This window comes from Macaca mulatta, chromosome 14 (genome assembly GCF_049350105.2).
Source record: "Macaca mulatta isolate MMU2019108-1 chromosome 14, T2T-MMU8v2.0, whole genome shotgun sequence".
NCBI classification, from domain to species: Eukaryota; Metazoa; Chordata; class Mammalia; order Primates; family Cercopithecidae; genus Macaca; species Macaca mulatta.
The window spans coordinates 134,099,833-134,241,265 of record NC_133419.1 but is presented as its reverse complement, the minus strand read 5'-3'; the positions used below and the strand labels follow the sequence as shown (position 1 = coordinate 134,241,265).

Here is a 141,433-nt window from a genome sequence, read left to right as displayed (position 1 = left end):
CTCAGTGTCTTGCTTCTATGGGGCTAATGAGGAAGGCAAGTGGGGAGAAGGCACTGGGGGCAGAAGGGACAGTGAATTTCCCAGAAGGAAGCCCAAAAGGAACTGTGAAATGAGATGAGGTGGGTATCCATCTCTATAGGCAAGGGCAGGACGTTGTCCCAGCGGCTCTCCCGCCCTCTGCCTTTAGGACCTCTGAGGTATCCATCTCTATAGGCAAGGGCAGGACATTGTCCCAGCGGCTCTCCCGCCCTCTGCCTCAGGGACCTCTGAGGTATCCATCTCTACGCAAGAGCAGGACGTTGTCCAGCGGCTCTCCCGCCCTCTGCCTTTAGGACCTCTGAGGTATCCATCTCTATACACAAGGGCAGAACGTTGTCCAGCGGCTCTCCCGCCCTCTGCCTTTAGGACCTCTGAGGTATCCATCTCTATAGGCAAGGGCAGGACGTTGTCCAGTGGCTCTCCCGCCCTCTGCCTTTGGGACCTCTGACATCTGGAGGCTGGGAGTGAGGAGAGTGCTTCCTGCTTTTGTTCCTGGAGACAAACCTTCTCCTGACATCCAGCATCTGTTCAGCCCAGGAGGCTCTGCAATATTTAGCAGACCCAAGCTCGGCAAGGAGGCACTTGAGTCGACATTTGGAAGATCACAGCTGCAGCCTGCGTGGGAAGGGGAGGACAAAGAGGGAGAGGTGGGTTGCAGTGCGCAGCGTGCAACCCTCTGCACCTCCGGCCCTCTCACCTCTTCACATGGCATTTGTTTCGTTCACTCAGCAACAATTCTGTGCCCCTTATACATGCCGGGTACTGCTCTAGGCCCTGGAGACAATGAGGAGAAGAAACTTCCTACCTTCATGGAGCTTATTTGCTAGTGGGGACCGCAGGTGATAAACAGATAGATGAAGTGCCAAGTAATGATAAGGAACATGTGTGTGTGTGTGTGTGTGTGTGCGCGCATAATTACATGCAGGGTAACTAGGGAAGGCTTCCTTGGGAAAGTTTTTTTTATATTTTAGCAGAGACCTGGATAAAGGGAGGAAGTACACCATATGGAACCTGGGGGAAGAGAATTCCAAGTGAAATGAGCAGCCAGTGGGGGTGGGAGCTGAGATGGGCCTGTGCTTGACACATTTAAGGGGGGCAGAGAAGCTGGTTAACTTGGGTGTCCTAAGGAAGGAGGAGAACAGGAAAGTTAGGTCCGAGCCAGGTGCAGTGGGTGGCTCACACCTGTAATCCCAGTACTTTGGGAGGCTGAGGTGGGAAGATAGCTTGATCCCAGGAGTTCAACACCAGCCTGGGCAAAGGAAGTTAAGTCCGAGAGATCACCTGCCAGGGCCAGATGACAGAGGGCTCTTTACTGTCTTGGCCGGGTGACGGTGAGCCATTGGAGGGATGGGGGCAGCGTGCGGCATTGTGAGTGTGTGCTTGTGGGAATCACCTAGCTGCCATGTGTGACCCTCCTCCCATGGGGGCAGCTGCTGCAGGGTGAGCACCGCTAGGAGATAATGCCTGGGAACATCCTTCTTAAATTCTCGAATGCTTTACCAGGTGTGTGATTGTGTCCCCCTCTCTGGGGACAGCTGTGTGGTGTGGGGGAAAGATGAGGGCGTGTGAAGACAGGAGAACAGTCCTGTGACCCTGGGCAATTGCTTCATTTTTCAATCCAGTCGCCAAATTTGTAAAATAGAGATTGTAGCGTACCCCACAACAAGCCTGTTGCGGGGATCAGGCAGGATGATGGGGGCGAAATTGCTTTGACGGTGTGAGGTGCACGCCAGGCCACAACTTTTAATAACCATCAAGGGGGCGGGCTTGCTTTGAGCTGTAGCCACCTCCCTTCACCCAGCCTTCGCCTCTGAGAGTGGCCCTTCCATTACAGTCTCTTCATTTGGACCAACCAAGATGATTTTTTTTTCTGCCAGGATCCTGGCTGATAACAACTCTAATGAATATTCATCTATTTCCATGTTCGGGCATATGTTGAGGGCCCCTAACTCTAAATCCCCAGTTGTCTCTTCTTAAAGACCCAGACTGGCATGAAGTGTCGATTGCCTGTGGGTCTCGTGTTTTGGCACATTTGGGAGCAGAGGCAAGGACTCCTCTTTTTCAAAGGATCTTTTTTTTTTTTTTTTTTTTCCCCAGACAGGGTCTCGCTCTGTCACACAGGCTGGAGTGCGATGGTGCAGTCTCAGCTCACTGCAACCTTCGCCTCCTGGGCTCAAGTGATCCTCCCACCTCAGCCTTCCAAGTACCTGAGACTACAGGTGCGTGCCACCATGCCTAGCTAATTTTTGTAGAGATGGCGTCTCACTATGTTGCCCAGGCTGGTCTTGAACTCCTGAGCTCCAGCAATCCTCCCGCCTCGGCCTCCCAAAGTGCTGGGATTAGAGGTGTGAGCCACCGCACCCGGCCAGTTCACATCTCTTAGATTCCACGTAGGAGTGAGATCCTGTGGCATTTTCTCCCTGTGCCTGACTTATTTCACTTAGCATAATGTCCTCCAGGTTCATCCAGGCCATGCAAATACAGGATTTTCTTCATTTTAAGTCTGAATGCTATTCAGTTATGTTATATGCCACATTTCCTTTATCTACGTACCCACCGATGGACTCCTAGGTCGTTTCAAGTTGTGGCTGTGGTGAGCAGTGCTACGATGCACGTGGCGGGTGGGGGAGGATGTCTGTTTGACACACTGATTCATTTCCTTTGGGTAGACACCCAGCAGCAGGATTGCTGGATTGTATGGTAGTTCCATTTTTAATTTTTTGAGAATGTCTGTACAGTGTTCCATAAAGGCTGTACTAATTCACATTCCCACCAGCAGTGCGCAAGGCCGGCCTCTCCTCCACTTCCTTGCCAGCACGTATCTTTCCCTTTGATAACAGCCATTCTGACAGGTGCGACTGGTGTCTCCTTGTGGTTTTGATTTGCATTTCCCTGATGATTAGTAATGGAGCATGTTTTCATGTGGCTATTAGCACTTGACAATTTCAAAACATGGTCACATACATTCTCTCAAACATGTGAATGAATATGGCCCTCACTAGGGGTGTTCAGATGGTTAATTTTATGTGTCAACTTGGCTGGGCCTCAGGGTTCCCAGCTGTTTGGTCGAACAATATTCTGGGTGTTTGTGTGAGGATGTGTTGGATGAGTTTAACGTTTAAGTTGGTGGACTTGGAGTAAAAGAAATTGTCCTTTAGAATATGGGCCGGCTTCATCCAATCAGCTGAAGGCCTAAATGCAGTAAAAGGCTGACCTCCCCTGAGCAAGAAGGAATTCTGACAGCCTTTGGACTTAAACCATGACATGGGCTCTTCCTTGGGTCTCCACCTGCTGGCCCACTCTACAAATTTTGGACTCGTCAGCCTCCATAATTACGTAAGACAGTTCCTTAAATCCTGGTCTCTCTCTCTCTCTCTATATATATATATGCACACACACACACACACACACACTCTCTATATATATATACATTGTGTGTATATACATACAATGTATATATATACACAATCTATATCTATCTATCTATATCTATCTATCTATACATCCATATTTTATTGACTCAGTTTGTCTGCAGAATCCTAACTAATACAGGTGGATACTATCCCTATTTTACAGACAAAGAAATTGAGGCTCAGAAATGTGAGCTATGAATAAGATACTTCTTCATAGCTAGTGAAGAGAACCAAATCCAATGCTTCCAGACTTTCAACCTCGCAGGCTTCCTTCACTGTCTGCTACCTTTGCTACCCCTCTGCTCTATAATCTTCAAGGATGTTTCACTGCTTAAGGCATCACACCCGAGCTCCTGTCCTTGGTGTTTAGGTGACGCACAGTGTGACTGCGTTTTCTCCTCTCCACTCAGGTATTTCTTCTCAGCCCCCCCGTGGCACCCACAAGGGAGAAGTACAGACCTCCTAGTGGTGGCAGAGTCCATTATCCAACCTGGAGAGAAACAGATCATTGCAGAGGCTAATGCTATAATTAAAGGTTAAAGGAATAAATCTACTGTGCAGATATGATGAAAAGAAGGGCATCTCTTAGACTAGGTAGGGCTTTAAATGTAAACTCCAAGGTGCATGTTCCTGCAGCCTGGAGGGACTGGTGCATAAGTTCCTGACAGACGCCACGTGCCTCTGGTGACGGTGGTGCCCATGTTGCCACTCACCAGGGCTGCACTGTCTGGTGTGGTAGCCACTAGCGTAGCTGGCTCTTTACTTTTTTTTTTTTTTTTTTTTTTTGAGACAGAGTCTCGCTCTGTTGTCCAGGTTGGAGTGCAGTGGCGTGATCTTGGCTGCAACCTCCATCTCATGGGTTCAAGCAATTCTCCTGCCTCCCAAGTAGTTGGGATTATAGGCACATGCCACCATGCCTGGCTGATTTTGTATTTTTAGTAGAGACGGGCTTTCACTATGTTGGTCAGGCTAGTCTTGAACTTGTGACCTCAGGTGATTCACCCCTCTCAGCTTCCCAAAGTGCTGGGATTACAGACATGAGCCACCATGTCCTGCCTTTTACATTTAAATTAATGATGATGAAATAGAATTCAAACCTCAGTTCCTCAGGCGCGTTAGCCACATCATAAGTGCTCAAAGCCACCTCTGCTTGGCTAGTGGCTACCATATTGCATGTCTCCATTACTGCAGAAAGTCAAACTGGAAAGCATTGAAGTAGAGAAAGCAGTCCCAAGTGTGAATCCCAAAGCCCTTGGTAACAGCTGGTTAGTGACAGAGAGAGGACTATGACAGAGAAGGCTGAGGCGAGAGGAGGCTGACAGCCACAGACCCTTCCAGAAGGACAAAGAAAGGGTCCTCGTGGTTCATGGTGATTGTCTGCAATGCTTGGGGGCCAGAAAGAGTAGCCCCCGCTTCAGCTGGCAGGGGCGACCCAGGCCATGGCTCCAGCAGCCTGGGCTGCAGGCAGAAGTTCGGCTCTGCCCGCATACCCCTGGAGCCCCATCCCAGGAAGGCACAGTGGCAACACCACACTGAAGCTGCCACTTCAGTCTGAGGTCCAGGCAAACCTCCGCTCCCAGCTTCCAAGTGGTTTCAGCAAATATATTAGATATGCTTGATCAAAATGTGTAAATCAAATGAAAATACATGATATTAGAAAGTTTGACTGCAATCTATACTGCAATTTGTATTATTGTAGTGTACTGCTTCTGCGAAAATAAGTTATAATAAAGCTTGCTTAACTTGAAGAAAAAACAAAACACTTATGGATTTGATACGATTTTATTGAACAGAAGTCTTAAATTCTGAGGACACTTGGAAATCCCAGCAGCCAGCAGGGCCATTTGCAGAGATACACTGTGTTAGGAGAAAACCGTTGTCTGCATTTTCTGCTTTCTTGTATTTCTGCTTCATATTTTAAGAATTCCCTTTGAATAATTTCAACCTCGTATCAACTGATCTAAGAAAAAAATGTTCACACTTTGCAGAGACGGTTTAGTGATCAGATTAGCATCTCGGGGAGAGAGGGTGGCAGTGGTTCTTCTGACTCTGAAGGAGCCAGGGCAAGGCTGAGGCCGAGGGTGATGCCAGCTGGGACTGACACTCGGTGGTCCTTTCCTGCCTGGGGTGCTCCCTTCCAGAGAGCAGCACGAAGGCGTGGCCTCAGGCAAAATTGTGAAACAAAAACTTTGTCTCAAGGACTTCCTTCCCCTCCTTCTTCCTCGATACCCTGTTCTGGCTTTTTCTCCTCAGGTATTTGATCTCCTAGGGTGATAAAACGGTAGTGTGGAAATACTAATGTTTTACTCCTCCCAGGTTGAGTATGAATAATAACATTTACATTTTTAACGCAAGGCTCGGGAGACAGTGCCAGAATCAAAGGCAGGAGCAGATATCTCGAGTCTCAGCAAGTGGGTGTTTACCTGTGGTGCCAGCCGGGCCAGCTCACTGCCATTTCTGAATGCATTTTCTTTTCTTTCTTTTTTCAAATTTCTAATTTTTATTTTAAGTTCAGAGGTACATGGGCAGGATGTTCAGGTTTGTTACACAGGTAAAGGTGTGCCATGGAGGTTTGCAGCAGAGGTCATCGAATCACCCAGGGATGAAGCCCAGCATGCATTGGGATTCTTCCTGATACGCTCCCTCCCCCGACCCCACTGCCCTCCGACAGGCCTCAGTGTGTGCTGGCCCCCTACGAGTCCATGCATCCTCCGAGTGCATTCTCTTCCCACAGCATTGGTTGTCTTGCTCAAGCCCACTGCTCTCTGCAGACAGCCTGTGAAGCCTGTTCCCAGATGTGCCATCCAATGCGAGATTTGCCAAGAAGCCCCAGAGCTTGACCCACCTGAAGTCCCATGGAGTCAGCAAGGAGACATTTGGGATCAAGTTGAAGGTCAGGCAGTTTTTGAAGCCTTCTCCTTAAGACCAAGTCCTGGTCAGGGTGGGTCCGTCCTGAACCTGAGTGGGTTTGTGCACGAGACAAGCTGGGATTCTGGAAGCTAAATCACAGGTGGTCTGGAGAGGGGGGGAGATGTGGGGAATGTTCCCACGTCCAGTGGCTGCTTCCTGTGCTGACAGCCACACTGATGACGTGCTCAGGGTGGCAAGGGTTGGGCAGAGGGGCCCAGCATGGGGCTAGCTGCAGAGCCCTGCTGGGGGGCTGCATACTCTCAGACTTCTAGATTCCGGAGACAGGACATGGTAAGTGGGATGGGATCCCGGGAGGGTTGGGAGATGACAGGGCAAGGGCCGTGGGGCATGTCTCTGATTAAGCAGGCTGGAAGTTGAGAGGGGCCCAGCACCCTTGTGGACTGAGGCAGCAGCCTGGTCATAGGAATAATGTTTTGGTGACTGTGTTGGTGGCCAGCACTTTCCCCTAGGAATGCCAGAAGCCAAGGGGGCTTTTGCCCAACAAATTCCAGAGACACCTCTCACTGTAGTGGGAGGAGCTTGTTCTACCTTGCATCTTTCAGCGCCCAGCACAGCATCTGGCACATTGCAGGTTCCAAATCTAGGTCTAATAAACACTGACTAAACTCCTACTGTGTTCTGGGAATACGGGGGTGAGCAGCCCAGAGCTCCTGTCGTTGTGGGGCACACGCTCTGGTGGGGGTAGAGAGACAACAGGGAAGCGGAGGCAGAGCACACTGCCCTTCCACAGGGGAAGGAGTGCTCTGCAGAAGGAAAGGTAGGTGGAATAAAGAGTGTCTCGGGGTGGGGGGACCCCTTTGGATCGAGTGATCAAGAAACACCTCTCTCAGGTGGTGCCGTCACAGCCGAGACCGGGTGGACAAGAAGGAACCAGCATTTAACCTTTGGCAGTGGGCAGGGGAGATTGCTCCAAGAGAGAAGACTGCCAGTGTGAAACATTTAGGCAGCAACCAGCTTGGTATGTTTAAGAAACAGAAAAGGAAGCCAGGGCTGCTTGTGTGGCTCTGGTGGTGGCCAGAGTAGAGGACAGGGACTTGGAAAGGTTGGCAGAGCCTCAATCCAGAATGTCCAAAAGGACAAGCATGGGTTTTACGTGACCTTTGGTGTCTCGTACCCTCAACCCCAAATGTTGGTAGTGCCTCCTCTCCTAAACCATCTGACAACCCCCAAATCCCCCAACACGTTTCCATTTGACACACAGCCTGATGAAGACCACTGGAAGATCGCTGTATTGGGTTTTCCAGAGAAACAGAAGCAACAGCACGGGTGTGTGTGTGTGTGTGTGTGTGTGTGTGTGTGTGTGAGTGTGTGTCTGTGTCTGTCTGTGTGTTATTGGCTCATGCAATTACGGAGGCTAAGTCTGAAGATCTGCAGTCAGCAAACTGCAGACCCAGAAGAGCTGATGGTGTAGTTCTCATCTGAAGACCAGCAGGCTTGAGACCCAGGAGAACCAATGTTTCTGTTCAAGTCTGAAGGCAGAGACAAGCTGCCATCCCAGTTTGAAGGCTGTCAGGCGGGAGGAATTCTCCTTCCTCGAGGGAGGGTCAAACTTCTTGTTCTACTTAGGTCTTCAGTGGGTTGGATGAGGCCAACCACACTGGGGAGGGCCATCTGCTTTACTCAGTCTACAGATTCACTGGCTCATCTCATCCAGAGACATGTTACAGGCACACCCAGAACAGTGCTTGGCCGAATATCTGGGCACGTGTGGCCCACACAAGTTGACAGGTAAAATTACCCACCACGACCGTGAGGAGTCTTCACCTGCTTCCTGTGGCCTCAGCTTGCTGGGCTGAGCTATGAGTGACTCCTGCAGAATCTAGCTGGGGACGGAGGAGGTGTCCCTAGGTATGAAGTGTTTGCATAATGCAGCTGTAAGATGATCAGCTTTGGGGCAGGTCGTAATATAGGAATTGGAATAATAAGAACTCTGTCTTGGAACCTTATAGTGCTTTGGGATTTGCAAAGCTCTTCCACACCCATGTCCTGGTTTTCCCTTCCCCGCAGTCCTGTGCCTTATTACTGCCATTCTACAGAGGAGAGGACAGGTGCGAAAGGGGTAAGAGGTTCGCCAAGGTTACACGCGTAGCCAGACACAGTCAGCTCTCCCCAGGTGATGGGGAGCTTGGGTGGGAAGAACAGTACGGCTGCAGAGTGTGGGCAGAGCTGCAGCGGGCGAGGGGACAGCCTGGTGTGCACCACAGGCAGGAGACAGCCAAGGACACAGCGTGGTGCCACCTGGCCACAGTGACAAGCAGGGCTGTCACTTAGGCGTGGAGACGGCTGTGGCCAGTGGAGCCTGCTGGCAGTGGCAGCTGAGGTCAGAAACCCAGGGCTAGCAGGGATGCAGCCAGACGGTGGGTGAGGAGCAGCCAAATCTGTCACTCAGTCAAGGGCAGGCCTGATGCTTCGGGGAGGAGGTCAGAGAGGCTAGCGGGTGGCAGCCCCGGCTCCACGGCCCTGTCCTAGAGGCCCGCGCTGAGTGCTTGCCCACGGGACGCTGCTCCTGGGCCTTTCCTTACTGACCGTGGAGGGACAGAGAAGGCGGGTGAGCTCAGGACTGCTTCTTCTGCCGATGCATCTTTTGGCTGTCCATTGGCTAGGGTCTGAGTGGTTTCATGCTGGAAGTCCTCCTTCCTAGCACTGTGCCCAGTGCATGGGAGACCCCTGATGCAGGTTTGTGGAGGGAAGGGACCAGAACACCCTACCGGAGGGCATGTGCCTGATGCCCGGTGGAAAGTATAGGAGGGAGAAGATGCCGACAGACACCAGTTGCCACCTCGGGGGCAGGTGAGCAGGGCCAGAGGCAGACAGCACTGTGAACCGAGGGCCCATGAGGACTCCCAGGAGCAGGGACAGCAGAGCAGGCCCGGGGGAGACTCCGGTAAACAGAGAAGAGGGGCCAGAGGGAAAAGAGGGAGAGCAGAGGAGGGACACACTCAGCAGGAGAGGTGGGCAGCACGAACCCGGCCTCGGGGCTGGGTAAGGGAGACGAGACGAGGCCAGAGCCGCAGAGCGGGACAAGGGGAGAGGTGGCTGCAGGAGTCCTGAGTGTCGGGCGAAGTCCTTGCCCAGGGAAACACAGTCACACGGAGAATAAGGGATTCAGGAAATGATGGAAACAATGGGCCTTTCCCCTGCCTTATGTGGAGGCCCCAGGGTCTGACCTGGAGTGGGGACAGGGTTCCACTGGGCCTGTGTCTCATGGTGCTGAACCCACCGGTGCCCAGTGCCCGGGTGCTGGCGAGAGGGCTTCTCCCTCCATGGTCTCCTGTGCCCCAGACCCTGAAGCTCCCTTACTCCTGCCCTCTGGCGCTCTTTGCTCACCCTCAAATCTTCCTGATCCTCTGCTCACACGTGGGCACCCTCTTCTCCTTGCCAGTTTTGCTGACACCAGCTGCTCGGGGCCCCTCCCTGGGGCTGTCACTCTACCAGCCATTCTCGCTGACCTCAGACCTTTGAGCAAGACACAGGCGCTTTTCCTCCTTCGCAGTGCCTCGGTGCCCGTATTGGCTCACAGCTGACCCCCAGCCCTTGTGGCAGGTTTTTATTTTTTTCACTGCTGGAGAAATGCTTTCCTTTTAAATACCTGGAAGGACAAGCCTGCAGGAAATCTCAAGAGTATATAATATCTGACTCACGATGACATTTCGTTCTGTGGAAGCTCATGCTTAGAAATTGGAAGGCCTACCAAACCTTTGAAAGAAAGAACAGAAAGGAAAAACTATGTAACCTATACACATCTATATACACACAAATAAATATGTTTCCTTTGTATATGTATGTGTGTGCATTCATGTATATTTATATTTTTATATATACACATACACACACATATATATTCTAGGGTTCTACGTGAACTTCAACATCAAATATTTCAAGTAACTTTCAGCAAGAAACGAAACCTTTTTCTTGAAAGAGGAAGTTACGAATTGGTAGAGGACAAAGGAGATACACAGATTGTTTTAGAGTAACATGTTCTTTCCCCCACCCAGCTTTATGGAAGTGTAATTGGCAAATAAAAATTATATCTATTTAGGCATGACGCTTTGACAGTGTGTGCATTGTACAACGATCACACAGTCGAGCTGAGGAAGGTACACATCACCATCATCCCCTTTGGAGAATTTTGACCAAGGTACACACATAAAAGTGTCCAGACACTTCCCGACGGCCCCAGTCACTACTCACTCTTCCTCCTGTAGACAGGGAAATGGAGGCTTAGACCGAGGGGGGACCGGTTGGGTCAGTTCAGTGGAGACTTGGCCCCCAGGTTATTCCTGGGGTTTTGAATATTAGGGTTGTGTGAGTGTATCAGTCAGAGCTATTCAGAGAAATAAACCAACAGGCTATGTGTATGTGTATGTTTATTTACATATATACGGAAATTTATTATGATCTCACATTTGTTATGAGCCTCACATCACTCTGCAGGCTGAGAAGCCCCACAGTGTGCTGTCTGCAAGATGGGGACCAGAAGGGCCCATGGTGTAATCCCAGTGTGAATGCGAAGGCCTGTGGACCAGGGGGAGCTGGGGAAGACGCAAGGAGATGTCCCAAGCAGGCAGGCAGGAAGGACGGACCCCCCTCTGCTGCCTTCACGTTCGACCCAGGCCCTCATTGAACAGGATGAGGCCCCCAACATTGGAGGGCAGTCTACTGCGTCCACTGATTCAAATGCGAATCCCAGAAATACCCTCAGGCACCCCCAGAAATAATGTTGAGTGTGGACGCAGCCCTCCCTCACCTGCACCGGTGGTGGGACTTCAGTCCTGCCTTCCTCTCCAGAGGAAACCTCCCAGCCTCGAGAGGACTTAGCTGCTGGCCCACTCAAAAGGACCTGCGGCTGGGCTGGGCAGAGTGGTGTGGTGGTGGCAGGTCTGCCTGGCAAGGGGTGCAGAGCAAGGACGGTCACCCCGGCCCTCGCTCACTTGCTGGGTCTCAGGCGTGAGGAGAGAAGTCTTACTTAGCTGCCTGTTGCTGGTGACCATGGCTGTTCTGTAAAGCAGGAGGATTAATCAAATACACCCTTCATCAGGGGGTCCTTATGGGCATTTCTCCCGATTCTAATGCTCAGTTTTTATTTTCTAAATAGACATTTACTACTCTTCCCTCTCTGTTATTTCTATGATAATAAAATAACATTGGGGCTGTGAACTTGAAGTACGTTTGAGCTCAGATAAGCTCATAAATAACAGAGAGAGTCACTCCGAAGGGGCTCACATACTGCCCCGCGCTGTTCGTTTCACGCCTGGTCCTATTTTAGCAAATCTCAAAGTGGAAAAGGTGTGATTGTATTCTGTCTTCTAAGGTAACATCAATAACATAGCAGACATTTTTCAAAGGATCCAAGTCATCTTTTACTATACTCTTTCCTTTAAAGGTGATGTTTCTTTCTGTCTGCAGGGCAGGGAAATTAAACCAGTAGCCTGGAGTTTCCCCCAACTTCTGAGTGTCGTTCAGTGCTTCAGGTTCACGTAGACCTTGTGACGTGCCCTCCCAGGATGGAGAAGAGCTGGTTCCAGAGAACACACGGGGAGGTTTAGAGCACCCGCGGTGCCCCCTGCTAAAGGCCATTTGGTCCCGTGATTACCACCAATATTCCACTGTCTGCCGAGGGCAAGGCATCAGGCTAGGCGTGAAGCCTCCTTCCACCTCTGTGGCTGGCAAACATCCTCATTCCGTTTTGCTCCCTGCCTCCCCGGTCTCAGAAATCCTGAAGTGCGGAAAAGACAAAGCCCGCCCAGCCCTCTCTTCATTAATCCCACTCCTGGTGATGTGGAACGAGCCTGGACAGACCACCCGGTCCAATCTCCTGCTTCTGGGCTGCACAAACCAACGACAGAGCAAGCTCCCCTTGGTCTCATCTACTGACTGGCTTGCTCTCCCCTGCACATTAACAGCCAGCAAGAGAGGAAAGAAACTCTGGAAAGAACCCAAAGTGGCCATTAGATGATTGTTATTATGTTGGTGCCTGTTGCAATGATATACATCTGGGGTCTTAATAAAATCCAACATTTTTCCAATTAGCTCTTGCTTAATTAGCATCATGAATATTCAGCGTCCTCGTGCTCTTTTGAATGCCCCACCCCGCCCAGCCTCTCCCAAGGAGGCTGCTCTGTCAGTGCACTGGTGACCCCTTTTGGGGTGGGGATGGAGACCCATGGAGCTCAGACTCCTCTCATCTTGCCTGGCCTCCTGGGAGGCTGGGATGGACTTAGGCCTGAGGCCACTGTTCTCACGACTGCCGGTCACCATCCAGGGGCCGAAGGGCTTGGCGGTCAGATCATCTCGTCTGAGATGCAGGATGCACAGATGCACGGTGGATTTTCTGCACTTGCTGCGAAGGCTATGAGGGTGATTGCTTCTGGAAAGGCCCACCCTGAGCACTAGAATATGGAACTCTTTCCACAGACTATGGGAGCAATTAGAAGTCTAGAGGTTTCCTCCCTCCCTTCTTCCTTCCTGCCTTCCTGCCTTCATCTCTTCCTTTTTTCCTCTTCTTCCTTTTTGAAAAAAGAAATTAGCAACAGAACCGTTCCTTCAAAGGCATCTTCCCTGGAGCCTCAGTAGCTGTAACAGATGGAAACAATACAGTTCTAGCTCATCTGCAATTGAGGGTGTAAAACGCTCTGCTTCTCTACCCCACCCTCCCATCGGGTCACCTCTGGGACACCTTCTGAAAATCTAACGAACACAGTTTTAAAAACTTCCCTCCCACCCCCCAGGAAAGAAAATGAAGGGCCAGGGAGGGGAGGTAAATCGCCCAAAATAGACAAGCTCATTAGAAGCGGAAGCCTCCCACCTGGGGCATTTCCCAGGCCACTAAATGGGGAGGCCAGACCGAAATGCAAGCTCCGGGCTCCCAGCCAGAGGGAAGGGGAAACTCCCGGCTGACGGCACAAACACCCATTTTGCGTCCCTCTCTCTACTCCTGATTGAGGGAGGAGAGGAGAGGAAAATGTTCATTCTTTGCCCTCCAAGCCTTTTTCCGGGCCTCTTCTCACCCTACCGAGGTTTGACTGTGTTGCACTGGCTATAATTTGGGCTTAGCTTGGAGGTAATTTCCTGGTGGTGTCTGCAGCTTCGTAATGCAGGCTGTCAAAATGATGTAGAGTTGTGCTCTGCCAGCCGCCTGGCTGACTTTATTCAGATACATCTAATGTGACAATTTTGTCAAAGCCTGTTTTACAGAGCTGTTTTGACTGGATGTGAATGTGGCCTTCCTCATCAGCCGATGCTGCAGCTGATCCCCCCATACCAGGAATGAGAGGATGATAATCTTTCTGTAGGTAAATGTTTCTGGCCTTGTCTCCCTTGTGTTGGGGTGAACTGGCCCACCACAGGGGTGGGTGGTGGGACAGTAGGCTGAGCCCGGCCCAGCCCGGCCACCCTGTCCTGCGCTGGCTGTAATGACAGCACCAGGGAGCCAGTCAGGCCCTCAGGCTCAAGAGCTGAGTGGAGAAGAGCAAGCTGCAAGCTGAGGGTGTGTGTGCGGAAAGAGGTGCAGGAGCTTGTGCTAATGAGGGTGAGCGGTGGGACCTCAGAGAAGCTACAGCAAGGGCACAGTCAGGAGAGGCCACGCGCTGGGCAGTGCAGTGAGTTAGGGAATCCCAGACTCTTGGGCTGAGAGGTCCTGTGCTCAGGCTGAGGGTCCTCCTGATAGCAAGCCTGGGAAGGAAGAGCGAGAACGGGCTCTGGGCTGACAGATGCCGGTCGGAATCCCGGACCCTCCCTGAGCCCCACTGGTTCATCTGCGAGTATTGATCCTTGTAGGACAGCTGTGGGAATTAAACACGATATCATAAGAGCAGCAGGTCCCCCCCACCATCTTGCCCTCGATTCTGGGCAGGAAGGGCTGGAAGCCAGACGGTGAGATGTACGTGGAGGTAGACGACACAGTTTCCGGCAGCTTCTTACGCCCCTCATGCTCCATGGACTGTTTATAAACGCCCTTGCGAGATTTTTAAGCTCTGTGTGGGTGGGAGTTGGGAATTTATTATTTCATATATATTGCAAGGGCCTCACATATTTCTGCATATTCCTGTAGAATCCTTGGTACCTGATTTAGTATGAGAAAGTTCTCATGCTTGGTGTTTAATCAAGATTTTTATTTTTGCGACTTAAACCGATTTCTCTAACCATTGGATTTTGCTTCAGAGGGAAGCAGAAGATGCAGGACTAGATACCTACTCTTTGAGTGTCTGCACACACCAGGCCTCCTCAGGTCGAGCCACATCAACCCCTTGAACTGAGGTGCAGCAGGAGTGAGCCGGCAAGCTCGGATGTGAGCTCACCTCTTCTACCGCCAAGGCTCAGGTCTGCCCGTCACACTGCTGCTACGGAGGTGTCACGTGTGCGAAGCCATCCCAGTTTTGGCACTGACAGACTAGCAGCTGACACCTGTACCTGGTCCTGAGAGGTGTGGAGGTGGGGGTGGCTGTGGGTTGGGGGGGTCTCCAAATTGTCTGCAGGCCACGTGTGCTCAGGCACGCAGGGGGTTGGGACTCTCCTTGCCTGGCTTTGGGACTTCCCACTTCATTTGCATCTCAAAATGTCACCTCTTTTCTTCAGCCGCTGGTTATTGATGTTTATTTTTAACTCGCATGTGATTAAGATGAATCAGAGCTGTCTCCGTCAGCTGCAGATGGGCCTAATTGGGGCGTTGGAGGTTCGGGCCTCTCTGTCCTCTTTGAGGGTCCTCCCTGTTTATGATAGTTGGAAGGCTGGGACACATCTGACTTCCTATCTCGCTCCCAGAACCTGCTGACGGAGCCCCGAGAGATTCTTTGAGCCTGTCTGAATACCCGTTTCTCCGGCCCCTACTTCCTTTGCACCCCTGGGAACATCTGTGCTGCCGAAGGCACTTTATTTGTCTTCATAAGACAAGAGTTAAAAATAAAAATCAATAATGACCAGATTACCAAGGGAAGATTAATTCCACTTTTGTAAATGCTAATGAGATTTGGAACCCTAGCCGGTGGAAGGAGCGCGGATTAGTGCCCTTCTGCTGCTTCCAGGAGAAGGGCTTGACGGGAGCGCTTGTGGGGGACTCGCATCCCTATCTCCTTAGCCCCTTGAGGCTGTGCCCCAGGACTAAGGCCTGAGCCCTGGTACCTCCTCCATGGCCCCCTCCAGGCTGTTGCTGGCAGAGTTTGGCCAGAATGCCAACTACCTGGGAGGAGAATGAAGGTGTGGAGTCAGGGCCTGGAGTCCTCCGCTGTGAGGCTGCAAGGGCACTGCAGTTCCCGTAGGGCTGGGGAAGCCTGTGGCGGGCTCTCCCCGCGCATCTGCCTGGGCCGGCTTCAGCGACCTCTCCCGGGCCTGGCTACCGAGAGCCGAGTCAGAGGCAGCGGTCCTGGGTGCCCTGAGATGTCTCAGCCAGAAGGCACGGGGGCAGCACTGGGCGGCCTGGGCTTGGAGAAGCACATTCTGCCCCGAAATGCACCTTAAATAGTTGACTTTGCTCCGGCCAAGTGTGCCCAGCCTTTCCCTTCCAGTGCTTCCCCTGCTAGGTAGGCTTCCCTTCCGCGGCCCGCCAGGAGGCGAACACCCTTCAAGTCTTTGCACGAAGGTCCCCTTTTCAAAGAGGCTTCTCTGCCTCCTGCCCCCGCCGTTCCTAAGCACGGCCTCTTGCCCACATTTCTGACTCCTCTCCCTCTTCTCTATTTTCCCAGTAGCACCCCCCCTTGACACACCACACCACTTATTTAGTACATACATCCTTCACCACCCCTCTCCTCCCGCAAGAACGGAAGCCGCATGAGGGCCAGAACTGCAGCCTGCTTTGTTCGCACGTGCATCCCAGTCCCCTAAAGTGAAAACACGGAGGACACTCAATCCTTTCTTACACAATGAAGGAAGAGGGACAGTCACTGTGTCTTCCCTTCTTTCTTTCTTGGCCCCCTCTGTGAGGAAGGTGCTAAGCTTTGATGAAGTAGACCCAGAGGGCAGGGGCGCAAACTGTGGTCCACCCACACCACGGGGCACAGTTCCAGAGAAAAAAGCACACGCGATGGCGAGAGGTAACGGCTTGGGTAGGCAACAGCTTGGGCAGATCTCAGACACTGTGCTGAGTGAAAGAAGCCAGTCTCAAAAGGTTGTGTACTGTAAGCTTCCATTTGTTTGCTATAGTAGAAAAGACAACATTATAGTGATAGAAAACAAATCGGTGATTGTAGGGGTTATGGACTGAGTGAGGGTTGGAGGATAAGGGGGGGCAGCTTGAGGGAGTGTTTTGGGTGATGGAGCTGCTATGCATGCTGATTGAGTGGTGGCCACACGACTCTAGACACGGGGAGAAATTCACATGGTCTATAGGGCTACAGACCAACAGAAAAAAGCGTTGATTTTTCCATACAGTAATTTTAAAATAAATAAAAAACTATTTTAAAAAGGAAGGGGTGGAGTTTATGCAGATGCACAGGCTCCAGGATGGTCCCTAAGTGGAGTATCAGCCCCGCTTCTGGGAGAGGTGTCTACGCTGCGGAAGCGACTCCCCCGCCACCGTGATCAGCACAGGTGCGGCCCCGCCTTATGAATAGGAGCCGCGGATCGGTTTCTCTCTTTATGTACACACAGCAGATAGAATGCACCGGTGTCTGTGCTGTTTTAAAAGGACAGCATATTTTTAATACAGAGCAATACATTTTAGCAGCCCATTTACTGCGATAAGAGGGAAATACACCCTGAATAGAATTTTCTTTGCAAATCCCTTTTCCTGGTCTCAGACCCAGTGATGGATTTCTTGCTGTTAATAGAATCCAGTCCTTTCACTGTCTTCTTCTTGTCGGTTCTACCGCTGTCGCTGTGCCCTCTGCCTCCCAATGGCTCCCATTCCACTCTAGGATTTGCAGTTCTCACTCACCATTGGGCCCAAGCTTTCCATTTAGCCTCAAAGCCAGACAGAGCAGGAGCAAGCGGCAGTTCACCCCAGTGAGAAACCTCTCCCTCCAGGATGCTGTGTGTGACGTGCCCTTTGGTGAAATGCAGCTGTGCCTGGGTGGACAGGCACTGGGAGAGCTTACCATACATTTCCTTTGCTATTGCTATGCGCTTATTTTTCTGCCCATTCAACCTACACGTGTGATCCAGTACCTTCTTTTTTTTTTTTTTTTTTTTTTTTTTGAGACAGAGTCTGGCTCTGTCGCCCAGGCTGGAGTGCAGTGGCCGGATCTCAGCTCACTGCAAGCTCCGCCTCCCGGGTTCACGCCATTCTCCTGCCTCAGCTTCCCGAGTAGCTGGGACTACAGGCGCCTGTCACCTCGCCCGGCTGGTTTTTTGTATTTTTTAGTAGAGACGGGGTTTCACGGTGTTCGCCAGGATGGTCTCGATCTCCTGACCTCGTGATCCGCCCGTCTCGGCCTCCCAAAGTGCTGGGATTACAGGCTTGAGCCACCGCGCCCGGCACGATCCAGTACCTTCTAAGCGTTAGTCACTGCACTAAGGCTAGAATGAGCCACAGCTTGCCCTGCCTGCCCTGGGCTCACATCCAGGACCTTTCTCCTCCAAGTCAGACACCTGGGGGTGATCTGTCCCTGAATCCACCATCCACCCCATCCAGCCATCCCCCTGGCCTTGGTATCCACCTGAAACCTCCCTCTCATCTGCCCTCTCTTCCCTGTCCTCACTGCTTTGCCTTAGAAGGGGCTGGCAACACCTTGCCCCTGGACCACTGACCTGGACTCCTGCAGTGGCCTACGTTCCCTCTTCACAATCTGTCTCCAACTCACCCCAAACCATCGCCTGCTGATACCTGGGGACCCCTCCCTCACCACAGCCTGCCTTCTGGTCAGCACCCATGAAGCCCCTGGAAACACGCACCGTGTGACCTGCTGTGTTACCAGCCCTTGTAACATCCCCGCACTCCCAGGGGTCACATGTCACCTTCTCTGACAAAGCTGCCGTCCCCGCCAGCCCCTGGGCAGAATTAAGCGTTCCTCTTCTGTGCCCTTGTTGTACTTTATTCGTACGAGTGGTATACCGGCGATCATGCCATAACCATGGATAAGCTTACAGAGGGCAGGGCTGCATTTTATTTCTGTTGGCATTTCCAGCACCTGGCAGAGCACCTAGCAAGGAGAAGTACATTTAATGCACACCGGTTTGTTGTGCTGAATTGATTTCAATTTCCCAGATACCATCTTCTCTGAGGGTGTTGTGTGTGTGCAGTGTGAGGGGGGAGGGAAGGAAAGGCGAGGGGCAGAAACGAGGTCTCTTCATGGCTTTCTGGCCTGGAGCCAGCCCCATCCTCCCCTGCAGCAGGTCCGGCTTAAGCTCCCTGTCCTTAGGGAGGGGACTGGGTGTGGGCTTACTTCTTCCCCCTCCAACTTTCCTACTTCAGGTCCACAGTGGCTCAGGCACAGGAGGCCAGTGCTCCTTCCTGCCTCTCCCTCTCCTGGTGCAGGGTCACCATGGCCTCCAATCTCTCTGGGGCAGGGGCGGGGGCGGGGGGAGCTCCCAGGGCCTGGCTGCAGATTGGTGCTGGGCTGCCGCAGGTCTCCTGGTAGCTTCCTCTCCAGGGAGTGCTGGGCTCCTGCCTCTGAGCCGGTGTGAGTAGAGAGACACCCTTTTGCCTTTCCCACAGGCTTTCACATCCAAGTTGGATGTATTGGGAAGGAGAAGTCTGACAGCCTGGGGAGAAAATTTCTCTCATTTTTGTCAGGAAATTAGTGAATTCTCCTGAATCAGAGAGTTCTAAGAATTGGAGATTTCCTGCTTCTTCTCCCTTCATCCCCTCTCCTCACCCCCAATCCTACCTCAAGAGCCTGGCTGGGAGTGGGATGTGGGGAGCAGCTGCTGTTTCTGTGGCTGTTTGAATTTTTGAGAAATTAATTTTTGGTCTATTTATATTCCCCCCCCGCCACCCGCCACCCGCCTGCACCCTTTTCCAAGAAAGCATCCAGGTCTTCTCTGTTCTCTTGCTTACGCAGACGAGACATGTTCCTCATAGACACGCCTTCTTCCTGGCTCTTGTTTTCTAAGGCTGGGCTCCTGGGAGGAATTGGGCTGGGGGGGTGGGTGGAAGGGGAACTTCCAAGGGGATTGTTGGCAGTGGTGGGGATGGGGTGGAGGGTCTCGGGCTTGGGAGCAGGGGCAGGTCCTTCCCTCTGGTGAGAGGGTCTTTGTAGTCCTGTTTGCTCTGCCTCAAGGTTCTTTCCCCCAGGTATTTGCATGACTTCTTCACTTAAGCGAGGGGTTATTTCTCGAGATCTTCCTGACCAATCTATCTAAAATGGCAACCTTCATTAGTTTCCTTCACGTAACCTGATTGGTGTTTCTTCTTAGTACGATAGCTACCTAACATACGATATATGTATTTGATTATGGTTTATTATTATTTTTCCCACTCCTAGAATGTAAAAGTCCCAGATTTTTGCCCGTGTTGGTTCACTGCTCTATCCCCAGTGCCTACATCACTTAATGGCATCTTACGATGATGAATGTTATGTGTCAGCTTGGCTAGGCCATGGTACCCGGATATTTAGTCAAACATGAATCTGGATGTTACCGTGAAGGTACCTTTTAGATGAGATTAACATTTAAATTCGTCAACTTTGAGTAGAGCCCTCAGTAAGGTGGATGGGTCTCATCCAATCAGTTGAAGGCCTTAAGATAAAAAAGACTTGACCTCTCCTGAAGGAAAGAAAATTCTGATGGCCTTTGGACTTGAGCGGCAACATCAGCCGTTGCCTGGGTCTCCAGCCTGTTGGCATATGCTGAGGACTTTGGGCTTGCCAGCTCTAAACACAGGACCAGTTCCTTAAAATCAATCTCTCTCTCTCCACCCTCTCGTACTTGTTCTGTTTATCTAGAGAACCGTAACTAGTAGAGCACCCAGTAAATATTTGTTGAAGGTCTGAATGAGGTGTGAGACCTCAGAAGAGAATGGCTTTCCTGAGTGTCTAAGAGACTGTATTGTAGACACTGGGACTCCCAAGACAGTCCTGATAGCTGTAGCATAACTTGCCTTTAAGGAATCATGGTGTGTGAGGTTTGAAGGTATCACAAATGGCCATCATAGACTTGGGGAGTAGAGGCTTTTCTCCCCACAGTGAATTTTTTCCCAGATCCTTGGGTGAGGTTGAGGTGGGGTAGAGAGGGGTTTTGGGTAACAATAATGACTTGGGGTCAATTTATTCAGATTTGAAGAAAATACAGTATTATGACATTTCTTGAATTCCCAAGTTTATGAGCTAAGTTTTATCTTTCCAAGTTTGGAACATGAGTTCTCCTGGCCATGACCACCAATTCCCTCTTCTCATCAGTAGTCATAATGTTTGACTGATAGCCCCTCTACTAGAAGCTTCATTCATTAATCCGTGAAACATTTCCTGAGCACCTGCTGTGTTCTAGGAACTACATTATTACTAGGGATATGTGTTAGTTATTTCTGCTCCAATGCTTATTGTCTTAAAACCTAGCAGTTTAAAGCAACCATCTCTATTTCTTACCTCTCATAGTGTGTATGAGTCAGGAATTCAGGAGTGGCTTGGCTGGGTGGTCCTGGCCTGGGGTCTCTCATGGGACTGTAATTGGATGTCCAGCCTGGGCTATCATCATCTGAAGGCTTGACTGAGGCTAGAGGCCCCTCTTCCTCACTCTCCGATGACAAACTAGGAGGCACAACAAAGCCCAGAAGAGAGGAAGGACCTGCTTCCAAGGAGGTTCACTCATGTGGCTGGCAGTTGATGCTGACACTTGGCTGGAGTCCTCAGTGAGGACCCTCCTCAGGGCTGCTGATGCATCCTCATGGCATAACAATGGCTTCTCACCAAGTAAGTCGTCCAGGAGACCAAGGCACAATACCTCTGTGATAAAGCAATGGAAGTTACACATCATCACTTCCCTGTGATTCTATTGGTGAGTAACACAAGTCAGCCCTAGGGAAGGGGACTGTAGAAAAACATGTGAACCTCAGGAGGCCTGGAGCACTGGGAGCCACAGGAGGCATGAATTATTTGTAGTGCTCATATCTTGCAAATACATTGTTGTGGCTTGGGCTCAGCATATGCCCACATCATCTCCAGGTGACCAGTTCTCCCGCCTAGGAGCCCTTTTGTTCCTCAGTATCATCACCATACCAGCCTCTGTTGGTACCTCTCATCATGGTACCCACTAATACTATTAAGTCTGGGCATTATACCCCAAGTCTGGGCATATTCTATGCCCTGCTCATATTGTGGGTGAGCATATTCAAATGACCTCATGCCACTGAAGGACTCCTAAAAAAATGAACAGGCCTATAAAGGCAAAGTATAAATCACCGGTGAGGGGTTTGACTCCTGAAACAGACACAGATACACAAAGTGGTATCGTCCGTGAAGCTCCATCAGCTCCGTGGCATGTTCCCTGGTTCCTTGGTCCTGATGTGAGACACTGCATTCATCTGTACTTCTTTCCTGCTAGACTCTGTTCCTGGGGTCAGGGAGTGAGGCTTCGCCCTCTGGGTCCTCTCTCTCTTTCTTCTAAAGCCAGTGCACCACTGAGGACTCAGACCACACCCTGAAGTGACTGGTTTGAACTGTCCTCACCAGATGGTCAAGGACCAAGGCCCTTCACTGCAGCAGCCCGAGGCCTGACAGCGTACCACTGTCGGGAGTGAAGTTCCGGGAGTTAGGAACTTTCCTGTTCACTTTGCTGAAAACAGCACTCGCCACATAAAGACTTAAATGCTATTGAATGAACCAATTCCCCAGGACCAAGTCAAGTTCACTCAGCACTTGGGGGAGTTCACAGGTCCCAGAGAGCCAAAGCCTGTCTCATTCTCCTGGACCCAAGAAAAACATCAGAACGACTTTCCTGTCCTCTGGGCTTTGTTTTGCCTCCTGGTTCTTTGCCGTCGGAGAGTGAGGAAGAGGGGCTAATGCATCACAAAGGTTTGTGGGTGCCAAACCCCGGCTTTAGATATCGTTAATTGGATGCGGACACAAGAAATGACCTCCTTTGAGTTTATCTGTAGGCAAGGGGGCCGAACCCAGGGCTGGCCCTGAGGGTGGGTTGGGGGTGCAGGTACAGGAGAGCCTGTGGTGCTGTGGGATCTGGGCGGGATCCTGTACAGCCTGGAGAGAGGAGTGGGGCGGAGTGCCTCATTAGCCTATGATTAATATATCATAATATAGTAATCACCAGGCAGAGCCATGTGAACACAGCATTAGGCTGGAAATAACAGCCGCAGGAAACACCGTCTGAAGCCTCCCACGGCATCGCAGTTTGGCCTCTCATTCTGTGTTGGCTCAGGTGAGAGCTGGGGCCCCTGAGAGCCCTGGAAACACAGGCAGCTTCCTAACTGCTTCATGTAGGAAGCACTGCTCAGCTGAGGGATCACACCCAGCCTGGGACACCAGCTCCTGGGGAAGCTTCGGGCCTTCCCTGCCCATTATTCCCTCCCTCAGCTCATGCCTAAGTGGGAAGAGGCTGGATTTCCATGGGCTGAGGGCAAGGGTGGTTTGGGGCCACCTTGCAGGTCTGGTCCCTCTCCCTGGGGATTCTGTGCCTAGGACTGTCCTTTTTCCTACTGGTGGGCCGTCCGGACCTATGCGTGCCTGGTTGGGGCTCTACGCCTGCACAAGGAGGAAGTGCTTCTGCTTTCAATCCTGCTTTGAGGTGGCTCCCCTCCCCTCTCTGGTCAAGTGGGTATAGACCTGGAGACAAGAAAGAACAAAGGACACCTGCCTCTGGTCTTGACCAGAGGAGACGTTTGTGTCCAGGCTGCCCTCCAAGACCATTGTGGAGTTTTCAGCACAAACTTTAAGAGTGTGCTTTGACCTGCCTTTGTCCTCCCCACCACTATCTCTGCAGGAGAGCCACAGGGCCAGGGAGGGGGACCAGAGCAAGTGGCACAGCCTGGATTCAGGTGTGCAGGGACTGGGGTCCCTGGCCAAGCTTTGCCTTCCACATTCACATAACTTATGCATAGGAACAGGAGAGCACCTGATGTTCTGGGGCATGTGCACCTCTGGAGGCAGGGAATGGGCAGTTTGACTCCGCACAACCCCAGAATTCATAAGGCTTTTGCGTTTCCAGTATGTAGCAATTGCTCAAGAGAGAAGGAAACAGTATTTCCGAGCAGCCTTTGGCGCAGAGCTGATGGTGTGTTTGCCATGCAAGGAGCGGCATCCCAAAGGTGAGTGGAGAGAGTCGTCCCGGTGAACATAAAAGTAGTAAGGGTGGGGTTCAGCCCAAGAGGCTGACCAGGGCCAACCAGTTGGTTCAGGCAGACTATATGCTCGACTCTGCTCTGTCCCCCAACAACACCCCCATCGACATCTCCCTTAATTCCCTGGTGCTTGAGTCCCATCTTCCTGGCTAAGCCTATTTTCAGCAGTTTCTCACCGCAAGGAGAATGCTCCCAGCTCTACTGTAAAATGTGGCCCTTTCTTTACTGCCCCAGCTCAGTGTTCACCATGCAAACACCTACCAATGTGGGTGTTGCTCGTACAGTAAATTAAGACAATGTACCACCCCAGCCTAGTAAGCAGGGAGCCACCAGTGTCATCTTCTCGGGACAGGAGGGGACGCCCACCGGGGACTCCAGCTGGTGGTGTCTGGTGCAGGCTTTTCTGCTCTGGCATCTGATGTGTCCAGATATAGACAGGTTCTCTGGGACCTGTTGCTGTCACTTTTTCTTCTTGGCCAGGGGAAATATTTTCTTAGGCCAATTCCACCCTAAGAAGGATCACCACCTGCTCCATTAGGACAGGAAGAAAAGTCAGGGATAGGAAGCAGAAGGAAAAGTCGTGAGACTGAGCACAAGTTAAAAGAGGCTTGTGCAGAATTTTCCCAGAGTGCTTCTTTTGTTGGTTTGGTGATGCTGGCCCCCACTGAAGTCTATTGTAGGGGGTATAGAATTCACGATTTCTGGCTTACATGAAAACTGAGGCATCAGGTCACTGTGGCGTTGTCCCTCCTTGCCAAAGTACAAGGTATCCAGGTCACCTTGCAGGCTCTGGGGCTATGTCTCCTCTCTCTGGGCAAGGCTGGCTTTGACCGGCTCTGCCCTTTCTTTCTGGGCTCAGGCGACATGTTCCCTGTTCACTGTGTCTTTACAGGGCTGCATTGCTCCCCTGACACAGCTGTTCCTGCCTGTCCTGGCTTCTGGGTGGAACAGCACCACCTTCTAGCTAGAGAGAAGATCTCCCTACAGGCTGATCACAAGAGGGGGTGCCAGAAGCTGTCACCTTCTGAGGAGGTACTCAGAAGATATGCAAAGCTTTCAGGCAGAGTGGGACATCTTCCCTGTGCCATGCCCTGGTGCCCATTGTCAGTACACAGGTCCCACCACACAGGGCAGAATTCACTGGCATCTAAACAACAGCTCTGTTTGTGGCAGGGTAAAAACGTGCCCTGCAGCTTTATGTCACTCTTTTAATAAGCTCATTATGAATCCCCAAACACCGCAAGCACAACCAGTTCTTTGTTGTAGCCATGTGCTGTCTTGCTGGGAATCAACCTGGCCCACCTCTGGCTTGGCTGGTGGGGAGAAAGGCAACTGGATTAGGAACCTGCTACCTTTCCCTTGACCCCATTCTGTCCAGTTCTTATTCTCTAGGAATCCTGCAGTGCATTTGCTGTGTTATACTTTTTGCAGTCGGTGCACCTCCCAGGTCTCCTTCCTGGGCTGCCACAGCCTGCCCTTCTGCCTCTCTCTGAGTGTGGGCTGCTGTTGCTCAGAGCTGCACCCTTTCTTGCAGGGAGATGCTGAGGAGGCCACGCCCCACACCAGGGTGACGAGCAGCCACGAGGGACTGGTGCAGGTTACAAAAGGCCAGCACTTTCCCCAACGTGGGACAAGTCTGTCGTGCCCGGGACTCTGGGGGTGGGCAGTTGGAAGAGATACTTCAGATGAAACCATGTTCTTTTCTTGGCTTCTTCCCCTGCCATTCTGCTTTCCTCTCTTCCTTAAGGCTCCTCCTAGGAGCCCTCCCTCCACAACTCCCTGGCACAGAATCCCCAATCTCAGACTTGGCATCTGGGGAACCCCACCCAAGACAAACAGCTTACTCTAGCGGTGAGTGTGTGTGTGTGTGAGTGTGTGAGAGTGTGCATGTGTGTGCGTTCAGGAAAGAAGAAATGCTGGGCTGGGAATCAGATGAATTCAATTCATTGAACACTTTCTATGAAGCATGGACCAGAGGCACTGAGGGAGGGCCAGGAAGACCCGCAGGGGAGAGCACATCCCCTGAGTCTGGAGGATGAGGGATAAAAGTGCAAAGAGGAAGAGGAGCGGTGGCAGTGAAGCAAAGCAACTGAGCCCTAGAGAGAGGGTTAGCCACCACCTGCATCTGGGGGGAGCACTGGAACTGGGCGGAGCTCAACCCAGCCTTTCTGAAGCCAGGGCTGCCCTACTCCCACTCACCTCGCTCCCTTGAGCTGGGCTGACTGGGTGAAGACTGGATACGGACCCCTCGCCCTGCCTATTGCCACCATATCAGGACACGGTGCACCTGCTTGCATGATGTCGCTGTGCCTGGCACAGCACCAGGTGAAATGGTTTGCATTCATTAAATGTCTGTTGAACGAAGTTGACACCATAACTGCTCTTACCCCATTGCATCTTGTATGTCAAGGTTCAGTAAAGGAAAAAGTCCCCACTGTACGTAGTTCAAGCCAAAAGGGATTGCGTACAGGAATTTGGGAGCTTACACAATCATTGGAAGGGCAGAAGAAGCAGATTCAGGATTGAGGCTACTACAGTGACTCCCAGAACAACACAGAATTACTGAAGCCATGACTCAGAGGCACCATTGAGGGTATGCTCTTGGACGTCAGAGCTGCCACTGGCCCTAGAGAAGCCTCTGGAGACCTGCAGATGAGAGAAGAGACAGTGGATTTCAGGGAGCAGGCAGTCAGATGGAGAGGCTGTGCAGGCTAACATTCTGCATCTTGGAAAATGAAGCATGAACACTGGAAACTCCCGCAAGCCTGTTATGACCTTGATAGCCACCAACAGCTAGGGCTGCAGGAAGAGCACCCCTCTCCCGTCGGTCTGCCAAATCTTCTGCAAGTGCACGCAATTGGTGGCATCTAATCCACACCCAGAAACATAGTGCAAGGTGTTTTGGGAAATGCTTTCCAACCTTTTGGCACAGATGGTGGGGTGGTGGGAGTAAAATGGTGGATGAGAGAGCCGGCCACAGGGATCTTCCACAGGCTTCTCTCCATTACTCTGACCTGCAAGGGACCACCGAATGGCAAATTCCTCTCAGTCCACGCGGCTGTTACTGATGGGGTATGGGGGCCCAGGGGTGGCGGGGCAGAGTTGATGGTCCTTAAACCCTCATGGATGGTTGGAAAAGCTCTGTGTGATAGAGGACAGGAAGCAGGTTACACAGAGAAGGTTCAGACCACGGACATGAGGACAGAAACTTCGGCTTTACGTGCCAGGCTTCTGATTCCAGTGATGGGGCCAAGGCCCGAGGTGTTGATGGGGAACGCACAGCACTGAAGATGTCCTCCCCAGATCGTACACATCTATCTTCGGCTGCTGTAAGCCTGCAAATGCAGCTTATCTGGGGGGAGGCGAAGGCCAAGAACTCACTAGGAATATTAGTAGTATATTAGTATAATAAAGGGAAATTAGTAGACAAAATTAGAGACAAAACTCACATAAGCCTTATTCCATAGATTGGCAGATATCTGACTTTTTCAAGATCTTCCTTTTGCATAGGGGAGGCCTCGGTGCCCTTCACCTTCTTTTGAGGGTCAGATCACTCCCAGGTCTCGCCCTCAGCCTCTGCAGAGCCTCGCACTGAGAACTATGAGTAGAAATGCCCAACAGAGGCCGTTCCTTCAGACAAGCTGCAGACCAACCGTTCGTTACTGAAATGGCTTTCCTTCTACTTCATGCCAACCAGTGAACATTCTGGGGAGGGAGATTTTACTCTATTTAGAGGGAATTTTAGAACTGTTCGGCAGAGAACCGGCTGCGTGATGAGAGGCCTCTGCTCCTCCGGTGTCCTTGGGTGCCATATGTTCGGTGTGAGGGACAGTCCCTTGCTGGGAATGTCATTAAGGAGAGTTGGGCACCAAGAGAATGTGGGCCGGAGGGACTCGAGGATCTCCCAGAGCTTTTCTCCTTCTGACGTTCTGTGTTTCTATGACTTAACCTGGAGATGTGCCTGGCAGGAAGCCATTGGCCATTGGCTGGGAGTAGAGAACTTGGCCATAAGGAAAGAGGCAGTGGAGTCTGAGGCCTTGGGTGTCTGCTTGGGCTGTATTGGATGGCCAGTCCTACTCTGTCTCCTCTCTCCTCTGTACTTGCCATTCATGTTTCCATTCTGTGCGGGAAGGGAGTGAGCTGGTGGCTGTCACTCTGTGTTGGCATCTGTAGGAACTGGCACCTCCTTTCCAATGGTTTGGGGCCTCAGGTGCAGACGCACTCCAAGCTCCTCTGAGGACTGAGGTGTAGAGAGAGCCCAGCTGAGTTATAATGGGCTTTGTCTGGTGGAGAAGCGGCTGGGCATTTCTCCAACACCCCAAAGGGATGAGGAGGCAGGGTCCATTGCAGGGGAGGGCACACCACAGGCCTCTGCAACAGTAGAGGAGTTTCTGCTTGGAGGTGTGTGTTGCAGGCGTGCCGGACCCCTCCCACCGTAACTGTTGGTGGGTGTGCTCACACGTGGAGCTAGGAGGGCAGCCGGGGAGGGGGCCGGGATGGGCTAGAATCCAGCTCCTCACAGGCCCATGCTTCCTGTGGGCCTCAGAGCATTCTCTTCTCTAGCCAATGGCATGTGTCCGTACCCCTGCGTATGAGCGGGCGTGTGTGCTTTTTGTGTACATGCATGTAGACTTGCATGAAAGTGTCCGTCTATATCAAGCTATGTATGTGTCTACATGTGGATACCCATATGTGGCCCGGTGCATTTTGTGTACATACTGATCCATGTACTTCTTGGGCAAGGGGATGAATGCATGTGTGTGCATGCGTGTGCACACATGTGTGCAGGTACATTCCAAGTTTGCACCAGCAGGTCTCTCGCCGGGCTTTGCCTTGGGCCATTGGTTCCTAGAGGGTGAGTTTGGGTTTGTCCTCCCTGCTCCAGGGTCGATGGCATTGATCCAAGAGGAGGGAAGAATCAATTGTAATTTGGTTGGAGGGCCTGGCGCCAGAGTGTGTGAAGAGTAATTAGAGGGAGACGAGCGATGCAGAGGGCTGGGCCCACTGTTCTTGGTAGGGGCTGCAGGCCTGTGGGCAGAGGCGGGCAGCGTGGGTGGAGCAAAACCTCATTCGGCAGGTTCCGGGACTCTTCCTGCGAGTGCTTGACGCACCCCCACAGCCTCCTTTCCTCTCCTGGGCTCAGGACACGCCGAGAAAAGCCCACAGGGAGTGTCGGGGTGGCCACGCTGCTTGTCTGTTTGCTGGTCTACTGCGTGATGGGAACGGCGTCTCCTGACAGACACCATGTCTTTCACCACCAGGCGTCTCTTACATGATAAAGAATCACACATCATTTATTCAACTTGCCTTTCAACAAATTTCCACCTTTCTTTTCTCCTTTGAACCTTATATCATAATCATAAGACGAGATAACAAGTATCAAGCCCATTTTGTGGCTACAGAAATGGAGGCACACGTGCAAGGTAACTTGCTAGTGTTCCCATAACGAGCGATTGGCAGAGCCTGGTTCACAGCCCAGGCCCAGCTCAGCCAGCACAGGGCTTCCTCTAGCAACAGGTCACAGAGCTTGTGTGTGTCTGAGGACACCTGGTCATCTGGAGAGAAGGTTGGTGGTTTGGAGGATGGTCCCTGCCCCTACAAGGACAGTGGCTCCCCAAGCTGTGCCTGAGCTCCAGGGGCTCTGCAGAGGCACCACTCTCAGGCCCTGCTTCCAGGCTCCGACTCAGCAGGTCTGGGGGCATCTGAGGTGAATTCCGGAAGCTGAGTTCTTATCATGTGCTCCAGGTGATCCTGACACCGGTGATCCATGAGCCTGGTTTGGGGGAACAGAAACAGCTTTAGGGAGTGGAAAGCAAAGAGATGTCAGGAAGCAGGTGGTACCAGCTCAGGGCAGGGGCTGCTACAGGGAAGCCTGAGTGCCTGACATCCCGCCTGCCTGAGGAGACAAGTGCGGCCGTCCCTGCTGTGAGTGAAGAGTGAAGATGGAAGGACTGAATGACCGTTCTGAAAACCCGGGCTGTTCTGAGACTCCTTAAGACTTGTTCTGTGGGCTTTGGAAGAGAAGCAGCTGCATCTTTCTTAGGCAGTGGAGGGTCGGGGCGGGGCGGGGTGGGAGGGGTTGAGGTGGGGGCGCGGGTTCAGGAAACAGGAGGGAAACATGACAGGAGACAGAAAAGGAGTAAGAACAAAACAGAGAGCAGAGTGCTTGGGGCCTTCACTGACCGCTAATGGTGACAGATTCCCAGCCATTGCTGTTAAACGCCTGAGATCATTTGCCAGCGTGAGGAGCACAAGGAAAGGACTCTGTCCTAACAGATTCATCAGCAAGGAGGGGAAGGAAGGGGGACCAGCTCAGGGCTGGGAAGACTGCCTGGGATTCTGGGAAGAAAAGGAAGATTGGGACAGCGTAGGAGACGGGGCAGTGTGAGTGTCTGAAAGCCCCTCCGTCCCTGGCCAGTGACTGTTCTGCCCTGCACAGCATCCAACCAAGCACGAGAGGTATGGGGCTTCCAGAAAGATGGGTTTGTGCTTTTGTAAGTGAAATGATTCCATTCTGAGCATCAGAGAACCTTCTACAGAAAGTGGCAGATCATAGGATGAGGCTGATCGGGGACCTAGCAGTGTCCAGAGGTCTCCTTTGCCTAAAGTAATCTGCAAAGTAGTTCTCGGTCTCCACGTCCTATCCTTTGAAACATCAGAAGTACCTTTTTGAATCCACAGAACCCTCCTGACTGTCCTTCTGGGACCTGTCCTAGGATGACTCGGCTTAACACCGGTTCTCCTGGCATAGTGATTCTCAGAGAGGTCACAGACCTGGTGACGGGTTTCACATGAGGGAAGGTGGTTGAGGGGTGGTAATGCGAGGAGCAGAGGGATAAATGGACTGCATACAGCTTTAGGGGTTGGAAGAAGAGAGATGTCAGGTGAGACAAAGGTTATAATTAAGAGAAGGATTAGAAGGATTTTGGGGTGAGTTGAAATTATCTTCTTGATTTTCTAGAAACTATTTTGACCTCTTACCTAGTCATGGACTAAGGAGAGAGTCAAAAGCCATGCGAGGGTGCATATGGCTGCCCACCCCTCTTGGCCCATCTTCTACCCATTTCTCCCTTCTTGGTGTGATGCGCCAGTCCCAGATGGCACCCGTCCCCACCCGGTTTCCTGTATTCATTTCGGCTCTCATTCCTTGCACAATTACTCATACATGAGCCAGGCTAGGATGCATAACAATATACCCTAACATTCGTATAATGCTGTGCAGTCCTCAAGCTCCTTTTAGACCCATGACGTCATCGGATGCACACGGCCTGCCACGAAGGAGGTCACACTGTGTCATGGCTGAGAATACAGATTCTGGAGGCGGGCTGCCTGGGTTCCAATCCAGTTTCTACTCCTACCATTGGTGTGATCTTAGGCAAGTGCTTTCATTTATTCTTCTATACAGTGAGGATAGTAACAGATCATTCCATTTAATGTCATGAGGATTCAAGGATTTAATCTTTGTAAAGTGCTTAAAACAGGGCTTGGCATTCAGGAAGCTCAGTCCGTGTTAGTATTATTATTGTGATTATTCCAAGTTAGTAGACAGGAAACAGAGACTCAGATGGGGTGAGTAACCTGCCTAGGTCTCAGAAATTTGGCAAGACTGGGGCATGAACCCAGATATCCTGGCTCATGGTCCCGCAACACGGCAATGCTGTGTCACCAAGGAAATCAATATGTTTTGCACAGACTATTCATCTCTTGGCCTGGAAGTGCCTGGGGCTGGGAGCCAGAGTGGTTGTTAGCGACATTGACAGTGTTCTCTAGTACACGTCAGGCACAGTGCTGGGTGCTGTATGGTCTCCAGTCATTTGATCCTCCTGACAGCCCTGAGAGGTAGGTATTTTCAACCCCTGTTTATAAGACTCCTGGGTCAACAGGGTTGGACTTGAGTGTATCTGACTTAGCTGGTCTTCTGGATGCACGTAAGCGGCCTCTGGTGTCCCGCACCTCTGAGAACTGCTCCGGGCTTCACCGTCCTGCTACGGAGGCGCTGTCCACAGTGCTGAGGGACTCGGCTGGACCACCACTGCCCCCAGCCTGGGGCACATGGGTGTGTTTGTAGAAGGCTCTCTGTTCATTCCCCTGCGCCCCTATCCTCAGACAAGGGGCTTTCTGATGCCACACGTCTCTCTGATCTCCAGAGGCTCAGAAACCGGGGTGCTTTACAGGATGAGAGTCACCTTTCTGCCCTGAACCTCTTTCTTTCCCTTTCTTGGGCGTGCGGGGCACTAAGGATCTACAGGTACAGCGCAGCATGTGTGTGAGTGCACACGCGTGCAGGTGCACACACAGCCGGTGTGCCGTTGCTGTATCTATATGTATCTCTAGGTTCTCTACCGGCCTGCGTGTATGTGAGAAAGTGTGTGGGTGGCAGGTCTCTATGGGGTGGCACAGCACCTGTCTGTGTGGGTGGTGTGCGAGTGTGTGTCCCTGGAGTGTGCGTGGTGTGGGGAGTGTGTGGAGGAGGCTAACGACTGTGATCTGTGGGGTGCTGACCATACTGCAGTTGTGAGGTCTAGTTTGCTTGACTTCATCTTTACCTTCTCCCTGAGTCTCCCTGTATGCAGCAGAATGTGCAGACACGCATAGACTTATGCACACACACACACGCGTGTGCAAACACACACACCTGTGTCCTCAAAGCTTTTCAAACCTCCTTCTTCCATATCCACGGACACACGGGTAGCGCCCTGCATTTTAGTGCAGCGCTCACATATGCATGCAGACACTGAGCCAGGTGCACACGGAACAGGAGCACACACACCCGGACCCCCAGCTGACCCCGCAGAAGGGGCTTGTTGCTCCCCTCCACTTTCCTGTCCCTGGTCTTCCGCCTCCCGTCTCCTCCAAGGGGCGGGATCCTGTCCTTTCTCTCTTCTCTCTTGGGAGTGGCTTTCTTTGGCCTGGTGGTCTTGGTAGATCATGCCGGGCCTGGGTCTCAGCACAGCAAGGCGGAAACGCGGATTTGTCCTCCAGCTAGTCTTGGTTCCAGGGGCTCCCGCCGGCGCCACCTGCTGGCGGTCGTTCCCTAGAGCCTGTAGCGTGCGGGTGGGAGCCAGGTGCCCCAGAGGGCAGGACTGCGTGAAGCATGGGCAGCCTGGACGCTGGGCCCGGGGCAGGGGTGGAGAAGGTGGATTTCAGGCGGACAAGTCTCCTTGGGACCTGATTTAGGCAAGACGAGAAGGGTGTTCTGGGGACGTCCATGCCAGGAGTTCTGGTGTGGGAGAGCATGAGGCCCACCTGCACATGTGTTCACGTGTCCTACTTGCACACAGCCCACGTTAGCCTCGCGATGCGTGAGGATGTGGCACACACTTGCACACATGAGCAGCTCCAGAGGGAGCAGACGGTGTAGATAACATATGTGTGGTTATCTGAAGAGATTCTGCATGTGAGTGTGTGCACGGGAGGGTCCACATCGGTGTGTGGGCCTCTGTACATGTCATTTTGCATACGTGTGTGTGTTCCTACAAGGGCTATGTGTGCAGCATGTTGCTTGTGTGTGTGTCTGCAGAAACACGTGGGTTTTAGTTGTGTTAACACACCATATGGTAAAAGCCTGGGCATTTCTGATTATGCCAAACCCTTCAACCTAGACACAGGTCTCTGAAAAATTGTCAACATTTTCTTCTACACTGCCAACTCCTGATCCCCCTAAGGGCACTGCCTGTCCTTCAGCTGATACTCAGCCTCCTCCCCTTCTCTTCCTTCATGCCCTTCTCTAAATACCCATAATTCATGTTAGAATCAGACTCGGTGGAATTCCGTGTACAGAGATTTCCCAGCTACCATCATCTCAGGGCCGAGGGCGGCTGAACCAGCCACTGACCCGTTCTTCTCTGCCAAGAGCAGCCCGTTGGCCTGGACGATGAATGGTGAACCATCCACCCCGGCCCCTCCTCACTCCCTGCTTTTTCACAGGGCTCATGCCTCAAAGAACCTCCACAAAGGGACGGCAGCCCAGGGCAGAGAAAGGCCCCTTCTCCCCACAGCAAATGCTCTTTTCAAACCAGCCTCCCTCTTGTTGGAATGTCGCAGAGGCGGCTCCGTGCCCCTCAATTAACCTTGGGAAGCTGCCAGGAGAGCAGCCCTCGCAGAGCCAGCCCCTCCATCCCCTTCTTCCCATATTCCCCCTTCCATCAGCTCATTGTCCGGGATTCCCCACGAGACTCTCTTTTCAGTGCCTCCACTGGCCACCTCCCACACTCCCCCTCCCCACTGCCCCAGGCTCCCCTGGCAGCTGTGCCCACCACCAAGGCCCAGGCTCTGCTTTTCCAAGTTGCTTTCCTAGAAAGGGAGTGGGGAGGGAGTCCAGCTTCCGAGCCCTCCCCAGTCAGGGCTCTGGATCAACTCTCCTTTCCCAAACAGATCCCGTTATTATGTTGATTCCTCCCACCCTGCCCCCAGGAACACACCCTTCTCATTCATACACACCAAATATCATTGACAGTTGGGCCTCCCTAGGTTGGGCAGTCCTCTCTATCCTCTATCTCATGTTTTCCCCTGGTCTTTAACCACCTAGAACAGACACTAGGCTGCAGACAAGGTCAGAGGTTAAGCACCATCCTCTAATTCTAGCCAGGGCCATTGCAGCCACATCCCACAGGGTAGAGGTCCGGCTGCACTCTCCTTGCTGGGCTTCTGGTAGACCTGTGCACAGCATCTCTTGAGCACTTGCTGTGGACTGGCCGCCATACTAACCTCTTCTGAGCAACCCTATTGTCTCTTAGCTGTACGTTCTGTGAGGGCAAGAACCATGTTTGTGTTACTTGTCTTGCACCTAGTAAAGTGCTCGGCTCCCAGTAGGTGCCTGGCACACGATGGTGGGTTCAGACAGCTGATTAAATGGTTGGACATTTGCAAAAAAAATGAGGCTTGGGCAGGTTACGCAACTTGCTTAAGGATGCACTGGTGGTGAGGAGAGGCAGGGACAGCACCCAGGTCCTCTGACTTGGAGTCCAGGAATCTCTCCTCTATGCCATATTTGCCTTGTGTCCAAGCACCATGGAAACTTGTTGCTGTGGTACCCTCTGCCATGGACGTGTTTTCCAAGAATAAATCCGGATCTGTCTCTAGGCTGTCCATACCACTCTGAAGCCCAGCGAGGGGAGGGACAGAGAGGAGAGGAGAGAAACAGAGAAGGAAGGGTTAGGAGAGAAGGCTGTGGAAAAGGGCGGGCAGAGGGCAGCAGGGGAGGGAGGGGTTAGGAGAGAAGGCTGTGGAAAAGGGTGGGCAGAGGGCAGCAGGGGAGGGAGGGGTTAGGAGAGAAGGCTGTGGAAAAGGGCGGGCAGAGGGCAGCAGGGGAGGGAGGCAGGCTGATGTTTCCATCTGACCTCTGGCCTGTCTGGTCCCCAGCCCCTCTCTTCCTGTCCCCTGCACCTGCTGGGGCAATGTGCATGCCAAGGCTCCCGGGAAGGGTGGGGGCAGTGAGATAAAGCTGCATTGGGCATCTCCAGTAATACCACACAAGGCCCTTTTGTGTGGGTGTTGAGAGCTCAGTGTGGAGAGGTCCGGGAATGAGAGGTCTGGGGGTCGAATGGGTACAAGAATAGACCCCCTAGAGCCCTCCAGCTGTGGCTCCAGGGCCCAGTCTCCTCCCCCACCCCCAGCCTATCCAACTGCAGGCCCAAAGCAGAAGCCCAGGCCCCCCACACCCCTGCAAGGGCCTCTTTCCTCTCCCCAGCCCCCACTTCTGTGCCCTCAGCTTCAGTTTGGTTTTGACCAAGAGAGGTACTTTCTCCTTCTCCTCAGCCTTTCCTTCCACCCAGACCTGTTTCTCACTGCCTCCCTCCAAATTAACCTACAATTCGCCCCATTTGCCTATGCCTCCTTTCCACCTTTCCGAGTGGACCTATTTCCTCGTTCTGTTCTAAACACGGAAGCCTGTTCCTTGTGCCACACTGACCAGCCGGGCCACGTCCTTGCCACTTCTGCATGCTCGGCTACCAGGCATCCTTAGGGAATGCCAACTTGGGGCTAGGTGCTGCACAGACCAGCCCCTTGACCTCAGCAAGTTTCAGAGCAGCAGCTTTCCTGGCTGGCAGTCTCTTATTCTTCCATCCCATCTCTCCCTCTCCTTTCTTGAAGACTGAGCTCAGACCTCACTTCCTTTACTCAGCCCTCACCATCTGCGCCATCTTCATTTTCTTTTCTTTTTTTTTTTTTTTAATTTTTGAGATGGAGTTTCCATCTTGTTGCCCAGGCTGGAGTACAATGGTGCAATCTCGGCTCACTGCCACCTCCACCTCCCAGGTTCAAGTGATTCTCCTGCCTCAACTTCCCGAGTAGCTAGGATTACAGGCGCCTGCCACCACGCCAGGCTGATTTTTTGTATTTTTTTTTAGAGGTGGGGTTTCACCACGTTGGCCAGGCTGGTCTCGAACTCCTGACCTCAGGTGATCCGTCTGCCTCGGTCTCCCAAAGTGCTGGGATGACAGGTGTGAGCCACTGTGCCATTGTCCTGTTCTACTGCAATTCAAGTCTGGGCCATCCTCACTCTTGAGACAGTGTAGACAGAGTTTAGTAAGTGCCATTCATGTGGTCAGCCTTGTTTTTCCATCCAGGTGCTGAGGTCCTGAGTGACTGAGACTGTGGCTGGTCACTTTGGTGTTCTCCGTAGGGCCTAGCACAGTGCTGACTGCAGGCTGGTGTCCAGGTGCTACTCATTCATTGTGGAATCCCTTCTGCTGGCGCTTCTTGAGCGTCAGCCCTGGGCCTGTCTGTTTCTGGCATTCTGGCATGGCTTGCTCCTTGGCTGACTCCTCAAAGCTTCTTGAGCCACTGCTCGAGTCCACCTTTTGGCAGTTTCAAGGTTGTCATTTGCCTGAGTCCAGGACTCCATGTGCCCCTGTGGAAGCGTCTATGCTGTACTAGAATGCCTTGGGGAGAAAGCCAGGTCCCATTTTCTTCCTGTATCATGTCACAGGGGCATGACATTGGGCTGTTGGAGAGTCTGTGACAAACTGCCCATTAGATTCTTCAGATCCTTCTCCCCTGGGCCTTAGTTCCCACTACCTTCTATGGTCCCTTTTCCAGATGGAGGAAGTAGAACTCAGACAAAGAGAATGACCCACACCTTCGGGCTGCTGGGGCCAGAGCTGGATGGTGCAGTGGAGCCCTGATTCTAGTTATCTTCCAGACTTCTGGATGCCAAGAGTTTGAGTGAGGTTCGCTGCTGCCCGTCTGTCACTGTGCTTTGCAGCTGGGGCCTGTGGCCATGGACAGACAAGGGCATACTCAGGTGGGCCAGAGTAGCCCCAGGAGGCCTGAGAACAACATTTTTAATGATGCAGCCATTGGCAAGGTGAGGAATTGCAGAACAGTGAGGGTGACATGTTCCTGGGGGGCAGTTCACAAGCATGGCTATCTATATAGGGCTCCTGAGTTCTATGGGACAAATTTCATGCAGGTTGATGAACTTCCTTTCTGTAGTCCTACCTTAAGTCACACAACAATGAAATATGTCTTCTCTGAGATTGTTCAGAGCTGGCCTGGAACACTAAGAAGAAAGAGGAGAGGGATTAATAAGGCTGAGGGTGCTGTCCACCTAGCTTTCAAATAAACTTATCCTAAATTATAGGTCTACTTTCTACCTTGAGCAAGGACTCCTCCCTTCTCAGCTAGGCAAGAAATGAATACAGTTCAGCTAAAATTCTAGTTTCTTTATCATTAACTTCTACTACATTGCCACAAACAAATCTTTAAGAATTTGGACTTCGGGCTCAGCATGAGAGAATTCTGCTCTGTAGAGATGCATGTTTACACCTGTGCACACACAAACGACCAGGACAGGTTGTGAGAGAGTGTCATCTGCTGTCCACTTGCATATGTGGGCAGCAGTTGGCATACATGCTACCTCTGCCATATGTGTGGGATGGTGAGAGCACAGGGAAGCAACGTTAGGATGCATCCTTGCAATGCATGGGATTTGGGTTGACCCTCTTGCTGGGCTGTGGACTCATCTAGATGAAATACAAAATGATGCTATGGTGGTTGGAAAGGGTATCTTAAGCTAGGAAGGGCTAGATCACTCTCTGGGTCAGTTACCACCACCTAACCAAGCTGTGGCCTTCAGAGGAAATTGCACCTCAACAGAACTCTGGACATTGTAGCAATTTTTTAAAAAAATGCGATCTTATTCTATCGCCTGGCCTGGAGTAGAGCGGTGCAATCATAGCTCACTGCAGCCCAGAATTCCTGGGGTCAAACGATCCTCACACCTCAGCCTCCCAAGTAGCTGGGACGACAGGAGCGTGCCACCGTGCTGGCTAATTTTTTAACTTTTTTTGTAGAGATGAGATCTTGCTTTGTTACCCAGGCTGGTCTCGATTTCCTGACTTCAAGCAATCCTCTTGCCTCAGCCACCCGAAGGGCTGGGATTAGAGGGGTGAGTCACCGTGCCCAACCTGGTAAATTTGACTCATAATGAAGTTTGCGTTTGAATAAGACAAAGTCTTCAGGAATTTATGTTGGGAGAGGGCAAGATGGATGGTTGCAATATCTACTTGGGTCCAGAAAAACAACTTAAGACCAGAGGCCACCCACCCAAGAGACAAGCAGGGAGCCAGGAGAGACGAACGCCATGTGAGGTGCTTGCAATGTTCTGGGAGGATTTTGAGCCTAGATGAAAAATTCTTATGGTGAGAGGGCCTGAGACCCTTGCAAAGCTTTTGTCTACTTCCCCTGCATCAGATCTTAAGATTATATACTTATATTTTAGAAATGTAATTTTATTTATTTTATTCTCTCCTCCAAGTTCTTTTAAAATATGCTGACTGGTCTCTGGTATATTAAAAGAAAGCAAGGTGAAAGGATTTGCTTCACAAACAGGCTAGTCTTCTGCAAGGATCAAGGGCACATCTCTGACACCTGGGACTGGCAGCGGTAGCTTGAATCAAAGGGAGAAAACTCTGAGATCGGATACTATATGCCAAGCCCTTTTGTGTTGGTCAATTTTAGATGTTGACTAGGGTAAGGGCTGCCCAGATACCACATAAAACCTTTCTGGGTGTGTCTGTGAGGGTGCTTCTGGAAGAGGTTGGCAACGGAATTGGGAGGCTGAGTTAAGATGGTCTGTCCTCACTAGTGCAGGCAGCCATCATCCTACCCTCCGTCAAGGCCCCACATAGAGCACCGAAGGCTGAGGGTGGGCAAATTGCTCTCCTCTGGAGCTGGGGTAGCTTCTCCTGTCCCTTGGACATCAGAATAGGTTCTCAGGTCTTTGGACACAGACTGAATTACACCACCAGCTCCTCTGGTTCTCCAGCATTCAGATGGCATATCATTGGACTTCTCAGCCTCCATAATTGCATGTGCCAATTTCTATAATACATCCCATTATATCTCTATATGTATATTTGATATCAATATTGATGTCTATATCAACCCTATTAGTTATATTTTTTTCCGGAGAACTCTAATATATACCTTCCTTTCTAGTTATTTCTTCTAGCAGTCATTTTTTTTGCTTCAATTTTGAAGACTGTTTTCATTGCAAACTGTATCATCCAAAAACGGCTGCAACACTCTCTCCCATCCCATAAGTTCTTCTTAAAATGTGACGGGGGCCAGGTGCGGTGGCTCACGCCTGTAATCCTAGCACTTTGGGAGGCCGAGGTGGGTGGATCACGAGGTCAGGAGTTCGAGACCATCCTAGCCAATATGGTGAAACCCTGTCTCTACTAAAAATACAAAAATTAGCCGGGCGTGGTGGCGTGTGCCTGTAGTCCCAGCTACTCAGGAGGCTGAGGCAGAAGAATCGCTTGAACCTGGGAGGTGGAGGTTGCAGTGAGCCGAGATCACGCCACTGCACTCCAGCCTGGGTGACAGAGTGAGGTTCTGTCTCCAAAAAAAAAAAAAAAAAAAAAAAAGTGACAGGGACACTGTTCTATTGCGAGCTGGGGAACTGTGTCCTCTCCCTTTGAATTGGGGCAAGTTTTTGACCCTGATGGAAGTGACGCTATTTGTCTTCCAAGGCTAGGATATAAAGGGGAATATGCCTTTCACCTGGTTCTACTGGGACGCCAGCTTTTGGAACCTAGCCACCATGCCTTGAGGAAGCCCAGGCAGCCTGCAGAGAGGCCCACTTGAGGAAGAATCACAGCCCTTTGCTGGTAGCCCAGGCTAACAGCCAGCGTCAACCTATAGCCACGTGAGTGAGCCATCCTGGCCATCCTGAAAGAAGAAAGATCCACACCCCACTGGAGCTGATGCAACATGAAGTAGAGAAGAGCCGTCCTCACCTACCAGTGTCCAAATTGCAGATTCATGAGCAAATGAATGAGCCTTATTGCTTTAAGCCATGATATTTTGGGCTGGTTTTACATGGCGACAACTGATACAGTTCCGTATTTATGTAAACACTAAACATGCTCTTTGGTGTTTGTGTTGAGTAAATTGCTTTTATTTAGAGCTGGCTCTCCTTTTCACAAGCAGCTGTCCCAACAATTGTTCTACCCTGGATTCTGCAGTGAGGTCTGGAACCACTGAGGAAGGTGAGAAGTGACAGGCAAGTGAACTATTGTTTTTGAGTCCTCCTTGTTCAATGACTGTGAAGAGGGAATGAGGATAGTTTCCTCTTCTCCTACACTTGAAGCCTCTTTCAGCCCCTTTTCTCGTATGTCCTCCAAAGGCCTCTGGGGATGTGTAGGTAGGTGGCTGCATGTGGCTTTTTTTCATAGACACACTGATGGGATTATTGTTTTGTATTTCCAACAAGTCAATGCCTCTTAAAAGAAGACGACAGACACTCCCATATCTGATATACATAGCATCCCTGGATATATTACTGCATTTATTAGTGACATCGATGACATTCAGGTACACCTATGAACTGCTCAGGGAAGTGGCTCATGTTCCTCCCTCATGTCCCTCTTGGACATCTGGGGTCCATGCTCCCCTTGAACACTCAACTGGATGTGTCTACGCTAGGAAGGGGCAGCCATCCGTTCTGGGTCCAAAGCTCAGCCATATGCCAGGAGGAAAAGATTTGATCAGACTCACTCCCCACTGTAAGCTCATACAGTATATCTCTCTTTAGCTGATCTGAAACCCAGTTGAGATATGTCTAATGATGATGATGATGATGAACTTTTCCCTTTCTATCTTAATTTTCTTCCCCTTCCTCTCTGCCTTCATCCCTTGTTCCACCGTTGCCAGTAGAATTATCCAGAATAAATTTATTCTCCTCTTTAGATAGATCTTTTAAACCCCTTCCCAACCCAATTCATGTTCTAAAGCTTGTTATGTGTTTTTTCTTTCCAATTTGACGGACACTTTTGTTGTTGTTGTTGTCTGTTTTTTAACAGGATCTCATTCTGTCACCCAGGCTGGAGTGCAGTGGCATGATTACAGCAGCCTAGAACTCCTGGGCTCAAGCAACACTACTGCTTCAGCCTCCTGAGTAGCTGAGACTACTGGCATGAGCCTCCACGCCCGTCATCCATTCTGATAGACAACTCTACTTTTTTTAGCAGAAGCCACAACCCTGGGTAGGACAAATGGATGGCCAAAGAAAGCAGTCAAGATGGGTGGTGAGAGTGGCTCCATCTTCTTCCTTGCCCCACAAGCCCCTAGGAGAGGGTTTCTCTGAGACCTGTTGTTTCCCGCTCCATACCTAACAATGGTGAGGAATTGGGGCCAGCCTTTGCAGATCCAGCACTTTTCTCTAGGCCACAGTTAGCTGCTTAGAGGTTTTGGGAGGAGAAGGATCCAGTTATGACCAATTCTGCAAATGGATTCCAATATGTCTTTACAGTCCTGGGGCCCTGGGAAAGTGTTTAAGAGTGTGTGTGTGTGTGTGTGTGTGTGTGTGTGTGTGTGTGTGTGTTGGGGGTGGAGTTATTCCGGGTCATGCCACCTGGAAATCACTGCATCAATGAGACCTGGAGCAGCTCACTTAATTGTCCCCAGAAAGGCATCTTTGCCCAAGAAGATAACCAAAATCATGGCTCAGGGAGAGATGGCCCCAGGTTATGCATCTTGAGTGTGTTTGCACGGGTGGAGGGGTGGGTAGGTAGAAGGTTATTCAAGAGTCCTGGTTCTCCACATCTATCCAGGCCCTCAACCTTTATTAATGTGCTGACTGACTGCTCTGTTGGGGGCCTCTTTCCACCTCCGGGCTGGTGGTGAGCTAAGAGGCTTCCGGTGTCAGGGAAGGCTCCACCTTCGGTATTCAAGGCCACTTTCTGTGCATGTGTGTGCACCTGTGCGCACGCTTTCCCAGAAGCAAGTCTCTTTGCTGTTTTGGGAGCTTCATGTCCTGGAGCCAGGGCTTTGTGCTAATGAGTGCTTTGAGAGGATGAAATTCCTGAGCTCTGGCTCGCTGACCCTCTGCCTTCCTTCCTTGGCCAACAGCCCGTCCCAGGGAGCCGGTGTGATTCTTACCACTGCCTTCACTCCTTGAAAGAACAAACATCTTCACTGCAGCCTGTGAGCGCTGGTATGAGGTGATTGTTTATAGTAGATGTTTCCATGACACTCATTTATTTCTTCTGCAAATACAACTGTATTGGGGGAGGGGACAGAGACAGGATAGGGTAGGGAGACTGGAACATATGAAGACCTTCCAGTTTCCTATTTACATTCCTCTGTAGGACGAGAAGCCCCTTCCCTTTCCCTGGGTCTCCACCATCCCAGACTCCTAAAGCGTCCCCCAAACCCATCTTGGTTTCGTGCGGTAGAGACGGGGCTGGGCTCCGAGTAAGGTGGGGAGGGGAGGAACCATGTGCGTGAGGAAGCAGCTTTTATCAGGAGAAGTGGGAAAAAGCCCCAACTTTGACTGCTCGGAGTCGGGATTCAGTAATGACGAGCAGCAGTGACCAGCACCGGGGGTGGAGTGTGTGTGCACGAGTGTTCCTGAGGGGTCTGTGGCACTTCGCAGCTGAGCCAATGACTCACTCTAAATCTGAGCGACTTTGAGAGGTCATTTTAGTCATCCCCCGGTCTGCATCACGTTTGGAGGGGGTGGTGCGCTGCTCTGGGGACGTGTCTGGGTGCGGAGGGAGTGGGGGTGGGGAGGCGGCGCGTGACCTCTTTGAAAAGATCTCCGGCGAAGGACGTTCCCCAGCTCTCCCGGGCCGCCGGCTCCTGGGTTTCCCCATCATAGAATCAGCATGGTCCTCTCGGGAACTGCTGTTTGCAGGATGGAAACCGGATGTTGGCTTCCATGAGTGGGCGGGGGCTCCACTTCCCTCAGACCTGTCCGGGGTAATTGCGACCCGTCAGGGTCCCGTTAGAAGCTACCATTTCCTTCACTCACCAGAAACTTGCCACGCAGTGTGAGCCGAGAGAGAAGTGAGCAGAGACGCTACACCGCCTTCTCCCCGGCAATGCGCATGATTCTGCGGCTCTGTGCTCGCCACACTTCAACGCACCTTGAAATGGGCTCGCCTCCTTCGCTCCGCGACGGGCGGACGGCTGAGCCAATCGGACCCCGGGATTGAGGGAGGCGCCCAATAGGCGGGCGGCGGGGGCGGTTCCGGAGGCCCGGCCCGGCTAGGCTTCACCGTGGACCTGGCTGCGCTCCGCCCGGGCGAGTAGTGCAGGTGCCGCTGCGCCGGGGCCGGGGAGGCGCGAGCCGAGCCGAGCGGAGCCTAGGAGGGATGGAGAGCTGGCCGCCCGGGCTGCAGGAGCACCGGCGCGGGGCGTAGGCGGCGCGAGGCGGGCGCGAGGCGGGCGCTCGGGCGCGAGGCGCGTGCGGGCGCGGGAGCACTTTGCGATAGGATGAGGCTCCGGGCTGGCGCGGTAGTACTATGATTTGGTATGTGGCCACTTTCATAGCAAGTGTGATCGGCACCCGAGGGCTTGCGGCTCAAGGTGAGTTGAAGTGCGGCGTTTCTCCCCTGCCCCTCCCAGCGCCCTCGGCCCCTCGCGCTCGGCCCCCTCGGTTTCCCGGTTCCTCGGCCCCCCGGTTCCCCAGCTCCCCAGCGCGCCTTCCCGCGGGCGAGGCTCGGGCTCCGGCGCGGGCCAGGCGCGCCGGGGAGCATTGCCGGGGAGGGCCTGCGGGCCGTGGGCTGGAGGGGCGGGCGGGAAGGGGCCAGAGCCCACGGGCTGCCGGGCACTCGGGGAAAGGACGCAGTGGAACCCAGGTCGACTTCGCCCACCACGGGCCCCGCGGTGCACCCCGGCGCGCCGAGCCCGTCGCCTCCTACCCGGCGGCCGCCTCCCAGAGCTGCGGGAAACTCTAGCTGCGGGAGTTCGCGGTCTCCGGGCAGGCTGCAGCACGCTCGAGCCGCGCGCCGCGAGGAGCGCCTGCGGGGAGGCGCGACCCGGAGGATCCCTGGGACTCGCGGCACACGAGTCTAAGGCCCCGGGTTCGCGGCCCTGCGGGCGCCCACCGTTTCGCTCGCGCCCCTCCTGCCCACACATCTTGGCAGCTGGAGGTTGGAGCCCCCTAACAGGGGCGCCTGGTAAGAGGAGGACTGATGAGGCCGGCTTCGAGGTGTGTCCGCTTTTGGCCAGACCCGGCCGGCGCCCGCGCCTCTCAGCCGCACCTGGGCCCAGGCCAGGCAAAAGTTCCCCGGGAGCGCGCCGCAGCCGCGCGGGCCCCACGCCGCCCTCCCCGGCTGCGAGGCAGAGCTGGATGGGGGCTGGAGGGAGGCGCGGGGGAGAGGGGTCCCCACGCTGTGAATCCGAGCGGAGGGGGATTTTCTCTTTCCGCTTTCCTGGGTCTGAGCTGGGGGAGACGCGAGGGGGAGACCGCCGAGTTGGGTGATGCGTGCGTGAGCGCGCGGGCTTTTGCTTTGGCGATGGGCAGAGCGACCTACAAGCCTCTGGGTGGCACCCCCGGCTCTCGGCCCTTGTATGGAAGTGGGAGCGGAGCCTGGAGGGAGCCAGGACTGTGAGCTCAGGGCTGTCAGCGCGCAGACACGACCCAGCTGCGGGCAAGTTCACCAAGCCCGAGGAGATGGCGGCGGGAGAGAACCCGCTGTGGGGGGAGTCAGCAGGCAGGACTCGCCGACGGAGCACCCTCTCCCAGCGGCGTGGGGCATCGGGTGGGCTGGAGGCGCCTCTCGCGGGGTCCCTCGTCACCGGTCTGTGCAGGGGGGAGTGCTTCAAGAAACTTTCTGGAATGGAATGAATATGTCGCCTCTGCTTCTGGGGAGGGTGGTGGTGTCTGAAAACAGAATGAGCAGAGGGCGAAGGGAAGGGTGATTACAGTGTTAACTGACATGTTGGTCCGGGCGGTTTTAAAACTCTTCGTTTGTCAGGTGGGAACACTGAGGCAAGGGTGATGGCGGAAGCTTACGGAACGCGGGGTGGATGTGAGGTGGGTCGGGCTGCGCTTGACAGTCTGCCTGTAGCCTCATCCTCTCCCCCATTTCCTTGCCGTCTTCCAATGCCCGCATCCTCCTCCCCTCCCGTTTTTGGTATGTTCCTGCTATGGGACTGTCCCTGAAAGCACAAAAGGATGAGCTGGGATCTTTGAATAGAACAGAGACGCTGAAGGAAGGCTCTGAAATAGCCTACAAACCTAAGTCAGGGTGGGCAATGGACTTCTTTGCAAGTTTAAGCCCAGAATAAAGGAAAATGAGTTTATACTGCAACAACACACAGAATCGCAAGATAGAAGGAAAGGCTTCCCAAAATTGAAGGTTGCCCGGCATGAAGGTTATGCCCTCTTTCAGGGTGCAGAGGGGTCCTTCTGTCTGGAATGGCTGGACATGTACCCCTGTCTGGAAGCAGAGGGTGACCTTACTGGTCTTGGGGTCTTTTTTAGCCTCAAGTGCTCTGTGTGTGGTTAGTTAAGGACCTAGGTCTAGAGCCATATGACTGGGATTTGAATTCTGGCTCTGCCACCTGCTGACCCTGTGACCTTGGGCAAATTCTCAACCTCTCTAAATGTCACTTGCCTCAATAGAAAATGTGCTAACGGTATGCGCTTTTAGGGTTTTTAGGTGGACATGAGTGTTATAAGGAAACAAACAACTACCTGTTATATAGTATGTGCTCAGGAAATATTAACATCATTTTCTCAGTGTCCCTGGGATTCCAGGATCCTCCTCAATTTCTTTCCCTTGGGCCATTCAGGGCACTAGGAGCTGGGAATATGTTGCAGGGAAGTTCAGAAGGCTGCCCATGTCAGGAAGTAAGACCCCTTTCTGGGCTGACCTTGTCTGGGCAGAACCTCTTGTCCCTGGCATCCCAGGGACGTGCGCAGGGTGTGCAGGCCTCAGAGCTGCTCGGAAGTCCTTTGCAAGGTCTCCAAAGCTGGAATGTTGTCAGTGGCCAGAGGTTTATGGAAGGACACAGCCCGGGAGGTGAGAGCTTATAGCACACAGCCTCTGGAGGGAGCGGGTGGGTGCCCGCTCGTGTGAGCAGCACCAGCCAGTGTTCACATGCTAGTGAGGCTCCCTGCGAGAGCTCAGCTGTTCCCTGACTGGCAGAGGTGACTTCTGGGGAAGTCCCTCAGCAGGAGGGACTTTGAGATGCCACCCTTGGGAACTGGCCATAGCAGGGGCTGCTCCGGCAGAGGGGAAAAAGGGATGATGTTGTGTTGGGACCCAACTCCATCAGCCCTCGGGTGCGGCACAGAGGTTGGAATGGGCTCTTCCTTTTGACTTTGAGTGTGTGTGCCTGGGAGGTGATTAAGGTCAGTGGACAGGTTGGGGGAGTGTGGAGAAGAGAGGGGCTGAAGTGGTACACAGAACCTGGAAGACGGTGATTGGTGTAGACTCAGTATCTCAGACGGCTGCTGAGCCCGCCCAGGGGAGTTCCTACTCTGTGGGAGGACCCTGGGCCGTGCTTAGCTGACTGTGGACCTTGGATAGGGGAGGCAAGTCTGGGACTTTCCTCCCACGCCTGCCTTCTCTGTCTGCCACAGATTCTGTGGTTGCATTATCCCTGACTACAGTGTCCCCAAATACAATGAGGTTCTGACTCAGATCCTGCTACTAGTTGGACCATTGCCCTCTACTTTCTACCTGGCCTTGACCTACCCTTCTTCCTTTTGGTAATGAAGATGGGAGGGTGGAGGTTTGGACTCAGAGGTTGCTATCAAGACCCCGTGGTGAGCCTATCAGCTAAGAAGGACTTAACTCAGGAAGTGGTCAGTGTATGGATGGATGTGTGTGTGTGTCCTCAGCACACATACGCTGGGGACAGGAGTGTGTCTGGCAGCCTGTGCCCTGGGGGATGTGAAAAGGGCTTGGCTGAGGGTAGTGGGAAAATCAGCTTTCAGCTGTGGGCCTGTGGCCCTGCACGTGCTGGTCTTGGAGTTGCAGGGTTCCAGACCTGGAATGGTTTCGTGTTTATGGCTCTGAGACAGAAAGCTGGGATCTGGTTACAAAAGAGCAGAGGCTGCCTGGCTGGAAGATTCTGAGCCCCAGCATCACTCTGGCCCTCACTCCAACCTCCTGTGCCTTTGCCCTCTCCCCGGCCCGGGTGCTGGCTTGTGTCTTCTTCCTTGGCCCTCTCTTCCTTAGCCCTGCTGGCTGCTCCCTGCTGGGTGCTTCAAGATGTGGGGGTGGGAGATAAGCTCTAAAGAGGGCTGGGCCTGAGATTTGAGGTAGCCCTCTTCTCCACATCCTGTGGCCTTCTCAGGCTGGGGTGTAGGGTACTTAGGGAGCGGTCCCCTTCCACCTGCTTCCTAGAAGAGGTGAAGCAGCTTGTGTGAAGAGTGGATCTGAATGGTCAAAGAGCTGCAACTGTTGACAGCTTCCAGCTGTCCAGAAGTGTGTGTGTGTGCCCATGCATATGTGTGCACTTGTGTGTGTGCATACACACATGTTCCTATATGTGTGTACATATGTGTGCCCCTGCATGTGTGCATATATGTGCCCCTGTGTGTGTATGCATGCCAGCATGTATATGCATTGCATATGTGTGCACACCTGTATGTGTGTGCATGTGTGCCCATACGTGTGCATGCACATGCATGTATGCCTGTGTGCCCATACATGTGAAACCTGTATGTGTGCATGCTCACAAGTGCTTGAGTGCCTGTGTGTCTGTGTGCACGTGCGTGGAGTGGCAGGGTGGGGAATTTAGTGTGCAGACACGAGGTGGGGGCCACTCCTCTCCGTGCTGCAGCCCTGAGAGCAGAGAGACCCTCGGAGCCAACTTCTTCCTTCGTATCCCCTCCCACTATGCCGAGGTGCCCTTGGTGCTGGAGTCTAGGCAGCACGGAGGTTATCAGGAGCCCAGGGCCTGTCTGTCTCCCTGAGGGTGTGGCTGTGGTCTCAGTTGCTCACTCCAGAGGACTCTGGGGTTGGACAGGCAGCTTATGCCCATTCCCCACAAGACGCTGCCCATGGGTGTGAGCCCAGTCTGCTGGAGGCAGCTGACCTATTTTTCTTGGGAATCTTCCTGCTTTTCTGTTCTCTCTTGCGTGAATAAGCAGGAGATGGGGCCTCCAAGAGGGCTCTGGAGAAAGAGTCCATGTGCGCCAGGGCTGGGAGGAGTCTCAGCCGGCCTGACTGTCCTTTCTGAGAAGGCCCCGCTCAGCCTGGCTTTCGGTCCCCCGTGGCCCCTTGCCTCCCTCCCAGTCGTGTATGCCACCGAGATGGAGCGGGGGCCTGTGACTTGCACACAGGCACAGACTGTATGAGGTGAGTCACTGTCTTCATTTTCTGGCTTCGGAGTAGGAATGTTGATGTTGCCCAGGGAGTAAACATGGGACTTCGGCTTCCCACGGACTTACTGCCTCTATCTGGCACCTTACCACGGAGCCCAGCCTCCTGGGGGCTGAGCCCACGGTGCCCTCAGTTGGCCAGACTGCCTGCTGGCTGCAGGGGTGCGTGTACCTGGGCCCTGCGAGTGCCAGGCAGGCCTCTGCCCAGGTAGGGAGGGGGCAGTGGGGGTGTGGCTTTGCCTCTGCTGAGGAGCCATTAAAGGAGTGGAGCTGAGATTGAATTACTGACTTCCTTCCTGCCAGTGGCTCCTGGGGAAAGGACTCTTGGAAATACAATCTAGCTGAGAGCAAATTAAGGTTGCTAATAGCATCCCGGCCTCACAGCTGCTGGGGGAGCCCAACCGAGAAGGGTCAGGGCAGTGCGGCCCCTGCATAGGAAGGAGCCTGGCGACCTTGCACCTCCCCAGCGCCTCTCTCTCCTTAAGGAGCGGCTAGGGCTCCCTGACCCCTGGCTTCCGAACCGAGAGGTTTGGTGGCGAGTGGGGGCTGGGAGGGCTGTGAGGGCACTAAGGGGCGATCACTGAAGGGTGGAGACGCTCTGAGGTGCTGTCGGGTTTTGTGGGGGCTTTCCTGCAGGCAGAAGGGTGTCCAGAACAGCCTGTACCTGCCTGCCTTCCTGTAGCGAGAACAGGACGCCGTCGGCGTTTTGGGCCAGGTCTCTCCCCCGCCGCCTCGTCCTTTCTGGGTGTTCGCTGTGCTTTGGGTCCCGCCTTCCTCCTGCCTTCCTCTGGGCGTGTGCCTCCCACTTTGTGAGAGCCCCGGGTCTGCCGGCTTCCTGGAATTTCCTGGAGCCTCCTGGCTTGTCAGGGAGGAGGGGTTGGGGGACTATTGGGGGCTGTGCCTTTTTTGGACTCAGCAGGGATTATTTTTAGGCTGGCAGATGGAGGTGGCGGTGGCTGTCGCTGGTATTATTAGACAACAGGCCTGTGGTTTGGAAGTCTGGTGCCCAGAGGAGGAGGAGGAGGAGGAGGAGGAGGAGGAGGCTGCAATAAGGACTTGTACTAATGAGCAACGGAGGCTGGTGCTGGCTCCATTCCCCACTTCCCCAGCCACCAGCCAGACCTAGTGAGGGGTCTCAGAGTCTCAGGCAGAAGGCCGGGCTCCTCAGAGCGGGTCAGAGCCCACCCGGCTGCCTTCTGAGACAGGCCCACCCTATGGTCCTAGGCTTCAGGGTCTGGACTGGCAAAACCTGTCCTAAGTGTGGTATGGGAGTTGCCGACCTCTGGCTCAGGCCCTAAGAAAGGGAAAAGTGAGGGACTGGGTGAAAGGCCTTGGTCCCGGGGCCTGGGTCGGGCCAGGATGACCTTTGCGCCACCTGCTTTCTGAGAAGGACAGGGACCCCATCCGTGCATCAGGAACAGCTGGAACCGAGTAACTTTGGGTGAGCAGCGCAACTCCCTATTTGCTCATTTTTCAGTGGGAGACAGCGGTGCTTGTGTCAGGAGGCCATTGTGGGCAGGGATTGAGATTCCCTGCGTTCCCAGCACAGAGCCTACTGTGCAGCAGGCACTCACAGCATGAGAGGCTTGCATGCCAGCTGATGCTCGCCCGGCCCTGCTCCTCACACCTTGCCCTGCACTCCTTCCTCTGTGTTTAGAGCAGTCCTGCTCTCAGGTACCCTCCTCCCCCCAGCCCTCCCCCGGCGGAGCAGCTCCAGGTTGTGAGTGCTGGGCATGGGCTGTGCCAGGCCCTGGATGCCTCATGGTTCTGCACAGGGGGTCCAACGGCAGCCCTGGACTCAGCCAGCCACTGGGTACCACCTGGCCCAGAGAGCGGGAGATTTGTACCCTGTGGGCTTCAAAAAGGTCAGCCAGACCTCCAGGGGCTACCTCATCTTTCCTTGCCCTCCTACTTTCTCTTCCCCACCATAACTACTCCAAAGGGAGCTGGGCACACCCCCAAGATACAGATTTACTAGGTTCTGGGCACTGCTATTTCTGGCCTTCTCTAAAAAGAGTGAGACCTATGGCACCACATGGGTGCCTTTCACTATACCCACCCCTGACAATGCCAGTTTTCCCCCTTTGAGGGAGGAGCCTGGTCCCTCTGGGCTGCTGTGATGGGAGAGGGGCTCAGCACGCTCCACTCTCCCCTTCCTCTCTTCCTCCTGTTCCTCCCCTTTCTCCCCTCTCTCTTCAGGAGCCAGCCCCTCCCCCTTCCACTCTCCGATCTGCCCCCACCCAGGCTCTGGGGTATTCTGACAGTCTGTGTCTGTATCCAGCTGGCCTGAACTCACCCTCCCAGGGATGGGCTCTGCACCTGGCCCTTCCTCCCCTCTCCTCTTTGCTCTCTTCTTTGCACCTCTTTCGCTCCTGGATGTGGGTTTGGTTTCCTCCTATATTTGGGTTTCTCTATCTCTCCTCCATCTTCCCTCTTTACTGCCAGCCTGATTACTTTTTTTCACATTGAGCTTTTCTGGAGAGAGTGTGTTATTAGACATACTTTGGCTCAGAAACGATCAGGCTTAGGGAGAAGTGCTTGTGGGTGATGGAGTGAGAGAACATGCCGTGCGTGTGTGTGTGCGTGCGCATGTGTGTGTGAAGGAGATGACAGAAAACCGATAAATATTTTAGGATCCAGAAAAGCAAGAGGGCTTGGACCGAGGGTGGAGGCCAGGACATGGGCGCCCACACCACTGCTTTATTCTGGGGAAGCTCCCTCTCATTTTGTCTTGCTTCTCCTCTTTGGGATGTGTCCTCTCTGCTGCCTCTGCCTGGTTGAAAGGGTCTTTGGGAAGAGATGCTGGGAGGGGACTGCCTGCCTGCCTTGGGGGTAGGCCTTGGGTTGGGTGCTCAGCGCTTCGCCCAGGGGCTGGCTGGGGCTGGGGTGGGAGCCCAGCGCTGGGGAAGGTTTGAAGAGCCTGCCTCATTGCTATGCAGTGAGAATGAGGCAGGCTAGGCGCAAATGAGCAGCCTCACAGCGGGAACCCATGTCAAAGCCAACCCACCTCCTGGCGTTGTCCCCTAGAGCCCTTCACCTGGAAGCCAGCTCACCAGAGCAAAACTTCACTGTTGGAGGTGCCCGCTGTCCCCCTAGGCCTCTGTTCCTCCTGCCTGGGCCCTAGGGCCAAAGCTCTGGGGAGGAACCACCTTCTATTGCCCACTCTGCCCTCCTCTAGGTAACATGGCACCTGGGAATAACTCCCTCCTCTTCCCCTAGGCTCCTGTAGTTTCTTATCTCCTCACAGGTCTGTGCTGTAGACACACATACACACATACACACACACACACACACACTGCTTCTCTGCAAGCTCACGGCGCTCATTATTCACCCATTCCTCTTGGTCCAGCATCTGCCTTTGTGGTCCTGGCTGCTGGGAGGCAGGCTCTCCTGCTGAGGGCCCCTGGGGCTGTGGGGGAGGCGAGGCTGCAGCTGGGCACTCTCCCTGCTTTCCCTGAGGGGCTGGGATGCAAACTTAGCCTGAAGCAAGGTTGGGGGTGGGGAACTGGGAAACCTGCTGGGGCCTCAGGCAGGTGAGTGCAGTGCTCTGCTCTGCTCCAAAAATACTCTGTGATCTTAGCTCTTTCTCTAGAAAACAGTGATGTCACCAGGAGCCAATCAGCTTCTGGAAGGGCTTGCCTCCTCCCTCTTCCGCAACTTGCAGGGGAGGGGGAGGGGGAGAACAAGACACACGGAGATGACATACAGACAGACACGGAGAGCCACAGACAGGGAAGTACACACATGCAGAGACAGAGCCCTTGCATACAGAGAAGCAGGCAGAACCCCTCCCCTTGCATGAGCCAACCAGAACACACACACACACACACACACACACACACACACACACACACAGGCTGGTAGACAGAAACAAGGAGAGAGATAGGCAGGTAGACACAGTCACCCACATAGAGCAAGAGCTAGAGAGAGACAGACAGAGACACAGAAAGACATGGAGAAGGAGCAGGAGCCAGAGAGAGGTGGACAGATAGACACACACGCAGAGATGGAGCCAGCAAGACAAATAGGCAGCAGACAGACAGAAGGAGCCAGAGAGAGACAGACACACAGAGGAGCCAGCAAGGCAGACAGAGATCCAGAGAAGGAGCCAGAGAGAGACAGAGGAGCCAGTAAGACAGACAGAGATCCAGAGATGCGAGAGAGAGAGAGAGAGAGAGAGAGAGAGAACAAACACACACAGAGGAACCCGGCATGTGTGTGCGTGTGCACAGACACACAGAGGTGGCCAGACACAGACATGAAGGGATAAGAGACAGCAAGGTGCACACAGGGGTCTGAGATGCAGAGAGAGTCAGACCCAGGCACCAGAATGGGGAATGGCAGGGACTGGTGCTGCCCTCCTCTGGGCATCCTCCCCTGCAGGAGTCCCAGCTGGCTCTCTGTCTGTAAGCTGCCGCTTCAGTACTGCAGCTGCTGTCCTAGGTGCTGCCCTGGAGAGTCGGGTGCCCGGCCTGGGACCAGAAGGGTCTGGGGCTGGGGAAAGCTGTGGTCAGTTGGGAGTAGGGGGTAGTACCAGGGAATGAAGGGGGTGAGGCTTCCCCTCAGGCATCCTTTTCCCTGGGACGTTGCTGGACAAGGTGACTTTGTGGCCTCCCTGGCCCTGCCTGGCAGTGGAGCCTGGCGTGGGAGGAGGGCTGCACGCCTTGTTTGGGCCCGGGAATGGTGCTGCGGCGCTTGGGGTGCGTGGCTCTTCCTCTCTGCAGCGTCCTCTGGCTTGCGGTGGGGTGGAGGCCGGGGTGGTCCTCCCTCCTGCCGCCTTGCTCGCCCCCTCTGCTGCCAGCCAGGGTGGGTGTGCCCTATCCCACCGTCTGATTTCGTTTTCCTCTGCCCAAGATGAGGATGGCCCTGGGATCTCCCTCCTCCATCCCCAGCATGCTGCTCTCCTAACGGTGATGTCTGGGGCTTGGGCCCCTCCCACTCCCCCTCTGCAGCAGGGCTGGCACACGCTGCTGGGCAGGGCTGGCACACGCTGCTGGGAGGAGGGGCCGGAGAGGCCGGCTCAGCCTGCGGGGCTTTCCTTCTGGTGTTGCCACGAGCAGCCTCGGCTGAGCGTGTTCGGGATTTCCCTGCTCCTGCATGGAGTACCCTTGTGTTGTGCCGTGCACATCAGGCTGAGCTGGGGGTGGGGTGGAGGAGGAAGGCTGGCTCTGTCGTTTCCCACCAGGCTGTAGTGGCAGGCGTCCTGGTGCAGAAAGAATGTTTCATGTGCACAGGCAGCCACAACTGGGCAGCGCTGTGGGCCTCCAGAGGGGGCCAGGCCCCTCACCTCCATGTCCTGGACTCCTTGTAATTCGTGCGGCGGGATGACGCCTACGGCTCTTTGAGACTGGGGAGGGAAGAGCTGGCATGTAGGACTGAAGAGAATGGCTTCCCTCTCCTTTCCTCTCCCTTCCTTTCCCCCAAGTTGTGGATGTTTGGGGGCCCCAGGACAGAGGGAGGTATGAGCAGCGAGGGGGAGAGAGATGGAAGGTGCACGTGAGACCCTCCTGGAGGGCACGTTAGCCCATGGAGGGCAGCTGGTGGGAGGCGGGGCCACCCTGTGACACGGGCATGGGGCTGCTGGGGCAGGATCTCTTTGTCACCTGCTTTCTGTGTCCAACCTGGCTGTCCCCATCAGGCGCCCACGGCCTGCGAGAGGAGCCCGAGTTTGTGACGGCAAGAGCTGGGGAGAGCGTGGTCCTACGATGCGACGTGATCCACCCAGTGACGGGACAGCCCCCACCCTATGTCGTAGAGTGGTTCAAGTTCGGGGTCCCCATCCCTATCTTCATCAAGTTTGGCTACTACCCCCCGCACGTGGACCCTGAGTATGCAGGTAAGGTCTGGGCACCCTGTTTCCCGCACCTTCTCCATCTGGAGTCAGCTCCTCCATGGTTCCCCTCTGGCCCCTGCCTTTTCCTGACCACTCTTTATCTCAGTTTCCCCGTCTCTGCCTGGTTCCTCCCATCCTTTGTCCTCTGGTAGGTTCTAATTAAGCGGTGGGAGGAGAGGGAAGTGGAGGTGATGCAGGGTAAAGCCCTTCTAAACAGCCTAAAAACCCGCCTAGGGTGTGGAGAGGGCTGGGAGCCATAGGGGAAGCTGGAGAGGCCTGGGTGGGAGAGGGGATGGAGTGGACAGGAAGCTGAGTCAGGCAGCCCTGGGCCAGCGTGGCTTCCCTGCTTGGCTGCACCCACCCCTGCCCTCTTGGCTCTGAAGTCGGGGCTCCTTCCCATCCTGAATGTATGGATGAATCTTCGGCCCCCCACCATTTGCGGGTGCCTGGTCTCTGCTTCCTCTGTCATGCTGTCCTCTCCTCCTCCTGTGTCCTGCTTGGCAGTTACTCCTGCCACCAAAGGCCTCATGACTCACTGCCACTGCCTGCCCCCCAGCCTGCGGGAGAGGAGGGCGTGGGTGTGTGTGTGCGTGCGTGTGCGTGTCATTGAGCGAGCGTGTGTTGGGGTTGAAAGGAAGGGAGGAAGCAGGCACGGCACTGCCTTCACTTTCATCTTTGCTGGTGGCTTCTGAGGTCTGCCCTGCCTTTCTCAGAATGCTTCCGTCCCTGTCTCTTTCGCTCCTGTGCCTATGTCTCATGCTCTCTTTTTGGCCAGGGATGGCTTTGAGAGTCTAGTTTTTAGGCAGATTGCCAGCGTCAGGACAAGGAGGAGAGCAGAGGTGCTGTGATATTGGCTGGGGTGAGGGGTGAGCTAAGAGTGGGGGAGGTGGGGGGCTGACCTTGAGGGCTGCTTCCCCCTGCCGGCGTCATGGAAGGGGCCTCTGCACCTCTGGCCTCCTCATTGCCGCATGTGAGACACAGATGGCTTCCTACTGGGCTGGGGGATTGGAGCTGAGGAAGGGTGCCTCCAGGATGTTTGCTCTGAGGGTCAACCCATTCCTTGTTCTCAGGCTTCTGGGCCCTGCCGCCCTCATCTCCTGGGGTCACTGGGCTTTGGTAGGATACGTAGTCTCTCTGGCACTGACAGCAGGACCGGGAGGGGACCCTAGCATCCTGGTCCCCAGCCTGCCTTCCTTCTGCTCTAGAGAGGGAAGCTGGGTGAGCCAGTCCTGGGAACCCTACTGGGATAGGCATACTGCTCAACTGAATGGAGGTGCTCCCGGGTGCGCTGGAGACCCCCCACCCATCCTCTTCTGTTGGCACTTTTTCATTCTCTCTTTCTGTCTCTTTCATCTCTTCTCATCTCTGTATCCAGCATGACTTACTTTTGTCCCAGGAGACCTCCAAAAGAATGAGAGTATTCTAAGGAACTGAGGCTGCTCTCAGTGCCAAGTGCATTGAGTTGCCTTACAGGCTGGGGCAGGGCCAGCTGGGGCGGGAGAGTGGCTCTGTGGCCAAGGTGCTAGGCCCTTTCCTTTGCCACCTGCTGCTGGAGGTGGGTCCAGCTGTTGTTCTGGGGCCCTGCCATAGGGAATGCTATGAAGATTGTGAGGGGTCCCCTGTCTTTAGCTGGGGCAGAGGGTGGGGAGCTGCTGGCCTTCCCTGATGGCCTGTGGGGCTTTTTGTCTGCTCTATTCCCCCAGGCCGGGCCAGTCTTCATGATAAGGCATCTCTGCGGCTGGAACAAGTTCGCTCTGAGGACCAGGGCTGGTACGAGTGCAAAGTGCTCATGCTGGACCAGCAGTATGACACCTTCCACAACGGCAGCTGGGTCCACCTCACCATCAACGGTGAGTGAGGGCTCCTTCCGGGGTGGGTCCACCTCACCATCAGTGGTGCCTGAGGCTTGTTTCTGGGGTGGGCCTGGAGGACTGCCCCGAGGGCCTGCCCCAGGGGAAGCCCTTCTCCCAACCGCACCCCACCCCATGGCCCTCTCCTTGTTGCTGTGGTTCCATGAGACATCAGCTTGCTCCTGCAGTGTCCCTCTGCTATCTTCCCGAAGCCTCTGCAGGCAGTGCAGGTGCCCTGGAGCAGCAGCTCCCTGCACATGTGGTGCTGTCAGAGTCCTTAGAGGGACGTGGGAAGCTGCTGCTTCAAATCAGAGGGCTGAAGCTTTAAGGTGGCAAAATTGGTCACTGCTGGGATTATTTCTCAGCCTTGGGAAGACCCTGCTACTCCAATTCTGGTGGAATTCCTGGGGTCTCAGAGTTAGTCTTTCTTTTTAGATTGATATTTTGGTTCTCTTTAACCACATTTGATTAGTATGTACCAAGGGTATAGTGTGTGTCCAGCTCTGCAGCTGACGATAGAGAAACACTGACAAACAGTCCCTGCTTGTGTGGGGTTTACCAGGTAGTAAAATGCAAGCATCCTGGGAAGAGTCACAGTTTTAATGGGCATCAGTTACTTACAACTCAGGTTAAATGACTTGTGCTGGAGAAGATGCTTTTCAAGGGTCTGGGTAAGGGCAAGGAAGCCCCAAGAGCTTGCTGAGCTCCGGGAGTTGGGCTAGACGGGGGCCTGAGTCCCCGGCAGTGACAGCACTAGGGGCTGGGTCCTCGGGGTCTCCCTGGAGGGAGAGTCTCCTGTTTGTGTCCCTGGAAGGAGGTCCTCTGGAGGAGCTAGAAGACTGGAACCACGGAGAAAAGATGAAGAAGCGGTCCCCGTGGTGGGAGGGGAGCGGGTTTTAAAAAACGTTTCCTTTCGTTTTTTGGCCAAAAAATTAGTAATATATCCTTCATTATTCCATTGATGACAAAATTTGTATCTAGCCATCGTTGTGTTGCAGATACTGTACTAGTTATTGAGGCTTCAACAGCGTGGGTGCTTGGGTGTGCCACATACAGCTTACGGTCATTGAGACCGTAGATGCTGTGGTTAGAATAGAGAAATTGATGTTCCTGGCTAGGAAGCTTCTCTCAGTATTGATCTGCCCTGAAGGATGGCTCTGTCTGCCCTGCCTAGGGGGGCTGGGGCAGACCTGTATTCCTTTTGGGCCTGAGAACTTGTCTGGGGTCCTGGAAGAACAGAGTATGTTATGTTTTAGCAAGATCACTGGCTTTGGGGAAAGAAACCTTAAAGCTTGTGGCCCTAGGCTGGTGTGCGTCCAGCCTGCCTAGCCCAGCCCTCCTTGTGGGAGGTGGCTGGCTCCTGTCAATCAGTCCCAAGAGACTGATTGAAGCATATTTGAAATCTTTGGGGGGATTGTTCCGACCACCTGCCAAACTTTTGAGTCACCCCCTTTTGGTGCCAGCTGTTGCGTGAGCAAAGAATAGGAACCCAAGCAAAGTGTAATTAGAAAGGCAAATCTGCTGCTAAAATCTTGCCTCGATGAACACCAGGCTGAGGGTCCCCACATTGCTTCCCTTCTCTCCTGTGCTCTGTTCTGAATGGTGGGGTGAAACCATCTTGGGGCATTGCCTCCGTTCTTTTGCATATCCTGGTTGGCAGTGTTCATTTCAGGAATCTGAGACACCAGGCATTCAGTGGACGTGCGTATGACTGGAAAGTAGAATCTCACTTCAATTTTATGTTCTAGAGCGTATCTGTGTTAGTTTGCATGAGTGGGAGTGGGTTCTTTGGGAATTCATAATTGCTTTGAGTGGAATAAGCATGGAGCAAGACCTTTAAAAGATGAGGTTCATTTCATAGACCCACTGTGTGCTAGCTGTGTGCTCTGGGCAAGTTTACTTAACCTGTCGGACTTCCGGCTCCTCAGTGACAAAAGCAGCGACTACGATTTGCAGGGTTGTTGTGAGGACTAAGTGAAATGCTGGATCTTGCACAGTGTCTGGAGTGTTAATTACATGTGGGTAATTATGTGTGAGATGCTGGCCATCCTCCTTCTCAAGAGGAAACAAACAAAGTCAGATGAAAATCTAGTAGCAGGGATATCAGGCCGGAAGGTGTAGAGGACTTTGGTAGTTCTGCGAATCTACCAACAATTATCTATTCGAAACATAGTTTTGGACGTGCACTCTGTGGCAGGCTCTGGGAATACAGCAGGAGGCATGACCCTGTCCTGGGTCTTGAGGAGACTTCAAGAGACTGTCACATCCAGAGATTACTGCAATATGGCTTTGGGAGCAAAAGGAGGGAGAGCTTCTCTGAAGAAATGGCCTGTCTTCAGAGACCTGGCTAGGGAGGGAAGGTCGTCATGTGCAGGTGGAAAGTGGGGTAGGGTCCTCCAGGCAGAGGAGACAAGCGTGCTCGGAAGCCCAGAGCAGGAAGAGCGGCTCATTCAGGGAACGTGGGTAGGCTGCTCATAGGGAAGTGCTGGGCGGGAAACCTGGGGATGGTGCACCATCTGCTCCAGGCTTGAGAACCAGGGCTGGCGATAAACGATGCTTTTCCATAATCAAGGCACCTACCTGCACACGGGCAGAACAGAACCAACCCTTCCGAGGTGAGAGATCTCCTTTCTCCTCTTCTGCCTTTCTCTTCTTCCCAAGTTCGAGGCTCCTTCCAGCATAAATAGTTCCGTTATTGAAGGAAGGAATCCAAGCACCAGCATTCCGTTGCTTTCAAACTAGAATGTTTAATGTCAGGCGTTTTCTGACAGGGATCACCTTTGGAAAATGAAAGGCCAGTGAACAATTAGAATTACAAATTGTCTCATTTTCCTTCTGTGTTTTCTTTGAAGACCAGTTGGGTGGAAACAGACCCAATTATTTCTTTATCACATATAAAATACCCCAAAAGCCTGAGCCAAGCCTTCCTTTAGGTTGGTGAATTACGTGGAGGAGAGGGCAGCCTATTACTAACCTGCACTATTAATTACAGGGCACTTGTAAAAAAGAATTAAGCCTGGAAATGCAGCTGGCAAGCTAACATCTAATTCAGTAAATAATTGAGAGTCAAACCATTATTTTCCTGAAAACTAGAAATTGTTCAACGTACTTTCCTGATTAGCACCTAAATAATAAAGTAATTATGTAGTTAGTAAGTAATTTGTCACTTCAGGATGTAAATTTAATTTATTATCTTTTCTTTTAAGCTTGGCACCAGGCGTAATAGAGGCAGTGTCTGTGTTAACTGTATTTCAAGGGGCAGGCTGGGCAGGGAGAGGCTGTGTCGGAGATGGACACACACTCTCAGTGGGAAGAGGCCTGCAAGTGAGGATCCCAGGACCCCTTTACAAGGACTTTGACTTTTTGCCATTATTTTTAGTATATTCTTAGGCACTGGATAAGAATTGATTTTTTTGAGGACGTGCGAGGCGTAAAATATTGCATGTGGTGACGTGTGTGAGGACGTGCGAGGCGTATGTTTTTGCATGTGATGACGTGCGAGGACGTGCGAGGCGTATGTTTTTGCATGTGATGACATGCGAGGACGTGCGAGGCGTATGTTTTTGCATGTGGTGACGTGTGTGAGGACGTGCGAGGCACATGTTTTTGCATGTGATGACGTGTGCGAGGACGTGCGAGGCGTATGTTTTTGCTTGTGATGACGTGTGCGAGGACGTGCGAGGCGTATGTTTTTGCATGTGGTGACGTGTGTGAGGACGTGCGAGGCGTATGTTTTTGCATGTGGTGACGTGTGCGAGGACGTGTGAGGCGTATATTTTTGCATGTGGTGACGTGTGCGAGGACGTGCGAGGCGCATGTTTTTGCATGTGACGTGCGAGGACGTGCGAGGCGTATGTTTTTGCTTGTGATGACATGTGCGAGGACGTGCGAGGCGTATGTTTTTGCATGTGGTGACGTGTGCGAGGACGTGCGAGGCGAATGTTATTGCATGTGGTGACGTGTGCGAGGACGTGCGAGGCGTATGTTTTTGCATGTGGTGACGTGTGCGAGGACGTGCGAGGCGTATGTTTTTGCATGTGATGACGTGTGCAAGGACGTGCGAGGCGAATGTTTTTGCATGTGGTGACATGTGCGAGGACGTGCGAGGCGCATGTTTTTGCTTGTGATAACGCGTGCTCCTGCATTCATTCAGTGGCCACCCCCTGTGTGCCCCTGATGTGCTTGCACTGAGCTGCAGGCTTCGGAGATGGGAGATGAAAGTGGTGTAACTATGGTCTTGCTCTTAAGAAGTGTTTTGTGTTTGCACTGGTGCTGGCCTGTAGGTCTGTGCATGTGTGAACACCACTCATTTGTTTGTTTCATTCTTTCATTCATTCGACAAATGTTTGCTGAGCCCTTGGCTACTACATCCAGGAACTATGCTAAAAGATGGGCATGTGGTGACCTATATGCAAAACGGGGCTGCCCTTAAGGAGCCACCATCCTAATAAAGGGGACAGGTAAGAAACAGGTAAACACACAGAGAGAGAGACAGAGACTTGTAAATGACATGTGCTTTGAAGGAAATGAAACAGCACCAAGGAGCAGAGAATGCTGGAAGTGCCATCTGAGATGGGATGGGCTGCCCAGGTCAGGCAGCATTTTAGCAAAGACTTGCATGAACCAAAGGAGGGAGATCCAGGTACGTAGTTCTGGGCAGGTAGAGCCGCACGTGCAAAGGGCCTGAGGTCAGAAGTTCTTGGCGCATTTGAGGAAGACAAAGACAGCCAGTGTGGTTAGAGTGCGCTGGGAGGGAGAGGAGGCTGGTGCTACAGGCAGGACCAGATCCTATAGCACCGTGACTAGTTCTCGGGGCAGGGCTGTGTGGGGAGGAGCGACTCCTCCCAAAGCTTCCCGTGAGTGTCTCAGCGGCTCCGGAAGAGATGATAGTGATGGCGGTGTTACTGGCAATTTGTACATTTTACAAGCTCCTTTTTACATGTTTATTCCTCACATCATTTCTGGAGGGTGGGGGATTTAGGTATTTAGGTAAGACCCAGAGAGGCCAAGTAACTTGTCAAGGCTACCAGAAGTGGCAGGCTAGTGCTTGAACTTGGGTTCTGAGCTTCACGTACCTTGAGATGAGCTCAGCTTGACCTGCGCCAGCCTAGTGCTGTGGGCCTCAGGGCCGGAGTTCAGAACTGGGGGCCTCCTTGCCATCTCAGAAGACTGTGGAACTGATAGTCCAAGGGGTTAAGATTGACCGGATTGCTTCTACAAGCAGCTCAGGCAAATGGGACTGAGTCTGTTAAAAGCCGATTATCCAAACAGGATGGAGTTTTAATCAAATCTCCAACGCAGGGGGGAAGATGACCTGGCATAATCAGAGGAAAATGAAGAAGGGAGTGGCCTTTGGGTGGGCTGTCCACCTTCACCCGTGGAAGCCAGAGAGGGAGGAAGCAGAATGATTTTCTCAGCAGAATCTGGGAAAATGTGGCTCCGCATAGCCTTGGCCTGCATCTGTGTTAGGCCTTGGTGGGGCTCAGACGGCAAGTGTCCTGGAAATGGGGGGCCTGGCTGAGCTGGGATTCAAGAAGTAGAAGCTCCTGAGTGTCATGGATCATCATAAAGGGAAAGACTGAAGGATGGTAGGAAAGCCTGAGGAGCTGGGAGCAGACAGTGTTTGAAGGGCCACCCTGGAGTAGATGCTCAGTAAACAGCAGTGAACTGGGAATAAGCTACAGTGCAGAATTTGGACCCCACCAGACTGAGTTTGGATGCACGTCTCCCTGCCAGTAATGGTGGTTCGCAGAACGTTTTGCCCATCCCCACCTTCCTTCCTTTGTCCTTGTGTTCCGCAGAGCTGCAGTGAGGGTGATGTGTGGGGCAGGCACTGTTGTTGCAGGGCAGTGACTTGGCTGATGGCGTGTCCTTCACCTTTGTGGTCTCCTTTGCAGCCCCTCCCACCTTTACAGAAACACCCCCCCAGTACATCGAGGCCAAGGAGGGTGGTAGTATCACCATGACCTGCACAGCTTTTGGGAACCCCAAGCCCATTGTCACCTGGCTCAAGGAGGGGACACTCCTCGGTGCTAGTGGGAAATACCAGGTGAGTGTGGTTCTAGGTTGGGGCCGCTGAAGTCTGTTTTCCAGGGCAGCCTCCCACTGCAGCTGACCCCTGATGCTACGTGCACAAGCACAGAGGAGGCTGGAAAGCCATGGCCTGGCTCATCTGCAGGCGTCTCTGTGTCACTGGCGGGAGGTGGGCAAGGGGGCATCTGCCCTTCGTGTCCCCCAGATGCATGTGTCCCTGCGGTCATCTCCACCTTAGCATCTCTGACTGCATCTCCCTGTTGGAGGGTAGCAGCGGTGGGTGCGAGCGTGGGTGCTGAGCTCCATCTGTTTCTGGCCCCAGGTGAGTGATGGCAGCCTGACAGTGACATCGGTCAGTCGGGAGGACAGAGGTGCCTACACCTGTCGAGCGTACAGCATTCAGGGGGAGGCTGTCCACACCACCCACCTGCTTGTCCAAGGTAGGAGCCATTTCCTCCGCCTCTCCACTCCCGGACGCGTGCGGGGATGTCCAGCCCGGCTGAGCTACGAAGGGCATTTTCCCAGGGCTCATCTGGGGCTAGGTGGAGGTGCAGGTGGCCATGAGGACCTGTGTGGGGCCCCTGTGTGCCGCCTGCTATCCTGGTCAGAGCTCCCGCACTGGCTGCCTGGGAGAGGGCCAGGCCCACAGGCCGTGGCCGGGCACCACATGGCGTGGCAGAGAGGCCCCTGCTGTGTGGGTTTCTGGTTTCTCCTTCTGTTCAGATAGCATCTCTACCATATCTCCGCCTCCCTGGGAGAGGAGACCTCCCTCGGGTCGTCTATCCATTAGTGACGGCATCAATAAATAAAGATAGAAACTCAATCCAAGCCCCAGACGTTTAAATAACACAGTGGGCATTTGGCAGAGCTGGGGTCTGTATAGTCAGCACAGGGAGATGCCAGTCTGCCCTGCCTGGAGCCTCAGAGTCCCCCAAGAGGGGCCAGGAACTGAGCAGGATAGGGCAGCGTCCAGGTCGGGGGGGTCTCCACCCTGTGCTGAGCTCGGCCCCCTGCTTAGCCTCCCCAGCCCTGCCTCCTGGAGGAACTCTGGGGTTGGGGGGTTGGTGGCGGCTGCATGCTCCTCCTGCCTATGAGTGTCGAGCAGCAACCAGGGCCAGAGGTCCCTCAGCAGCCTGGATGGAAGCTGTTCCCTCTCAGGGGAGACTTGGCCACAGCTGCCCTCTCTGTGCAGCCAGCACCAGGACTGTTGGACTTTCACCCTCTGCTTACTCCTCAGCCCCTGCACCCCCAGCTGCCCTCTTGATTTCTGATTGGGGAGCAGCATACGGCCCTGACTCCTTGAGACTGGAGTATTCCTTGCTCTAGATTTGAAAAGAGTTGCCTTTCTCCCTGCTGCATCTCTGGCTTGGGCTCTGCTGGGAGAAGGCGGGCAGGAAAGGGGTGTGTGTGGCGGCTGGTCTGGGGAGCTAGGTGCAGGGGCAGGGGCAGTGGACAGGATGCCTGAGCACAGACAGCATCTGGAAGCGTCTCCATGACAGCCGCCCCCATTGCAGGGTTCAGGACACCCCTTACTGAGGCACTGAGGGCTCCCAGGAGGCCTGGGTGCTGCTGCCGTCCCTGATCAGGCGAGGTGAGGTTTGTTCCCTGCTCTCCCCAGGGCCCCCTTTCATCGTCTCCCCTCCTGAGAACATCACCGTCAACATCTCCCAGGATGCTCTGCTCACCTGCCGGGCAGAGGCGTATCCGGGCAACCTCACCTACACCTGGTACTGGCAGGACGAGAACGTCTACTTTCAGAAGTGAGCGCCCTGCTCTGGCTTTTCAATGAGGTCGCTACCCTGGTCCCCACGGGCAGGGCCCCTGAGCAGAAATTGCATGGGCAGGCTGCCCACGGCTCCTGGAGCTGGGGGAGGTGGGCGATCTGGTTCGTGTGTCTCACATGCCAAGGCCAGGGTCTGCATGGAGGGGCCCTGGGGATGCCAGGGGCATGGGGTCTCCATGCCACATCTGGGGCAGTGATGGTGACTGTGTGTCTGTGGCAAGACCCCCTTCTGCTCACCCAAACCCCTGTCCCCGTGCCGCTTTGCAGTGACCTGAAGCTGAGGGTGCGCATCCTAATCGATGGGACCCTGATCATCTTCCGGGTGAAGCCAGAGGATGCCGGGAAGTACACCTGTGTGCCCAGCAACAGCCTGGGGCGCTCCCCCTCCGCCTCAGCGTACCTGACGGTGCAGTGTGAGTAGGGGTGCGGAGGAGCCTGGGTGGTGGGGCTTCCAGAAGGTTCTGGTGTTAGCCAGACTGTAGGCTGGAGGGTAGAAAAGACCAAGCATCATTTGGGGGTGTGTGGGTGGAGGAACGAATGAGGGAAAAAGGAGGGACGGCTGGAGACGAGGCCGAGGCCCTGGCCAGTCGGGGTGGACCAGCTCCTACTTCGTTGGCCAGGCGTCGCTGTTCAACCAGTGCATCTCATCAGCTCAGTGCAGGCTGCACTCAGGAAGACACCTTCGAGCAGTTCCTTCTGAATGGCGTTCCTCGGGCTGAAGGCTGGCCTGCACCTCTGTGGCCAGAACCAATTGCTCTCTGATGCTCTTTTCTCAGGTGTCTTACGGAGCATAGCCCAGGCCCACGCAGGGTTAGGTTTCTCCTAGCCTTACTCCCTGCCTTTCCACACCGTGTCTATGTCGGGGGTGATGTGCTGCAGCTCCTATGCCCACTCACTCTGGCTTCTGCAGCCTCTCCTCTTGGGTGGCTGGAGATCCAGATGAATGAGCTGCTCCTCACCCAGATGTTCGAGGGCTTTTGTGCAAGTACCACCATTCAGCTTGCTGATCTTTAATACTGAGCAGCCAGTTGCTTTCCCGCCCCCTGGCAAGCTGAGCCCTGAGACAGAGAAGGATGAGTAATGAGGAGTAATGTCCTCCTTTTGATTTGTGGATGGCCCTGTCACTCAGGCAACAAAGGCTGGCATTGTTGCTGTAGACAACAGACTCTCCCTCATTTGCCGGCTGGTGTGGGCGGATTGCTCACACCCAGTGACAGGGAGTGGCAGGGGTGAGAAGTGTAACAGTCTGGAGATGAGACTGGGGTCAGTGTATGAGCTGAGGACAAGTGGAGAATGGCTGGTGGCCCTGGAGGTGGAGCTGGTCCGACTGCTGCCCAGAGCTGGATGTGGACGTTCCACTATTGGCTGCGCCTGCTGAGCCCCGTTGGACCCCTAACCTTGCAGTCTCACCCTTTCCTCTCTATGGAGTGCATCGCCTCTCTGCTTCTGCCGTCAGCCACTTAAAGGACTTTTGGTGTGCTGTATCCCCAGGCCCAAGCTTTAGAGAGCCGTGAGGCCCAGGACAACAGATCTCGCTCCCCAGACCTGCAGCGGGAAAAAGCGAGTCGAGAAGTTATTCATACGTGACTTAGGATGTGCCCAAGCTGTGCTGGGGTGGGCAAGAACTGCAGGAAGGAGAGACCCGTCCACCACAAAGGTGCGCCCTGTCCCTCTGTGCTGGACGCAGGCTGTGCCACCTGGCACGGAGGTGGCCATGGTGGGGCAGGAGGAGCCAACAGGAGGTGGCCTTTGGAAGACGAGCTGGCCAGGATGAAGGCCCCTCCTCGAAGCCATAGGCCATCTGTCTTTCTGGAGACATGTTTTGGTTTTCCCTGTCTCTCCCCAGCGCCAGCGTCACCACCCACTCCCCCTTGTCCTTTTTCACCTCCTTCCTGTCTTCAAAGAAAATCCAGGGGGTTGAGATTTACAGGTGGGTGAGACAAGGATTTTTATTTCTGCTAAAAAGCAGTGTTCAGAGTATTTCCCATTCATAAACCCTTTGAAAACCTTGGAGAAAAAAAAAAAAAAACTCTACCATACAAAAGTAGGAAGCTATGTCTAAATATATAACTCGGCCTGGTATTTATGTAATGCTGTTCTCTGAAGAGCTCAAAATGCTTAAAAGATACCAGCTCATTCATCCTCACTGCCTTCCTAGTTCTGGATCCTTCTCCTCCGTAGCCCTCAGGGGAAATAGGGGAGTACTGAGAGGAGGTGACTCAGCCTGCATCACAAGAGGTGTGAGGTTCTTCTTGCTCCTCCAAGAGCCAGGGTCTTGCTCTGTCATCAAAGTTGGAGTGCAGTGGTGCCATCACGGCTTACTGCAGCCTCAAACTCTTGGGCTCAAGTGATCCCCCTGCCTCAACTTCCAGAGTAGCTGGGACCACAGGTGTGTGCCACCATGCCCAGATAATTCAAATTTTTTTTTTGGTAGAGTTGGAGTCTCACTAAATTGCCCAGGCTGGTCTTAAATTCCTAGCCTCAAGCAGTCCTCCCACCCCTGCCTCCAAAAGTGTTGAGATTACAGGTGTGGGCCACTGCACCTGGCCTGATTCTGCATTTCAACTGCAGAATCAGATGGGGAAACTGAATCTAAGGAAGGCTGGACAACCAGCAGAATGGGGAGGAAAAATATCCCCTTTGTGGTTAAGCCTATGATAGTGTTCTTCTTTTGGCTTAGGATGTAGAGAGGAGGTACTGCTTGTTGCTCAGAAGACTTTGGGATAAGGAGCTGTTGGGAAAGGGTGTGGGCAAATGCTGGCTTTGAGGCTCGGGGTCTAGGAACTGGGGGAAATGGGCACTGAGAGACCTCATTCAGTGGGTGAGGTCCATGGCAGAAGCATGATGGGCACTGAGGATGGGAGCAGGCTCAGACGTGCCTTTGAGTGCCTCCAGACATTCAGAACCGAAGTTCCGAGTACCTGGGCTGGTGCATGGGCTGCCTCCGGCCTGGATTCTCACCTTTCTTCCCTGTGTCTGTCTGCTTTCCCACCTGTGCTTCCTCTGTGCAGACCCAGCCCGTGTCCTCAACATGCCCCCTGTAATTTATGTGCCCGTGGGGATCCATGGCTACATCCGCTGCCCTGTGGATGCAGAACCACCAGCCACCGTGGTCAAGTGGAACAAGGACGGCCGCCCCCTGCAGGTCGAGAAGGTGCTAGAGAGATGCGTGTTGGGGGATGGAGTGAGGGCTCCCCCCAGTACTGTGATGCCACCTTGGGCTGTGGATTTCTGTCAGGACTCACCGCCCCTTCCAAAAGCCCTGGGCAAACAGAGAGCTGCTTCCGTAGGGGTCTCTGGTCTCTGGGGGTCTGTGGGTACCGCCCACCCCAGGCTGGAGCTGCATGCCATCCCACGTGCTGCCTGGCCCAGCTGGGACCCAGCCTGGGATGGAGCATGGAGTCTCTGACCAGCGTTCCCTGCTCTATCATCTGTGTCTGGCAGAACCTGGGTTGGACCCTGATGGAGGATGGCTCCATTCGAATTGAGGAGGCCACAGAGGAGGCTCTTGGCACTTACACCTGTGTGCCTTACAACACCCTGGGGACCATGGGCCAGTCTGCCCCTGCGAGGCTTGTCCTGAAGGTGAGGTCCTGGGGCTGTGACCGCCTCCATGAGCTGGGACCCTGGATCCCCGGCCTCATGAGGGTGCCTGTGCTTTCCTCCCCAGGACCCCCCCTATTTCACGGTGCTACCAGGCTGGGAGTACAGGCAGGAGGCCGGCCGGGAGCTGCTTATCCCCTGCGCGGCCGCGGGGGACCCCTTTCCTGTCATCACGTGGAGAAAGGTAGCTGGGCCCTGGAGCTCCTGGGGCTGCGGGGAGGTGTGAGGACACAGTGAGCAGTTCTATTCTGGACCTGCCCTGACCAGGCTGGATGCCGAGCAGTGAGCTGACCCTGAAGAGCAGCAGGCACTCAGGAGGAGGGGCAGCATGGGTGGGCTGGGGTCTCAGGCGCGTCCTTCCCATCCACTTCGGGCTTCTCTCCTCACCCCCATTTCTGTTCCTGCCCTCTTCCCTGCCCCTTGTTCACCAAGGTAGGGAAGCCCAGCAGAAGCAAGCACAGTGCCCTGCCCAGTGGGAGCCTGCAGTTCCGTGCCCTGAGTAAGGAGGACCACGGGGAGTGGGAATGTGTTGCCACCAACGTGGTCACGAGCATCACTGCCAGCACCCACCTCACCGTCATCGGTACGTGTCTGACAGGGCAGTGGGGCCAGAACAGGCTGGCTGGGGGTGGGGTGCTGGACGCTGGGGGCATCCCCTGGTGGCCACCGCACTCTTTGGGCATCCTTCCTAAGTCCGTCCAGCCCTGAGCCCCGAGTCTAGCACCTGCAGCCTTTGCCCCTGTGGGCTCTGTCAGGGAAGGGCAGCATGGCTCCTGTCCTCGGGGAGGTCTTTTTGGGGACAGGCCTGATGTCCACAGCAGCCCACCTGGGAAAGAGGTGGCTGTGTGGCTGGAAGGGACTGCAGAGCCTTTAAGGGCCTTAGGGAAAGCTGGAGGACTGGAATGAGGGAGACGGGGACTGTGCAGCATCTCAGATGAGGGCAGAGCTGAGACCTGCAGGCCAGGCCTGGCGTGCGGAGGCTGGGCAGGAGGAGGTTGCTGGTGTTCTGTGTCTGGGCGTTCCTGTTTCTGATTGCCCAAGGCGCGTGTCCCAGGACCTTCGCCTGGACCCTCTCAGCCTGTCCTGGGTCCTGATGGCTACAATCACAGTCACAGGCAACGCCTTTTGAGCCTTTACCACCAGTTTTAGGTTCCGTTCTAAGTGGTCTGCACAGCTCGTCCTTCACAACTCGGGAGGTGCGAGCTGAGCTTTCCCTAGTGTATGTTCCTCGAAGCAGAGGTTGGCGTGACCCGAACGCTTTCTCCGGTGTCACATGGTTAAGAAGTAGTGGATCCGGGAATTGAAGCCAGGATGAGGCTCCTGACTGCTGTGCTGTGCTGCCCACACGCCGGCATTGGGGTGTCTCCTGAGGCCAGAGAACCTTAACAGGAGGGGACTCTGTGGCTGTGCCTGCGACCTTAGGAGTGTTTCTGTGCTTACCAGAGAAGCACAGGATTTGGGCCAGGACGAGGAGGGCTCTGGTTTCTATTGGACCCATTCCTGATGCTATGTGATCTCCTAGTTGGACTAGACCGCACAGTGGGACAGACTTCCTGCTCCAACCCCACTAACCAGTAGGGTCAGGGGAGTCAGCACCTAAGAGCACCCCGTCGCCCCTATCCCTTCACTTGCAATATTGCGCTCCGCTGCCATGCGCTTCAGCCTCTCAGGTTCCCCACAGCGAGACGGTGGGCACCCAGCCACATGGCTGAGTTCTTTTCAGTCTGAGAGGTCTCCACTTGATCTCCAGGCACCAGCCCCCATGCCCCGGGCAGTGTCCGGGTCCAGGTCTCCATGACAACTGCCAACGTGTCCTGGGAACCAGGCTATGATGGAGGCTACGAGCAGACATTCTCAGTTTGGTACGGACCTCTGTGAGTCACCCCGGCATGCTTTGCTCTCTGCTTCTCCCCTCCCACATCTGCCTGCAGGCCATCCTGGGTGGGGGGAGGTAGGAGGAGGCTGCAGTTCCTGGCCCTGCATAGAGTGAGGTGGGTTGAGACAGTGATGAGGTCCTTGAGGGTGACGGGAGGGGTCTGAAGGGACTCTGGGCATGGCTGTGTCCCTGTGGCCTGAGGGGTCTGGGCCTCTCTGTGCCTTCTCCCTGCTCATCTACTGCCTCATTTTGTATCCTGCTTCATCCTCTGGATTCCTCTGGATTCCTCTGGAGCCTGGAAGAGACTTCTGCCCTTCAAGGGCTTTGTGAAATTGCCCAGCCTTAAGTGTAGAGTCTAGTTTTTAGAGCTTAAATTTTTTGTTGTATTTTTGTATTTGTAGTTTTTGTGGGTACATGGTACATATATTTATAGGTATGGGGTACATGAGATATTTTGATACAGGCAGGCAATGTGTAATAATCGCATCGAGGTAAAGGGGTATCCACCCCTCAAACATTTGTCCTCTGTGTTCCAACAATCCAGTTATACTCATAGTGATTGAAGAATGTATGATACATTATTGTTGATTGTAATCCTCTGTTGTGCTGGCAAATACCAGGTCTTACTGGTTCTTTCTCACTATGTTTTGTACGTGTTCACCCTCCCCACCTCCTGTGGTCTGGTTTTTATTCTGTCTCTTCCCCAGTGGCCACAGAAACTGGTGTGGAGGGGTGATGCTCACTTCCCGGCCTTGGGGTCAGCCCCTGCATTTTCTCTCTAGGACCATGTGTTTCTCGATTGTTTTCATTCCTCTGTTGTCAGTTTAGCCAGATGCAGTGATTTGAGATCTTTGCGCAAACCTTACGGTAGATAGAGATCTCAAAAATGTGCCAAGCGGGGTGAGGGCAGGAGGCACAGGAGGGGAGGAGACAGAAGCCTGGCTGACTCCTCCCATCCCCCCAGGGCTGCCCCTCCCCACACTCCTGTCTGAGTCAAGAGTGGCAGCCATCTACCCTGCCCCGGGTGTGACAGCCTTGAGCTAGGAGGGTGAGCCCCTCAGTGCCTTCTTTTAGACCTGTCTCGCCTGCACGTGTCTCTCCAGCCAAGCTAACTCGAGCCTGGGGAGGAGGAAAAGGCAGGTGCCAGAGGCAGCTCAGGGGGTTCAGGGAGACCCCTTTATCCACTTCTCAGCAGCAGGGGAAGTTGAGAGGGGAACCCGCCCTGTCTCCCATCACGGTGGTTCGGTGGCTACTTCTCAGACAGAGTGTCCTGGGTGTCTTGATTCTGAGTTGGAGAACTGCACCTAGATGATGGGAGTTGCAGCAGCTCACCTCCTATCCCTTTACTCTGTTCCTCCCGCAGCAGCGTGGGGGCCCTAACCAGCCTGCCCGGTGGCTGCTGCGAGACTGGTGCTGCTCAGTGCCTTGGTGGCCAGGGTGGGACATTTGGTGTGGCCAAGCTGTCATTGGAGATGCCTGGGTGGGAGGTCTGGACATCCGACGGGGGGCTCAGGCGTGGACTGGGGCTCCCCTGCTGCCTGCAGCGCTGCTCCACGCTGCTGTTCGTCTGCACTGCTTTTCCACACGTGGCTCCGCTGCTTTGTTGCCTGGGGCAGGGAAGGGCGGGGCCGAGGTGGGGATGTCTCCTTTCTTTCTGCCTGCCTCTAACTCTGTGTACTGACTCCGACGTTTGGCGCCGGCTTCTTTTTGTTCTGCTTTCTGCTGCCTCAGTTCACCCTCCTGGGTTAGTGAGCCAGGAGCCTGGGAGCGGGTCCTGGAGGGCACCCACCAGGTTACAGCTCAGGGCTGCAAGGAGAGGGCCAGTCCCACAGGACCATGTCTCCTCCTTGTGGTGACGTGGCGGCACTGCACCCATAGCCCACTGGCTTTGCTGGGAGTTGGGAGCTTGTGGAACAAGGGAACACCCTCGGCCCTGTCTTCCTACTCTCCATGCATAGTGTGACCTTCCTGATGTGACTTCCAACCCTTATGGCCTTAGGGATCCTGGCCCCACTGTGGGGAAACCCCTGGTCATTGTGGTCTTATACCCCGGACATCTCAGATGACTCAAGTCTGATTGGATGAATGAGCCCTGTGGGTTACCCGAGGCCCTACTTTGGCTGTCCCTGGGGGTGTGTGCAGCCAGGTCCCCCGGGCTCCTTCCCTCATCCCACCACTGTTGAACTGCTTCTCCCCACACCCCAGTGTCCTTACTCTCCCCAGGCAGAGCTTGTTCTTAGGGTTTTGACCAGGGTGGGATTCTGCTAGTGCAGCTGGTAATCAATTGGACCAGTGTGCTGAGCATGACTTGCACCTAAAGGCCCCTTTGGTAGAAAAGGTGCCAGCTGCGGTTGGTCACCCGGCATCAGGAGGATTGGCACAGTCAAAGCTGGGCAGGTCATCCACTCTGGGCCATGCCCTCTTCTTGCCCTTGAACCTGGGAACGCCAGGCCCACCAGTTCCTTCTCCCTGAGCACCCTGCATGCACCCTCTTCTCTCCAGTGTAACCCACCCCGCCCCTCGTCCCCTATCCTGTCTCTCTCTTTTGGCCAGGATGAAGCGGGCACAGTTTGGGCCCCATGACTGGCTGTCCTTGCCAGTGCCGCCAGGACCCAGCTGGTTGCTGGTGGATACCCTGGAGCCTGAGACAGCGTACCAGTTCAGCGTCCTGGCCCAGAACAAGCTGGGAACCAGCGCCTTCAGTGAGGTGGTCACTGTGAACACTTTAGGTGAGGGCCCGGGGTGGGATGTTGGGAGCCGGGGTTGTAGAGGTGGTGGGGGCAGTGGCCCAGGCAGCTAGCAGTTGGTTTCCTGCGTGCCGGGTACCTTGCTGAGTGTTCCACGGAGCCATGCTGTCTGATCTCCCCGTGAGGATTTGTTGTGGCCTCTGTGGGGTTTGCTGGCCCCGCATCAGAGTGCTGTTGGCCGAGTTCCTGTTGCTTTTTCAGATGGAAGAAAGACACTTAGAATTTTCTCTTTCCTTGTCAGGCCACGTGTTTGCCACTTCTGTGGCTTTCAGGGGAGATTGGGCATCCTTCCTCCTTGACAGCGCCTGCTGGTTCTTGCCTTTGGCCCCAGCCTCACTGGGCGGTAGGCATGTGGCTGCCTCCCACTGTGGAGTCTTCCCAGTCACCTTCCTGGAGGCAGTCTCATACTCCTCCCTGCCTGGCGACAGTTGTGTTTGCTCTGCTCTGGAGCCAGAGAAAGGGCCGCTGTGAACAGGCTTTTCCTAGGTGGTGTGGGTGGCCCGACTCCAGCCCCTTTCCCAGAATTCGCTCCTGAGCTTCCGCCAAGGTAGACAGCAGTCTGGGATGCTCACCTCCAGTCCTTGGCACCTCTGTGGGGCCTCATGTTGACCCCAAGCCCCGGCCAAGAAGGGAATGGAAGGAGCGACTGCTGTGCTGTGAGAAAGAAGATATCCCTAGCTCCCTGGAAGAGCACAGGAGATACTTTGATAACATTTAATTATTCCTCCTTCTCCATAGTTCCCATTTCTCTTCCCTTTCGCAGTACACGATTCCTTCATGTATGCTCTTTAGACGTACTCTGAAGACAGAACCCTGAAGCCCTGGGCCCCCAGGCCCTGACTCTGCTTCCCTCTGGGCCCTGACGTGTGCACGGGAATGTGGGAGTGTGGCAGCCGCCCTGGGCCTTGCTGATGCGCTATGGTTCTTCTCCCTCCCCTGCCGCAGCATTCCCTATTACAACTCCAGAACCCCTGGTGCTGGTCACCCCACCGAGGTGCCTCATAGCCAATCGGACTCAGCAGGGTGTGCTCCTGTCCTGGCTTCCGCCTGCCAACCACAGCTTTCCCATCGACCGCTACATCATGGAGTTCCGCGTCGGGGAGCGCTGGGAGATGCTGGACGATGCCATCCCCGGCACTGATGGAGAGTTCTTTGCCAAGGATCTGTCACAGGTGAGGGCCTTGCTCTTCCTTGCTGCTGCTTCCCAAATCCTGGAAGTGACAAGACTCCAGAGGCACTGGAAGCTTTGAGTGACCAACTTTGGGTGTGTGAGGCCAGCCACATACTGTACCTCCTCACCACTGGTCCTGGGTTCTCCCAGACTCGCTACCAAGGCCTGGACTCCTCAGATCATGATCCACAGGCTTGGGGCCAGCTCCGGGGCAGCAGGGACCTGTGTTCTATTGAGGGCCTCAGCACCGCCACAAACTGGGCAGGGCAGGCTGAGAGGCCAGCAGGCATAATCAGAGCACTGACCCCAGCCCCTTGCTAAGCCTAACCTGGGATGGGCAGAGAAATTCCAAGAAGAATTCTCTTCTAGGTTTGTCCAAGGAAGGACCCCATCTCCAATAATTTAGAGTCCCTGGAGGAAAGTGCATTATCCGTTTTTCCAGTAGCCCTGTTAAACTTGGATATCTAGCTGGGGAGAGGAAGCAGCTGGTTTCGTAAGATACAATCTCATCTATCTTTCTGTCTTCCTTCCTGGACACTTATTTATTAATAGTGGTTGCTGGAGTGGGCTCCCAGTGGCCCTGGAGAGCCTGTTGTACATATCTCTTCCCAGCGCTTTTGGTGACCTCACATTTGTAGCTTGAAGTCAGCCATTGTAAGAGTGTTTACACCATAGCAATTGGCCAGTGCTACCATCACTTAGCATTAGACACTTAGCAGTCCTCTCGTGCTTTGGGCACCCTGCCCTTTGCAAGGCTGTGTGCAGGATGAGTGTTTGTGGGGATAGTGGTCATCTCAGGTCCCTCGGCTGACTGGGTATTGTCCCTGGTGCTGTAGGACACGTGGTACGAGTTCCGGGTTCTGGCCGTCATGCAGGATCTGATCAGCGAGCCCAGCAACATCGCCGGCGTCTCCAGCACAGGTATTTTGGGTTGAGGGTGCTCTTGCAACTCTAGGGACGTAAGCCCCAGAGCTGCATGGGGGTCGTTTTGTGAAATAGCGACTCCACAAGGAGAGGCTGGATTGGAAACTAAGGAGGTGCCTGGTTGCAGCAGCTGTGTGAGTCGTAGCCTTTCTTAAGCCCACCAAACCCATATTTCCATGATGCGTGCTATTTCGTGAAGCTCAGAAGCTGAGTTTCTGACACTTGTATAAGACAGCCACAGAAATAAATTCAACTAATCGTCTCATTATAGTAGTCAAAAAGGACTTGATTGAAGTGCTATTTGCTGTACATTTTCAGTTTCCTCTTGTGGGGGAGGGGCTGTGAATCGGAGGAAACAACAGGTCAACCATGTTTATCGAATGCTTGTGACAGACTTCTTTCTAATTATGTGGGTTTTATTGGGAAAATTGTTGTTTGGTGTTTTCCTCCCTTCCTTCCTCTCTCTAGATTTTTAAGGCTAAACAAAGCCAACCCCCTAGCATTTTCTCCATTTATCTTTCTTTCTCTTGGCCATGGTCCCATTTCTACACATCTTCTCTCCAGCTATAGTTCCTAAGACATAGCAGGGTTCCTCTGCCAGTGAAGGGGTGTCCTTGGTACGGAAAAAGGCTCTTGCTTATAAGCAAGTGATGGCATCATTTCCTTGGGCACTGCTCACCCAGAGACTCCTGGGAACAGGTGGCAGCAACCTCGTCTGAGGAGCTCATGCGGCAGGACTTGTAGAGTTGGGGAAGTGCTGGCGTGGACACACTGCAGGGAGCATGAGAGCAGGGGTGGGTGTGGAGTGCGATTTCTGCTTTATACATTAGGCACCAACGGGCTTTAAAAAAACAAAGTTGTGTCCTACAGGTAGCAGAACCCACAGTCCTTCATGACTTCTCTCCGGGGAATAGACCCAGAGTTAGAGGAACAGGGATGAGAGCTTGCAGCTAAGGCTGGAGCTGAAGAAGGGGTGTTGTGTGGGCCCACCCCTGACAATTCTCTGCTCAGTAGCTCTCTGCCAGTTCCTGGCAGGAAATGTGCCTCATCAGACCCTTCCACATGGGAGAAGGAGGAGGCAGCAGCCTCAGCATTCCCTGTATTAGGTCCCCCATTTCCAAAGGCTGTAGCTTTCATTTTCCCCTCAGACAATCAGCATCATCTGGATTATTTTTATCCATTATTACTATCAATGCAGCAATGAATTCTGGCCAAATACATTACAATCTATTGATTTTGCCTTTGCTGAACCTAAGCAGTGGCACTTACATAACTTTCCAATGAGTATAAGAAGGTAGGCTGGGGTCTGGTCTTGGCTCAGTCATAACGAGCTCTGTGGACTTGGGCAGGAAAGGAGGACGTTCAGTTCTTTACAGTGAAACAAGAGATTTGGCTCCATCTCTGCTGTCCCTGCCAGCTCTAGGGTACTTCCGTACCTGAGATGACCAGGGTGCGAATCTTCAGGACATTGCATGCCTGTGCTAGAAGGGGTTAAATACATTTGGATCTGAATTTTGTAGTAATAATCCCTCTTCCTGCGGTAGTATTTTATCCTCAAGTTGCCTTCACACCTGGGCTCTCCTTTTGTAGAGACAGCGTGGTGTGAGGCAGGAAATCCCAGACTGGGAGCAGGCAGCTGCATTCTGGTTTGGGCACTGATGGCAATATTCACATAAGCAGGTCTCGCCAACTCAGCGGATCAGAGCCCTTTCATTTAGAGAATGAGAACAGTATGTGTGCTCTGTGTACCTCATGGGGTTAACATGAGAAGAACTGATAACGTGCGTGAAGGTACTTTGCAGAAGGCAGAACCCTAGATAAGTATAGATTACTCTTGAAGTCATCATCCCCATGGGGGTAGGCATAGATGTTTTTTTCTTTATACCCTCTGGAGAGATTGACTTCTGTAGTCTCTCCTATCTTCTTCCTCTTCGTGACACCATCCAGACCTCCTCAGTGCTAGAGTTCAGCTTGGAGCCTGAGCCTTGATACTGTCTGTTCTACAAAGGCAGGGTGAAACACTTGGGGACTGAAGGTCGGAGCAGGTGAGGTCCCGGGGAAGGATGGGCTCATGAGTGCTCCCCACCTTCCCTGCAGACATCTTCCCGCAGCCGGACCTGACCGAGGACGGGCTGGCGCGGCCTGTGCTGGCGGGAATCGTAGCTACCATCTGCTTCTTGGCAGCTGCCATCCTGTTCAGCACCCTGGCTGCCTGCTTTGTCAACAAGCAGCGCAAGCGTAAGCTCAAGCGCAAAAAAGGTGGGTGTCTGTCCCCTTCCCCTGCTCTCCCTGGTCCGGTTTCAAAAGCTCCCCATCAAGAGAGATGGACCAATTTTAGCATGCCCCCCCCCTTGGAAATAGGGACATTGAGATCTTGTGGGTAGAGCTGCCAGTGAGGCTTGATTTGAAGGTGGGAGTAAGAAGCAGGGGTGTCGGGGAGAGGCTGCTGGGGCCCAAGCTAACATGAAGGCAGGGGCCAAAGGTGCCCCCTGTGAGCAGCTCCTTCCCCGCGCGGCGGCGCTCCGGGGCCCTGTCAGCTCCTTCCCCGCGCGGCGGCGCTGCGAGGCCCTGTCAGCTCCTTCCCCGCGCGGCGGCGCTCCGGGGCCCTGTCAGCTCCTTCCCCGCGCGGCGGCGCTCCGGGGCCCTGTCAGCTCCTTCCCCGCGCGGCGGCGCTCCGGGGCCCTGTCAGCTCCTTCCCCGCGCGGCGGCGCTCCGGGGCCCTGTCAGCTCCTTCCCCGCGCGGCGGCGCTCCGGGGCCCTGTCAGCTCCTTCCCCGCGCGGCGGCGCTGCGGGGCCCTGTCAGCTCCTTCCCCGCGCGGCGGCGCTCCGGGGCCCTGTCAGCTCCTTCCCCGCGCGGCGGCGCTCCGGGGCCCTGTCAGCTCCTTCCCCGCGCGGCGGCGCTCCGGGGCCCTGTCAGCTCCTTCCCCGCGCGGCGGCGCTCCGGGGCCCTGTCAGCTCCTTCCCCGCGCGGCGGCGCTCCGGGGCCCTGTCAGCTCCTTCCCCGCGCGGCGGCGCTCCGGGGCCCTGTCAGCTCCTTCCCCGCGCGGCGGCGCTCCGGGGCCCTGTCAGCTCCTTCCCCGCGCGGCGGCGCTCCGGGGCCCTGTCAGCTCCTTCCCCGCGCGGCGGCGCTGCGGGGCCCTGTCAGCTCCTTCCCCGCGCGGCGGCGCTCCGGGGCCCTGTCAGCTCCTTCCCCGCGCGGCGGCGCTGCGGGGCCCTGTCAGCTCCTTCCCCGCGCGGCGGCGCTCCGGGGCCCTGTCAGCTCCTTCCCCGCGCGGCGGCGCTGCGGGGCCCTGTCAGCTCCTTCCCCGCGCGGCGGCGCTCCGGGGCCCTGTCAGCTCCTTCCCCGCGCGGCGGCGCTCCGGGGCCCTGTCAGCTCCTTCCCCGCGCGGCGGCGCTCCGGGGCCCTGTCAGCTCCTTCCCCGCGCGGCGGCGCTCCGGGGCCCTGTCAGCTCCTTCCCCGCGCGGCGGCGCTCCGGGGCCCTGTCAGCTCCTTCCCCGCGCGGCGGCGCTCCGGGGCCCTGTCAGCTCCTTCCCCGCGCGGCGGCGCTCCGGGGCCCTGTCAGCTCCTTCCCCGCGCGGCGGCGCTCCGGGGCCCTGTCAGCTCCTTCCCCGCGCGGCGGTGCTCCTGCCCTGTCAGCTCCTTTCCCGCGCGGCGGTGCTCCTGCCCTGTCAGCTCCTTCCCCGTGCGGCGGCGCTCCGGGGCCCTGTCAGCTCCTTCCCCGCGCGGCGGCGCTCCGGGGCCCTGTCAGCTCCTTCCCCGCGCGGCGGTGCTCCTGCCCTGTCAGCTCCTTTCCCGCGCGGCGGCGCTCCGGGGCCCTGTCAGCTCCTTCCCCGCGCGGCGGTGCTCCTGCCCTGTCAGCTCCTTCCCCGCGCGGCGGCGCTGCGGGGCCCTGTCAGCTCCTTCCCCGCGCGGCGGCGCTCCGGGGCCCTGTCAGCTCCTTCCCCGCGCGGCGGCGCTCCGGGGCCCTGTCAGCTCCTTCCCCGCGCGGCGGCGCTCCGGGGCCCTGTCAGCTCCTTCCCCGCGCGGCGGCGCTCCGGGGCCCTGTCAGCTCCTTCCCCGTGCGGCGGTGCTCCCGCCCTGTCAGCTCCTGCGGATGAGCGTGCTGCGTGGTTGCTGGCTTGGCCTCAGCAGCCTCTCCCCTTCTCTTTCCTTCCAGACCCTCCACTCTCTATCACCCACTGCAGGAAGAGCCTGGAGTCTCCGTAAGTGTCTCTGATCCTGGGAGAACTGTGCTGTTCATGGCAGGGGGCACATAGGTAGACGGCTTGCCTCACCCAGCCCATCTCAGTGTTTCTAAGCCATTTCTTCTGGATTGACCTGTGTGTTAATTGTACTTGCCCAGCCCCATCTCAGTGTTTCTAAGCCATTTCTTCTTGATTGCCCTGTGTGTTAATTGTAAGTTGTCCACACTGGTAGAGGGAGTGGCAGTGTAGATGATCCAAATTAGCCAGTAATCAGTTTCTCTTCAGCCTTGGAATGTATTTCTCTAGTGTTTTCCCACCCTAGCAGATTTGCCTCCTTAATATGTATTGCTTAAGTTGATATTAAAGTGAGCTTGCTTGCCTTGAAAAGGGGGGAATGAAGCTGGAGGTATGCTTAGAGCACACCAGAGAGGGGGCAGGCCAGCACAAAAGTGGAGAGGTGGGTGTTCACTGGAAAGATGGATGATGCGGTAGGGGCCGGGTGCGGTGGCTCACACCTGTAATCCTGGTGCTTTGGGAGGCTGAGGCGGGAGGATTGCTTGAGGCCGGGAGTTCAAGACCAGTCTGGGCAACATAGCAAGACCCCGTCTTTAAAAAAAAAAAAAAGGAGGATGCACATCCAGACAGTGGAGAGTTGACCAAAGCATTTCACACCACGATACGCAGCCAGTTTTCTTTAGCATGAGGATCCTGGGTGCTGGGTGGTTGCCAAGAGAGGGAAAGGAAGTCCTGGCCAGCACACTCCCCCACCTCATCCCCTCCTGGCTCTCACTCCTCCCTGCAGCTTGTCCTCTGGCAAGGTGAGCCCTGAGAGCATCCGCACGCTCCGGGCGCCGTCAGAATCCTCGGATGACCAGGGCCAGCCTGCGGCCAAGAGGATGCTGAGCCCCACCCGCGAGAAGGAGCTGTCGCTGTACAAGAAGACCAAGCGGGCCATCAGCAGCAAGAAGTACAGCGTGGCCAAAGCGGAGGCCGAGGCGGAGGCCACCACGCCCATCGAACTCATCAGCAGAGGCCCTGATGGCCGCTTCGTGATGGACCCTGCCGAGATGGAGCCCTCACTGAAGAGCAGGCGCATCGAGGGCTTCCCCTTCGCCGAGGAGACGGACATGTACCCCGAGTTCCGCCAGTCGGACGAGGAGAATGAGGACCCACTGGTGCCCACATCTGTGGCCGCCCTGAAGTCCCAGCTCACCCCTCTGTCATCCAGCCAGGAGTCCTACCTGCCACCACCAGCATACAGCCCTCGGTTCCAGCCCCGCGGGCTGGAGGGCCCCGGTGGCCTGGAAGGTCGGCTTCAGGCCACAGGCCAGGCCCGGCCCCCTGCCCCCCGGCCCTTCCACCACGGCCAGTATTATGGGTACCTCAGCAGCAGCAGCCCTGGGGAGGTGGAGCCGCCCCCATTCTACGTGCCAGAAGTGGGCAGCCCCCTGAGCTCCGTCATGTCATCCCCGCCCCTGCACACCGAGGGGCCCTTTGGCCACCCTACCATCCCCGAGGAGAATGGAGAGAATGCATCCAACAGCACGCTGCCCTTGACTCAGACACCTACAGGAGGGCGCTCCCCTGAGCCCTGGGGCCGGCCAGAATTCCCCTTCGGGGGGCTGGAGACCCCAGCAATGATGTTCCCCCACCAGCTGCCACCCTGTGATGTGCCCGAGAGTCTGCAGCCCAAGGCCGGCCTCCCCCGAGGACTGCCCCCCACCTCCCTGCAGGTGCCCGCAGCCTACCCGGGCATCCTGTCTCTGGAGGCACCAAAGGGTTGGGCAGGCAAGTCGCCTGGCAGGGGCCCTGTCCCAGCGCCCCCCGCCACCAAGTGGCAGGACAGACCTATGCAACCTCTGGTAAGCCAAGGGCAGCTGCGACATACAAGCCAAGGCATGGGCATACCCGTGCTGCCTTACCCCGAGCCGGCTGAGCCGGGGGCGCACGGTGGCCCCAGCACATTTGGCCTGGACACCCGGTGGTATGAGCCCCAGCCCCGGCCCCGGCCCAGCCCCCGGCAGGCCAGGCGCGCCGAGCCCAGTTTACATCAAGTGGTGCTACAGCCCTCCCGGCTCTCACCTCTGACCCAAAGCCCCCTCAGCTCCCGCACTGGCTCCCCTGAGCTCGCCGCCCGTGCCCGGCCTCGCCCGGGCCTCCTGCAGCAGACAGAGATGTCAGAGATCACCCTGCAGCCTCCTGCTGCAGTCAGCTTTTCTCGAAAGTCCACGCCATCCACGGGCTCCCCGACCCAGAGCAGCCGCAGCGGGAGTCCCAGCTACCGGCCCGCCATGGGCTTCACCACACTGGCCACAGGCTACCCTTCCCCTCCACCTGGCCCCGCCCCTGCTGGGCCTGGGGACAGCTTGGACGTGTTTGGACAGACGCCTTCCCCTCGAAGGATGGGGGAGGAACTGCTCCGACCAGAGCCCCCACCACCCACGTTACCTACTTCAGGGTGAGTGCGCCGCCTCTTCCACCACCCGCACCTGGTCAACTTCCTTCCCCACCCGCCTCGCCCTGCCCTCCACCCCGTCCATCCGCCCGGCGACAGGGCTTGTGTGGACATGCTGCACCAGCATCCCTCGGGAGAGGAGTTCTGGCCGCCGCGGCATTGGCAGGGTGCAGTCGCTGGGGTGGAGCGGGCCCACCTGCCCAGGTGCCCTGCCAGGAGCATGAGGCATCTTCTCCAGCAAGCCCTGAGCTCTCAGCGGGCGCACCACCTACCAGGGAGCAGCGGATCACAGCGAGTGCCCTTGCGGGGGTGGACCCCGTCCCTCTTGGAGTTGATGGCTCTCCGTGTCCCTGTGGTCCTGGCATCGGGCGGTGGTCCTGGGGGTTGCCCACACACCTCGTGTCTAGCCTCCTTTTCTTCCCCGGCCCCTCCTCCTTGTTAAGCAGGACCCCGGAGCCTGACTTCTCCAGACCACCAGGCCAGGGGCCTCCTGTTTCCAAACTCCTGGCCCTTAGCAGCCCTAGTGAGCGCCGGACTCCAGCCCCCTCCTCAGCCTCTCCTGGAGGCCCAGAGAAAAGTGTCAGGCCTTGTGATCATGTGCAGGACACGTCCCCCACCCCCACCTGTATACCTCGCAGGAAGCTGCAGAGAGACAGACAAGCTCCGGCTATCAGCCCGCCTGAGAGAGCACTCTCTAAACTGTAGCAGCTGGTATTCCAGGTACCAGAGCCTGGACACCTGTCTATGCCTCTTCTTCTCTCATCCTTCTCCCCTGCCGTCCCCCCTCCTCCTCCCCCTGCCCCTCCTTCCTTCTCCAGTCAGTCTTTCTCTCTGCCTATCTTCCTTCCTCACCATCGTCTTTGGGTTGACCCGACTTGCTCAGAAGAACTGGCCACGCCTCTGTAGTGCCCCTGGATACCCCGTCCCCCCGCCCTCTTCTCTCTCTCTTTCTCTCTCTGGCTCCGTCCTTTGGTCTCTCTTCTTGATGTAGCCGCCTGTGGAGGGAGCAGAGAGTTCCAGAGGAGGCTGGCCTGGTGGTAGGCAGGATGGGAGGTGGTCGAGGAGGAGGGAGCCCAGCGCCCTCCCCCTGCCCCGTCCCCCACCCTCCCTGGTACCTGGAAGTACAAGGTCACCTCCCAGCCCCAGCCCCACCGCGGGCTGCTCCGGGGCGGTGAAGGGGGTGCGGAGCTTAGGGCGCAGGGAGGTGGAGGAGCCGCAGCCGCCGCCTCTGTCTGCGCGGGAGGTGCCGCGGCAGCCCTGTCTCTGTGCTTTGTGCGCGCTCAGCTCATCTGCTTCCTTCCATCGTGTCTGGGTCTCTGTCTCTCTCCTCGTCCCTCCCCCGCGCTCCGGCCTCGCCTGTCCGGTGCTCGCTGTGCCCCCCCCTGCTTCCCTCTGGGTGTGCGTGGGCGGTGCCCCCCGGCCGGTGTTGATAACTGCTTTGTTTCTGATTGATCTCAGCTATCTGGGCAGTGTTGTCGAGACAAGCCTCTCCTCAGCTCAATAGGTAAGGGAGCTCCTCGGCTGGGCGGGCGGGGGCGGGCAGGCGGACGGGGCTTCGGCCGGGCCATTGCTTCCTGGACAGGGGATCCAAACCATGTCCCCTCACCGCCCCGTGGGGTGGCTGCTGCCGCTCCTCGATCCCCACAGCTTCTGGGTTCCCCACATCGAGCCACGCTCGGCACCGCCTAGCTGCAGCTTCTGCCCCCCCATCCCCATGTCCAGCCCCTCTAGAGCCCCCTGCGGCTCTCCTCACTCCGACGCCTTGCCAGCCTGCTGCCAGTACACCCAGGGCCTCCCACAGAAGCCCTGGGGCCCTGCATGCACCCCGAAGGGGCCCAGAACGCCCGAGATCTGCTTTGCATCTCTGCACCCTTGGGGACCTCTGTGGGGCCCCTCTGGTATCCAGGAAGAACCTCCCGCACCCTATTCTCCCAGCAGCCCCAGGCAGAGCATCCCTTCTCCTGGGGTGGTTGGCCCCTCACCAGCTTCTTGGGATCTTGGTGGTATTAGGCTCTCTCGAGGAGCACAAGGTTGGGATGAGCCCCACTTCTTCCCTGACAGTGGGGTCCTCCGCAGGGTCAGGTCCCTGCAGTCATGCTGTAGGGAAAGGGTCTTGGGAGGACCCCCTCCAAGGGGAGGGGACAGGCTTCCCCTGGGCAGACAGGCATTGAGCTGGCAAGAAGTGAAACCCCCCAGGGACCAGCACTGTGTCCCTCCCTCTGCCCCTGCAGTCGACCTCTCCTTGAGTGTCCTTCCAGGTGGAAGCCAAAGGAACTTGGGCATTCAGGGAGCCTTTGAGTCCCTCACAGAGACTCAGGGCCACCCGAAGCTCGCTCCCTCTCACAGTAGCCTAACAAGGTGCTGCCTGTCGCCACGGACCCTCTGCCCTGTGCCTGGGCACACACAGGCATTGGGCACCTGCATGGGAGACAGCGAGCCTCCCGTCCAGGTGCTTCTGGCTTCCCAGGCGAGGAGACAGGTACCTTCCCCACCTAGAGATGTCAAGGGAGGCTCATTTTCCTAACCAGGGCTATAATTCTCATTCAGTCCGAAGAGTGGCCTCCATAAAGAGGACTGCCCTGACATTTCTTTACCATCTGTAGCTATAAAATTGTCAGCAGCCCAGAGGCCCCGGAATTGTGGGTGAGGCTGTCTGGCATAGGGTGAGTGTGAGGAGAGCTGTCCAGCGTTTACGAGCTCACCTGTTCCGGGGCCCTCTTGCGGCCATAGACCCATTGGTCTTCCACCTTCCCCATCTCCTTCCCTCTCCCAGCTGTGACTCCTCCATGGCCCCCGGAGGTGTGGGAGCCCTAGACTAGCTCTCACCCCAGCTCCTGGAAATTCCTAGACTCCGCTCTCATGTGTTACTTCCTCGCCCCTTCACTCAACTCCATTGACCCCCCCCTTTCCCAGTGTCCCCACTGTGCCAGATCCAAGAGAAGCCCACTCTCTTTTCACTGCTGTGGCAAACCCAGAAACCAGGGGCAGCGATGAGGGACCATCGTTTCTCTCCCGGGCCTGGCCAGCATCCCCAGCCTAGGAGAAGGAGACCCTCCCCATCCTGAGTCAGCCCCTCAGTGCTGGGCTCTCCTGCCTGCTGGGAGCCTTCCCGGTACGGCTGCTGGGCCCTGGGGAGATGCAGGCTCTGTTCAGATGCTGTCTCCATGCTGCACCTTTGCATGTGTGCCCTCTCGGTCTTGCTTGGAGAAGTTGTGACAGCTCTTGTCCACGTGCGTTCTCGCTGTTTCTTTTCCCTTCAGTTCCTCTCCTGTTCCTTTGGCCCATATGTAGTTGTTGCCCCTGCCTCTCCTCTTTTCTCTCTCCCTTTTTTTCTCCTCTTCCCAACTCCCTTCTCAACATGGGGAGTTGTATTGTGTGGACCTGTCCTTTCTGTGGACTGTGGGGAGGCTGAGCCAATTCTTAGCTCCCGTCTGAGCCTAGTGATGCCCTGTCCTCACCTCTCCTTCCACTCGCTTTCCCGTTCAGGCTGTCACTGCAGGGAGGCAGGTGGGTCTGGAGCATGGAGTGGCCCCTGTCCTGGGTCAGCCGTAGGAAGGAGCCCTTTTGGAAACAAGCCTCTGTCAGGTTCTGAGGCAGAGCACTGGTCTGAGCCCGGCCCCACAGAAGGGTTCCATCTTGCAGTCAGTGGGGTGGGTTCAGACCTCCAGACTCCTGCAGTGGGCCCACCCTTTCCCTTGCTATGGCCCGTCTGTGAGTGGCTTTCCTCTGCCTCCATCAGGGTATAATCAGGCAGGTGGTGTTTGCTCTCAGATGATTAGAAGAGGAAGAAAATGCCCATCAAGCCACTGATTCAGCCTGTTGGCCAGGGAACACCTGAACAGCGTCGTAATGGTCAGCTGATGGGCGCTGAGCTAAGGAAATATGCAGGGGGTTTTGACTTTCCCTGTCCTGAGGCCTCCACTTTGACGTGGCTGCATCTTTCCTCAGCTCTTCTGGGTAAGCTGAGAGCTAAGCAAATAAGACCTCCTGGGCTACCTGGTCGTGATTTGGGTTGCGTATGGATTTTTTGAAAAGAGAGAAAAAGTATTGGTGGGTGTGGTGGCTCATGCCTATAATTCTAGCACTTTGGGAAGCCAAGGAGGGCAGATCTCTTGAGTCCAGGAGATCGAGGCCAGCCTGGGCAACATAGTGAAGCCCTATCTCTACAAAAAAATACAAAAAATAGGTGGGCATAGTGGCACATGCCTATAGTCCCAGCTCCTTCGGGGGCTGAGGTGGAAAGATCATCTGAGATGGGGAGGTTGAGGCAGCAGTGAGATGAGATTGTGCCACTCCACTCCAGCCTGGGCAACAGAGACCCTGTCTCAAAAAAAAAAAAAAAAAAAGAAAGAGAGAGAAGTAAGTTCCAGGCAATTGTTGGTAGTCCTGTACTGTAAAAATCCCCTCTGTGCCAAGGCTTTGAGGCCCTCATCTTACAGTAATCCCGTGACTTCCTGGAAGAAGAGGAGCCCCAGGGTTCGTAGTATTCCTGCATGCTTTAGAACAGTATAGACTGTTTGGGAAGAGAGCTGTGACCTTAAATTCTTGGAAAGCCCAGGACTGGCTTCTGGTGTAATGGGATCATCTATGGATCAAACTTAGATTTACCTGACAGCTGAATTCCAGGGATAGGATGGAGTTGCTTCACTGAAGCTTCCCATCTGAGACATTGGCACCAGGAGCTCCATGACCAAAGGGTCCCAGGTGGGGCTGGCATTGGCAGCAAACATGGTCACCTTTCCTAAAACAGGGAGGCAATTTGATTGCATAGGGCTTTACATGCAGTTCGTAAAGTCTGTTAGGTCACGTTCTATGCGTCTTTTCTGTACCATGTGCCAAAAATAGACTCGTTTTGCCTGCCCCGCTTCCTCCCTCCTGTTCTGCCAGACACTAGCTTTTGTTTTTTCCTCCTGCATTGGGTGAGGGTCTTGGTGTGTCCAGAGCCTTCTTTGTCCTGTGGCCATGCTTCCGTGCTGAGCCCAGAGCTAAACAGGTGGACAGCAGGTGTCCTGGAAGGGCTGGAGCTTGGCTGTTTCTCAAGGGAAAATCGGCTGCTTCTGGTTACTGGATCATTACTGTTTGGGAATTTTTGTCTGAAGATACAACTTAAGCAGGCTCCTCTACAGCCCTGGTCTGTCTTACCGGGCTGTTCCACCAAAGCACAGAATGTCAGTGCTAGCCTCAAGTACGTTGCAAGGCATATCTATTTCTCAGGTGTGGTGGGGATGCCATGCTTTTCTTCTTTGTAGCTGCTATACCTGTGTTGATTGGGAAGACGTTGGAAGGGCAGTTGAGAGGTGAGCCTAACGTTAAGAGTCTTGGCTCTGTCCCACGATGACTGGATTATTCGACAGGTTGCTTACCTCTCTAAACTTCAGTGTCTCCATCTGAAAAATGGGGGCATTGTAGTATTTACCTCTTAGGTTTGCTGTAGAGATTATAGGCAATTACTGTACAGCAGTGCCTGCTGTGGTAAGTGGTAAATCAATGCTAGATAAAAATGACAACAGTGATAAGATGTGGATTCTAACCATTGTATCACCCCTGGAAGTTTCACCTGGCTTGAAGAATCTCTAACAGTTTTCAGGGCACCCTGTACCCGTTTCTCTCGTGCTCCTGCAGTCTCCCTGGATGACGTTGGAGACTACTGTTCTTGCTGGTCATGTGCCTCCCTGACCACACGTTGCTCTCCCTGTGTGGTCCTCCTGAAGAGGCCGGCCAGGAGACAGAGATCGACTGAATAGGTGGATTCACATTGACTTTCCTTGTAGGCAGCATGAAGAAGCCTCAGTCGAGGATGAGAAGGGGTGAGGATGTGCCTTCCACACTGGCAAGGTGTGCTCCCTCCCGCCCGGGCACCTGCACCCTTTGTCTGCCTTCCCGCTTCCTTCCCAGCTGCTGCTGTGCTGTAGGATCTCTCTGGGTAGACTGGCATGTTGGGTCACTTCTTCACGAGAGGGCTGTGTGTGCCTGTGTGTGCACGTAAGGGACCCTGTGTGTCCTTCTCAGCTCTGCTGTCAGGGGCTATGGAAAGTCAAGAGGTTGATCCTGACCTAAACTTTTGAGGGAGCCTTTTGAAACTCTATGGACTAAAGTACTAGAGAACGATGACATCCCCCAGGAAGATAGAGGTCACTGCATTGCCAGTGCATGCAGGAAACCCCAGAGACCAGAGGCTTATCTTCATTTAGTGTGTAAGTCTCCTCTTCCTGCCTTGCTGCCAAGATATTTGATGTTTTGGAGAAGAGGCTGCAGGTTTCCTATCCCTGTTAACATTTTTTTAAACCTCAGACCTCTTGACCTTTGGGGTCTTCTTTTGCCCTCACAGCATTGTCTGTCCTACCTCTTTTAATCAGGACTTTCTAAAAACTGTTTGCGATGGAGATAGGGGAGGGAGTTGGGGGGTCCAGGAGAAGAGCGAGGCACGCCCATCCGCCGTAGCTCCAGAGCGTCCCTGCTTCTCTGATCGCGTGCTAATGCCAGTGCTGGTGGGAAGACAGAGTGACCTGTCTCTTTCTGTTTCCCCTTCATTCCTCAGGCTCCGAGTTGGGTTACTTTGAGAAGAAATGGCATTGAGAACATGTCTTTTAGGTTTTCCTCTTTTATGACTCTTGAAAGATTCTCTCCAATATGCATCGAGTGTCACAGACTGCCTGTCCTCTCAGCTCTTCTGGCTCCCTTGTGTACCTGGGCTGCTGCACGGGTGTGGCCAGACTGTGGAACCTGTCCTAACTGTGCAGTTGATCCACCAGGCAAGTGGCAATCAGGATGCAGGAAGAGAGGCCAGTACACTTCTGTTCCAACAACCCCGTTTCTCTGTCGAATCCTAAAATACAGAGGTTCACCACGTTCTTGTTACAGACAGTAAGGGCTCTGGGAGGCTACCAGATTTGGTTGTTCTGCCGTCATCTCCTGCCACCTTCTCCTGTTTTCTTACATGGCCGAGGAGAGCTGAGCCTCATCTGCAGAGTTGAGGAGACACTGCCCTGAAAATGTTGGTATATGACAAGAATTCGTTGCTGTAAGCTGCTGCTGTTCTGTGGGAATCTTGCAGCTGCAGGAGAAGAAGCTGGGGTCCGGGTTTCTCACTTAGCACCCCCTTTTCTGGAGATGGAGGATGGTTCACTGGGATGGGAGTTGCTTGCCCCCTGCTCTAATATGCCCTTTTACTTTCCATGCAAAGGTCTTGATTGTGGTGATTTCTAGGAACTCCAGACGTTGAGCCTACTTCTGTCTCTGACACTGAATACATCCCAGCTTGAGTTACATGGGAAGGGGCTTACTATTAAAGTCTCTCTCTCTCCCTTTGCTAGGGTCTGCTGATTGCTCTGCAGGTTGTGGCTTCCGTCCAAGGTGGGCCATGCTCCTGGAGCTTTCTACTGGGTTTTCTTCTTTCCAGGAGCAATAGAAAGGCGGGTATCATGGAGCCATCGTGGGCACCCTGGGCTCTGTGGGACTGAACTCTGTCCTTCTATGGGTCAGCTACTTGGCTTTCTTCCAGTCCCTCTTCCAAAGCCTCACACATCCGGGAGCTGACCTGTGGCTCTCTGGTTGTCCTTTCCAGAACACTTCCACCTGCACCCGAGAACGCTGCTGCACCTGAGAGGCTGGAGGCTCTGAAATACCAACGGATAAAGAAGCCCAAAAAGTCATCCAAGGGCTCTTCGAAGTCAAAGAAACGATCCGGTAAATGATGGGCAGAGGGCTGCCCCACTTCTCCCACCTTGCCTTGCCATTGTCAGGAGGGTGACTGGGCTCAGGGTCCCAACCCTGGGCTTTCTCTGGAATTGAATCCACAAGCTTCTCTTGTCCTTTCTTTTTTAACACTATTTTTCAAGCAATACACAAACATGATTTTAAATACAAAATGAGAAAGATAAGCAGAATCTATCTGATTGCTCTCCCAATTTGTTTCCACTCACCTGGAGAACTGTCATTTTCAGCGTATGTGCCTTCAGAACCTTTTCTGTGCCTATAGCTTCAGAAAATGTATCCTATTGTTTTAGTGTGTTTTCAAACAACACAAATAGTAAAGATATATTTTTCCACTCTGCCGTTCACCTTGCACGTAACTCTTTTTTTTTTTTTTTTTTTTTTGAGACGGAGTCTCGCTGTGTCTCCCAGGCTGGAGTGCAGTGGCGTGATCTCGGCTCACTGCAAGCTCCGCCTCCCGGGTTCACGCCATTCTCCCGCCTCAGCCTCCCGAGTAGCTGAGACTACAGGCGCCCGCCACCACGCCCGGCTAGTTTTTTTTTTTTTTTTTGTATTTTTAGTAGAGACGGGGTTTCACCGTGTTAGCCAGGATAGTCTCGATCTCCTGACCTCGTGATCCACCCGCCTCGGCCTCCCAAAGTGCACGTAACTCTTATCTCCTTACTTACTTCCCCTCTATCATTTCAGGCCTTCTAGGAAACATAGGCATGACGGGGCCCCATGTGGAGCTCAGGGTACATTGCAGCCTGGGCCCAGCCTCTGCAGGTTGGCTGCACTCTTCTCAGTGAGATCGAGTGAAGGAAGCCTTCTTACCCCACAGAGAGGGCGCCTCTATCGAAGTATGTCCGATGTGTATCTTGCAGGGATAGGTAGCTTCTGAGTGCAGAACGAATTTAGCCCTCTTTAAGACTAGAAAATTGTTTAATGTTTGTTAAAAACCCTCTTTTCATGAATGGTTTTAGGAGTGTTGTGGCAGGCTGTGAAGGAAGAATGCTGAACAGTTTCTTTACAGATCTTTGATAACTTGTACAGTAACTCTCCTTATAGATAGGATTATGGGAGAGTGTTATACAGAAATTCAGAGCCCCATGAATCTCTGGGAGACAGTGATCACTTATGATCACTTAGCCTTTGGCAGATAATAGTATCCTCTCGGTTTACAGATGGAAATACCGTGGCAGAGAAAAAGAAAATGATGTTTTTAGGGCTTGGGTTAGAAACTGGAGCTCAAAGCTGCATTTTCAACCAATTTAAGCCCATTCTTAACCCATTTAAGACCCATCAATATATATTTTATATATATGTATAACTTATGTATTTCTTTGTTGCAAAAAAAAAGTCACACCAGAGACCTGCATTCTCTCTTGTTCTGATGGCAGTGGTCCTGTTACCAGTTCTATGTTGGCATCTTCCAAATGTCTGTCTTTAGCCCAGGTCCCTTCCCTGAGGTCATGGCTCATCTTTCCAGTTGCCAGCTGAATGTGCACTTGGGTGTTTCATACGCCTTTACAATGTCTAAAGCAGAGTTATTGATCAGCCTTTCCAGGTCTGCTTCTCCTCAGCTCTTCCTCAGTTTAATCACTAGCACTGGTGCCCCCTGGGGTGTCAGGCCCTTTAATTCCCAGATTCTTCTCTTGCCTTCGCATCTCACGTCAAGCCCACTAAGTAATACCTGTTAGCTCAGCCTTTGCAACATATCCTGAATCTGGCCACTTTCCGTTGTCTCTATTGCTAACTCTATGTTCTGAGTCACTGTCTGTCCCACCTTGACTATTGCAGTACCTTGTGACTGGTGCTCCAGCCCCATCCTTGTACCTTGCACCACGGATTCCACACACAGCCACCACAGCAAGCTGTAGGACACGTAGCAGCATCCTCTCAGTCACGAACGCACACGTGCAGGCATGCGCGCGCACACACACACACTTCTTAAAACCTTCCAGAAGATTCCCGTCGTAACCAGAACAGATTTCAAGCTCCTAGATGCCCTGCCTGTCTTTCTTGCCTCACTCTTTTCCAACTGAGATGACCTCCCTTCTGTACTGGGGACACACCACATTTAGCCTTAACTTGGGGCTTGCACAAATGCCATTTCTTCTGTTGGGAATAGTGATTTTTCTTCAGATCTGTAGAAGGCTCATAATTTAACACGCAATTCAAGTGTTAACCCTTTAAGGAGCAGAGTAGTGCCTCAGTTGACTCTATTTTATCTTTGTAGTATTTTCAGTAACTGCAAATTTTATTTCTGTACTTTTAAAGTCTTGACAGTTTGTCTCTTCCTCTGCACCCTAACATGGATGCATAGTCTTTGAAGATAGCAAAGGCATTCCTGCTTAATCTCCAGAAGGGCCATAAGACAGAGGAGAGGGCTGGGCACTCCAGGAAGGGTCAAGGCCTGACTGTTGCATGGAATTAAAATATTGTATAAAGTCAGTCATTGCTTGGGGCAGACGAGAAAGATGCCCTGAGTCCCAGCCTGTTCCTTCCCGATCCCTAGTCCCTAGAATGATGCCTAGTACTCAGGAGGCACTAAAATAAATATCTGTACACTGATGGAGAAAGAAATGAATGAGAAAGAAAATCCTCTCCATTCCACTTTCTTAACTCCTATTCCAGTGAAGGAGCAGGGTCAGGTTGCTGGTTGCCTTAGCGGAAAAGAAAGTGCTTTCTCTGCAGCAATTCGTTCTGGTCTCTCTAGACTCAGGTGATTCCTTTGTTTCAACATTAGAATCCCGGAACATATGCAGGTGGAAAAGGTGAGCGGGCTGCGTTCTTCCTTTTCATCCGCTTGCTTTTCTTCTCTTTTGCGTCCCTCTTCCTTCCTCCCTAGACGGTTCTGCCTCCCAGGCTCAGCAGCTTCCCAGCTCTCAGGTTCTGTGGCCCGATGAAGCTGTCTGCCTCCGAAAGAAGAAGAGACATTCCCGTCCTGACCCCTTTGCCCGGCTCTCGGACTTGTGCCACCGCCAGCTTCCGGAAGACCAGACAGCGATTCTCAACAGTGTGGACCACGATGACCCAGGCCATGCCACTTTGCTGTGACTCCACCCCACCCTAGGTGTCCCCGGGGCGAGGTTGCTGGGCTCAGGCAGGGAGGGCCACCGTGTGGGGGGTGTGTCCTCCTCCGCCTGCCAAGGACGGCCCGGATCTTTGTCCTGCATGCCCCCTCTTTTGCCAGAGCGGGCGTCTCCCTCCAGATTCTGGCCACCTGTCTTCGGGACGGAGGGCGGGCAGACTTTCCACCTGTGGGTCGAGGTCAGGAAGTGGATTGGAGCCTGGGCAGCACCTGTCTCCTCCCCTCCGCCCCCTGCTTCACTCGGTTGATTTTTCTCATCTCTTCCAATGTCCTTGGAAGTGAAGAGGAAAGCACGGCTTTTACTGCTCTCTGCTTCTGTTTCAGTTTTTCAAGTCCTGGAAGAAGGCTGGACTTAATGTCCGTCTTCCACACCCCCACATATGTATAGATATAGATACAGATGCATATGTCTGTAGTGTGTGGGTTTCTCTATGTGTGTGTGTATATATATATACATATATATATGTACATCGAGGCAAAGTGCTGTTGCTCTCTGTGGTCAGTGGAGGCAGGAGGAGGAGGGCAGTGGTCAGCTGGGGTTTGCGATTAGCACTGGCTGCACATTGGCCAGGTGCTTGACATCTGTCTTGGGGGATTCTTTCTCCTGAAACAGGATCCACGCCTCTCAGCTGAATTCTCCATTTGTCTCCTACCTTCTCCCACCCAGAGTAGAAATGGGGCCTTGCTGTGATTACTGGCTGCCTTCTGTGGGGGTTCAGCAATGAGTTACTGCAGAACTAAATTCAAGCCTTTATTTCTTGGTTCCTGGGTGAAGAAGGGGAGGCCAGGCACCCAGACCTGCATCTTTCTTCCTTCCAGCGCGGCTCACGCTGCAGAAGTAGAGGCTACTCAGCCATGGGGCTAAAGCAAGCCCCTGGTGCACAAATCCAGCTCATCCATCGGCACCCTTCCGCCCAGCCAGGCCATGAGCTCTGTGGCCAAAGGCTCCCCCACCGCAGAGCCACCTGTGCTAGCGCCAAGCTGCCGGCTCTATTTATACCGTCTCCGGCTCAGCACTCTGCAGTGCTGTTCCACAGCGGCTGATTGGATCCTCCTTTCCTTTTGTGGGAGCTAATTCTCCAGATTGATTAATTACCACTTGTGCGGAGCCGCCTGTGGCTTTCCCATACTCACCATGTGCTGCCTGCCGACTCTTCTCTGCCTTGGGGCCTTGCTCCTCCCGTGGACCTGAGCTCCAGGAGGATGGGCTCAGGTGAAGCTAGGGCGCCTCCGGCTGCTGGGGCCTGGGACGCTCTGGATCCCGCCCGCTTTGCCCAGTATCTATTCTGTGGCTGAGGCATAGGAATGAAGGCGGGAGGGGTGGTGAGTAGGGTCTGGGCACTGACTCTTCCTCTGCCAAAGTCTTGTCCTGGTTCAAACTCTTAGCATCCAGAAGCTTCATGAGGTCATCTTCCCACTAAGACATCTCTCTGCCCGTAAGACATGGTGCTGCCCAAGGACAGGGCAGAAGGCCCCGAGGGCGGGCTGGAGGGCAGATCTGCCCCTGCCCCACTCTGTGCAGGAGCCCCACTTCTGGCTTGGCTTAGAATGAAGGTTCCTTGAAGTATTTCCTTCTTGGTGCTGCTGTCTTGGTGGGTTTGGGGGCGCCCACCTCTCCCGAGTCCCCTGCTTGGATGTGAGCCATGGCAGCACTGGACGGCTTCTGCTGGTCTCATGCAGCTGCCATGGGCTTGGCCCAGTGACCTCGCAGGATGAGGCCTTGGATGGCTGCTGTCTCTTCTTGGCATTTCCATCTTAGGGGATGGACTTCTTCTCTGCCACACAGGCCCTGGTCCTTCCTTTCACCCAGGGAGCTGAGGACCAGCTCCACCCTTGAGGTTTACTGTGCTAGTCACACCACCGCAGTTCCTTTCTGAACACATCTGAAGGGGTCGTGGTGGGAGAGGCACAAAGGGGCTTCTGAGACTAGGCCGGGCACCCTTGGGGTGGAACCTGGGCCTTCCACTTGATGTGCTTCTCTGGGGCATTGGAATCTACTTGACCACTGAGCAACAGCTCTGCAAGGTGGAAGAGCACACAACTCTTCGGGTTCTTTTTTCCAGGTAGCACACCCTCTGCCCCCGTGCTGTGACATGCTGCTCACTCGGGCATCTCTCCTGGGGGATGATGGGAGCCAGCTTACCTGAGGTGTTGGGGTGGGAGGTGGTGGCTCACCGCCAGCTGACATGCAGCCTTTGTACAGTGTGGGGTTTCCCTCCCAGAGGAGCTCAGGGGGCTCAGCCAGGCCCTGGGATGCACTGGGATGTGGGCATCAGGCTGTCAGCCTTCAGGATGAATTTGGCCAACTTTTCTGAGCAGCATCCTGAGAATTCCAGCCCTCAGTTTAGAAAAGAAGAGGAGATGATGAGGTAGAAAGCTTTGCTTCTTTTGGATGTCATGAGAGGCTGAGATGCTCAGGCTGTGGCTGTGCCTTCCAGGGCACCCCCGTGCTAACCAAGGTGCTGACTCCTTCTCTGCTTTCCGCTGGCAGTGCCCATGACCTCAGCACATAGACCCAACGCGCGGAGCCGTGCTTTTTGCTGGTCACTGAGTGGCCGCTGTGCTGTGGCTTCCCTGGCTAGGGCAAGGATGTCAGGTCTACCCATCTCTCAGTGGCCTGCCACTCATTCAGCTCCCATGAGGGCTTCCTCCTGTGACAGTGTCCTCGGAGGTCAGCAGCCCTCCTGCACCCCGTGGACAGCAATGGAAATTGGTGGAACACCCTCTCTCCATGGGATAGAGGGTGAAGATGTCACAGGCACAAGCTTAGGTGCCGGGTGTGGGCGTGTGTGACAGCGTGGTTGTGAACATGTGCGTGATGGAGCTATAGCCACCTCTAGGGACCAGTGTCCTTCATAGTCTGCTGTTGAACAATGGCAGTGACTACTGACCAGCTTCTTAGGACTTCTGCGCTCACTCTGTGGGAGATCATGCTTTCCAAACTTCCCCTTTTACCATCTGGCAGCCTTGCAGTAGACACGGCTCAGATGCAAACCTGCTCCTGTGTCTCAGATGTCTGTCTGCCTCTTCAGGATTGTGGCTGAGAACGGTGGCTCTTGCAGTGTCAGGTGACCCACAGACCAGGTAGAGGGTGAAATGGTTCTTAGTGGGGCCTGGACGACTGCATTTGCGTGGGGAGAGAAGATGTACGACGAGGCAGAGAGGCGAAGCCTGTCTCGATTTGCTGGTGGGCTGCCGTGGGCTCCTTAGTGCTGAGCGGGGTCCTGTGCTGGATTATTGGGGTGGCTCTGGGCCCAGCATCCCAGAGTGGCCCTGCCTGCAGCCAGCCTGCCTCTAAGCAGCTTCCCCCGAGAGACTGGGGGTAGGACAAGCCTTTTGAGATTCTACTTTCTTAGCAGGAAGGACGCCTTTTTCCCAGTGGGCTGACAGGGTCTGTGCCCTCCTTTGAGGTGGCCTAGTCCCACAGCCATGCGCTTGGGGGAAGACTGAAGCTGGGTGGATTGAGCCGAGTATTTCTTGATATTTTTCCTTGCTCTTTGTGTTTATTTTTGATTTGTGATCTAAAATATTTGGGGTTGAACTGATTTAATTTATTCCTCTGCCCTTTTTGTGCTGAGGAAACTGGGGTGAGGTTCAAATGTGAAATTTTCTGATTTTATTTGGGGTGGGGGACAAGGTTGACAAAACAGTAGCTTCCGGGGAGAAACAGATTTCACGGCGCCTCCGGCATCTTTGGCACTGCCCACGATCCAAATCTCCAGGGCTGAAGACTGCGTGGCTGGAATCTGTTTCTTCCCATTTTGTTAGCAAAAGCCTTTTCCAGGCTTGGGGGTGGGGTGGGGGAAGAATTGTACATAAAGTACATTTTATTAATATGTAGAGAAACCTAGGAAAAGAAAAGCTAATGGTTAATCTTGGGCTTGCTTTGCTTGCATGTAAAGGAGCTTTGAGGGCACTGCAGGGATGGCTGGGGAGCTGCAGGAAGGGGCAGACGGTGGAGCCGAGTGGGTCGTGGAAGGCCCCGTGAGTCCAGCCTCTGCAGCACTCTAGGAGCGGTGCACATTCCCACTGGGGCTTCTAACCCAGCCCTGCCTGGGTATCTTCTTCAGATAAAGTGGATCTGGTAGGCAGTGTGTAGAGCCCCATGTGGCTGTGTGTGTGGCTTTGGGGAGAGGGCCAAAGAGGTATCTTATTGGCCAGATCTAGGTTGACTAGGGTAATGAATGGGGCAGTGGTGTTTCAGGACGGGGAGTTGAAGAACTGGAGGGTGGAGGGGAGACCTATGTGTTTGCCAGGTGTTGGTGAGGCTGGAAGGGGCACAGAGGGTGAGGTCAGGCATGGGTTAGGATGGTGAGACCACCCCAGGGGACATCAAGCCTCAGCATCTCTTTGAGTCATGTGATAACTTAGTCACTTGTAGGGGTGCAGGGTACACACTGGAGGATCATCTCAAGATGACGAAGAATGATTGACTGGTGGGAGTCTGGCTGGGGAGTGGTGGCCGTGCAGGGCCTGTGGGAGGGGGATCTAGGCATCGGGGACAGATTGTGGGGTGGGGTCCTGCATGTGGACCCAGACTGGATCTTGGGAGAGGTTTTCCTTCTTAGCTAGACCTTCCTTGCTTCTTCTAGAATTAGCCTCTAACACTAAGTGCCCAAACCAAATGTGGACATCTTTATACCATATTTCAACTTCATTTGTTTTTGGGGGCTCCTCAGGCCCAAAGCTGAGAGACTTGTCTTGAGATGCCCATCCTATCACCAGCTCTTCATCAGTGGAGAAGGAAGCGCCATTCTCGCAAGCGTCACATGTTTATTTTCCTAAGTGCAGTGGTGGGTTGCCTCTCCGTCCACACAATCTGAAAATGTTCATGGGCCTTGGTGATGGTGATGGTGATAGAGAGGAGGAGCTGGAGCCTGATGTGCCTTCATCCCCCTTTCCTCTTGAGGTATAGAGGCTTCCTTCAGGCCATGACATTGCACAGTGGCTTCATGAGGCCTTCTCTTTACTTTCTCTTCTTTTGATAGGCTAAAGTCACTAGTCTGTGGTGGTGGGAGGGCAAAAGAGTTTCACCTGAAACTCTTGGCTTGACCAGCCATTCTTCTCTCTTAATGTCTCCAGCTCTGCTTCTTTTTAGATTAAGAGGCAGAATTAAAAATCTCTTCTTTAGAAGAAGTCAGTAAACCAAGGATCAAAGCCCAGATTGGATTTTTCGCACTCTTACCAGCTAGCTGTTTGGCTAGGGGGACCCGTCGCCACCCTTCCCTCAGACTGCGAGTGAATCCACACTGGTCCAGAGCCTTATTTCTGGGTTCCTGTCTGTACTCTCAAAACCTTCTTTTAGGAGCAAGTATAATAACCCCACCAGATGTTCTGTGTGTTGGGTTGCTGAGAAGGTGGAAGTTTTTTCCAACCTCATTTTAAGCTGTTAGAAAAACACTCAGTAGATTGAATTTGGTCCAAAGACACCACCATCCCCTGAGGGATCCCGTGTAGGATAAGGACAAATGAAGCGTCCATACAGGGGTCATTAATGGCTGCTCACATCTTAGAGAAGGAAGAGTCCGGGTATCTTGGTTGCCATATACTTTGGTGGAACAGTGGCCAGTCATTAAAATCACATGGGTGTTGTCTTCTGCGGCGTAGAAGACAGTAGTAGTAGTTAGGGTTTCAGACGAGAGCTGGTGAAAAGCTACCGGCTTTGGAGCCCTGGCTGGAAGAGCTAGATTGGACAGCTTTAGCCCCATGGCTCAAATGCTCAGCTCCTGTCCCTGGTCCTTGGTTGTCACCACGCCCATCGCCCTAGATGGGGACGTGAATGGCTGTCTGGGCCTGCCTTTCTTTCGGGTCTTGAGGAAATGTGCTCACCAATCCTACCTCTCTGTGGCACTGGACTTCCTGGATTTATTTTGGGAACTAGGGCAGACTCTCCCTCGCCACCCCATATACACACTAGTTAGCTTCCCTTCCCTTCTTTTCCCTTCCCCACTTCTGTGTGGCTCCAGAGATCTTGGACATGTGCATGGTTTACGATGGGGAGGTGGTGGGAGGGGCAGGGAATCCTGGAGGGCAGGGGGTTGAGCTGGGGAGGGGGATTTGCATTTTCGGCCTCAGAAATGCTGTGGGCATGCTTTTGGGCCACGTGTGGGGTTTTCACTTGAGCCATGGAAGGGGCGAATGCCCAGCCCTCCTCACGCTGGTGGTGGAACCTAGGGCTTTGGCCTCCTTTTGGCATAGGGGTCTATGAAGCTATATTTCTGGTGGAGGGGTTGGACCTCCTCACGGTCATCTTGCAGTTCTTGAAAGGGTAGTCGTCAGCCACTCTATCAATGAGGATTTATATGGCCTCCCATGAACGAGAGGTGTGCCATGGCTGATGGTGTCCTGGCGGGGCTGGAGAAAGGGGATCATCTCGTGTCCCTCTGCAGGCACCAGGTTGTTCCCCTGGTCTCTAACCCCAGCCAACTGTCTAGTCCAGTGTTTCTTTTCTGGATTCAGGAAGTAAGTGTGTGTATGTGGTGTATGTGTGTGTGTGTGGTGTGGTATGTGTGTGGTGTGTGTGATATGTGTGTGGTATGTGTGAGGTGTGCATGTCTGATGTGCGTGTGTGTGTGTGGTGTGTCTGTGTGGTGTGTGTATTGTGTGTGGTGTGTGTATTGTGTGTGGTGTGTGTGTCTCTGTGTGGTATGTGTTGTGTGTATTGTCTGGTGTGTGGAGTGTGGGGTGTGGTATGGTGTGTCTGTGATGTGCGTGTATGTGATGCAGTGTCTGGTGTGCATGTGTGTGATGCAGTGTGTGGGGTGTGTATGTGTGTGGTGTGTGGTTTGGTGTATGTGTTGTGTTGCGTGTGGTGTACGTGTGTGTGTGGTGTGGTGTGTCGTGTGGTGTCTGTGTGTGTTGCATGTGTGGTGTGTCTGTGGTGTGTTTAGTGTGCGTGTACTGTGTGTGTGTGGTGTGTGTGTGGTATGTGTTGTATGTATTGTGTGTGGTGTGTTATTGTGTATAGCTGTGTGTGTGGTATGGTGTGTGTATGTGGTGTGCATGTGTGTGTGTGTGATGTCTGGTGTGCGTGTGTGTGATGTGTCTTTGTGTGGTGTGTGTGTGTTGTGCATGGTGTGTGTGTGGTGTGTGTTGTGTGTGGTGTGTGTGTTGTGTGTGGTGTGTTTGTTGTGTGTGGTGTGTGTGTGGTGTGTGTGTTGTGTGTGTGGTGTGTGTGTTGTATGTGTGTGTGTTGTGTGTGTGGTGTGTGTGTGTTGTGTGTGTGGTGTGTCTGAGAGAGATTTGTACAGACATGCTGATTTGCCTGTGTAGCGTCAGGCCCAGGAGACCCTCCTTTGGTTGGCTCCTTTCTAGACAACTTCTGTTTGGGTAGGAGGGTCAAATTAGTAATGTACCATCTTTAATGTATTTTTTATGGAGACGGTACATAAAATTATATAAATCTCTAGAATTGGTTCTATTTTAAGGAGAGAGGGGAATGTATGTGGGGGGCAAGGATCAGATGCAATTGTGGAAAGTGGGAGCTTCGGGCGAGTGGTACTCATGGGGTATGGGGAGCGGGAGGGCAAGAGATGAGTGCCAGGCAAGATGCACAGGGGCCTGTGCCCTCTGCGCACGTATATAAATATAAAGAAAACCTAGATAAAGTCTATCTATATAGCTCTATATCTATATGAAGTCATAGTTTGCTTTATTTTTGTACCTGTGCTTAGAGATGCTTTCAGCAGTGCTACCTTCCCAGGCAGTCTGGGATACTAGCTCATGCCTTGATGCCACCTCCTTCCCTGCTCTTCCTTTGATATTCTCTCTGTTCAGAGTTTCTTGGGTCTTTCTGATGGAAATGTATATATATATATGAAAAGTTTGTAAAATAACAAAACAAATAACCCACCTGCAGGAAGGACAAGTGAGCTGAAGGTTGTGTGGAGCTGCAGGATCTGATAGCCCTAAAGAACCAGGACCCACGCGTCTTTTGCCACTTGGGAGGGATGTTGACTTGAACTTCTTTGCAGAGGTGCTTAACAGGGCAAGGCTGAGGAGATGAGAACTGTGACTGGATCCCCCTGTGGCTGCGGGAAGGTACGCAGTTCCTCAGAGAGAATCCGGCTTCGCAGCATTAGAAAGGGGGTGGTTGAGACTACCTAGGGACCTACGGTGACACCTGTCTTGGTTTGTAGCACTGTAGCTCAGACAGCTCAGACAGCTCCTAGAGGGCATGGCGATGGGAGAGTTTGTGAGGCTGGCTGTGTGGGCTTGGTCTTGGAGAACACATGGCCTGTTTAGTGTCACTGCAGATTCTTAGAGCCAGTGTGAATGTGATATATAGTATAAATATGTCATCTATGTTTTTTTCAGTGATTTTTAATTGGAAAATAAAGTGCCATTGCAAATGGGATGGTCCAATCCTGGGACACTGAGTGGAGGATGGGGAGTGAGAGATTAACTTTGGGCAGGACTGGGAGAATAGGTCTTAGTGGAACCTTCCTTCTGGCCTCCAGCCGGGGACTTAGAAAACTGAACAATGTATTGGTAGAACTGGACCCACAGCGGGAGATTCTGGAGAGCAGGAGTTCACTTGTATCTGAGCAGGAAGCAGTGTGCCCTGAAGAATACCTCTTTGAGCAAATTCCAGACCTCACACACATGCAGGGGCCCTGCCTTGCAGCCTCAGCAAGCGTCTCCTGGGTGCTAGCTCCTTCCTGACTTGCCCGGAGCTCAGAGTGCTGTGTTTGAAGCCGGTGCTGGGCCAGATGGTGCAGGCAGCGAGGAGAGACTCAGGACTGCAACCTTTCAGCTCCTTATTCCTGCTCATCACTCAGAAAAGGGCAGTACTAACACCTTTCCTAACCAAGACGTGGCACTCCCTAAGAGCTCTTGTCTATAGAGTTCGGTCCCTAGAGGAAAGCAGATGGCTTCACTGTGCGAAGGGCTTGGTTGACAGTTTTGGTGTATTATGGGAAGAGTAGGTTCGGGTGAAGCTTGAGTCTAACTCTTGATCCTCGCATGGACCTATGAGGCCCTGCCATTCAGTCAGGCACTGTCCTTGGGTCCTCAGATTAACTGCTGAGAACACTTCCCACTTTCCGAGGATGCTGATGGGAAATGGGCTGTGTCCACACAGCCGGAAGGGCCCAGTGCTGGCGCCACTCGCAGTGTGTCCATCCTTGCCTTGACTGATCTTTCTTCCAGCCTCCTGCAGCTGAGTATTTCTTGTAAGATTTTTCAGGGGGCTTGGGCAAGAAGAAGAGCTGCAAATTCTGTTCCCTTCCCACCTTGAAGCCTTCCCAGGCCACCACGGTCTCTGCACGAGGGAGGCTTCCATCACCGTTCTTTTGGCTCCTAGACCCACCATCCCCTCTGTTTCCGTGGACTCTGCCCGACTTCTGGGCCACATGCCACCAGCAGAGTAAATCGCTCCAGCACCCCGGGCACGTCCTAGGGCTCACCCTCCCACCAGGGCCAGCCCAAGACTAGGTCCTCAGCAGCATCAAGGTCTGGGAGAGCCACTGGTCCGCATGTCACCATTCCATTCCTCAGCCTCCAACTGGACCCTTTGTTTTGGGGAGGGAAAGGGAAGATGGGGCTATGTACCTTGAAATTGTACAGTGTGGAGGGGATGTTAGTGCCTCCCTGTGACCTTTCTGCTCCACTGCTTAGCAAGATGAGGTAAGAGTGGGTGTCAGAGGGGACTTCCAGCTTCTCTGAAGAGCCAGCCCTTAAGGCACTTGGAGCAAAGGGCATTGAGATCAGCTTTATGTGGAGTAAGGAGGAGGCCTGGGAACCGCTTGTGGCATCAGTTGGTGGGACAGGTGGATGAGTGTGCTCTGATGGGGCCTCTACGGCCCACAGCCACTGCCAGGAGCCTGAGCTCTTCCCCATGCTTGGGACACATTCCTTGGTCCCCGCAGCAGAATGGACATTGAATTTTGGTGCTTTTCCCTTTTGGTAGAAGGTGGGGGTATCTGAGGAGTTGTTTCTGTCTTGCTACCTCTGTCTGCTGTACAGAGCAAGAGTTGGGAATAGGGAGATCTGTGAGAACCGCCCTCCCGTGGATCAGTGTGGGCCCTGTCCCTCTTCCCCATTGTCACCAACCAACAGCTTGGGGAAGAGGGGCCTTGTCTTGGATTTTTGCTGCGCGCTTCCACTCCTCTTTGTGGTAGATGTTCCTATCAACCCACTTTGAGCAGTTTGAAAGTAGGAGGCGGGGGAAGAAGCAAGCCTGCATAGCACACTTCCTGTCCGTAGGGGGTTGACTGTGGCATTGGAGGGTGGGGTCGCAGAGTCTGGGGACCGGGAGGAAGGTACTTGATGGGATAGTCTTGATTCTGGAACTTTAGACTGAGGTGTTAGAAAGGGGAATTGTTGGCTAGGGGAGAACAGCAGTTTAACGCTCCACTTGCTAAGTTGTATACATCAGTGTCAAAAGGTCTTGACCTCCCATTCAGATTTAATTTCCTAACTGCCATTTGTGGGGCTAGGGATAGAGGGCCCGGAAGGGGGCACTGTCACCAGTTGCTGCTGCTTTTCTGCAGCCACTGACGTGAAGGGACCACATCCTGCTTCATGTCAGCGACTCCTGCCCCTTGGTCTTCAGTTTTTTCTCTTCCCAGGAGGGACTTTGATCATGCGGGATAGAATTCTCCCATCGCACACTTGGAGGCAAGTTTTAGATGAGCTTCTTTCCTCCATTTCACCTGGTGGTCTGTGGACACACAGAGGGTGGGGGTGAGCAGGCAGTGTGGGTGGGGAGGGGCTCCTGATGCTACCTCCCCCAGATCCCTTACAAACTCTGTACCTCTCGGTGCGTGGCAGCCTCTTGCTGTAGTTCTTCTTTTCTGGATATGACTGTCAGTTTCGTCATGAGATTTCTTGCTCTCATTTCGAACTCTTTCTTTCTTCCACTTTCTTTGGGGGTGACCCCCGATCCATGCCAGGTCTTCCTGTGAAGACAACTCCAACCTCGTTTCCATTTCTTGAATGTTGAGTATTACAACATCACTGCGCTAGGGTGCTTCATGGTGCTGTTCTCGAAGAGGCCAGTTGGGCTGAATCCCCCTCCTCCCACTGGCTCCTGATATCTTGCTGTATTTTGTCTTCTTTCTGATTTTTCCCTTGGGGTTTGGGGTGGGTGACTTAGGGGCGGCTTTTGTGTTCTCCCTCTCTCTCTCTTTTCTGTATGTATGTATGGACTGGCTAAAGTGAGTTTGGGCAGCTGACTTTATGGTATGGGTTGGCTGACTTTTGTTCAATATTAAAGACAAACCAACAAATTGTACAGCTGCACACAGAACACCCTCGAGTGTGAACTTGAATGGCAACTAGAGGCTTACTTTTTGAACTTCAGGTATGTAACTCAAAAGTAAATAAAAACACTATTTTTTCAGTAAGCTTTTTTTTTTTTTCTTCTAAAAGATGACTTAGAAATCAAACTATAAGAACATGAAATCGGTGCTGTACCAAAGCCTTATATGAACATATTCTACACTCTGTATAACCTGTGAGGAGCTCCCTGCTCTATCACCCTCTTCTCAAAAGCCTGGGAATGCCAGCGCGTGCCAAGCCTGGGGCTGGGTCTTGGGGACCTGTGGGCCAAGGGTACCCTGGGAAGCAAAAGATGATGGTGAGAATGGGACACCCTTCTGCTGCCTGAGCAGACTGCAAGGAAACCCGATGTGTGTGTGTATGTATGTGATGGTGAGGATGGGACACCCTTCTGCCTGAGCGGACTGCAAGGAAACCCGATGTGTGTGTGTGTGTGGGTGTGTGTGCGCGCGTGCACGCGTACCTGCATATATATGTGTGCGTACCTGTGTGTGTGCGTGCGTGTACCTGCATATATGTGTGTGTGTACCTGTGTGTGCATGTGTGTGTGCACGCGAGAGAGTGAGAGCGAGAGAGCTCACAGGTGATCAATGCCAAAGTGAATGCACTAAGTACGAGCTTGAAGGGAGACCCGGTTGGCTCTGGGAGCGGGGCGGTGTAGGAATGAAGGGGGACGCTCTCTCCCGTTTCCTGCCTCCTTCCCTTCTTCTCCATCAGGGAGGGGAGGTGTGTTGGAAACAGCTACACTCTCAATCAGGTGCTTTTTTTTCCCTCAAAATCTCCAAACTCAAAGCACTTATAAGGGGCCCTTCCTAGGGGCAGACACCCCCAGCCACCAAATCACAGATTTCCAAGAGTGGGAGGAGCTTTCCTCTCCCCAACCATTCCTTGGTTTCCTGGGGAAGAGGGTTCTTCCTGCAGGGCCCCTGGGCATCCTGCTCCTGGGCCTGGGCCTATAGACTGCCCTGCCCCTTCTTCCCAAACCACTGAGAAGACCCCACTGGAGATGACCCCAAAGCCACGCCTGCTCCACAGCCCTAAGCAATAATGCCTGCCCTGGCTACTGATGACGGTGATCCCTTTGGCCTTTGACTTGCCAGTTAAAAATGGAGTGACACCCCAGACTCAATTAGGAAGAGAACCTGCAGCCTGCCTCAGCTCAGGCTACCACGCCAGGCTCCACTCGCTGGTATTTTCAGGCTTGCTAAGTACTAACCAACTCATCCCCAGTAACACTGCATGTTCATATCCTGAATTAAAAAGCAAAATGAGCAAACAAGTGCATAAGCAAACGAGAAAAAAGAAGGCACATCAAATGACGAGATGTGCAGCCAGTGAAGGTACCCCGGGAGTGTTGCAAGTTAAACGGATGGAAAGATGTTTAGTATTTAATTGCTCCTCATGTAACATTACTCTGCTTCAGAAATGTTTTGTATTTTGATATAAATAAACATTTGCTAAAAAAAAGTTCATTTTCTAATTTTTTTTTTTGTACCTAGGGAGTACTTCCTGATGTTGTCTCACCCCTGGCCCTAGGTCTCCCTAATCAACCCACTTTAAACTCACGACTCAACATGATTCTGAAAGGATTTGCGGCTGGGAGATGAAGAGGCTGCCTTTCGTTCATTGGACACACGTGTACTGAGGTGTACTGTGTGTGAGTCACTGTCCAATTCACTTGGGGTGCACGAGTGAACAGACCAGACAAGGCTTCTGCTCCTGGAGGGCTTTGATTCTGGTGGTAGGGAGAGAGAATGAGTTGTTATTGCACTGAGAAAATGACATCAAATGACCTAAGGCAAAAAAAAAAAAGGAGCAGGGTAAGGGGCTGCTGATGTACAGAAGGAGGGAAGGGCTGCGGTTTAGAACACTATTTTAGAGTGCTCAGAGGGGGCCTCGGGGGGAGGCAGCCCTGGAGCAAAGGCAAAAAGGGAGTAGCTTGTCTGGTGAATGCACACAGATGTCTCCTTTACTTTGTAGGCTTTTCACGCTGGCTCTTCAATTATGCGATTAAGGTAATTTTTTGGTTGGACTCCATCTTTGTCTAAATGACCCCCCAGCCAGCAACTCCTGCTGGCCCTCAGCAAAATCTCATGCAAGAGTCGGGGTGTGATGGCCCCTCTGTCTCTGCCTTTCTTTTCCCCGAGAGGGAGGGATGGTCAGGCTTCAGCATCTCACTCTGTCTCCCCCAGGGTTGAGTTTGGGGACTTGACTTCCTGCCCTGGCCTGTCCTTGTCCTCGTCCTCCCCTTCTCATGCTGGATGTAGGCAATGCTCCCCTTGTTCCCTAGCAACACCTACTAGGCTGCCTTCTCATTTTATTTGGGATTTAGGTAGAGATCGGATGCCAAAATATGATACTCCTCTTTATGCCAACGAAGAGAAGAAAACAGCCAAATGAACAAACCAGCAAACAGACAGAAATAGGCCCATACATTAAAAAACCTCTGCCGTGTGAAATTCTCTAACAGCTGTGAGATGGGCCGTTGCACCAGATGGGCCCTGTGTCCACACAGCTTTCCTCTTCCTCAGTGATCTGCCTCTATTCTCTTTCCTCTCTAGTTTCCATTTGCTCTTTCCTCTGCTCTCCCCTGCTCTTAGCAGGCGATGATGAAAATCTTTTTGATGTCTCTTCTATATTTGGTCTTAATTTGTAAAAGCAGATGCATGGAGTGTCTTGCAGTCTCTTTCTTATGCATAGGTGAACATGGCCAAAGTTGCCAACCCCAACCTGTGAGAGCCGGCTCTCGGCTCATCCACGAGGCTGTGCGCAGTGCAGTACTGCACTCCCAGCATGTCATCGGCGTTCCATGGGAGCAGCTGGCTGACCTCACAGTCCTTCTGTAACATTCGCAGGCTCTCTGGCAAAGCTAAATTTAAAAAAAAGCGAGAAAAAAATAATTTTGGTCGGGAGGACTGTCTCTGTTAAATTTAAGAGACTTTCGCCTCTTTTTAAGATGGGGCCTAAATTCGTGTGCTCCGTACTTGAAGAAATCCTTTCATTTTTATTTCATTTGATGCTCACGATAACCTCACAGGTTTAGTAAAATAGGTAAAAAGTGATTTATCTCTTTTTTGGTCAGATCCAATGAATGAGCCAATCGACGGCCCTTCACTTCTCCTTCGCTTCCAGTCTCTGCCTCCCTCTCTCCCTTCGTCCTTTCCTCCCCTCATCACTTCTCAAAGGCTTTAAGGCAGCGGGAAGTAGAAAATAAAAATGAGGCCCAGGACTTTCTCCCTTAGGCCTCCTTTCAGGTGAACATGACGCAGTCCCAGGACACCCATGTTCCCCAAGTGAGGTCATGTAGCGCCTTGAGTCTAGGAAACAGCACTTGGGAACCCTGCTGAGCAACGCCAGGACTTTTGTTAGTGGAAGTTTGGGTGAATGATGCTGCCAGAGAAAGGGTTAGGGGAGACCAGGTGACAGCAAACTTTCTGGGCTTTGTACACCTCAAGACCATGCTGATTTCAGGGCCGAGGCTCTGCTGTTAGGTTTTGGGGAGAGACTGGGCTGGTCCTGGGGTACTCAGGGGTCTACATCATCATGCAGATGGTGTGCTGTAGGTAAACCAGCCAGTCTCCTGTGCCCCCAGCCTCCCTTTTTGGGCTGTTTTCCCCATTTCCATGGAACCCTTTTCTCTGTGGTCAGGGGCCTAGGAGCCATCTGTCTACGAACCTAGTGTTGAAGAAGAATTGCATGATGCCTTGGTTTATCAGTCGAGAGAGGTGGGCAGCACCCTGCAATTCCCATACTAGACTGATCACTGCTTTCGAGAAGCTGCTTTTGCCTGTGCTCCTCAGCCTTGGTGGAGAAATTGTCTGCATTCACAGTGGCTTGCCTTCATCCCCTACCCCTGGAAAAAGTCCTTGTCCTGCCTGTGCCATTAAGAAAGGGGTGACTGGCCGGGCGCGGTGGCTCATGCCTGTAATCCCAGCATTTTGGGAGGCCGAGGCGGGTGGATCATGAGGTCAGAAGATCGAGACCATCCTGGCTAACACAGTGAAATCTCGTCTCTACTGAAAAAAAAAATTACAAAAAATTAGCCGGGCGTGGTGGCGGATGCCTGTAGTCCCAGCTACTCGGGAGGCTGAAACAGAATGGCGTGAACCCGGGAGGCGGAGCTTGCAGTGAGCCGAGATGGAGCCACTGCACTCCAGCCTGGGCGACAGAGTGAGACTCTGTCTCAAAAAAAAAAAAAAAAAAGGTCAGGGGGCGGACCCTGGGGAAATCCCTTGGCCTTTCTGAGGCAGCTACCGCGGGGAGGGAGCCAGCCTTTCTTGGCAGGAGACCACACGTTCTTCGTGTCTGCTCAGACGCACAGGGTGCCTGTCCAGCTCTTCGGGGACTGCCTTGGCAGCACAGGCTGAGTGCAGGGGTCTGCAGCGCGGTGGCATCCTCCAAGGAGAAATGCCACTTTCTCCTTCTTGCAGGCAGCCCCCTCTCTATGCCAGATTATTATGGAGCATTATCTCACTTGGTTTTGAGGGAGAAGCACGCCCTTTCCACTCACATAAGGAGGCGGAGGGAAACGCCTCTTAGCACTTCCAGGCACTCCTCAGAAGGCCAGTGACTGGTCTTCAACCTTCCCTTTCATCTCCTTCCTGCCGCCATCCTGGTGTGCTGCTAGAGCCAGCTGTGCCGCCTCTTGTTCAGCTGTGCTGGAGGTAACCAGCGCTGCGTGACAGGGTAGGGTGCTTAGCTCCTGTGTGTCCTCAGTTTGGGGCCTTAATCGTCAAATGGCAACAGGAAGTATCCCTTCACACCTGAGGCCCCTTCATCCTATCATGGTTGTGGGCCTTCGCAGCGGCAGCTCCTTGACCTAAATAAAGCCTTTCACTGCGCTTCGTTTCACTGGCTCCTTGTGTGTCTGCCTCACTAGTGTGGAAGCCCCTTGGCAGTGGAGCCCCCATCAGTCCTGTTTGCTGTTGGAGCCTGAATGCCTACCACAAAAGAGAGACTTAATGTTTATGGACAGAACGAATGACTGGTCAGAAAAATGCCTATGATATTTGGCATTATTTAATTTGGAGGTCGTTGGTACCCTTGGGAGAGCACCTTCAGTGGTGTGATGGGAGCAGTGGCCAGTGGGGAGCTCACTGAGTGGGGACAGAGCCACTGGGGACTGTTATGCAGACAACACTTCAGACACCAAGTGCTTTAAACTACAGTGTATTAACAGGGTATCTGAGGCATAGCAAGGCCCACACATCAGAAGGCAATTGTCACTGAAAGACAGTTTGTTACAGTTCCTGAGAGGAAGCAGCACACCACGCCACACCACGGGGCCCCTTGGGGAAGCACCGGAGTCGGCCGGGAGACAGAGGACCCGGGAGCTGTGGGTGGGGGTCTTCACTGTGGTCTCCCTAGGAAGGAATGGGCGAAGCAGGGTGAGTGGGCTCAGGATTGTCTAGCTTCAATAGTGGTAGCGGGCTCTGGGGCACTGGTACCCTAGGTGTCTACTGCCTGGCCCTGGGTGATTAGGGCAGGACTCTAAGACCCTCGCAGGAGGTTGTGGGATGTGGGCTCTGGATTGGGTGGGTTTGTATTTAAAAGGGCATTTTGGGGTGAGTTAATGTCTCTAGGAATTGGCTAATCCTGGAAGGGGCAGTCCCTCCAGGGTCAGCAAGGCCTCAGATGTCAAAGCACCAGAAGACAGTTCATATACCACATCGCAACAGGGGAGAGAAAGGGGATGGCAGCTAGCAGAGTGTGGTCACAGGTGGGCATTGCCTGAGTTTTAGCTGGAAGGGATTAAAGCATGCTTCCATGCTTCTGGAATGATCCAACAGAAGAGACCAAAGATACCAGAGGGAAAGGCACTCAGGAAAGGAACAAGGTCCTTGATAGAGAGCAGGGAGGAGCAGGACTGGCCTGCAGGGGAAGGTGCTGGGCAGCCAGGGGCCAGGAGGGCGCTCTCGCCGTAGCCTGCATTTCTCAGGAAGTGAGAAGCAGGGTATCAGGGGAAGGCAGAGGTGCCTTGGGGGTGGCGGAGCAAACCTGCAGAGAAGCAAGCCTGCTGGGGAAGCGCTGAGGATCACTGGCTGTGCAGAGTCAGTATGGGGCTGGTGATTATGAATGTGCGGTGGTTTATCCCGAGTCGTGGATTTTCTAGGAAAGTATGATGGAGAGAGTGGGACAAGGTAGTCGAGGGAGAGGGTGAAATAATACGAGAAACCATGGAATCCAAGGTTGGTGAGCACACGACACAGGATGAGATGCATAAATACAAATACAGTGATGGGTCCAATGGATCCGAGACTTGATGACTGGCTTTTGTGTTGCAGTCAGTGTTGGGTTTCTCTGCTTGAAGAACAGGGGCTTGCAGGCAGATCCTGGTGCTTATAACTTACGGGAAGAGCATCTGGTAATGAGGTGCTTATAACTTACGGGAAGAGGCCCATGGTGTGACTGAAAGTGGTTGGCTCAGGTGGGGTAGAGAAGTTCACTGAAGACATGCTCAGAGAACGAAGAGCCCAGGGCAATGGGCAGATTCCCTGCGGGGAGGGTCCATTCCTGGTAAGAATGACCTGACTTGGAAAGAGGGGAAGATGGGGCAGGCGCTAATATTTTCAGCAAATGAGAGCATCTTGAGGATGGGGGATGTCAGCAGCGAGAGGGGAGTGGCCAACCCAAAAGGCGCCTGTCTCAGAGGAGCCGTGTGAGGAGGGGGAAACGGCCTGGACCCAGCAGAGAGGCCTGAGCAGCGTGAGGAGGGGAAACAGCCTGGACCCAGCAGAGAGGCCAGAGGAGCAGTGTGAGGACAGGAAACAGCCTGGACCCGGCAGAGAGGCCCGAGGAGCAGTGTGAGGAGGGGGGAGCAGCGTGAGGAGGGGAAACGGCCTGGACCGGGCAGAGAGGCCCGAGGAGCAGCGTGAGGAGGGGAAACAGCCTGGACCCGGCAGAGAGGCCCGAGGAGCAGTGTGAGGAGTGGGGAGCAGTGTGAGGAGGGGGGAGCAGTGTGAGGAGGGAAAACGGCCTGGACCCAGCAGATAGGCCTGAGGAGTAGTGTGAGGAGGGGAAATGGCCTGGACCCAGCAGAGAGGCCCGAGGAACAGTGTGAGGAGGAGGGAGCAGTGTGAGGAGGGGGGAGCAGTGTGAGGAGGGGGGAGCAGTGTGAGGAGGGGGGAGCAGCGTGAGGAGGGGAAACGGCCTAGACCCAGCAGAGAGGCCTGAGGAGCAGTGTGAGGAGGAGGGAGCAGTGTGAGGAGGGGGGAGCAGCGTGAGGAGGGGAAACGGCCTGGACCCAGCAGAGAGGCCCGAGGAGCAGCGTGAGGAGGAGGGAGCAGTGTGAGGAGGGGGGAGCAGTGTGAGGAGGGGAAACGGCCTGGACCCGGCAGAGAGGCCCGAGGAGCAGCGTGAGGAGGGGAAACGGCCTGGACCCGGCAGAGAGGCCCGAGGAGCAGCGTGAGGAGGGGAAACGGCCTGGACCCGGCAGAGAGGCCTGAGGAGCAGCGTGAGGAGGGGCGAGCAGTGTGAGGAGGGGGGAGCAGTGTGAGGAGGGGAAACGGCCTGGACCCAGCAGATAGGCCTGAGGAGTAGTGTGAGGAGGGGAAATGGCTTGGACCCGGCAGAGAGGCCCGGGGAGCAGTGTGAGGAGGGGGGAGCAGCGTGAGGAGGGGAAACGGCCTGGACCCGGCAGAGAGGCCCGAGGAGCAGCGTGAGGAGGGGCGAGCAGTGTGAGGAGGGGGAAGCAGCCTGGACCTAGCAGAGAGGCCCAAGGAGCAGTGTGAGGAGAGGAAAGGCCTGGACCCGGCAGAGAGGCCCGGCTTTCCCACAGCCTACGTTCTGATGTAGGGCTCCAGCCAGTCACCCAGTCAATCAACAACCCAGTCACTGTGAAAGTGTCATGGGCATTAGGCAGAGAACTGCGTAGGATTGTGTGGAGTGACGGGAGGGCTGCTTTCGGTTGGGTAGCTAGGGAAGATGGCTTCAAAGTCACATTTAAGCCTCCTCACGTTGCTGAGAAGGGGCCAGTCGGACACAGCTCAGCAGAGAAGAGCTTTCCAGGCAGAAGTGCTGTCTCTGAAGACCTGAAGGTAGAAGTGGATTTGGTCTGTTTGAGCAACAGAGTGAGCTGTGAGTGGGAAGGGAAGGAGACAGCGGCGGAAGAGAAGGATGAGTGACAAACCAGGGCTCTGTAAAGCGGAGGGAGGGTTAGATTGCATTCTTCGGGTGCTGGGAAGTCACTGGAGAGTTTTAAGCTGGGCAAAGCCTTGATCTGATTTATTTATTAGAAATACCCCTCTGACAGCTGGTAGAGAGTGGACTATAGGAGGGTGAGAGCAGAGGGAACAGAGAAATGACAGTGCCATCCACAGTCCCAGATAAGTGTTTAGACCAGGACAGCCACAGCAGAGGCAGAGGGGAGGCCAGTTTGGATCTGTGTGGGAGGGAGGGGCGACAGCCTTGCTGAAAGGCTTGCCATGAGAGTGAAGAAAAGAGAGGAATCAAGAATGACCCCGGCTTTTAACCTGAGCAACTGAGAAAGAGGACTGAGGGAGGAGGAGGTATGAAAGGGGACAGACGTCAAGAGTTGTAAGGTCTGAAAGGGTCATTAAACTTCCCATTGGAGGTGTTGGGTCAGATGCCACTAGACGTGTGGGCCTGAGATTCCAGAGGGACCCTATCAGTGTAGATACAGGTTAGGGAATTGTCCTCGGAGAGGTGGTATTTAAATCCTAGAAGGGGAGGGTAGACAGAGAAGAGAACGGGTGCACACAAGCTGCTGAGTGTGGCGTAGAGGTAGGTAATTAATGAGGTGACAAAGCGGCCTCAGTGGCATGGTGGGGACAGAAGCCCCATGGGAGTGGGTTGATGAGAAAGTGGAGACAGTGACTATTGACAAATCTTGGGCTAGAAGGCAGAGGGGAAATTCTGATGGCACAGGGGCATGTGCTGATGGCTGAGTGGAAGTTTCCCAGGACATCATAGCTCTAGGGCTCAGGAGCACTGTGGGTGCCAAACTGTCCTATCCAGTTCCCCTCTACGGGATGGGTGTGCCCATCCCCTGGCTGCTTTGCATGTTGGTGGCCCATGGCTCACAGGTGCCTCCCACCCTGCTCATCCCTGGAGAGGTGCCCTTGACTGACATAGCCCCCCTGCCCAAGAAATGACAAGCTCCTCTGCCAGGAGTGACCCTCAGCCAATGGCTGGCACAGGGATACAAAAGGCCACCTGCTTGCCTTAAAGAGGGCGCCTGCTTGCCTTAAAGACGGGGCGTTTCTGTGTGCTCTCCAGGATCAGGCCACGGCTAGAGCTCACCTGATATGACATCCTTCATCACTTCTTTCCCCAATCCTGTCTCGCTTTCCTTCTTTAATTTTTTTCTTGGATATTTCCACAATAAAATACCCCCCACCCCATTGCCTGGCTTAGGCTTTGCACCTAGAGAACCCATTCTAAGACTGGATGCCAGGGGACTCTAAGGTTGGAACTCAGGAATTAGGTCACTCACCACTGGCTGGCAAAAGGACCCCATCATAGCGGCAGGTAGAGTATTAGCAGTTGCTGGTATGTGTTAGCAGTGCAATTGCTAAGACTGTCACCTATGTAGAACTGAGGCAAGGCACAGGCAAAAGGGATATACTGGTTCATAGACCATCTTATATTTGAGAGGTTCTGAAGAAAGACTACTGATAGGAACAGTGGGATGGAGTGGCCGAATGCCCTTGAGGCTTTGAAGAGAGGAAAGGCAGCACCAAGGGCAGCCAATCTCTAATTTAAAGCAAAGAAGAGTCAGCGTGCCTCCTTGGTGGCCTTAAAGAGACTCCCGTATGCAGCAGGAGGGCAGAACAAGCTGAAGACCAGACCCAGGCTTAATTGTTAGAGAAGCAGAATTCTGGAGCAGGCTGAATCTCAGGCCAGATGAGTCTCATATACCAAAGTCAGGGTGTAATAGGGAAGGACTGAGGCCCACCGTCTGGGATGGGAACAGAGAGAAATGTGTTGGAAGACTTTGAGCCTCCAGATTCCCCAAAACCTCTGGTTCTGCCAAAATGGCCTTTCCCCCTTTCTGGAAGACAGAACCCCCTTCTTGCTTGAAGAACACGCAGCTGCTTCAAATGAAGCAGGTATTCTACAAGAAGTTCGTGACTTCCTCAGCTGCTTTCCCATCCACAGATGCCCCATTTGTCCCTTCTTATCACTTAGACCAATAAGAGAGTCAAGGCTCAGCATATCCCCCTAGGCAAGCGTTGGGTCTGCTAAGAGAGGAGAGGGATTTCTTCAGTGAGCTGAAGGATCTGACTAGTGTGTGTGGGGGTGAATCCTGAGGGTGCTGGGCCAAGGGGGCCAGACTGGAAAGCCCTTCAGGGGAGAGTTTGTTAATATGGGGACACCCACCAGTGATACGGGTTTTAATAATCTTGCTAGGGCCCCATAAGGCAATCCTTATGGCTGCTGAGTGGTTCCTAGAGGCTTGCTGAGAGTGATGGCCCACATGAAATGAAACAGATGTGTCAGAACTCCCTTGCAGATCATGGCTAAAGGGATCCAAAGGCTTAGGGAAATGGGCTAGAATGGATCCACTCTAGAATACCAGAAGACCCACCGGCTGCCTGTGCTTTTTGATTGGGCTGGACGACGCTCCATTCACCAGGGAGATAAAGGATGGTTGGTGAGAGGGTCCCAGCATGGATGAGCAGCTCAGCACAGCTGTCCTCGGGAGGCCGAGGCTGAGCTTGAATGTGCTGATGCAGAGCGGGGTGTCTGCGGAAGCTTACAGAAGCTGTCATGATTTGTGGGGAATCGTGAGCAGCAGTCCTTCTGAAGCCCAGAATAAGAAAAGAAATGGCACCAGTGCCACCGTGAAATATTGGGCTGAAAATCCAACTGATGTGGTTAAAAAGTAAATCCATAAAAGGTTAAAAGAAAGCAAAACAAAACATTGATTATCTTCAAGTAATATGAATATATATATACAGAAAATCTGTGAGACTCTATGGACAAACCATTGGAAATAGTAAGAGAACCAAGCAAGATTGCTGAAGCCAAGGTGGAAGTTCTTTATACCAGCAACAAAACAACGTGTTTTAAAAGGCACCTTTATAATAGTGACGACAACAACAGAACAAGAGAAAACAATGGGCAAAATCTTTATCAGTTAAATGGCAAGATTTCATTGAGAGACAAGAGAAGGTCTAAAATCACATGGACCTCAGATTAAGACAAATGAGCATCCCTGTCTCCATGTGTCGGTCATTTCCCTGAGGGGTGGTCCCTTGAAGGACCTGGCTTTCTGTCAGGACTGACAGTTTTATCTTACACGGGCCTGTGTGTTTGACACCTCTCCCCAGAGGCCAAGTCCCTGCTCTTTTCTTAGAGATTGGACCCTTCCCCTCTCGCCTACCTCTCTCTCTGTCAGATCAACTGGAGCATCAACCCATGCTTAGGACTCTGGTTTCCAATTCTTTCTTCGCTTTTGGCTAAAGAAGTTATAAACTCAGCTATGCATTCAGAGGCACGCTTGCCACATCTTATCCAGCATTCTAGATTTTATGGGCAGAGGCTTTTTAGGCTATCTGGTTGGCCTTGTTACCAACACTGAACACCTCCATCCTTTCTTTGTCTTTGTTCGAAGTATGCTGTTTTACTTTTCTAGATTGCATATTTGTAAAAATATTTTCCAATCTGATGGTGTCTGTTTTTCAGAGGATCATTCACATTGAGTGAACTGTTATAGTTTACACAGCATTCTACCTTATTCTGTATTTTTTATTCATTTTATTTTGTGGTTTCCCAATCATCCTTTCCCTTATTTTTGCTGGTTACTGTTTATTTTTCAGTTGTTATTTATTGCTTTTTAACCCCTCATTAAATTTGAGAGTTCAACTATCATTTTCCATTCCATTAATGATAATGTTCCATTTGTAAGTACTCAAATCCATATTTTCTTCATCACTATTAAATGATAACAAATGCCAACCTTTTCCTCTATCAAGACACTCAGTTATCTGACGGTTCTCTCCACCTTGCGCGTGGTGAAACGTTAGGACATTTTTACTTCCCGACTCTTCTCTTCCCCAACTTGAATGATGCATTTGGACATTTTTACTGATGTCTCTCCATCTTAATACCCAGGTTTTGCTGAGAGAGTTTCATACATTTATTCTAAGCTATTATTAGAATTTATCTTTCAGTACATAGGTCTCTTTTATTTAAGATCCTTATTTCTTGGATTACTTATTTTCAGATGCTAATTTTCAATATATATGTACTTATAGGCATATATAAAATATCTCTGAATGCATATAGGTACATACATATATGGATTTGTGTATATTTGTTGCTCACCACTTCCTTTTCTCCATCATCTTTTATTTGTGTTTGGATTTTTTTTTGAGAGTAAAGTCTTTCTTATATAGGTTCATAGGTGCTATAATCTCTGGACCATGCATTTCTACAAGTATCATTTTTGGCTTCTGGTGTCAACAGCATGGCAGCAGCAGCAGGTGGTTTTTAACCCTCTTTCAAGGCATTAAGGTGAGACGAGTCTCAGCTGACTTGCTCAGCTCTTCTTCAGCTCCCTGGAGGTCAGAGAGAACAGGCACAGTCCCGTGGGCTATTATTATCTTCCCCTGGGGTTTACCTATCTCTGCACACTAAACTTTCTCCAGGAGCCACCAAGTGCCTCGTCTGGCCCTGGGACTTTTCCAACACATGTCCCTAAGCCAATGTGTTGCAGAGATTAAAAAAAAAAAAAAAAAAGGAGCCTCAGGTTAAATCATGAAAGTAGTAGAGATTACTTATGAGGACACAGAGCAAAGGGAATGGGCAGTGACTGAGAAGAGAATCCTGGGTTCACCAGTGTTTAAGGAGTAGGCAGAGAAAAGGGGGCCCAAGAAAGAGGAAGTGGTCAGTAAGGTCAAGTATAAGAGAAAGGTCACAGGCTGGGATGAAAATTGAGTTAACTTTTCATAGGAACTATACATTTCAATGACTCTGTCTCATTTACTAAATAAACAGGAAGGCCAATTTTCCCAGGGTTCCTTATTCTTACATTTCTCAGACTCCTTGGAGTATTTACATGAATTCCAGAATCGATCCTGGATATCTTCAATACTTGCTGGTAGGCATGGAAACTCAAGAGCCTGCATCCAGCCCAAAGGAGTCTGGGGTGGCGGACCTTGTGTCTCAGGATGTCTGCTGCTCCGGCTGCTGCTAGTGCCTGCGTGGGGACAGACCACGTGTCCAGAGGTGGAAGGATGTAAGTGCCAGTGCTGTGCTCTGTAGGCCACGGGGAAAACTACACACTGCTTACGTAAAGTCCTAGCTCTGTCTGTGTGCTTTTGTTTCCTTTCAGGACACCCAGTTTCTAGAATCTCAAAGGGTAGGGAGGCTCTCTCCATTTTCTTCCTGTCTGTCTCCATATAATTTTTTGGATTTGATTAGTTGAGTAGAGGGAATAACATCCAAGTCCTAAATGCAAATGGATGTTCCTGGGAGGGAGAGGGGACCAATGAATGACACCACATTGAATCAGTTGGGGTTTCAGCAGGAGACACATAATGGGAGGAAGATGTGTTTATAAAGGGATGTTTTCATAGGTGTGGGGGGGTGTAGGAAGACCATGTGAGTGGTGCAGGAACCCAGGGCAGTTAGTGGCTGGCCGTCAACCCCCTTAGGCCTGGAGGCAAGAAGTGAAGGAGAGGCTGCTATAATTGGGGAAGAGAAGAAGTCACATGGAGCGGGTCACCTTGAGAAGAGCAGTGACCAGAGCTACAGACAGCCCCAGATAACCTCACCAGTGTGGAGCCAAGGAAGCAGATACCTAGATCTTATTTTCCTTTTGCCCTTCAATCTCCTGCCAAGGATTTCCACAGGCTGAAGCCAACCAGCATCCAGAAGGCACAGGAGTGCATTGATATCGTCCAGATAATGGAAGAGAACAGGGAGGGAGGGCTAGAGAGTGGATATTGAGAGACAGAGGATAGCCGGCCCAAGTGTGATCTGCTTACAGAATGTATGACAGGTTGACGCTCAAATAACATGTTCTGTCACATAATATAAGAACCAAAAAATTGCATGTTAGACTGGCAGTTTAGAGCCCACTGGCAACCTTGTTGAAAACAAGTGTAGTAGAATAATCAGGAGAGGAAGCCAAATTGCAATGGACTGACTCACAAGGAAGATAGTGAATGATAAAGACCCTCCCAAGAAGCCTGAGATGATAGGGAGAAATCTAGATGAGCCAGATCTAGGAGACTGCAGGATGTAGCATATTGCAAAGATGCCCTCAGTTCTTTACCCCTTCCTGTATTCAAAGTCTTTGCCATACAACTTTCTAGTGTCTCCCCTCTCTACTCTGGACTTGATCAGGCTTGATCAGTGGGGTGTCAGCAGATGTTATACAAGCAAAGCCTTGAAATAAGGCCATGCTTTGGAGCTTGCTTTGTTGTGCTTGTGCCATTGGCATGAGAACATGCCTATGGTAGCCTGCTGGGAGAGCAGAGCCACATTGCTCTAATTGCTCCAATTGGAACCAGCCTATATGAGAAGCCAGTGTTGATCAGCTGATCCTCAGATATGTGGGCAAGCCCAGTCAAGATCAGGAGAGACGTCTAGCTGACACCCAGATGACGCCTGAGATGGAATCCCATGTTTCCAAGTGTTTATGATTTCAAGTTTTTATGAGTAATAAATACTTATTGTTATATGCCACAGGCATTTTGTAGTTAATTTTTAATACAGCATTATTGAGGCAATCAATAACTGATGCACAGGGTAAACTGATATTTTTATTAAATTCTCAAAGGATTGAATACTTAAGTGTAAAAATTGTACCCATATAAGTACTAGAAGAAAGCATGAGTAAATTCTTACATAATTTGGGGTGTGGGGAAAAAAATCTTTTCACTATGACTTAAAATCCAGATGCAATGTAAACAAATTAGTACATTGACTTCATAAAATCAGGAAAATTTGAGAGGGGGCAAGATGCCTGAATAGGAACAGTTCTGGTCTGCAGCTCCCAGTGAGTCCAACACAGAAGGCACGTGATTTCCGCATTTCCAACTGAGGTGCCTGATTCATCTCATTAGGACTGGTTAGACAGTGGTTGCAGCCTGCAGAGGGCGAGCAGAAGCAGGATGGGGCATTGCCTCACCTGGGAAACGCAAGGGGCTGGGGAACTCCCTCCTCTAGCCAAAGGAAACCATGAGGGACTGTGCAGTAAGGGACAGTGATATCTGGCCCAGATACTGTGCTTTCCCCATGGTTTTTGTAACCTGAAGGCCAGGAGATTCCCTCGGGCGCCTACACCACCAGGGCCCTAGGTTTCAAGCACAAAACTAGGTGGCCGTTTGGGCAGACACTGAGCTAGCTGCAGGAGGTTTTTTTGTTTTATTTTTTGTTTTTGTTGCTGTTTTGTTTTTACCGCAGTGGTGCCAGGAGCCCCAGCAATACAGAACCATTCACTCCCCTGAAAGGGGACTGAAGCCAGGGAGCCAAGTGATCTTGCTCAGTGGGTCCCACCCCCACAGAGCCCAGCAAGCTAAGATCCACTGACTTGAAATTCTCACTGCCAGCACAGCAGTCTGAAGTTGACCTGGGATGCCCAAACTTGGTGTGGGGAGAAGCGTCCACCATTACTGAGGCTTCAGTAGGCGGTTTTCCTCTCACAGTGTAACAAAACCACTGGGAAGTTTTGACTGGGTGGAATCCACCACAGCACGACAAACCACTGTAGCCGGACTGCCTCTCTAGATTCCTCCTCCCTGGGCACGGCATATCTGAAAGAAATGCAGCAGCCCCAGTGGGGGCTTATAGATAAAACTCCTATCTCCCTAGAACAGAGCACCTGTGGGAAGGTTAGGCTGTAGGCACAGCTTCAGCACACTTAAAAGTTCCTGCCTGCTGACTGAAGAGAGCAGCGGATCTCCCAGCACAGCACTTGAGCTCTGCTAAGGGACAGACTGCCTTCTAAAGTGGGTCCCTGACCCCTGTGCACCTCCCAGCAGGGGTCGACAGACACCTCATACAGGAGAGCTCTGGCTGGCATCTGGTGAGTACCCCTCTGGATGAAGCTTCCAGAAGAAGGTGCAGGCAGCAATCTTTGCTGTTCTGCAGCCTCTGCTGGTGGTATCTAGGCAATCAGGGTCTGGAGTGGACCTCCAGCAAACTCCAGCAGCCCTGCAGAAGAGAGGCCTGACTGTTAGAAGGAGAACTAACACACAGAAAGCAATAACATCAACATCACCAAAAAGGATGCCAACGCAAAAACACCATCCAAAGGTCACCAACATCAAAGACCAAAAGTAGATAAATCCACAAAGATGTGGAAAAACCAGCACAAAAATGCTGAAAATCCCCAAACACAAGAATGCCTCTTCTTCTCCAAAGGACCACAGCTCCTCGCCAGCAAAGGAACAAAACTGGATGGAGAATGCGTTTGATGAATTGACAGAAGTAGGCTTCAGAAGGCGAGTAATAACAAAATCCTCCAAGCTAAAGGAGCATGTTCTAACCCAGTATAAGGAAGCTAAGAACCTTGATAAAAGGTTACAGGAACTGCTAACGAGAACAACCGGTTTAGAGAAGAACATAAATGACCTGATGGAGCTGAAAAACACAGCATGAGAACTTTGTGAAGCATACACAAGAATCAATAGCCAATTGATCAAGTGGAAGAAAGGATATCAGAGATTGAAGATCAACTTAATGAAATAAAGTGTGAAGACAAGATTAGAGAAAAAAGAATGAAAACGAATGAACAAAGCCTCCAAGAAATATGGAACTGTGTGAAAAGACCAAACCTACGATTGATTGGTGTACCTGAAAGTGAGGGGGAGAATGGAACCAAGCTGGAAAACACACTTTAGGATATTATCCAGGAGAACTTCCTCAACCTAGCAAGACAGGCCAACATTCAAATTCAGGAAATACAGAGAACACTACTAAGATACTCTTTGAGAAGAGCAACCTCAAGACACACAATTGTCAAACTCAACAAGGTTGAAACGTAGAAAAAAAATTTAAGGGCAGCCAGAGAGAAAAATCAGGTTACCTATAAAGGGAAGCCCATCAGACTAACAGTGGAATGCTCTGCAGAAACCTTACAAGCCAGAAGAGAGTGGGGACCAATATTCAACATTCTTAAAGAAAAGAATTTTCAACTCAGAATTTCGTAACCAGCCAAACTAAGCTTCAAAATGAAGGAGAAATAAAATCCTTTACAGACAAACAAATGCTGAGGGATCTTGTCCCCATCAGGCCTGCCTTACAAGAGCTCCTGAAGGAAACACTAAATATAGAAAGAAAAACTGGTACCAGCCACTGCAAATACACACCCCAAAATATAAAGACCAATGCTATGAAGAAACTGCATCAACTAATGTGCAAAATAACCAGCTAGCATCATGATGATAGGATCAAATTCACACATAACAATATTAACTTTAAATGTAAATGGGATAAATACCCCAATTAAAAGACACAGGGTTAATCTCCTCCAATGACGATGGAAGAACTTCTTCTGGCAAGAAAGACTCAGAAGAATTTGAGTTTCAACATTCCCACCTTCATGAAGATCTTTCCATATGTCCTATTCCAATGTTCAGATCCCACTACTTCCCAATTAAGGCCTTCACTTTAACAGCAGACATCTTACTAAGTTGGTGCTGTGTTCTAAATGCTGATGTCTCCTTTCCCCAAATTCATATGTTGGAACTTAACCCCCAGTATGATAGTGTAAGAGGTGGGGCCTTTGGGGAGCGATTAAATCAGGAGGGTTCTGCCCTCATGAACGGAATGCATGTCCTTATAAAAGAGGTTGAAGGGGGTTAACTTGCCCTTCCATTGTGTGAGGATGCAGCAACAAGGCACAGTCTGTGGTGCAGAGAGTGAGTCCTCTCTAGAAATCGAATCTACAAGTGTCTTAATCTTGGACTGCCCAGCCTCCAGAACTGTGAGAAATACATGTCCGTTGCTTATAAATTTCTCAGTCTAAAGTATTTTGTTACAGCAGCTCAATCAGATGAACAGAGTTGGGAATTCAACTTGTGTTGTAGTTCAGCTATTCACAAGATGAGACTCTGGGCTTGGTTTTCAGCAGTCTCAGCTCTGTGGCTAGAGGAGATATGAGATTCTTTCAGGACAGATATAGAAACTTTCAGGTCATTTATGCAGTGCTTAACCTGGAAATCTGAGTCCTTGAGCACATCTTTTCTTCCTCCCCACACTGTCCAGTGTGATTAGGAGATCCTGGTCAAAGTCATTATACTCCTTAGTCTGACAAAAATGTTCTGTTGTATCAAATATAGTCATGTGTTGCTTCAAGATGGGGAAATGTCCTGAGAAATGCATCATTAGATGGTTTCATCGTGTGATTATCAGAACATACTTACACACACGTAGATGGCATAGTCTATTACACACCTAGGCTGTATGGTAGAGCCTATTGCTCCAAACTTGTACAGCATGTGACTGTACTGAATACTATAGGCAACTGTAACACAATGGTAAGTATTTGTGTATCTAAACATGTTTGATAGACAAAGTGCAGTAAAAATACAGTATTATGATCTTATGGGAGCCGAGCACAGTGGTTCACACCTATAATCTCAGAACTTTGGGAGGCCAAGGCAGGAGGATTACTTAAGCCCAGGAGTTTGAGACAAGCCTGGGCAATATACAAGACCTCACCTCAACAACAACAACAACAAATTGTTTTTTGTTGTTGTTGTTGTGGCATGTGGCATGTACCTGTGGTCTCAGCAACCCAGCAGGCTGAGGTGAGAGGATTGCTTGACCCCGGAAGGTCAAAGCTGCAGTGAGCTGTAATTGTGTCACTGCACTTTAGCCTGGGTGACAGAGCCAGACCCTGTCTTAAAAAGAAAAAACTTTATGGGAACATCATTGTAAGTGCAGTCCATTACTGACCGAAATGTTATTACTCAGTGCATGACTGCACAAGGTTACCAGAACCTTGCCGCTTATAAGTATTTGGTTAGGAGGAGCCAGTGGTTATATTGTGCCTATCTCTATTGCCACCTCATGTAATGAACTATCGATGCTCTTTTTACTACTGGAAAATGAATCCCAGAAATCTCAGAACCAATTCTGATAACTCACCCTTAAGATTCCATTCTTCAAGAATCACTCTTAGCACCAAACATCTGTATTATTGAGGCTTTTCTGGAGAAACAGAAACAATAGGATATCCATATCATCTACATCTATGTTGACATCTTTATCTACACTTATATCTATATTAACTTATCTGTCTATCCCAAAAGAGGTGAAAACCCTACTGAGCCTGGTGATAGCTGGTTGTCCAAGACAGAACTCAAGTTCAACCTTAAACTTACCCATGTGTGTATAGAGAGTAAAACATTTATTTTAGGGAATTAGGTCATGTGATTATGAGGGTTGGGAAGTCCAAATCTGCAGAGCAGGACACCAAGTTGGAAACCTAGGCAGAACTTCTATGTTGCATTCTTGAGGCAGAATTCATTATTCTTTGGAGAAACTTAGTTTTTTCTTGTAAAACCATTAACTGATTGGATAAAGCCCACCCACATTATGGAGGGTAATCTTCTTAAAGTCAGCTGACTGGAAATGTGAATCACATCCGAGAATACCTTCACAGTGATATCTAGACTAGCAGTTGACCAAACAACTGGCAACCATAGCATAGCCAAGATTAATGATCACAAAGAACAAGAGAAAAATGACTTATCACACACAAGGAACAATAATACAATTAATAACTTTCCATCAGAAACAATGAAGGCCAGAAAGTGGTGAAGTGACACTGATGCCATAAAAGTGATAAAACAACAACAAGAGTCAATCAAGAATTTTATATTCAGCAAACCTATTCTTTAAACAAAAGGTGACATATTTTTAAATAAATAACAATTGAAAAAAATGTATCGCTATCATGCTTGTGTTACAAAAAATATTAAAGAGATTTCTTTAGACTGAAGGGAATGAAACTTTATAGTAACTCAAATCCACATAAAGAAATGAAGAGTACTGGTAAAGTAAATATGAGCAAATAGAAAAATCTACGTAAACAACTAGACAGGAGATTAATAAGGAAATAGAGGTCTTGAACAACACTACGCCACTACGCACCAGTTGCACCTACTTGACATATGAAGAACATTCCGTTGAACAACAGCTGAAGCACATTTTTCTCAAGTGCACATAGAGCACTCTCCAGGGTAGACCATATTTTAGGCCACAAAGCAAATCTTAATACATTTAGAAAGATTGAAATCACACAAAATATCTTTTCTTATCACAATGAAATAAAACAAGAAAATAGCAGAAGGAAAACTGGAAAATCCACGAATATGTGGAAATTAAATAATGCATTCTTGAACACCAATGGGCTAACAGGAAATCACATGGAAAATTAGAAAATAATTGAGACATATAAAAATGAAAACACCATATTCCCAAACTTATGGGATGCAGTGAAAACAGTGCTAAGTGGAAAATTTATGGCTAGGAATGCTACATTAAAAAGAACAAAGATCCCAAATCAACAAACTAAATTTATACTTTAAGGAACTGGAAAAAGAAGAACAAACTAAATATAAAGCTAGGAGAAGAAAGGAAATAATAAATAAAGATTAGGGCAGAGATAAACAAAATAGAGAATAGGAAAATAATAGAGATAATCAACAAAACCAATAATAGGTTCTTAGAAAAGACTGACAAAATTGACAAACCTTTAGCTAGACTAAGAAAAAACAGAAAGGGGACTTAAATAACTAAAATCAGAAATAAAAGAGAGGACATTATGACCAATTTTATAAAAATAAAGAGGATTATAAGAAAATACTATGAACAACAAATTGGATAATCTAGATAAAATGGACTCTAGAAATATATAACCTACAAAGACTGAATCATGAAGAAATAGAAAATCTGACCAGACTTACAACTACTAAATAGAATGAGTCAATAATAAAAAAAATTCCCAACAAAGGAAATCTCAGGACCAGATGGCTTCACTGGCGAATTCTACCACACATTTAAAAAATTAACACCAATCCTCCTCAAATTCTTTGAAAAAGTTGAAGAGGAGGGAATACTTCCAAACTCATTCTTTTAGATGAGAATTGCCCTAAAATAACATATACTGAAGCCAGCCAAATACATTACAAGAAAAGAAATCTAGAGACCAGTGTCCCTGATAAATATTGATACAAAAATCCTCAACAAAATATAGCAAACCAAATTCAACAGCATACTAAAAAGATTATACACCATGACCATGTAGAATTTATTTCTAGAATGCAAGGATGTTTCAACATACAAAAATCAATCAATGTAATACATTACACTAGTAGAATAAAGGAAATAAAAACACATGATCATCTCAATTGATGTGGAAAAAACATCGGACAAAATTAAACACTTCTGATGATAAAAACACTCAGTAAACTAGTAATAGAAGAAAACTACCTCAACATAATAAAGACCATATATAAAAAGCTTATAGCAAGCATCATGCTCTATGGTGAAAGACTGAAAGCTTTTCCTCTATGGTTAAAAAAAAGACAAGGATGTCTTGCTTTTGCCACTTTCATTTAATACAAAACTAGAGGCCTGGTGCGGTGGCTTAAGCCTGTAATCCCAGCACTTTGGGAGGCTGCTGCAGGCAGATCACTTGAGGTCAGGAGTTCTAGACCAGGCTGGCCAACATGGTGAAACCCCGTCTCTACAAAATATACAAAAATTATCCGGGCATGGTGGCAGACTGCTGTAATCCCAGCTACTTGGGAGGCTGAGGCAGGAGAATCATTTGAACTCAGGAGGTGGAAGCTTCAGTGAGCTGAGATCGCACCACTGCACTCTAGCCTGTGCAACAGAGCAAGAATCTATCTCAAACAACAACAACAACAACAACAACAACAACAACAACAGAACAAATCAACCTCCGCCTCCCACCAAAACCCAATATAATACTGGATGGAAGTTCTAGCCATTGCAATTAGGCAAGGAAAAAGGGCATTCAAATTGGAAAAGAAGTGAAATCATCTGTGATTACAGATAGCATGATCTTACATGTAGAAAACCTAATGGTTTCACATACAAAAAGTACCTGTTAGAATTAATAAACAAATTCAGCAAAGTTGTAGGACACAAAAACAACATGTAAAATCAGTTACCTTCTATATACTAAAAATGAATAATCAGTAAAGGAAATTAATAATATAATTCCGCTTAAAATAGCACCAAAAACACTTAAGAATAAACATATCCAAAGAGGCAAAGGCCTTATGATACAGTTTGGATAGTCGTCCCTGCCAAATCTCATGTTGAAATGTAATCCCCAGGGCTGGAGGTGGGGCCTGGTGGGAGGTGATTGGATCATGGGGGTGCATTTCTCATGAATGATTTAGCACCATCCCCTGGGTGCTGTTCTCGTGATAGTAAATGATTGCTTGTGAGATCTGGTTGTTTAAGAACTGTATGGCACCCTCCCCCACTCTCTCTCTTGCTCCTGCTCTGGCCATGTGATGTGCTTGCTACCGCTTGGCCTTCTACCAAGAGTAGAAGCTCATGAGGCCTCCCCAGAAACTGGGCAGATGCCAGAGCCATGCTTGTACAGCCTACACAACCATGAACCAATTAAACCTCTTCTGTTTATAAATTACCCAATCTCAAGTATTCCTTTATAGCAATGCAAGAATGGCCTAATACACCTTATATACTGAAAACTACAAGATATTGTGAAAGAAACTAAAGAGAACACATGTAAATGTGTTCACGGATTAGAATACTTAATATCATTAAGATATCAATACTTCCCTCAGTGACCTACAGTTTCAGTGTATTTTCTATAAAAATTCATTTTTTTTCTTTTTTTGCTGAAATAGAAAAATCCATCCTGAAATTTATAGGGAATCTCAAGAGACCCCAAATAGGCAAAGCAATCTTGAAAATGAAGAATTAAAGATGGAGGTTTCACACTTGGGGGTTTCAAACATCTTACAAGCTACGGTAATCAGAACAGAATGGTACTCGTATAAAGACAGACACATAGCCCATCTGGTCCGGTCCCGCCGCCGTGGCCGCCAGCCATGAACTCCACGCAGCTAAACAAAGGCCCCTCGTATGGCCTCTTGGCTGTGGTCACGAACCGGCTCCTGTCCAAATATGACCTCCAGAAGGAGGCAGAGCTCCGCAGCTGGATCGAGGGACTCGCTGGCCTCTCCACGGCCCCGAGTTGCAGAAGGGCCTGAAGGACTGGATTATCTTATGCACACTCATGAACAAGCTGCAGCCGGCCTCAGACCTCAAGATCAACCGCACTGTGCAGAACTGGCACCAGCCAGAAAACCTACGGCATGAACCCCGTGGACCTGTTTGAGGCCAGCGACCTGTTTGAGAGTGGGAACATGCTGCAGGTGCAGGTGTCTCTTCTCGCCCTGGCAGGGAAGGCCAAGACTAAGGGGCTGCAGAGCGGGGCGGACAGTGGTGACAAGTACTCAGAGAAGCAGGAGTGGGACTTGACGACGCCACCATGAAGGCCGGCCAGTGCGTCATCGGGCTGCAAATGGGAACCCTCAAATGCACCAGCCAGTCCGGCATGACCGCGTACGGCGACAGGAGGCATCTCTACGGACCCCAAGAACCACATCCTTGCCCCCCCACGGACCACTCGACCATCAGCCTCCAGATGGGTGAAAACAAGTGCGCCAGCCAGGTGGGCACGATGGCTCCCGGGACCCGGCGGCACGTCTATGACACCAAGCTGGGAACCGACAAGTGTGACAACTCTTCCATGTCCCCGCAGACGGGCTACACACAGGACGCCAACCAGAGCTGCCAGGTCTTCGGCCTGGGCCGGCAGACATACAACCCCAAGTACTGCCCGCAAGGCACAGTGGCCGATGGTGCTCCCTCGGGTGCAGGCGACTGTCCCGGCCCTGGGGAGGCCCCTGAATATTCCCCTTACTACTAGGAGGACACCGGCTGCTGAGGCTCCCAGCATGCTCTCTCCCCACATTGTCTCCCCGTCTAGGTTTTTGGGTTTTTCTGTGTTTTCTTTCTTTCTTTCTTTCTTTCTTTTCTTTCTTTCTTTCTTTCTTTCTTTCTTTCTTTCTTTCTTTCTTTCTTTCTTTCTTTCTTTCTTTCTTCCTTTCTTCCTTTCTTCCTTTCTTCCTTCCTTTCTTCCTTCCTTTCTTCCTTCCTTTCTTCCTTCCTTTCTTCCTTCCTTTCTTCCTTCCTTTCTTCCTTCCTTTCTTCCTTCCTTTCTTCCTTCCTTTCTTCCTTCCTTTCTTCCTTCCTTTCTTCCTTCCTTTCTTCCTTCCTTTCTTCCTTCCTTTCTTCCTTCCTTTCTTCCTTCCTTTCTTCTTCCCTTTCTTCCCTTTCTTTCCTTTCTTTCCTTTCTTTCTTTCTTTCTTTTTTTTTACCTATTCAGTGCTGCCAATCAACCAAGCGTCTGTGAGTGGCGGCGTTGGATCAGGCAGCAGGGCTTTTTTCTCCTCTTGCCTTGGTTCCTTCGCAGGACTGAGCCACCAGGCTGTGGGGGAAGGGGTCAAGGCTCTATCCCAATGCGTGTAGGGTGAGGGTCCCTGTTGGCACGTTCAGGCTGTGGGCAGAACTGTGCTGGGAGAAGAGACCTGGGCATGGAGGGAACCGGTCCCGGAAAGTTTCCAGTTGCCTCGCCTCTTTCCCTCTTGTCAGCCGATCAGTTTGTGGTTTCTGTACCCGCAAAAGTTTCAGGAAGTATTTATCAAAGAAAACATATATATACAGAGTTTTTTTTTTTTTCCAGAGGAATGGGGCGGGGACAGTGGAGAGGTGCTGGAAAATGAGTCCCTTGGGAGAGGGAGCCCAGCCACGATGCTAAATAGCTCAGGCTCCTGAGTGGCTGGATTTCCCTAGGACCTTCAGACCAACAGACCTCAGACCCATCTCATGGCCTGGTGGGGAAACTGAGGCCCGTACAAGGAAGTGGAATTATGAGTTGTTGGGGTCAAGCCTGAACCCCTATCCATGCTAATCTCCCCCCACCTCCCGCCCCTGCCACTGTGGCCTCAGTAGGTTTTTGTTGTTGTTGCAGGCTGGAGTGCAGTGGGGCGATCTCGGCTCACTGAACCTCCACCTCCTGGGCTCAAGGGATTCTTCTACTTCAGTCTCCCCAGTAGAGTGGCTGGGACTGCAGGTGCTCCACCGCGCCTGGCTAATTTTTGTATTTTTAGTAGAAATGGGGTTTCACCATGTTGGCCAGGCTGGTCTCGAACTCCTGACCTCAGGTGATCTGCCTGCCTCGGCCCCGCAAAGTATTGAGATTACAAGCATGAGCCACCGCGCCTGGCTCCTCAGTAGGTTTTAAGGGGCCCCAGCCCTTCTTTCCCCTTCCAGGCCTGACCAGCTATACTGCTCTGGTTCCCCGCCCCTCACACAGTCCACCAAGTACTGCACAGGAAACCCCACCCAGGGGCCCTGCACCATGAGATAATGAGAAATAAGGACTGTGGACCAAACGCAATAAAACTTCTGTTTGTAAGAAGACAAAGAAGAAGAAAAAAAAGACAGACATATAGACCAATGGAAAAGCATAGACAGCCCAGAAATAATCCCTCACATATATGGTCAAATAAATTTTGACAGTGGTCCAAGAGTATTTAATGGGGGAAAAACAGCTGTTTAAAAAAATAGTGTTGGAAAAACCGGGTATTTCTATGCAAAGAAATAAAGTTGACCCTTAACTTAAACCATATACAAAAATTAACTCAAAATGACTCAAAGACCTAACTGTAGGCACTAAAACTATAAAACTCTTAGAAGAAAGCACAGGGGGAAAGGCTCATGGCATTGAAATTGTTAATGATTTTTTTTTTTTTTGGGGTGCGGGGGTAAAACACCAAAAGCACAGGCTACAAGAAAAAACAGATAAATTGGATTGCATCAAAATTCAAAACTTTTGTGCATCAAAGAACACTATTAGTAGATGGAAAAGGGACCCATGGAACGGGAGAAGATATTTGCAAATCATCTATCTGATTAGAGGTTCGTGTCCAGAATGTATAAAAAACTCTTACAACCCAACAACAACAACAACAACAACAAACCCAAATGACTTGATTAAAAAGTGGACAAAGAACTTCACAGACGGTTCTTTCAAGAAGATATACAAATGGATAATAAGCACATGGAAAGAAGCACAACATCACTAGTCATTAGTGAAAAGTATATCAAAACTACAATGAAATACTACCTTATACCCATTGGAATGGCTACTATATACATATTCAAAACAACAGAAAACAATAAATATTAGTGAGAATGTAGAGAAATTGGAACCCTTGCACACTGTTGGTAGAAATGTAAAATGGTGCAGCTGCTGTGGAAAACAGTATGGTGGTTCCTCAAACAGTTAAAAATGAGTCTGACTGCGGTGGCTCATGCCTGGAATCCCAGCACTTTGGGAGGCCAAGGCAGAAGGATCATTTGAGGCCCGGAGTTCAAGACCAGGAAGACATAGGAAGACATAGGAGACACAGGAAGACCCTGTCTCTACAAAATAATAATAATAAAAAAACCCAGCTGGGTATGGTGGTGCACGCCTGTGGTCCCAGCTACTCAGGAGGCTGAGGTGGGAGGATCACTTGATCCCAGGAGGTTGAGGCTGCAGTAAGCTATGATCATGCCACTGCATTCTAGCCTGGGCAACTGCATGAGATCCTGTCGCTAAACAATATTTTTTTAAATGAAATTATCATATGATTCAGAAATTCCACTTCTGGTTATATACCCAAAAGAACGGGAAGCAGGATCTTGAGGAGCTACATGTACAACTATGTTCATAGCAGCATTATCCACAAAGCCAAAAGGTGAAAGCAACCCACATGTTCATCAATGGATACATGGATTTTAAAAATGCGGTGTACACAATGGAATATAATTCAGCCTTAAAAATGGAAGGAAATTCTAAAATATGCTACTACGTGGATGAACTTTGAAGACATGCTAAGTAAAATAAGTCGGCCACAAAAAAAAAAAAAAACAAATACTGCAAGATTCTACTTATATAGAGTACCTAGAATAGTTAACCTCATAGTGAAAGAATGTAAAATCGTGTTGCTAGGAGCTGAGGGTAGAGAGAACGGGGAGTTATTGTTTAATGGTAGAATTTTAGTTTTATGAAATAAAAAGAGTCCTGGAAATGGATGATGGCAGTGGTTGCACAACAGTGTGAATGTGCTTAATAACACTGAGCTGTACATTTAAATATGGTTAATATGGGAAATTTCATGTTACGTTATTTTACCAGAGTTAAAAACAATAAAAAGAAGTCTATATAAATATATACTTCACTTCTTTTAACTTCTTTTATAAGATTACATAAAGCAATTATTATCACATTGTATTATTGGATTTACAACATAATATAGATTTAATACGTATGATAATTGTACAAAGGAAGCTGAGGGGATGAAGGTGTACTGGAACAGGGTTTCTATAGTTTACTAGAATGAAGTTATTTTGATGTAGACTGTAATTACTTTGATGTAGACTGTAATTAATTAAGATGTATGTTATAATCCCTAAATCTGCCACTACCAAAAGTGCAAATATACTGTTTAAAAAATCAAGAGGAATTAAATATTACACTAAAAGTATCTATTTGATACAAAAGAATATAATAAATAAAGAACAAGGAATAAAAAACTCATGAGACATATAGAAAACAAATAGTAAAATGGCAAATGTAAATTTAACCATATCAACAATAACATATGTGAATGGACTAAATAATCAAAAGGTGGAGATTGTTAGACTAGATGAAAAAAAGATCTTACTCTATGCTATCTATAAGAGGCATATTTTAGCTTCAAAGACACAAGAATTTAAAAATAAAAGGGGGAAAATATATGCCATGCAAACAATAACCATAAGAGAGCTGGAGTGGCTATATTAATAGCAAAATATATTTTAAGACAAAAATATTTCTAGAGACAAAATGATATTTCATAATGACAAAAGGAAGATATAACAATTGTAAATGTCTATACCTGAAACAAGAGAGCTGTCAAATATTTGAAGCGATAACTGACTGAATTGGAAGGAAAAATAAACCATTCAGCAAGTAAGAGACCTAAACACTTGACTTTCAATAACTGAAAGAAAAAGTAGACAGAAAATCATTAGATGAATAGAAGACTTGAACAACAGTATTGACCAGCTTCATCTGAGAGCGAGAGAACACTTGAATCAACCAATGACAGCGGAATACATATTCTTTTAAGTATACTTGAAATCTTCTCTAAGATAGATCATATGCTATACTATCAAATCTCAACAAATTTAAAAGAAATGAAATAAAAAAGTATATTCTCTGAACACAAAAGAATTAAATTAGACATCAACAGTGGGGAGAAATCTGGGAAATCTTCAAATATTTGTAAGTTAAACAACATTCAGGGATCCCTCCTTATCCTTGCTTTCACTTTCTGTGGTTTGACAGACAACTCAACTCAAATAGATCATATGCCTAAATGTAACAGCTATTATAAAATGATAAAACTCTTTTTTTTTTTTTTTTTTTGAGACGGAGGCTTGCTCTGTGCCCCAGGCTGGAGTGCAGTGTCCGGATCTCAGCTCACTGCAAGCTCCACCCCCCAGGTTCACGCCATTCTCCTGCCTCAGCCTCCCGAGTAGCTGGGACTACAGGCGCCCGCCACCACACCCGGCTAGTTTTTTGTATTTTTTTAGTAGAGACGGGGTTTCACCGTGTTAGCCAGGATGGTCTCGATCTCCTGACCTTGTGATCCGCCCGCCTCGGCCTCCCAAAGTGCTGGGGTTACAGGCCTGAGCCACCGCGCCCGGCCAAAACTCTTAGAAGAAAACAAAATATTCTTCATGACCTAAGATTGAGCAGAGTTCTTAGATATTATGCCAAAAACATATTTCACATGTGAAAAAAATATATTTCCAGTAAATGGAAAATTCCAGAAATAGACAATTCATAAGTTTTAAACTATAAGCCATTTTCAGCAGCATGATGAAATATTGCTCTGTCCCGCTTGGGAAATAAATCATTCCTATGTCCAGCGTCTCTGTGTTGTCTGCGTTACCCACTCATTACCCACCCACTCGGCTGACCTCTTGGTTATCAGTTTGACTGTCCCAGTGTCACCGTACTTGTGTTCGAGTAACACTTATTTTACTTTATGGACCAAAGTACAAGAGTTGTGATGCTGGCAATTCAGATATGCCTAAGAGAAGCTATAAAGTGCTTCTTTTTTTTTTTTTTTTTTTTTTTTTTTTTGAGACGGAGTCTCGCTCGGCCGCCCAGGCTGGAGTACAGTGGCCGGATCTCAGCTCACTGCAAGCTCCGCCTCCCGGGTTTACGCCATTCTCCTGCCTCAGCCTCCTGAGTAGCTGGGACTACAGGCGCCGCCACCTTGCCCGGCTAGTTTTTTGTATTTTTAGTAGAGACGGGGTTTCACCGTGTTAGCCAGGATGGTCTCGATCTCCTGACCTCGTGATCCGCCCGTCTCGGCCTCCCAGAGTGCTGGGGTTACAGGCTTGAGCCACCGCGCCCGGCCTAAAGTGCTTCTTTTAAGTGAAAAGGTGAAAGTTCTCAGTAAGGAAAGATAAAAACTATATGCTAAGTTTGCTGAGATCTAAGGTGAGAATAATGAAGCTGTGATGAAAGAAAAAGAAATTCACCCTAGTTTTGCTGACACACCTCAAACTGCAGAAGCTATGGCCACAGTGCCTAAGTGCTTAGTTAAGATGATAAAGGCATTATATTTGTAGGTGGAAGACAGGACGTGTACTGATGGACAGGAATCGGATTTGGTACTATCAGCGGTTTGAGGCATCCATGGGGGTCTTGGAACATATTCCCTGCGGATAAGGGTATACTATTGTACTTCTAGATAACCCTTGGTAAAATAAGTCAATGTATTTTGGATTGAGTTTATAAGAATATGCAACTTACAGAATACAACTAAAGTTATGTTTAGAGGGAAATTTATATCTAACACCCACATTAGAAAAAAAGGAAGACCTCAAATCAATAATCTAAACTTCCACCTAATGAACTAGAAAAAGAACAGCAAACTAAGCCCAACACAAACAAAAGTAAAGAAAGAAAAAACAAACAAGAATTAGGGACAATGAAATAGAAAACAGAAAAATAACAGAGGAAAAACAAATACGGAATTTCAATGTAAACCAAAGGTGGTCTTTGAAAAGACTTTTTAAAATTTCACACACCTGTACACAGGTTGAGCAAGGAAACCTAGAGAACATAACAAATTACCAAAATTAGGACTGAAAGACAGGACATGACCACCAACACTATAGATATTAAAAAGTTTCCGTGGAAATACTACAAATAACAAATTAGACAATCTAGGTGAGTTGAGCTGTAGCTTCAAAACAATGCCTATCAAAATTCCAGCAGGCTTTTTTTTTGGTAGAAATTAGCAAAATGATCCTAAAATTTCCATGGAAATGCAAAGAAATTAGAATAGCCAGAAAAGTATTGGGAAAAAAGATTTATACTACTTGATTTCATTTTACTACCAAGGTATAATTATCAAGACAATGTGGTGATGGTGAAAGGATAAGCATAGCCCAATGAAGTAAAATTGAGAACGCACAAAAGAATAAACTCTCATGGTCAATTTAATTTTTAACAAAGGTGCCAAGGCAATTCAGTGGGGGCAAAAACCAGTCTTTTCTACAAATGGTGTTGGTATAATTATATGTTCATAAGAAAAAGCATATACAGATCTTTACCTACAGCATATCCACAAAAACAACTCAAATAGATCCTACGCCTAAATGTAACAGCTACTATAAAATGATAGAACTTTTAGAAGAAAACAAAATATTCTTCATGACCTTAGATTGAGCAGAGTTCTTAAATATGATGCCAAAACATATTTCATACTTGAAAAAATATTTGAATTCATCAAAATTAAAACATTTTGCCTTCAAAAGAAAACATTAGGAAATTGAAAGACAAGCAAGAGACTGGAGAAAGTACTTGCAAATCATAATCTGATAAAGGACTTGCATTCAGGATATATAAAGAACTCGATACTCAATAAAAAGAAGACAACTTAATTTTTTTAAAAAATAAATATTTGAATATTATATCAACTTTTATATATAAAACATATATATGTTTTATGTGTATATATATCATATATATCAAAATCCTTACATATAATGATATATAAAAATCTTTACATATGTTATACGTACATAAAGATTTAGATATATATAAAACATACATAAGTTATATACATGTTGGTGTAATAGCTAACACCTATATATCTAATATATAGTTTATTAGCTATCTAATATATATCATATATATCAAAATCTTTATATATAAACATATATAGAAATCTTTATATATGTTATATGTATATAAAGATTTAGATATATAAAAAACATACATGCAAGTTATATATATGTTGGTGTAATATCTAATATGTAGTTTATTAGCTATCCAATGTAATATAAACAGATTATCAATATTATAAGCTATCAGAAAAATGCAAGTTAAGGCAGATGATATGCCTCTTTACACACCAACTAGAATGTCTATTATAAAAAAAATGTTGTGAGGATCTGAAGAAACTTCAGCCTTCATACCTTGCTGATAAAAATGTAAAATGTTACGGAAAAAAGTTTGACATTTCTTAAAAAGTTAAATATATATCAAATATTTAAAGAGGAACTACTACTCATCCTTTTACAGACGCTTCCAAAAAACAGAAGAAAAAAGAAAGTATTCCAACTCATTCTATGAGGTTTAAAAAATAAAGAGGAATTGAATGGTACAAAACCCTGATACCAAAACCGGACAAGGACATCAGAAGAAAATAAATTATTGCCCAATATCTCTTATAGATGGAAATATTCTCAACAAATAATAGCAAACTGAATTCAGCACATATAAAAAGGATTGTACTTTATTACCAAGGGGGATTATCCCTGGAGTTGGTTTAACATTTGAAAATCAAAAACTAATGTAGTACACAATATTAATAGAGTAAAAGCCACAACCACATGGTTCACCTCAATAAATTCAGAAAAAGCATTGGACAAAATCCAATGCTTTTTGATTACTAAAACACTCCAAAAAGTGGGAATAAAAAGTGAACTTTATAAACCTGATAAAAAACATCTATGAAAAAATTCTCAACTAATACTATCCTTAATGGTGAAAGACCATACTTTTCTCCTAAAATCAGGAGCAAGAAAAAGATGTTTACTCTCTTCAGTTCTATTTAATAATGTATAGCCAGGACAATTAGGCAAGAAAAATAAATGAAAGGCATTCAGATTGGAAAGGAAGAAGGAAAATTATTTGCAGATGACCTGATCTTGTATATAAAAAATTTTAAGGAATTCACTAAAAAACTTTTACAAGAAATGAGTTCAACAAAGTGGTGGCATACAAGATTATTATTCAAAAATCCACTATACTTCTATACACTAGCAATGAAAAACTCAAAATGAAATTAAGAAAAAAATTCCACTTAAACTAGCACTAAAAAGATAAATTCCTAAGAATAATAACAAATGAAGTGTGAGACTTGCACACTGAAAATGACAAAACTTTGTTGTAAGAAATTTCGGATCTAAATAAATAGAAATAAATGTCTATGGATGGAAGACTTAATATTATCAAAAGGGCAGTACTCCCCAAATTGATGAATAAATCCCTATTAAAATGCCAGTAGACTTTTTTTATATTCTAAAATTCATATGGAAATTCAAGGATCCCACAATAGCTAAAACAATCTTAAAAAAGAACAAAGTTGGAGAACTGAAACTTTGTGGTATGTTAAAGCATACTACAAAGCTACAATAATCAAGACAGTGTGGTACTGGCATAAGGATAGACACAATGGTTAATTGAAAGTCCAGAAGTAAACTCTTACATTTATAATAAACTGATTTTTGACAAGGATGACAAGACAATTCAATGGATAAAGAATATTCTTTCTAATAAATGGTGTGGGGACAACTGGATATCCACATGCAAAAGAATGAAGTTGGGTCCTCTACCTTACACTATAGATAATAATTAACTAAAAATGAATCATAGACATAAACACAAGAGCTACAACTATTAAACTCTTTGAAGAAACATAGGATTAAATCTTTATGGTCACAGGCTGGGCAATGGTTTCTTAGATTTGACACCAAAAGCATAAGAAACAAAAATAAAGAGAGATAAATTGGGCTTCATAAAAAATTCAAAACTTCTGTGCTTAAAATAACATCATTAAGAAAGTGAAAAGGCAACCCACAGAATGGGAGAAACTATCTGTAATCATATATCTGATAAGACACTTGTACAAGGGATACATAAAAATTCTAACAACTCTACAATAAAAGATAAATAATCCAATTATAAAATGAAAAAGGACTTAAGTATATATTTATCCAAAGAAGAGATACAAATGACTAATAATCACATGAAAAGATACTCAGCATCATTAGTGATTAGAGAGAGACAAATCAAAACCACAATAAGATACCACTTCACACTCACTAGGATGGCTAAAATCAAAATGACAGGTAATAATGCTGGCAAGAATGTGGAGAGATCAAAACCCTCACACATTGATGATGGGAAAGTAAAATGATTCAGGCATTTAAAAAACATTTTAACAGTACCTCAAAATGTTAAACACAGGGTTACCATATGACCTGGGAATTCTACTGCTAGATATAAACCCAAGAGAATGAAAACATATGTCCATACAAAAACCTGTACACAAATGTTCACAGTAGCATTATTCATACCAAAACATAGAGACAATCCGAATGTCCATCAGCTGATGAATGGATAAACGAAATGTGATACATTCATATAATGGAATACTACACAAGGAATTAATTGCTGATATCTACTATAATGTGGATGACCCACAAAAATGTTACCTTCAGTTATGAAAGACCAGATATTGTATGATTCTATTCATATGAAATGTCCAGAATAAGCAAGTCTATAGAGACAAAGTAGATTGGTGGTGGCCTAATGCTGAGAGAGAGGGTTGGGGGAAAATAAGGGTTGACTACTAATGGGTACGGGGTTTTGTTTTTGGAGTGATAAAATTATTCTAAAATTAGGTCGAGGTGATGGTTGTACATCCATCCAGTGAATATACTAAAAACTACTGAATTGTATATTTTAAATGGGTGAATTTTATGGAATGTGAATTATGTCTCAATAAAGCTGTTAAGAAAAAGTAAAACATGTTAAGCATAAAGTCTAGTCCCAGGAATTTACCCAAGAGAAACAAAATATATTTCCATTCCACATATTTTTTCAAATGTTCATCACAGATCATGGTGGATGGGAGGAGGACTAGATTGTATTTCCAGACAGAGCAGCATGTGGAGGCTAGCATTACGAATTTTAGCTCCAGATTGACTGCAAGAACAAACAAGCTGTCGTGAGAGGACCCACAGACCCTCTGAAGCAAGTGGACTTCTCCTGCAGGACCCGGGAGACATCCCAAATACCGTGAGTGCCCCGACTGTGGAAGTGGGAAAGGGAGGCCCTCCTCTGCTGAACACACACCCCCACGGAGAAGCTCAAGGACTATTTGTGGGAGACGTTTCTGACTTTACCTGGAGCTGAGTCAACTTAGAGAGCCGAGCCGAGCGAAACGCAGGGGTAGCGAAAGCAGCAGGAAGGCCCTGGGAGCTCGCTGGGTCCCCAAGCAGCCCATTCCTGCCTGGCACCGCAGGGATCGTTCAGGAGGGTGGCCAGAGGAGCAGGGAGTAGAACTCCACAGCGAGAAGGAATTCTCTAGCTGAACTTTGTAACAATTTGAACCGGGTGAGAAGCCTCCTGGTCGGAACATGGGGGCGGGCAAGAATCCCGCTTGCAGACTTCACAGCCGGAGAATAACTAAAGCCCTTTTCTTTCACAGCTGGGAGGCTTAAAGCCTCCGGCAAGTTTTCAAGCTGTATCGCCCTCCGACTGGAAAAAGACTGAGGGCTATTCGGAGGACACAGAGGGAGTGAGACTAGTCCTTCAGATTCTGTAGGAGCTGGGTGAGGCCTGTGACTGCTGGCTTTGCCCCACTTCCTGGACAACCTGCATGACTCAGCAGAGGCAGCCATAATCCTCCTAAGTACACAACTCTAGTTACCTGGGAATCTCACACCCATCCCCACAGCACCTGTAATCCCAACTACTTGGAAGGCTGAGGCAGCAGAATTGCTTGAACCTGGGAGGTGGTGGTTGCAGTGAGCTGAGACCATGCCACTGCCCTCTACCCTGGGCGACAGAGTGACGCTTCTTCTCAAAAGTAAATAAATAACGAAAGAAGCACAAAGAACACCTGGGAAATTCATTGCAAAAAGATCTTTGCCTGGGCACACTGTCATCAGGTTATCCAAAGTTAAGATGAAGAAAAGAATCCTAAGAGCTGTGAGACAGAAGCACCAGGTAACCTATAGAGGAAAACCTATCAGATTAACAGCAGATTTCTCAGCAGAAACCCTGTAAGCTAGAAGAAATTTGGGCCCCTATTTTCAGCTTCCTCAAACAAAACAATTATCAGCCAAGAATTTTGTATCTAGCAAAACTAAACATCATATTTGAAGGAAAGATTCAGTCATTTTTAGATAAACAAATGCTCAGAGAATTCTCCATTACCAAGCCACCACTACAAGAACTGCTAAAGGAACTCTAAATCTTTAAACAAATCCTGGAAACACATCAAAACAGAACCTCTTTAAAGCACAAATCACACAGGACCTATAAAACAAAATGCAAGTTAAAAAGCAAAAACGAAATGCAAAAAACAAAGCAAAGTACACAGGCAACAAAGAGCATGATGAATGCCCCGGTACCTCACATTTCAATACTAACTTTGAATGTAATGTGAATGGCCTAAATGCTCCACTTAAAGATACAGAACCACAGAATGGATAAGAACTCACCAACCATCTGCTGCCTTAAGGAGACTCACCTAACACATAAGGACTCACATAAACTTAAAGTAAAGGGGTGGAAAAAGGCATTTCATGCAAACGGACACCAAAAGCGAGCAGGAGTATCTGTATCAGACAAAACAAACTTTAAAGCAATAGAGTTAAAAGAGACAAAGAGGGACATTATTTAATGGTAAAAGGCCTTGTCCAACAGGAAAATATCACAACCCTAAACATATATGCACCTAACACTGGAGCTCCCAAATTTATAAAATGATTACTAATAGACCTAATAAATGAGATAGACAGCAACACAATAATAGTGGGGGACTTCAGTACTCCACTGACAGCACTAGACAGGTCATCAAGACAGAAAATCAATGAAGAAACAATGGATTTAAGCTATACCTTGGAACAAATGAACTTAACAGATATATACAGAATATTTCATCCAGCAACTGCAGAATACACATTCTATTCAACAGTACATGGAACTTTCTCCAAGATAGGCCATATGATAGGCCATAAAATGAGCCTCAATAATTTTAAGAAAATTGAAATTATATCAAGCACTCTCTGAGATCACAGTGGAATAAATCTGGAAATCAACTCCAAAAGGAACCCTCAGAACCATGCAAATATATGGAAATTAAATAACCTCCTTCTGAATGAGCATTGGGTCAAAAACGAATTCAAGATGGAAATTAAAAATGTCTTCAAATTGAATGACAATAATGAGACAATCTATCAAAACCTCTGGGATACAGCTGAGGCAGTGCTAAGAGGAAAGTTCATAGTCCTAAACGCCTACATCAAAAAGTCTGAAAGTGCACAAATAGACAATCTAAGGTCATACCTCAAGGAGCTAGAGAAACAAGAACAAACCAAACCCAAATATGGCAGAAGAAAGGATATAACCAAGATCAGAGCAGAACTAAATGAAATTGAAACAAACAAACAAAAAAATACAAAAGATAAATGAAACAAAAGCTGGTTCTTTGAAAAGATAAATACAATTTATTTATTTTTGAAAGCATAAATAAAATTGATAGATGATTTGGATTTATCTTTGAAAAGATAGATAAAATTTATAGACCATTTGGATTTTCTCTCTTCTTTTCTTGGACAAAACAAGATTAACCAAGAAAAGAAGAGAGAAAATCCAAATAACCTCACTAAGAAACGAAACAGGAAATATTACAACTGACACCACTGAAATACAAAAGATCATTCAAGGTGACTAGAACACCTTTATGCAGATAAACTAGAAACCCTAGAAGAGATGGATAAATTCCTGGAAAAATATAACCCTCATAGCTTAAATCAGGAAGAATTAGATAACCTGAACAGACCAATAACAAGCAGCAAGATCGAAACAGTAATTAAAAAATTACCAAAAAAAAAGTCCAGGACCAGATGGAGTCACAGCAGAATTCTACCAGACATTCAAAAAAAGAACTGGCACCAATCCTTTTGACACTATTCTACAAGATACAGAGAGAAAGAACCCTCCCTAATTCATTCTATGAAGCCAGTATCACCCTAATACCAAAACAAGGAAAGGACACAACCAAAAAAGAAAACTACACACTGATACCCTTGATGAACATAGATGCTAAAATCCTTAACAAAATACTAGCTAACAAAATCCAATAGCATATCAAAAAGGTAATCCACCATGATCAAGTGGGTTTCATACCAGGGATGCAGGGATGGTTTCACATAAGCAAGTCAATAAATGTGATCCACCACATAAACAGAACTAAAAATAAAAATCATATGATCATCTCAATAGATGCAGAAAAAGCATTTGACAAAATCCAGCATCCCTTTATGATTAAAATCCTCAGCAAAATAAGCATCCAAAGGACATACCCTAATGTAATAAAAGCCATCTATGACAAACCCACAGTCAATATAATACTGAATGGGGAAAAGTTGAAAGCATTCCCTCTGAGAATGGGAACAAGACAAGGATGCCCACTCTCACCACTCCTCTTCAACATAGTACTGGATGTCCTAGCAAGAGCAATCAGACAAGAGAAAGAAATAAAGGGCATCCAAATCGGTAAAGAGGAAGTCAAACTGTCTCTGTTTGCTGATAAGATGACTGTTTACCTTGAAAACCCTAAGGACTCTTCCAGAAACCTCCTAGAACTGATAAAAGAATTTAGCAGTTTCCAGATACAAAATGTACACAAATCAGTAGGTCTTCTATACACCAACAGTGACCAAGTGGAGAATCAAATCAAGAACTCAACCCCTTTTACAATAGTTGCAAAAAAATAAAATACTTAGGAATATACCTAACAAAGGAGTCAAAAGACCTCTACAAGGAAAACTACAAAACACTGCTGAAAGACATCATAGATGACGCCTACAAATGAAAACACATCCATGCTCATAGATGAGTAGAATCAATATTGTGAAAAATGACCATACTGCCAAAAGCAATCTACGAATTCAATGAAATCTCCATTAAAATACTGCAATCATTCTTCATAGAGTTAGAAAAAACAATTCTAAAATTCAAATGGAACCAAAAAAGAGCCCACATAGCCAAAGCAAGACTAAGTAAAAAGAACAAATCTGGAGGAATCACACTACCTGATTTCAAACTATACAGTAAGGCCACAGTCACCAAAACCAGCGTGGTACTGGTATAAAAATAGGCACATAGGCCAATGGAACAGAATAGGGAACCCAGAAATAAACCCAAATACTTACAGCCAACTGATCTTTGACAAAGCAAACAAAAACATAAAGTGGGGAAAGGATACCCTTTTCAACAAATGGCACTGGGATAACTGGCTAGCCACATGTAGGAGAATGAAATTGGATCCTCATCTCTCACCTTATACAAAACTCAACTCAAGATGGATTAA

General features: G+C 51.1%; 1 protein-coding gene, 2 long non-coding RNA genes and 1 pseudogene across 17 annotated transcripts; 2 read left to right on the top strand and 2 right to left on the bottom strand.

The window, feature by feature from the left end:
* Positions 1-39,927: 39,927 nt before the first annotated feature.
* On the bottom strand, positions 39,928-42,963 carry LOC114672446 (uncharacterized). Its single transcript, XR_003722860.2, has 2 exons — positions 42,806-42,963; positions 39,928-42,678 (listed from the first exon to the last, which is right to left on the bottom strand). It is a non-coding gene; the product is annotated as an uncharacterized LOC114672446 (long non-coding RNA).
* A 121-nt stretch (positions 42,964-43,084) lies between these two features.
* IGSF9B (immunoglobulin superfamily member 9B) lies at positions 43,085-102,712 on the top strand. Of its 15 annotated transcripts, XR_013404446.1 has the most exons (23): positions 43,085-43,362; positions 53,757-53,954; positions 55,655-55,801; positions 61,699-61,850; positions 62,157-62,274; positions 63,453-63,594; positions 63,885-64,030; positions 66,629-66,771; positions 67,062-67,202; positions 67,288-67,404; positions 67,653-67,803; positions 68,971-69,094; positions 71,650-71,825; positions 72,789-73,015; positions 73,851-73,935; positions 76,036-76,197; positions 78,096-78,141; positions 78,926-80,581; positions 81,217-81,298; positions 82,037-82,082; positions 86,350-86,413; positions 87,117-87,931; positions 88,143-88,264. XR_013404446.1 is itself a non-coding variant. In XM_015116171.3 (20 exons), the coding sequence occupies exons 1-20, from the start codon at positions 43,299-43,301 to the stop codon at positions 91,328-91,330; spliced, it is 4,314 nt and encodes a 1,437-aa protein (XP_014971657.2). In that variant the 5' UTR covers positions 43,085-43,298; the 3' UTR covers positions 91,331-102,712. The 15 variants fall into 15 exon arrangements, 8 of the variants coding, with proteins under 8 accessions (XP_014971657.2, XP_014971656.2, XP_077820841.1 ...); XR_003722859.2 differs by lacking the exon at positions 81,217-81,298; XR_003722856.2 differs by having other exon boundaries at positions 86,350-87,931.
* A 1,421-nt stretch (positions 102,713-104,133) lies between these two features.
* Positions 104,134-137,657, bottom strand: LOC114672447 (uncharacterized). Its single transcript, XR_013404448.1, has 3 exons — positions 137,235-137,657; positions 121,716-121,778; positions 104,134-105,516 (listed from the first exon to the last, which is right to left on the bottom strand). It is a non-coding gene; the product is annotated as an uncharacterized LOC114672447 (long non-coding RNA).
* LOC698903 (calponin-2 pseudogene) lies at positions 125,606-126,663 on the top strand (annotated as a pseudogene).
* Positions 137,658-141,433: the final 3,776 nt, after the last annotated feature.

Bases quoted from the DNA above. Each gene is read 5' to 3' on its own strand.
- IGSF9B (XM_015116170.3), top strand. From the start codon at position 43,299: ATGATTTGGTATGTGGCCACTTTCATAGCAAGTGTGATCGGCACCCGA. The intron at 53,955-55,654 runs GTAAGGTCTGGG...CTATTCCCCCAG, and splicing joins CGTGGACCCTGAGTATGCAG to GCCGGGCCAGTCTTCATGAT. The intron at 78,142-78,925 runs GTAAGTGTCTCT...TCCTCCCTGCAG, and splicing joins AGGAAGAGCCTGGAGTCTCC to CTTGTCCTCTGGCAAGGTGA.